Source organism: Schistocerca serialis, chromosome 7, assembly GCF_023864345.2.
Source record: "Schistocerca serialis cubense isolate TAMUIC-IGC-003099 chromosome 7, iqSchSeri2.2, whole genome shotgun sequence".
Lineage (NCBI taxonomy): Eukaryota > Metazoa > Arthropoda > Insecta > Orthoptera > Acrididae > Schistocerca > Schistocerca serialis.
Window position 1 is genome coordinate 278,913,182 of NC_064644.1, and position 144,179 is coordinate 279,057,360.

The window sequence follows — 144,179 nt, forward strand, 5'->3', positions numbered from 1 at the left end:
TGGTAACTGCACGGGATTTAGATGAACAGTTTCAACTTTTAAAATATGTACACACCAAATTTAGACAAGTGGGAGTGACACTTAAATTAGCGAAATATATATTTTGGTGTACCACAACTTTAATTATTATGTCATGTTTTACCACTTAACAGAAAGCAGCTAAAGTTATTTTTCAGTTCATGTGGAGTCCATCAAAAGTTTCATGGTAACCAAAGTTTGAGGAATTTAATTAACAAGAATGCTATGTGGATTTCGAGTGATGTACATCAGCAATCTTTTAATTGTATTAAGAAAGAATTGAACAACTAAAACTTATTACATAGACCTGATATCAGTTTGCCTTATTAGTTCCACACTGGCATCAGTAATTATGGACTAAGAACTGAGTTATTTCAGGAAAAAGAAATTCGTGGTAAAATTACACATTAACCAATTGCTTTCAGAAGTAGAATGTTTGCAAAACATGAAAAATCTTACACCATAACTGAAAAAGAGTTATTGGCTATTCACTGGGTATTTTAGAACTTTTGCAATTATCTGCTAGGTCACAAAATCAAAGTATACTCAGTTTGAAAGACTGATAAGATGGGATATGTTTGTACAGCGATTTTGCTATAAAGTAATGTCAGGCAAAGGTATTGACAATGTTGTTGCAGATGTTTTATCCCAGTTACACATATGTAGAATTAATGAATTATATGATCAGGAAGAGGAAGAGAAATTTAAGGTGAGACATATGAAGGATGTTCATGATGTGAATGTCGTTAGAGCCATGAGTAACAGAATCAGGAGAAATCAAAATCATTATTCAAACTCAATGTTGGTCCAATGCTGTTTAGGTACGAGACGGTATGAAAAAACTAGATAAATTTTAAGAAGTACGCAAAGGTACACTGCTTGGGAGGACAGAATCTGACTCTGATAACGAGATGTTATGTTGGCCACAGAAGGGAGCTGAAAAATTAATCAGGTACACTTATGAATCATTTATACAGCGTGGCATTAAGAAATGCATTCATAAGTTACAAGAGAATATTTATGTGTACAATATCGCTGTAAACAAATGGAAAGAATTGTCGTGCTATGATAGTATAGGTAAGTAATAGGTTATGTGAAGGTAAAAAGCAAAACATCTTCATAAAAACGTATAGATTTGGTAGCCTTCAAGTCTTACCGATCTTTGACAAAGAGTACAGGTGGTCATAATTACATTTTTGCAATGGCAGACATTTTTCCAAATTTATAAAATTGTACCCTGTCAGAAATGCTGGAAACAAAGGGATTATTTATAGAACTGTAGAGATTTACTTTCAGAATGTAAAGAAACAAGAAGCCATTGTGTCAAATAATGGAAACCAGTTCATATTTAAAAACTGGAAAGCACTTCCTGAACGAACAGCTATTAAACTCTTTTTGATTTCAGTGTATAAAAACCTCATCAAACACTGCACAAAGTTATATGAGAGAGAATGGTTACCTACGTCTTACATATTGGAGTCATTAACATCCCACTTGGTTTGAACACGTTAGTGATTTTGAATACATCATGAGTAATTTACAACATGGTTCTACTGAATTTACACCTTTTGAGATCATGTTTCATAAGAAACCACCAGACATTTTGTCAGAGATGGCTGAATACACAAAATCTACAATTTTGTGTACACAGGAACTAGACGAGGGTGTTAGAGAAACCATGAAGAAACAGGCAGAGGCACGAAAAAGGAGACATGACAGTAAAGTAAAAGAAACACAGTTTGAGACTGGGGATTACGTACTTGTGAAATCACGAAAAGATCTAAAATGTTAACTGTAGAACTAAAGAAATTCTTTGACATATACACTGGCCCATTCGAAATTTACGAAAATCGGCATCCTAATGCATACCGTATGATTTATTCAAACTCCTGAAAACTTCTTGGGTTGAGGGATATTACCACATTAAATCTTTACAAAGAAGAAAATGTAGATTATTTGAAGTCTTGGATTTCATAATGAACATGTTACGTAAAGAAAAAAAATCTTTTAGCTGGTAAACAGAAACTTAAATGCTAAACTAGTAACTTTGTATGAACTTAGAAGAAATTTGATTCAGTTGTTTGTCTTTAACTCTGTTTGTGCTAAAGTATATGCAAATATGTTGCCTTGACTTCACGACTGTAGCCCTTAGAAGGATGTACACTTCTTTGTAGATTATATGCTTGACGAACACAAGGGCCTTAGCTGTTGTAATACTGTTACCTGCTAGTTTTCTGTACTGCAGGTTATCCAGCTACCTTTGAACCTACTGTGATGTAAACTTCTAATTGAAGCTTTGAACTATGACATGTACCATAGTCATGAATTACGTTTTTACAAAATGAAGTGTTGGAAACTTCTCTAGGATGAAAAAGTAGCTCTTCCCAAATTGAAATGCAGAGAAACTGTCTGCATTAATGATGATGAGTATGTGAACCATAATCCTTATGAACTTATATTGGTTTTCACTGTGCAACATCACCATTAAGTGTATCAGATATTATTGTGTCAGCAGTCTTACTGGCTAGTTCCACCAAACAAAAAGCGTCAGAAGTGTTCTCTGAGAAAATTTTCTATTTCAGTTTTACTGATAGTTTTGGCAGCTCTGTACTGAAAGAAACCTTTAAATTCTCAGAATTTACCTCTGAGCACATAGTCTAGTTTTTGTAAATATTGTGGTGAGTAGTATTGTGTATTGCTCAGTTTCAGCAAGACTACAACAAAACCTGTTACTTGTTATTAACGTAACATGAGGTTTTGTTTAATCACTGCTTTTCCCAGTTAATGTTCGTTATTTTGTTAGAAAATGGTTCTAAGTTCATTCACATAATTGATCTAATATAACCAGCAAAGAAGCTAAATGTATGATAAGTAATGTCAACTATAAGAAGAGTAATGATTTTTACCAATTTTCAGAGCTCTTGCATAATAGTCTTATTACAAGTTGCGGATCGTCTATCGAATTTACCACTTCTGTTACTTGAGGTGTCAATACTTTTCTTTTGTTTTGTCACACAATATCACACGCACACAACACTAATGTATTTCTTCCTGTCAAAATATTTCATAAAAGTTGTTACGAAATAACCAGGCTTCATACATCAGTAGATAATTTATATCATGTAAGATGATGTTTGCATTCTTAGAAGTTCACTATATTTAAAGATTACTCACAATCTAAGTAGAATTTACTAGCTCAGAGTGCGATCAGGGCCACCAATATACAATTATTATCACAATGATGACCAGCAACATTTACGTCTGTTTAAAAATTCAATTCAAAACTGCCACTGCGATATTTGACTAAGATCGCGGCGGACAAAAGACAATTCCTCATCTAATCTCCTTCAGGCACTGTTTTACTACTAACAAATAATATATATTAAATCTTTTTTGTACCTTCACTATATGCATTAACATTTCAAAATATTTCTCAGTGTTAATCGATTATTATTTAGCATTTACTAATAAACCGCACTGTAGATCAATAGCACAACTTGGTGTACTCCATTATAGCTGATCAGAAAACTTAACATTTATATAGGACGAGAATCATAATGAAATAGAACTCCAAACAAAGAAGATTCATTTCAATGACACATAAACTCTATTTTTCAAATATTAACTAACAACATAAAATTAATACAGTTTTTGACAGACCTCTGTGTAACGAGTCATCAATCACATCCAAGCAGTATAACAGTTCCAACAAGAAGAGGGATTATTATAGAAGAAATTAGATAATGAAAGATGGAGATTATCATTATTTTTTTCCATGAGTATTGTCTCAAATATAATTTCTTACAGAATATTAAATTAAGTCATTGACAATAATTATTTCTTATTTTAGCAATGATGAAGTTCTTTTCATTAATATCACAAGACTGTTCATTCAGATCCCACACACAAGGCTGTTGTGAATAAATTATTGGTGTGAATATTACAATATCCTTACGAAATCTCAGAACTGAGTTCTGAGCACATCTTCATCATTTCTACATCTGATCTCAAAACTGGTCACTGTACAGAATAGACTGTAACCTATGTATTTGTACATGCATTTATCAATTTGAAGGGATTTTACTATTTAATATTACAATTTCCATCTCATTTTTGAAAACATTTATTTTTAGCTATTTATACACATTTCTTTTCTCAAGTGTATTGGTAAATAATGATGAATGAACATTTTGAACATCTGAGAAATTCTCAAAACTGTGTAACTAGTTATTAAGTTTATCTTCACCACTACCCTTTTGGTGGGTGAAAAGCTGTTTCTTTAACATTTCTCTTACTATAGTGTTTGAATATATTATTTGCAATGATTTCTCTTATTTGATTATTGAACAATTAATTGCTTTAAAACATATTCCAAAATAACACATTAGCTTTTATTTGTAAGTATGTCATTTGTCTCATGATGTAGAACATATAATGCTTTCACTTTCATATTGTTACAAATGGCAGACATTCATTCAATGTACTCAGTGAGATATACACTACAATGGAAAACCACAGTAAAAATGAGAGACTGTTGTGAGGAATAAATATAAGGAACACCCATTCACTACAAAACAAGCAACTTTGTCGCTTGGCAGAGAGGTCGTTCTGTGTGGTAATAATCTTGTAATTAAATATGTAAAGAAGCAGAGTGACTGGAAAGAGAAAGAAAGTAATATTTTTCAAATCTGTATGTACTGGAGAGTACACTGAGGCTATAACTTTTGAGGACACTTGAATAACTTGTTGTTAATAATGGGTTTACAGTATGCAGAAAAAGTAATAATGTGATATTCAGCTGTATTTGAAGTAGAGATGATATATAGGGTTATTATAGTGAACATATGTTTGGAGAAGGTTGATGATGCTTTTGGTGCTTGTTGCACACACATTTGTGAGATGAGATGATTTGTGATGAACTCAGTGTAGTTTTAAAGTGAAGAAAATGGATCTTAAACAAAGCTTGAAAAGAACTGATCCTGCATGATGGTATAAAATATAGTTATAGCAAAGTAAGGGGGTTCAAACTTAGAAATTGAAGTGTAAATGAAGTTTTTTTTAAAAAAAAAGTGATGATTTGAAGTATAGAATAAAAGATTCCAGATGGAACAGTTACAAGTAGACCACATGCTGGCTGAATTTAATAGGCAGACAGAAACTAATAAGTCTGACCAATGAAGGAAAACTTACAAAGCAATATGTCTACACTTACAATAAAAAAAATTGACCTAATAGTTACAGAATCACACAAAGCACACTATGACACAGTTTCTCAGTTTTCTTAATACTAATTGGTCATGTATTATTTTATTACATGATTTATACCATGTACTTTTATATTATTCTCATTGTTACATTATCCCTAGTTCTATGACAACTGCCTTCACGTTTTACAATCCACTGTGTTTCATGTTTTCATTGCATCCTGAAACCCTTCTATGATTAATATGTAATGATGGTGATGAGCCATACAACCAGTCACGCTAAAGAATTGTAACGCGGGAAACTCGCAATGTTATGGACAAGAGGTCAACTGACCCCTTCAAGCAAAAAAAAAAAACATACTATTTAGTCCAGAATGTCGTTTCATTCTGGAAACATCCCCCAGGCTAAGGCTAAGCCATGTCTCCATAATATCCTTTCTTCCAGGAGTGCTAGTTCTGCAAGGTTGGCAGAAGGGATCTGTGAAGTTCAGAAGTTAGGAGATGACATACTGGTAGACCTGAAGATGTGAGGAGAGGTTGTGAGTCGTGCTTGGGTAGCTCAGTTGATAGAGTACTTGCCCAGCAATGGCAAAGGTCCCGAGTTGGAGTCTCGCTCCGGCACACAATTTTAATCTGTCAGGAAGTTTATTTTGTGTTTTTGTCAGCCTGTTCTCATTCTCATGCTCATACTCTGACTGGTGGGTTTGTGTAATGAAATCGGTAGGAGTACATCATTTTCTATGTACGAAGTGTAATTTCCGATACAAGATGTTTTATCATGCGTTTTGTAATACCCTTCCTTGTCATAAATTTTTTAAATATTTCTTACAAAAAAGTTGTTTTGATTATTTTGATGAATGTAATTGTCACTGAGGCACGGAAACAGAAAGAAATTTAATAATCTTTGACTAATGTGTTGCTGTCTTTGTATTTAACAACCTATGGACTATCAGAGGGTAAATTAACTTAGCTGCTGGGGAGTAGTTTGTAGAAAGAAGTTGTCTATGGCGCATTTTGTCGAAGTAGGGCGAGTGCTGCGCATTATGTTTAAGAAACAATGCTCAAAAGTATCTTTTTATCATTATGAGCCATAAAGAAAATGTGTTATTTAAAATTTGAGAAACGGTTTCAAGAATATATAAATAAAATGGAAACTGAAAAATGATCATTGTTTTCATTAGAAGTCATACAAAATCATACCTGTGAACTGCAAATCCAATTTAGAACGTGAACCACGAGAAGCAACGCAGAAGAATTTTAGCAGCTAAGTACCAATTATTTTGATCAGTCAACATTTCTAAACTTTCATCCTGTTCGCTCAGTGTGCTGTTATGGATAACGAAGAACATGTCCTGAAAATCAGTCACTTTAAGTGGCCAAATAACCCATGATGGATTTAGCAAGAAGACCATAAAAGGCAGACTGCCATAGGCAAAAATGCATTGCTGCTCAAGAGAAATTTAGTAGTATCAAAAATTAACCTTAAGTTTAGGAGGGAATTTCTGAGAATTTATGTTTGGAGCACAGTTTTGTGTTGTAATGTGTAATGGATGGTGGGGAAACCGAAACAAAAGAGAGACATGTGGTATGTGATGCTACAGACGAATGTTGAAGATTTGGTGAACTGATAAGGTGAGGAACGAGGAAGTTCTCCACAGAATCGGCGAAGAAATGAAGTTGTGGGAAACACTAATAATAGGAATCGACAAGATGGTAGGACATGGCTTAAGACAGAAGGCAATAACTTTCATGGTAAGGAAAAGCTGTAGTGGGTAAAAACTGTAGAGGAAGGCAGAGATAGGAATACACATAATAAACAACTGAAGCAAGTTGCAAGTGCCACTGTGAGTTGAAGAGGTTGGCGCAGAACAGGAATTTGTGGTGGACCACAGTGACGACTGAATGAGAAAGAAAAGAAGAATATAAATATGGTCTAGTTTTGAGCTGAGGTAAGGCGAGGTATACATCGACAATGGCCTTCCCTTTTTTAAATAAATTGATGTAATCCCGTTCTTCTGTTTCAGAGTCAGATTTTTTTAAAGCTCCTTGAGATGGATGAGAGGCTTTGTTCATACTGCATATCTGCAGTGACGGCAATGTTGAGGCTGCACCTATAAAAATCTATAAAAGGAAAGGTGGCATTTGTTCGCATCAGAATTAAGTGGAATGGAGTCGCAGCTTTAGCTGACTCAGTAATCTTGTGTAAATGTTGCGAAACATAAACCTCGGTTACCTTCTTCCGTTTCTCTATGATTGCAGAGTCTCTGTCACAGCTGAAAAATCTGCGCCCACTCGCCAAAAGTTCGGGTGTTGTCTTCTGAAATCGTCCATGGCTACACGAGGAGGATCTTTACGCATGGCATTTCGTACTCCTGAGGAAACACTTCTTAGTACACAGACCATACGCCACTACTTCCGCATGTTTGGAACAAGATTTGGAACGTAGATCAAGTGTAGTGACAAGCAGCGGAATACCGAGAACACAATAACACTGAAAACGCGTTCTGTGACAACATGGCGCTTAGAGAGATTTTAAATCCCTCTCCTCAGTTGATGAATGCGGTTTATCAGATGAACAAATATAAGGAAATACCCTTTAGTCACGGCTAGCGTATGAAAGAGAGCAAAGAAAGTGGTGTCATTTTGCGTCGTTTCAGGGCTACAGAAGGCAGACTGAGGCCGTTGTGTAGTGGCAGGCCCTTCCACCTGAGGTGGGCCATTTTCTAAATCCGCAGGCGCCTACCGAAAAGCGCGGTGCGGAGGTGGTGCGCCGTTTTCCTCGTTTCCCTGCTCGGCCACCGCTGATCCCTATCGCAGCGACGAACGCGGCCGCCAGAACAATCGGCGGACTCAAATCCAATCTGGAAATTGTCCGCCGCGCGCCTAATAAATCCCGTCCGCTATCTGCGGCCAGATGGGGGAGCGCCGAGCCTAGCGTCGCGTCGCGCTGCGTGGTGTGGCGCGGTGCTGCGCGGCCTGCCGTAGCGTCACCCTTTTATCTGCGGTCGCCTCTGGAACGCTCAGTTCCACCGCAACCATTGGAAGCTCCGGCGCTCTGAATACGCTTGAGCTTTTCCTCACAAAAGATTAACTAATCACGTGCATGGCCAACAAAAAGTAGTAAACACTGGCAGAGGAGCAACAAGAGTCCCACATGGTTCCATTCTGGGTCTGCTATTGTCCCAAGAGTCCAGTGTTTCTCTGCTAACACAGCATACATTTGATAAGGTAGAAATAGGAATGTTTCGACCCAAACAGCAGCAATAACGATGTGTCATCAGGGAAATTTTGGTTCTGTGTTATTAGTGGAAGGTGATAAATATTTTTACTTCTTACCGTAACTTGCAGATTTTATTATTTGCTTTCAAGTAACGTTGATAATATTCCGTTAATTGCTTGGATGGGGTCGCTAGAGTGTGGAAAGAAATGGAACATGTTCAATATATTAATGTAAAATACAGTGAAATTATTTCACATTTGCAGCATTATCTTATTTAATGGTAACATAAACTATAAGGTTCCATTGTCCATCTTTTTAGAGATGGTTGCGGGACTCGGCTGTTCGACAGAGCACGTTTTCAGCAGGCAAATTTCCAACCTTATTTTATTCGGCAACCAGTTTCAGTTGTACTATTCTATATTTTACCACTGTAGCAAGTATCTACTACTACCAATACTGCTGGCCCTTGTTTTTATCACAACCGAGTTAGATTCTTCCTACATGTCGATCAGGGGACTCAATATGGCGTCGTAAAACGTTGAATCTGGTAGCCAAAGAAAATAAGGTTGGAAATTTGACGGCTGAAAGGTGTTTAATTTGACATCCTCTAAACTACAAGGATTCAACAACTGCCTTTCCAATGGGCCTGCAGCTCGCATGAGGTTGAAGAACTACACATTTATTTCAAGCAGAAAATTTTTCTTGCGCTATTTATTTATGTACCGGTAGTGATACAAGTTACACGATGAGTTCGTTTCGGCGTTTCGCCATCGGGTATGACATGGAGCAGATGGCATACTGGAGTGTGAATATCGATCAAGTTTTTATTATATGATCATGTTATTTATATGTTTACGTTTCATTTGCGTTATAATGTAAACCTATTTTTGACAGTTTTTTGACAACTTTGGCTCCAGTGATGCAATATGTTCACAGAGGAACTTTCATTTCACTGTAATCCAATGGTAACGTTTAATTTCTCACAGATAGTACATTATCAAAAGTTTTCGATGGTGCTGAGCCACAGCAAGCAGTATTGTTTGAAAGAACAAACCGTCAGTTGACTGTATATTACTGTATATTTCTTTTTTACTACCTACATTTCGGTTTTTATGCCATTTTTGAGAACAATGGAACAATTTCTTAAACCATTAACACGTCAAACCTGGTAAATTCAACCCAGGTAAACAAGACTGCTTTGGGATGTCTTTACCAGATATGATGTGTTAATGGTCTAAGAACTTTCAGCATTGTGGTCGATAATGACGTAAAAGGTGGAATGTAAATAGTACAAAAGAAAAATATAATATACAGTCAAATGTTCGTTTATTCTTAAAAAAATTATATCTTGTGGGTCTTACGAAAATTATAAGTTTCCAATTGATTTGTGTTTATCTTGATAATGTTCCATTTTTATCTTATAATGTCACTAAAATTTTCCAGGTTTTCTATGCAATCTGTTCGTAGAGGATGTCTAATGGGTATTTTTCTGTTGGAGTGTAAATTTCCATTTCCCTCAAAACGTTGACTGTATGTCCTATAGGAACTTTCTCTAGAATTTTTAGGGACATTTCAATATTTTCTGCTTTACGTTCTTGGCTTTTAAATGCCAGCCAAATATCCATTGGTTGCTTTCGCAGTTTTATGTGTGGTCTTTAAATCTGATTCCAATATTACGGCTTGTTTGTTTGATACAAAATTTCTTGCAACAGCCACAGGAACGTTTGCTCACCCCTGGATTTGAAAAAGTGGAGATGTTATTTTTTGCTGCTCGTACTTCCTTATTTTGTCATTCTTGTGAAATCCTGATATAATTTTTGTTGTCTTAAACAAATTGTTCGTCTTTTCTGATATTTGGCCTGTGTGTGGTGTTGTGGCATAAGTATTCTTGACATTCCACGAAACAAAAAATCCATTGTAAACATATAGCATCGATGGAAGATATCAAAAATAACTTTATAAGACCATGCGAAAAAACATATAAACAACATTATCATAACACATGGATAACTGACATTTATGCCCCAAGATGCCATATTGTCGCGAATGATAGAAAATAGAGTTAAAAATCAAGTGATTTGTAGGCTTAGAAATTCTTGCTACCAGCAAGGTGGACGTGACCGAACGTAGCTTATGTGTAGTGTTGACTGTGCTAACAAAAGCGGACTATGCCGCATCATGAGGCTCGAGAGCCGTCGCAAGACGCAACCCTTGGACAGATGCGTACGGCCTGTTCGTCATATAGGCCTCACGTGCTACCGCGTGACACACACGCAATGCTCAAGAGTACTGGAAACATCTAGAAGAAGAGGTGCCGGGTGCGCTACCAGTATAAAAAGGCTGGTCGCCATTTTGTTGGCGGAGTGATTGGAGTGATGGCACTGATGGAGCAGAAGGTCAGTCGGTCAGATACGGTTTAGCTGGAGTTCTGATGTTGTTTGTGAGATCACAGTGCAGTGCTGCGTAACTACGAGGGGACTTAGACTTATTTCCATGTAGTGAACACTTAGTCCGGCGCGCCAGCCTCTGCTATATTGGGACGTAAACTCAGTGAACTACGAGAAGTTACACGGTTTATAAAAATGATGTGCCAGGGGTGCTTCCAGTGTATATATCCTCATGATTGCATCCAGTGTACCTTGAGATCCCAGCCGAGTTCCCTAGTCTAACTCACCCTACAGCCCTCTTCTCAGTGGAGCAGGTGCACAGAAGGCAGGCTACGACCACGAGACCTCCTATCAAGTTAAGTTCTATGACGCGCATTCTTGCAGTCCATCTACTCCCTCTCAGGACTGATCAGTGGGAACACGACAATATGGACCACGTCATTCCGGATACGGTGCCACACCTAGGCATAGACTAATAAAATAATAAGCAACAACATTATACCTGTCATACCATCTTCACAGATACGCGTGATAACAGCAAAACGCTGAAATGAGATTGCCGCGTAGCTTGCATCACAACGGGGAAAAAAATTAATAGTGTAACAAAAGCTTGTGCTTAAAATAAAATTAACTGCCAGTATCTTGAACAGATACTATATGAGGGATGGTTATAAAACTTTAACTACCGTCTCGAAAAACTTAAATAAGTAAATAGTGTTGTGTTTGTTTGCAGGTTGATGTCTGAAATCCTGGCACACAGCGAGGTACCCACATTACCGCGGAGCATCTCTGGAGTAACCAAAACAATATGACGCAGGCCACTGATAAAATTTACATTGGCTGCTCCGTCTACTTTGACTCCCCAAGCGGCGTGCAATCTTGTAACGCTCCCTTCTTCGGTTTTAGGATATCACGCGTTTGGCGACACTGTCTCTATCGGGTCTCTTGAATTTGTGCGCGCAACAGCTCCATTGACTAACTGCAATACTAAATAACTGGGAAATGGCGCAACGGATCGAATTTTTTCTTAATAATTACTACTGGGCACAATCAACCCTGCAACACCCTTACAATCTTTTGACACTGTTTCTGATCACCCAGTACCTGATACACAAGTGGAAAATTTCTAGACCACAACATCAATTACAATTTACTATTTTGTTCCTCAAGTCACCGAAGCACGAACTATGGGCGTAGTCCTGCTGCAGATAGCCTGAAATATGTCAAAGAACAATCATTATCAATTTGTTCTTGTAGAATATCATGGCTGCCTTGAGAAAAAATGTTCTTATGTGGACGTAAAAACAATTGTGAAGAGACTTAACATGCAGATGATTCTGTTTGCATGGGACCCGATTCCTGTCATTAACATAGGTAGGGTTACGATTCAACATACTATGAAAATATGTGTACGCTACAACAATAGGACTTCTTTCAAGAAACGGCCTCAACAACAGGACTTCCTTCTAGAAACGGCCTTTTACTAACTCTTTGTTGGTAGTTTTCCTTGGCGTAACTCTCTGAACCTTAAGCCGTCCGAATAGATACTACGTAAGATTATTTTAGAAGAATGAGTATAACAGTGTGGAGCAAATCCGCCAATTACGCCTCCAGAAAATACTTTCTGTAGGTTAGATGTATTTGGCAGCTCCTCACGAAAATCTCCTATAGCAACACACACTGGGCACCCATATGAATATTAGCCTACCACTGCAAGGTAGAATGTCTCTCGTCGGCATAGTAGACACGTGGCACGGTAAGGAATGATGGAAAAAAGTCGCAAGAGTATAAAATAATTATTGTAGGCAACATATTTCAGCGTTTAATCCTGCGAGATAGCAGGTTAATTGAACTGCGAGATAAGACATTGCAAATGCGAAAGGCTGGTACATTAATAACTGATACAGCCGCCAGATTGTTGAATGCAAGCATGAAAACCAGCATCAATTGTATTACATAGGTCCCGAATGTCAGTTTGTAGTATGGAGCTAAACCACAGAACTTTCTTTGGCAGGAAGATGGTACGTCGTCTCACCGGCATAACTCTGTATACGACTGGGTAAGCGACCGCTGGATTGGCAGCAAAGGGTCGGATGAGAAAGTTTATTTCGCATGGCCTCCAGGTTCATCCGATGTCACAACATGCAATTTGGGAATTCATGAAGGACCATGTGTATGTGCCTCTGCCACTAGCTGACTTAAGAATACGGTTGTAATAATTACTCCAGACACACTGCTCAAGGTTTGGAATGAACTTAACTATCGACTCGATGTGTTTCATGTATCGAATAGTGTTCACATTAAACACTTGTAAGAGAAACTCTTGGAGTTACTCCTTTATTTGATGTATTAAATACGAGAGTCATTTCAAAAAGCCTGTCAGGGTGCATGCGCGACCATTACAGTGGCGTGATGAAGTTGCAATCCGTGTGAGTTGTGAGAGAGACTAGGTGTGACAGTCTTACATGTGTTTTGTGGTTCGCATGGCTGTGTCATGAACCAATTAGTTTTAAAATGGAAGTTGAAAACTAGTCACGTCGGATTATACGTATCGACCAGCCTTCCTACATCAGAATCGAATCTCTATGGGGAAATAGCCCAACCGAAAGTTATAATGCTTTGAGAGAGATGTGTAAGAATAGTGTAATGGATCGTAGCACAGTTATCACTGCGGTCTGCTCGTTTCCGTAAAGGTCGGGTAAGCACTGAGGACAAAGCAGGAAGTGGAAGGCAATCAAATGCAAATAACTACGTCTCTCAGCTTAATGTCAATGACATTTGAGAGAGAATCGACGACAAATATATGAGGAAATTTCATATGACGCAAGTTTACAGAACCCCAACTGATAAGTTAACAGATGAGAAATATTGCCACCAGATATGATCCGCAGGGTCCGAGTGAGGAGCAGAAAGCAGGTCGCATAAGAATCGCAGAAGAATTGCCTGAAGACTAACGAACAGAAACACAATAGATTGTGAAAAGGAGTTTTGCACTTGATGAAATCCGGATGCGAGAGTTTGAGGATAACTGAAGTCTCAGCCGTCACAATGGGGAAGTTCCTACTTGCCACTCCCGAAAAAAATCCGCAGCCAACAGTCAGAGGTGAAACTGATGCTGATCTTTGAGAATGATATAAATTAAGCCATGGCGGCAGTTTGAGTGCCCCAGAGGACGCTTTTAGCTGGCACGTACTACAAGCTGTTTCTGCAAAATGTTTTGCGCCCGGAAATTCGTCAAAAGGGGTTGACCCGCTTGCACCTGGTGCCCTCATTTCGCCCGATAGTGCAAAACCTTATATTGCCCTACCATGAGAGAAATTTCGAGAAATCTGCATTTGAAGTTCTTCCCCACTCTCCGTACAGTCCTGATATGAGACCACCAGACTTAGATTTGTTCCCTAAACTGGAGATGCAGCCAAGTAGAAAACGTTATGATACAGCTGGTGTAGCCTCCACTTAGCTGACCCGACTAATTAGACATCTCAACAGCGAAGGTGTTCTGTCTGGAATTCAGAAGTTGCCAAAACTTTAGCAAACTTTCGTAAGCAAGAATGGAGTCTATACTGAAGGCCTGTGAAGGTGTTTTATAAAATAAATTATTTTCTTCAGTTCTATCTTACAATTTGCAGAACTTTTGATGTGACCTCGTCATGGAATGACGATAAGCACATAAACAGGTGGCGGTAGTATCGCGTACACTAGGTACAAACGGTCAGTGCGCTGGATCAGCTGTCATTAGTACTCTCGTGAATCAGGTAAAAAATTTTCCAACTTCATTGTGGCCGCAAGATGGGATTTAACAGACTTTGAACACGGATCGGTAGTTGCAGCTGGACACTTTGGAAATTCGATTTCGTAAATCGTGAGGCAGTTAAATATTTCCAGAGCCACAGCGTCAAGACATTACCTCTCACCATAGACAACGCTGTGGCCGACGGCCTTCACTTAATGACCAAGAGCAGTGGCGTTTGCGTAGAGTTATCAGTGCGTTAAACAACCGCAGAAACCATCGTGGGACGTACGACGGACATATCCGTTAGGACAGGGCCGCGAAATTTGGCATTAATGGGTTGGGGTTGGGTTGTTTGTGGGAAGAGACCAAACTGAGAGGTCATCGGGCCGTCGGATCAGGGAAGGATGGGGAAGAAAGTCGGCCGTGCCCTTTCAAAGGAACCATCCCGGCATTTGCCTGGAGCAATTTAGGGAAATCACGGAAAACCAAAATCAGGATGGCCGGGCATTAATGGGCTGTGGCAGCGGACGACCGACGCTAGTGCCTTTGCTAACAGCAACGCATCGTTCCAGCGCCCCCCCCCCCCCCCCCTGGGCTCGTGGTCATGTCGATTCGATCCTAAACAACTGGAAAACCGTGGTTTTCGTCAGATGAGTCCCGATTTTAGTTGATAAGAGCTGAGAGTAGAGTCCAAGCCCACGAAGCCATGGACCCGTTTTCAAAAAGCACTGTGCGAGTTGGTGGTTTCTCAATAATGGCGTGGGCTGTGTTTACATGGAATGGTTCAAATGGCTCTGAGCACTATGGGACTTAACTTCTGAGGTCATCAGTCCCCTACAACTTAGAACCACTTAAACGTAACTAACTTTAGGACATCACACACATCCATGCCCGAGGCAGGATTCGAACCTGCGACCTTAGCGGTGCGCGGTTCCAAACTGTAGCGCCTAGAACCGCTCGGGCACACCGACCGGCTTACATGGAATGGCCCAATAGAACCGACGATTGAGTTTCGTATAGAAGGTGTAATTTCGAGTTTTAGTTACTGTAATCGTAAATTTAGGCTGATTTTAGCTCAGTCGTTAGGCATTTGTTTTGTTTTGGTATGTCAGTGGCTTTTGTCTGTCTAGTAGGCTCTCAGAGACCAGTGTGGCCTGAGCTCCCAGTTGGTGCACATCGACAGCGCAGAAAGATACGTATATAGCTTCTTTTCTGTGTTTACTTCATAGATTCTTACTTAAATTGCGTGTGAGTTTCGTATAGGAGGTGTAATTTCGAGTTTTAGTTACTGTAATCGTAAATTCAGGCAGATTGTAGCGCAGTCGTTAGGCATTTGTACAGGTTATTTCATACATTCTTTGTGTGTTTCCGTTGTGTTATCTAGGTACGGACTCGTGTTTCAGTAACCGTTGTTCAACATCAATTAGAATGGACAGGGACTGTGATTGCTGTGTTCGGATGAGGGCTGAGTTGGCATCCCTTCGCTCACAGCTGCAGGCGGCGCTGACTTCGGTCGCGCAGCTTGAGGCTGTTGCCAATGGGCACCACTGTGTGGAGCCAGACTTGGGTATCATGGGGATGTCAACCTCGTTCTGTCTGTCCCCAGACAACCCGCTGTGGTTGCCCCGGTTGCTGCCTGCATTGGGGCTGAGCCCTCGCCTGTGGTTGATTGGGAGGTCGTTCCAAGGCGTGGCAGGCAGCGAAAGACGTCCGTGGAGGCTGATCAGAAAGCCTGCCCGGTGCGTCTGACAAACAGGTTTCAGGTACTGTCTCTGGCTGAGGCAATGCATCTGCTGCCCTGTTTCAGAGGATGATCCTCAGCCTTCAAGGTCCGGGCAATCACAGAGGGTGGGCTTATTGGTAGTTGGGAGCTCCAATATTAGGCGCATAATGGTGCCCCTTAGGGATATGGCGGCTAAGGATGGGAAGAAATCCTGTGTGGATTCCGTGTGCTTTCCAGGTGGAGTCATTCCTGATGTTGAAAGGGTTCTTCTGGATGCCATGAAGATCACAGGGTGCAGCCAGCTGCAGGTGGTGGCACATGTCGGCACTAATGACGTGTATCGCTTTGGATCTGAGGAAATTCTCTCTGGATTCCAGCGGCTATCTGATTTGGTGAAGGCTGCCGGTCTTGCTTACGAGATGAAGGTAGAGCTCACCATCTACAGCATCGTTGACAGAACCGACTGCGGACCTTTGGTGCAGAGCCGGGTGGAGGGTCTGAATCAGAGGCTTAGACGGTTTTGCGACCGTGTTGGCTGCAGATTCCTTGACTTGTGCCATAGGCTGATGGGGTTTCAGGTTCCGCTGAATAGGTCAGGAGTTCACTACACTCAGCTGGCGGCTACACGGGTAGCGGAGGCTGTGTGGCATGGACTGGGCGGTTTTTTAGGTTAGAAGGCGTCGGGAAAGTACGGGGTGGGCTGCAATCTCAAAGGGTGCATGGCAAATACAGGACGTGCTTGGATCAAGGAACAGTCCGAATTGTAGTTGTAAATTGTTGTAGTTGTGCTGGGAAAGTCCCTGAGCTTCAAGCGCTAATAGAAAGCACAGAAGCTGAAATTGTTATAGGTACAGAAAGCTGGCTAAAGCCTGAAATAAGTTCTGCAGAAATTTTTACGATGTCTCAGACGGTGTTCAGGAAAGATATATTAGGCAGAATTGATGGTGGAGTGTTTGTGTCAGTCAGTAGTGGTTTATCTTGTAGTGAAGTCGAAGTTGATACTCCGTGCCTATTGGTATGGGTGGAGGTTATACTTAACAGCCGAACTAAGTTAACAATTGGCTCCTTCTACCGACCCCCAGACTCCGATGATATAGTTGCTGAACAGCTCAGAGAAAATTTGAGTCTCGTAGCAAATAAATACCCCACTCATACGGTTATAGTTGGTGGGGACTTCAACCTTCCCTCGATATGTTGGCAAAAATACTTGTTCAAAACCGCTGGTAGGCAGAAAACACCTTCCGAGATTGTCCTAAATGCTTTCTCCGAAAATTATTTCGAGCAGTTAGTCCATGAACCCACGCGAACTGTAAATGATTGCGAAAACACACTGGACCTCTTAGCCACAAGCAATCCAGAGCTAATAGAGAGCATCATGACTGATGCAGGGATTAGTGACCACAAGGCCGTTGTATCTAGGCTCAATACCGTTTCTTCCAAATCCACCAGAAACAAACTCAAAATAATTTTATTTAAAAAAGCGGATAAAGTGTCACTAGATGCCTTCCTAAGAGACAATCTCTATTCCTTCCGAACTGACTATGCAAATGTAGACGAGATGTGGCTCAAATTCAAAGATATAGTAGCAACAGCAATTGAGAGATTCATACCTCATAAATTGGCAAGAGATGGAACTGATCCCCCATGGTACACAAAACAGGTCCGAACACTGTTGCAGAGGCAACGTGAAAAGCATGCGAAGTTCAGAATAACGCGAAATCCCGAAGATTGGCTAAAATTTACAGACGCGCGAAATTTGTCACGGACTTCAATGCGAGATGCCTTTAATAGGTTCCACAACGAAACATTGTCTCGAAATTTGGTAGAAAATCCGAAGAAATTCTGGTCATATGTAAAGTACACAAGCGGCAAGACGCAGTCAATACCTTCGCTGCTCAGTGCCGATGGTTCTGTTACCGACGACTGCACCGCTAAAGCGCAGTTTTCCGAAATTCCTTCACCAGGGAAGACGAATGGAATATTCCAGAATTTGAAACACGAACAGCTGCTAGCAGGAGTTTCTTAGAAGTAGAAATCGCTTGATACGGGCAAGTTTTCAGGTCCAGATCGTATACCGATTAGGTTCCTTTCAGATTACGCTGATACAATAGCTCCCTACTTAGCAATCATATACAACCGCTCGCTCACCGATAAATCTGTACCTTCAGATTGGAAAATTGCGCAGGTCGCACCAGTGTTTAAGAAGGGTAGTAGGAGTAATCCATCGAACTACAGACCTATATCATTGACGTCGGTTTGCAGTAGGGTTTTGGAGCATATATTGTATTCAGACATTATGAATCACCTCGAAGGGAACGATCTATTGATACGTAATGAGCATGGTTTCAGCAAAACATCGTTCGTGTGCAACGCACGAAGTAATGGCCGCTATCGACAGGGGATCTCAAGTTGATTCGTACTTTTAGATTTTCCGGAAAGCTTTTGACACCGTTCCTCACAAGCGACTTCTAATCAAGCTGCGGGCCTATGGGGTATCGTCTCAGTTGTGCGGCTGGATTCGGGATTTCCTGTCAGGAAGGTCGCAGTTCGTAGTAATAGACGGCAAATCATCTAGTAAAATTGAAGTTGCCCAGGGAAGCGTCCTGGGACCTCTGCTGTTCCTGATCTATATAAATGGCCTGGGTTACAATCTGAGCAGTTCTCTTAGGTTGTTCGCAGATGATGCTGTAATTTACCGTCTAGTAAGGTCATCCGAAAACCAGTATCAGTTGCAAAGTGATTTATAAAAGATTGCTGTATGGTGTGGCAGGTGGCAGTTGACGCTAAATAACGAAAAGGGTGAGGTGATCCACATGAGTTCCAAAAGAAATCCGTTGGAATTCGATTACTCGATAAATAGTACAATTCTCAAGGCTGTCAATTCAACTAAGTACCTGGGTGTTAAAATTACGTACTACTTCAGTTGGAAAGACCACATAGATAATATTGTGGGGAAGGCGAGCCAAAGGTTGCGTTTCATTGGCAGGACACTGAGAAGATGCAACAAGTCCACTAAAGAGACAGTTTACACTACACTCGTTCGTGCTCCGTTAGAATATTGCTGCGCGGTGTGGGATCCTTACCAGGTGGGATTGACGGAGGACATCGAAAGGGCAGCTCGTTTTGTATTATCACGTAATAGGGGAGCGAGTGTGGCAGATATAATACGCGAGTTGGGATGGAAGTCATTAAAGGGAAGACGTTTTTCGTCTCGGCGAGACCTATTTACGAAATTTCAGTCACCAACTTTCTCTTCCGAATGCGAAAATATTTCGTTGAGCCCAATCTACATAGGTAGGATGATCATCAAAATAAAATATGAGAAATCAGAGCTCGACCAGAAAGGTTTAGGTGTTCGTTTTTCCCGCGCGCTGTTCGGGAGTGGAATGGTAGAGAGATAGTATGATTGTGGTTCGATGAACCCTCTACCAAGCACTTAAATGTGAGTTGCAGTGTAATCATGTAGATGTAGATCGAAAATGTTAATGTCTGGCTACTCGGAGGCCATTTTCAGCCATTACTGGATTTCATGTTTCCAATCAAGAGCGGATATTTTATGAAGTCAATTATACATCGAATTGCTGCACTATGCCGGGCAAAAGGAGGTCCAACATCGTATTAGGACGTATGCCAGGACTTTTCTCACCTCATTGTTATTGTAGGTTGAATTTAATAAATGCTAACAAGCCTTAATAATCAGATATTCATTTTGAAATACCAGCTACAATAATCTTTCATAAATTCAGGGAAGGTTCAAGGTTAGAGTAATGAAGCGCGCAGGTTGAGTAGTTGACACTGCTCGCTCAGACACGCAAGTGGAGCCGAGCAACGAGCGGCTCGTAAGTTACTGATGGCGCCATTATTCTCGGCGAGTGTCGGGCGACAGGATAAAAGGGCCGCGGGCGGGCGCGCGCGCCTCTGTGTGTGACCGATGCGCCGGCCGCGGGCGTCAGAGCCGCGTGATTCACGATGCCGCCGCCAGGGGCTCGAGCGCGCCAATGACGGCGGACGAGCGCTCCAGCGCCAGATAAACAGACGGCTGTCTCCACGCTTCTACGCTCCACGACCGCCGCCTCCACCACCACCACCACCACTGCCACCACACCCGCTTCATTTTTCGAGTTGTGGGCCGTCGTGGGACGGCCGTTCATCCCTCTTGCTTGTCACACCGCACGCGACAACCTGCTGTGCCACACAATGGCTGTGTGTTGACTCATTGAGAACTTACCAGCGGCTAATTGTAGTACATACGTGGGGATCTCAACATTTTATATGACCAAGTGTTGCCCTTTTGTCTACATCTTCATGTCGAGCATGCTACGGACATTTCCGTCCTGCAAAATGATGACTGCCATATTCACGGGCTGTCTGCATACCTTTCTGGTTTGAAGAACACACTGGTCCCTTGTCCCTGCTGTATCATCCGAACTTAATCTCATACAAAAATAAGTAAAAATTTGGAACAGAGGGCGAAACTTAGCAGGTAAAACCCCCACAATTCGGTAACTCTGCGGAATCTAACCAAGCATGAGCGTCTGCCATTGTACTGGGGATACCTGAAGACAGTCTAGACTCTTCTTTATCATCAAATGGAATTCATTATCAAGGCGACAGTGACGTTGTATGCTATCAGCGTGATGGAACCATAGGGAAAGTTGACATGTTTACAGTTTAATCAAACGTTGAATACGGGCATATTTCTTCTACGTTACAAGCTAATATTCACTGAGTCAAAGAAGTATTATTTGTAATCAGCTTTACTGCCTATATATACAGGTTTTACAAGACAGACACGATTTTACTTTCCGCCGATATTTCGGCAGGAGCACACCCTACCACTTTCAACACGAAGCTGCAGCAAGTAAGCGCTAGACACCGAATTTGAAAAAAAAAATGGCTCTGAGCACTATGGGACTTAACATCTATGGTCATCAGTCCCCTAGAACTTAGAACTACTTAAACCTAACTAACCAGGACAGCACACAAAACCCAGTCATCACGAGGCAGAGAAAATCCCTGACCCCGCCGGTAATCGAACCCGGGAACCCGGGCGTGGGAAGCGAGAACGCTACCGCGCGAACACGAGCTGCGGACGCGAATTTGAAACCTCGGTTTAACAGAAGCTCCGTAAAGATAACACATACATATATACACACACACAGGAGTAAACACTAGCACTATCACAAATCAAAGGTGAGCGACGTCAGACGTTATCTGTGATGCATCTCACGGAGAAAGCTTTTGACGACGCAGCTTTATTCGTCCTACGGAAAGGGTTTAATTTTTAGCGACTCCTTTGCGTTTTTGCAGTGGTTGATGCTATTAGGTCTGTTGAACATGCTGTTTTTAAACTACCTCCTGATGTTGCAGGGGAGGCATGTCATGTGTTGATTGAGGCACGTCCACCCAAGTGTTCTATCGCAGCAGATGAGAGGGCTGCTTTACATTCACTTTTAGCTGATCCGGTTGTTATTATTTTACCCGCGGACAAGTGCAATGCTGCTGTTGTTTGGACAAAGCGATTTCGTTCAAAAGATACAGTGTTTACAGTCTGATTCTTCATATCGTAAGACAGGTGGTGATCCCAAAAAAAGCGTTGACAGAAAGACTAATAGCTTCTCGAAGAAAAACTCCTTATGACAGGAGACTATCAAGTCTCAATTCTTATCATGCTGTTACCCTATGTTATATGGCCACCCTAAGGTCCACAGGAAATGGGCTTCTCTTCGTAGGATTGTGAGTAACATTGGCACTCCGTCTTACAAAGTAGCAATATACCATGTTACTCCGTTGAGCCATATAGCGTGTTGGTGTGAGCACCCCATTAAGAACTCAGAAATTTATAAAATTGATTAGAGAGAATGTGTTTGAATGACTCCGATATTCTAGTAAGTTTTGATGTTGTCTGTCTCTTCACTCAGCAGATTTATAAAATTGATTAGAAAGAATGTGTTTGAATGACTCCGATTTTCTAGTAAGTTTTGATGTTGCCTGTCTCTTCAGTCGTGCTCCTATGTCTGACTCATTACGTTTGATCGGGGTTAGGTTTGCAGCTGAATTAACGAACCTGTTTCGTCATGTATTGACTTCCACTTACTTTTTATTCAATGGTCAGTACTACGAGTAGATAGGCGGAGTTGGTATGGTTTGTTTATGGAACATTTGGAGGAACGTGCCTTGGAGTAGGCGTCTTTGAAACCAGAGTGTTTCTACTGATATGTAGACAGTACTTTCGTTGTTTGGTCTCATGGCAGTGGGAATTCCTACGAATTTTTATAAACAACTTTCTGGGGAGGATAACCACAGCTTAGAGACATTATGAACAACAACAACAACACTCAACACTCAATAACCGTTAAAATCATAACAAAAATTACAACGATAAAGAAGCCAAGAACGACGTGTTTCCGAAAGCCGCATAGCTGTATGAAGGTGCTTGATTCGATACCACCAGTTTCACCTCAGTATAGACGCATCTTCAGGTTTATAACGGTTACATTTCCATAATGTAGATTGACAATTACGGAGTCCCAGCTTTCTGGAAGACCTGAATTCAATCCACCCGAATATTCCTTTCACGACAGAGGGGGGAATGGGTGGCTGTCTTCCCTACCTGGTGTGTTGCTCACGAGGAAGGTGGATGGTACTTTGGGACATGCCGTTTATAGGATGCCTACATACGCTGACATTTATCTGCAGGCTGACAGTTGTCACTATCCGGTGATAGTTGTCACTATCCGGCTCAACGTGAAGGGGTACTCCGTACCTTGGTTCACAGGGCCCACGTCATCTCAGACCCTTAGAGTTCGTCAGCTGCGTCAGTCCATCTCGAAGTCACCTTTCGTCAGAATGGTTATAGTGGAAAACAGACTAGACACACTTTGCCTTATCGACCAACTGTGCACCGGCTGAGTGATGGTAATACCGAGTTGGCACCTGCCTTACACAGGGAGAATTTCGAACAGAATTAGTCGTATTTTGCGGAAATATGATGTGAAGGGTGTCTTTCGACCACCATCTAAGATCAAAATCCTTGTACGTTCCGTAAATGATGTTCTTGGTCTGCGTAAGGCGGGTATCTACCGAAGTCCTTGCAGTGGTGGCATGTTATATATTGGTCACACTATCAGGATTGTGGAGGACCGATGTACTGAGCTTAAGCGGCACACACGCTTTCAATGGCCGAGCAAATCATCTATTGCTGAACATTGTCTTGGCACTGGTCCTATTGTGGAATAAAACAACACAGAATTCCTGGTATGCACTTCCAGCTATTGGGGCAGTGTTATTAAGGACGTTGTTGAAATTAAATTAGCAAGTAACCGTGTAAATAGAGATGGTCGTTTTCGTTCCAATTCTGCATAGAATCCTGCAGTGTGTGTGTGTAGGTTATCTTTAAGGAGTTTCTCTGAGAACCGAGGTATTGAATTCGCTTGGACAGCGTTTACTTGCCGCAGTTTTACCATGAATACGGCTGGGTGTGCTCCTGTCGAAATATCGGCGGTTGTCGCCGACGTCACCTGGCAGCATTCCCGTAAGTTATTTGAACACACACAAATTTATTGTCAAAAACAATTCGAGCTATTCCGTTCAGTTCCTTGCATTCAAATTGCTGATCTTGGTATTGTCTGCCATTGCTCACTTCACGTAATGAACTAACTTTTGGGTAAAATCTTGTCAGTAACTGTGCTGTAGAAGAAGAAAGCATCATGCCCATGTTAAAGATTGTGATTCAGTGTGTTTGAAGCACGCAGAACGAAACGCATTGGCTATTGTTGTCAGGTTAGAAGGGCAGCCAAAATCGTTAACAGACTTGAAGATGTAGTGGAAGACATGGAACTGTTCAGAGAGTATGAAATGTTTTCTAAAAATTCAAAAACGTTTGAAGCTATGGCCTTCAAAATTTTGGAACAATGCGCGCAATTAATTGCAAACATGACAACTTATATGACAAGACTATAAATCCGTATCAAGTATACAAAAACTGGAGTGAAGTTGCCAACCACACAGTAATCATCGCTTAAAGGCAACGTGCCGCATTTCAGGCATTTACGTGACCCCTTAGCGAGTCTGGTTGTTAACAATGAGGCACTCGATGAAATTAAAACAATTCATTATTTGCTGGACACCCTTACTGGCGCACAGTCAACTTACTCATCTTCCTGTGACTATTAATAATTGTGATATAGGGTTTAATATCGTTCTACCTCAAAAGACAAAATCATACGCAAGTGTACTGCGCAGGCTACTCAGAGAGGTTTTAAATAATCGGAATGTACTCTTCGCCTTACTGTTAAGTGTTTCATAGGAAGATAGATTGTGTCACAGAGACTGTCGCTCTACAACGAGGGTATTCAGAACGGGCAGTAAGTTTCTCTAGAGAACGATTGCAACCACTTAATGTAAGGAGACAATTCTGTGCCCAGCAGAACATCCATGATGCCAGGCAAGTGAATCTCGGGTTTTGCAAACTGAACATTGACCACCTACCAAGCATTGCTTTCGATCGTTTGGTTCTCGTAGTGCGTCTGTTATATTTAGAAGAAGCAAACATTCTGGGGATATGATGTTCAAAAAATGTTCAAATGTGAAACTTCCTGGCAGATTAAAACTGTGTGCCCGACCGATACTCGAACTCGGGACCTTTGCCTTTCGCGGGCACGTGCTCTACCAACTGAGCTACCGAAGCACGACTCACGACCGGTACTCACAGCTTCACTTCTGCCAGTACCTCGTCTCCTACCTTCCAAACTTTACAGAAGCTCTCCTGCGAAACTTGCAGAACTAGCACTCCTGAAAGAAAGGATATTGCGGAGACATGGCTTAGCCACAGCCTGGGGGATGTTTCCAGAATGAGATTTTCACTCTGCAGCGGAGTGTGCGCTGATATGAAACTTCCTGGCAGTTAATCTGCCAGGAAGTTTCATATCAGCGCACACTCCTCTGCAGAGTGTAATCTCATTCTGGAAACATCCCCCAGGCTGTGGCTAAGCCATGTCTCCGCAATATCCTTTCTTTCAGGAGTGCTAGTTCTGCAAGTTTCGCAGGAGAGCTTCTGTAAAGTTTGGAAGGTAGGAGACGAGGTACTGGCAGAAGTGAAGCTGTGAGTACCGGTCGTGTGTCGTGCTTCGGTAGCTCAGTTGGTAGAGCACTTGCCCGCGAAAGGCAAAGGTCCCGAGTTCGAGTCTCGCTCGGGCACACAGTTTTAATCTGCCAGGAAGTTTCATATCAGCGCACACTCCACTGCAGAGTGAAAATCTCATTCTGGGAATGTTCAAATGTGTTTGAAACCTTATGGGACTTAACTGCTAAGGTCATCAGTCCCTAAGCTTACACACTACTTAACCTAAATTATCCTAAGGACAAATACACACACCCATGCCCGAGAGAGGACTCGAACCTCCACCGGGACCAGCCGCACAGTCTGTGACCGCAGCGCTCTAGACCACTCGGCTAATCCCGCGTGGCGGGGATATGATGAAACCGTTTATACATGAACGAATCTGCACAAAAACACATTGCTTTCTTTGAGTAAAGCTTACTCTGATTCACCCGATGGGTACCCTGCTGTGCCACCTTTGCAATTTGACTCGCTATGCACATGATGCTGACATGAAACAAGATTTTTATCCAGAATGTAACTGGATACGAACTGTCTCCACTTATCTGTTTATTCTCGGAGCTTCACAGTAGCTGCTGGGAGCAGAACTAGTTACTTTGGCTGACCTTTAGTGTGCAGTAACTCAATGTGCGTAGATTATCATGTTCTGCTGCCTTATGTTCTTTTAAAAAGCGCAGGGCTACAAGGCAATAGACAACTAGTGAGTCATTCCTCTACTAATTGCAGCGCAATTTGTTTCACTGCTAGCAAATAGCCCGATAACTCACGTACACTAAAGAGATCAAAACCGAAGAGTTTATTGATAAGAACAACATATTGAAATCATTGAATCCTTTTCTCGATGGCACAAATGAGCAAAATGTTAACTGGTGCTTAAATATCTTAGGGAGAAGACCTAGATCGTAAATGAAACACATACTGTTTGTTGAATTTTGAATAAGTGTCTGAACTGTCAGCAACAGGTGGAGAACTATCAGGAAAATGCACTGCCGTTTGTGAAAAGTGAAACACCTAGTAGGAATTACTCGAACAGCGCCACACTTGGTGGAAGTGGCGACGGATGTGCAAGCAATACGTGATACGTTTTGCAGCGAGATAGGGTGCAGGTAAGCCTAGCAGAGCCGTCTCGTGTCGGTCCTACAGGGTCTGTGTTGCGCCTAGTGTGGTCGGTGCAGAGCTGTCAAACAAGGTAGAAACAATTCAGTGAGTGCCAGTATGCCTCGTCAAAGGGAGCCATATCGGCACGTGAGCTAGTTCGAACGGGGCAAAATGGTCGGTCTACGGGAAACGAGGTTGTCATTCCGTGACATTTCGGCTCACACAGGGCATGCTGCTACGACAGTGATGCGTGTGCGGTAGCAGTGGATTGAGGAAGGTCGTAAGCAACGACGAGCGTGAACTGGACCACGGAACATGACTACGGCAGGGGATGACAGTCATCTTGTCGGCATGGCCATAACGGACCGTACAGCGTCTTCAAGAGTGTTGGCTCGTCGCTGGTGCACTGCAACAGGTGTGGACTTGTCTGCATCGACGGTTCGTCGCCGTCTGCTGCAGGTTGGAGTAGTTGCACACATGCCATCACGTCAGCTTCTATTGTCCATAAACCACAAGCTCCTCCGACTGCAATGGGCACGTGAACACCGTCACTGGGGTGCTGAGTGGAAAGATGTAATCTTTTCGGATGAGTCCACCTTCAACATGTCCTACAGTGATGGCCGCCTATGTGTCCGGAAGTACCGACATGAGCGCAATCTGTATGTGGAGCGGCATAGCGGACAAACACCAGGTATGACATTTTGGGGCGCCATTGATTACAACAACCTATCTCGCTTCCTACGTATTTCGGGCATTTCGAACAGCAACTGGTACGTAACGGAGGTTCTGGAGCCTGCTTCCTGCATCTCCACAGGCCACATTTCAACAGGACAATGCCCGGACACATACTGCGAAGAAATTACAGTCCTTCTTCGAAGAGCGACGGGTACCATTGCTTCCCTGGCCTGCACGTTCGCCAGACATGTCGAACATGTCTGGGATAGGGTTGGTCGGCACCTGGTGCGTCACGGTTCTCCAGTAACTGGTGTCACGGATTTGTGGGCTCGGATACAAACTGCGTGGAGGGAAATCCCTCAGGAACGTATTCAGAACCTTATTGATTCAATGCCTCGGCGTATAGCAGCTCTAATTGCAGCGCATGGTGGCCACACGACATACTGAATAGTGGTGCTCAAAGGACATGGACAGATAAGAAAAGGTAATCATTTATTACTTGTCATTTCCTAATCTGTGGTATTAAATTAATTGAATTCATGAGTTTCCTTCTTGGAGTTGCAATTTCCACAAAAGGTAGTGCAATTAGTTCGTTGTATCTTGCATGAAGTAATGGACATCTTTACCAAGGACAGTTCGTGATAGCCTGTCTGTGACTTACGTTAGCTTTGCTTCGCAGTCACTGTCGCTAATTGTCTTCCTAGTAGTCTATCGTAAAACCTGGCCCTTGTTTCATTTGCAGTCGTTAAAAAAATAATGTATCACATAATTTTGAAATATGGAGTTCTGATCGATAAATGTAAATAGTGAAATCTTACTTGCAATTCGTGCCCGAAAGAGGCTGCAGTTTTTAAAAATCGAAGGTTTTGAAAGGAGACAGCATTCCAGAACGGAGTGAGGAAAGGCTGTAGTCCACCTTCTTCCCCCCCCCCCCCCGTCCCCCTCCCAATGTTGTCCATGTTGTTTAGTACGTACGTTGAACAAGCAGTAACGGGATCTCGGCTGAAAAGTGAGAAGAGGTGTTGAAGTTAAGCCAGAAAAATAAAACCTGAGTTTGCTTGTGACATTCTGATTCTGTAAGAGATGGCTAATGATTTGGTGTGTTAGCTGAGTGGAACGTACAGTGCTCTGAAAAGATAATGAAAAATTGGTGTTATTTTTAATTACTGGTGTTTCCTTGGCATTAAAGTTTTACAACTATGATAGTTGGATGATAAACAGGCCAACTGCTAACTGACTGCAATGGTGAATTTCAAATGGTTCAAATAGCTCTAAGCATTATGGGATTTAACATCTGAGATCATCAGTTCCCTAGACTTAGAGCTACTTAAACCTAACTAACATAAGGACATCACACACAGGCAAGCCCGAGGCAGGATTCGAACCTGTGACCGTAGCAGCAGCGCGGTTCCGAACTGAAGCGCCTAGAAACACTCGGCCACAGCGGCCGGCGGTGAATTTCATTCCGATGCCATGTGCAGCAATTCTTGGAACATAATTTATGTGCAAAAGACTTGAGATTGTTGGGTGTGTGAATATCTGTCGGCAGCTAATGCAGTCAGACTAGCAGATGTGGATTACACTTAGAAGCTTACATCATGTCTCGGCTGTCCAATCAGGATGCATGGGAAAAGTCTAAAACAGCTCTCTTCCAATAGAAGAATTAAGCTTCCCTAATAGCTGTGACAAAACTCTCAAGCTGCCTGTCTTGCAACTGACTGGTCATATTATTAAATAACTGCCACCAACAGAATTATCTGTCAAGACGACTTTCATGTCATCTTCCCACTCATCACTGACGTCCATGTATCAAAAATTCTTCGCTAAACGTGACTTATAGAAAAAGTTTATTCAACGAAATCTTTCCGCAAATGGCCGGCCGGAGTGGCCGTGCGGTTCTAGGCGCTACAGTCTGGAATCGGGCGACCGCTACGGTCGCAGGTTCGAATCCTGCCTCGGGCATGGATGTGTGTGATGTCCTTAGGTTAGTTAGGTTTAATTAGTTCTAAGTTCTAGGCGACTGATGACCTCAGAAGTTAAGTCGCATAGTGCTCAGAGCCATTTTGAGCCTTTCCGCAAACTAACATGAGTTGGTGTCCTGTGGTCGTAAAACTTGCTGTATGATTTTAGTGCGCTGTCTCTGGCTGGTGAGAAATGGTGTCTAAAATCTTCTCCCTCGATTGCATTGTAATTTTAGGCTGGGGACTAACTTGATTGTCTTCCCTATATTGGTAACACACCTCACCTTTCCTCCCATTGTACCATTGTTAACTACCCCTGTGGAAAAAGCAGTTTGACAGGAGTCGCAACGAGGAAGAAAGGGGAGTCTTTGTGACAAGCAACTGCGTTCTAACAGTTACCTGCAGAAAGTGTTGTTCACCAGCAGCGAAAGGAAATTATATTGATTAACCAACATATTAATACACTTTAAAAGGTGTCCCAAAAACCGTTAGTTCCATATAATCTTTCGTTAACTTGACAACACATCCAGGTACCGTTCTTTTTCTCATTTCTTTTCCGTTTCGGTTTTATACTGCTTTGTAAGGTCCGAAGTCTAAGAGTCAAAGGGCTGCCGTGAATCTAGAATTTGACTCTAAGACAGAACGTCATTCCCTTACGACGACAGTCTCATCTTGATTGTGCATGGTTGGCTAACAGACTGAATGGAACAAGTTTTATTTTTCAAACAAACTTTTCACTTTTTCAATTTTCGTTAATGGAGTCGCTACCAGACATGGGCTAGTGCGGTACACTGCTAACCCATGCCTTGTTCACATGCATACGATTTTCAAAGTCTGTAAGGCTGATGGGGTGTCGCTGATGGAGGTACACTTCCAAAGTACCCACAAGTAATTAATCAGATGGCTGCGAACGTGGGGACGGCAGGGCGGAATGGCAAGAGATCACCGGGTGGGCCATTTAGTCAGGCGTATCCTAACATCCCTCTTTTAGCCAACGTTCCTCCCCTCTCAGTTTGTTAGTTGTCCCCCCGATTCCACAGTTTGTACCCCTCGTGGTAGGTTTTGTGAAGAAACTTGGCGCACCAGCCACTTTCTAGAACGTACCCGACTGTTTTTATTCAGTAATTTCATACCCACCCGGATGCCCACTTCTGACAGAAGCCATCACCTCGTTCGGCCCTGAACATAACGTGCGAAGAGAAATACGGAGTGCGATTGACGGCTTGTAACTCAGGCTGTTTTCGGAGCCACAAACCTTCGTCGTGCCCGCACATATCACTTAGTGCTTGAAACGTTACGAATAGTGTTATTATGTTTGACCCTTTATGAGATATGAGATACACACACAATCTATAGTCTATTCAAAGTTACTTTAGTGTTGACTTCTGCGACGGAACTGGTAGGGAGAAATCCGCGCCGGAGGCACGTCTCGGATTCAGCCAATGCTGTGGTGGCTGTAGCCGCAGCCCACCGGGCACGTGCACCCTTAGTTTCCAAATCTCAGTCCACAACACTTCAGCTTGTGCCGCGATTTGGTTGCAATGAGTTGAGTCTGTGCGATCGCTGCGCGCTGTGTTTGTGTGTTTGTTTCGTTGCAGTTTAGGAGTTACTGTATTGTTTCTGTGACAGTTATTTGTTGTATCTTATTTAACATGTCAGAAGAAAGTACATCGAAAGAAATTGAAAAGTTCGACGTCGTTCTCGGGGACAGGGGATTGCTTTACGAGGATAGTGTAGAGAAATGGTTTGCTCGTTAAGAGCTTACTTTGAGAGTGAAAAACCTAATGGTGACCCTCTACTCTCCGTTACAAGGTAGTAAATAAAGCAGCAGAAACCCTGAATATCAACAAAAACACTGTCGTAAAAATTGGGAAGGAACTGTTTGAGACAGAAAACGAATTTGGAGAACCATCCAAACTTGGTACTCCCAGGAAGGAACGTTCTATGGATAAGCGTGTTACGAATTTAGATTCATTTGCAGATGATGCAATTCCTCGTCATGTTAACGATTATTACTGTAGAAAGGAACATCCCACACTCTCAAAGTTATTGATGACACATAAAGAATCAGGACTTTTTCAGGGCATCGAACAACGATAAGCCGGCCGCTGTGGCCTAGCGGTTCTAGGCGCTTCAGTCCGAAACCGCGCGACCGCTACGGTCGCAGGTTAGATTCCTGCCTCGGGCATGGATGTGTGTGATGTCCTTAGGTTAGTTAGGTTTAAGTAGGTTTGCGGCCGTCAGCTATTGATGGAAAGGGAGGATACTGCTGCATGGCGATGCCGATTTTTAAGACAAATATTTAGCATAAATGTTAATGAAGTGGTTTGGATCAATGAAACGTGGGTTAATTCTGGTCACTTAGTTATTCAGGGGTGGACAGACAACACGATTAAAGTAACAATGCAGATGCCGTCTGGTGAGGGAGGCAAATTGAGTCTACTGCATGCCTTGCAAGGTTTCGTATCAAACTGCCTCCGTCTCTTTAAATCGAAGAAGGCAGGAGATTATCATGAAGATATGAATCACATTACATTCACAAAGTGGTTAGTAGAAGCTCTAATACCCAGTCTAGATAAACCGTCAACAATCGTTTTAGACAATGCTCCATATCATTCAATTGTTGTTCATAAAGCACCTACCATGGCAAACCGAAAGGAGGAAATGATTAATTGGCTTGAGTGTCGTAACTGTATCTCATGACCTTAAGAAGGTCGAGCTTATGGAAAAAATAAATTTTCATAAACTGCAATTTCCAAAATATGAAATCGACGAACTGGAAACAAAATATGGGCATACAATCGTCAGGCTGCCACTGCACCACTGCCACTTCAACCCTACAGAGTTGATATTGGTCCAAATTAAAGGTTACGTTGCCAGGAACAACCAAAAATTTACGCTCTCCGCAGGAGAAGCACGCACTAAAGAAGCTATTACTCACGTTACCCCTGAAGTCTGGAAGAAAACAGTCAAACACACACACACACATTATGGAAAGAGCATGGCTGGATGAAGGTGCTTTGAAGACTTCAGTGGCAGAGATGATTATCTCTTTAAATGACAATAGTGACAGCGAAACTTCAAGTGTCTGTAATAGTGACGAGAGTGAAGTCAGTGGAGTTTTACCATTATCCACATAGAGATGCAGCACAAACGGATTCAGCTACACGTTTGGAGTGAGCAGTTTGCACTTGTAAGTACTGGCATAACAAAATAAATTCACACTAAGTTTTGAAATTTTAATATGGCGGCATTATCAAATATTAATTACAAATAAAGTACATTTCTGGAGTGAAATCTGTGTATACGTATTACAGAATCAAAATAATGTCTGCAATACATTGGGCGTTTTTGTATTGTTATTGTTTCTCAGAATAGATGTTGCACAATTTAAGATAACAAACAAGCATTATTTTATTTTTTTTGTGTTTGAAATAAGTATGGATATCAGAAATGTATCAGGTCTTTACAATTATAGAGATCTGTTGCCTATCGCTAATGTACGTGAGCAGACGATTGCGCGTCATATTATTTACAGTCCTGTATATCGCGTTAGAGATCTTCGACACAGCTAAGGTTAGAAACAGACGAAAATTTTATGTTTTCTGGACATTTCTTTCCCATAATGTGCACACCTAACTTCAATAACAAAAAACTTCTTCGCATGTCGAAAATTTGATAACGTCGTCAGAAAGCTGTTCTTGAAAACTGTCGTTTTATTGACTAAACAAACATTTAAAAAATTAAAATTAAACCATCACATAGTGAAACTATTTCACAACGAATTACAGTCGGCTCCACATTTAAAGATCTAATAGTTAGCGTGTGTGAGCAAGTTGAATGAAACAGGAGGTTAAGCGCGAGCTTCTTGTGGGACTTGGCAACTCTGTTCCGCGCTAACCTGTGCTACATCCGATGTGTCAATCCTAAGTAATTCTGAATACGCTATAGTCTGTTCCAGAGGAATAGTCATTATTCCCACGTGCAGTAATGTGGCTTTCTTCCTGCATCTATTTGTTTTGCTTTATGAGCAGTTTGCGTTCAGGAGTAATTTTACCTTATGCAATAGCAGAATTACCAGTAAACTGGATTAAATGTTCTTAAGATAAAACTGATATCACATGCTCCTATAGGCTATAGCTCCTATAATAATGCAATTCGCACTGAAGTGCATATCAAATTCCTTGTTTCCTGAGATCAGCAATTGAGTATTTTGTTGTACGACCACTGTTCGGGAAATTTCGCAGAGTTGCAAACTATGATCGACAATTAGTAATTAAGAGAGTTTTTGATAGCCACAAATTCATTTGAAGTGGCGTACTTAAATTTTGATACAAATTAAATAGCAATATTTTGTAATTCTCAAATATCTCTCCAGCAATAGCACTAAGAACAAAATTATATTAATATACCGGTATAAGTAAATACTGTAAAGAAAACTTGCTAGTTAATTAAATCGCCGTAATAAAATAATAGCGTTTATTTCTTTATCTATCTCTTCATGATTTACATCTGTCATGCTCAGTTTATCTAGGCTGTAAGCTACGAGTTCTATAGACCATACTCGAGGGGAAACGTTATGACGTGGAACGTGTAAACTCTAAAACGTTGAACACGTGTTTAAAAAAAGATAAAAATATTTACAGGGATGCCAGCAGGTGGCTTTTGCTGCGTAATGGCCAATTATTTATATTCTAGGATTCCTGTATGGGACAGAAGGACCTGCTAAGAAGAAACATTTATAATCTGCATTTGAAAAACTTCTGTTATCTTTTAGGTATTTTATTTCAGTGAGTAAATTGTCATACAGTTTCATAGTTGTGTATATTATCCCTTTTTCTCCCAGTATTGAATTCATGAAACGACAGCGCAGGTCATTTGGTCTTATAGAGCTGTAGCAGTGAATATCTCTGTTCTAGTCAAATTCAGGTGGATTATTGATTCAAATGGCTCTGAGCACTATGCGACTTAACTTCTGATGTTATCAGTCGCCTAGAACTTAGAACTAATTAAACCTAACTAGCCTAAGGACGTCACACACACCAATGCCTGAGGCAGGATTCGAACCTGCGACCGTAGCGGTCGCCCGGTTCCTAACTGTAGCGCCTAGAACCGCAGCGCCACTCTGGCCGGCCCAGGATTATTGATAACAAATTTCGTATGTGACTGAATGAACTGTGAGCTGTGGTTAAATCCGCTGCTGCTTAAAGAGATGAGTGTCAGACTCACTTCATACAGTGCATAACGATAGGGACTAGGTCTTGTTCCAACTATCGATGCCTTTTACGTTGGTTTAAAAGCTGGATATGGCTGAGATAGTGATGTGAGTGGTCTGTTATGTATGTATGGTATGTGGCTATTTGTATGTGTATAGGCTGGAATTAAATTAAGATCAATGACTTGGGAATTCAGAAAAATAATTGAAACTCTATTTGTAGATCTATGAAACGGATTGCGCAATATTTTACATCGTTTACTGTGAAAATTCATGTAGCAGTTTGGTAAGGTAATGTATGAGAGAGTTTCGGTAGTGAATTACAAGTGAGCACCACGAATACTGTTTAATATTGCGGTGGAACATTTCATGTAAACATACGGCGAACGGTTAGTTAGATGTTTTATTAGACAGAGTGAATCAGCTACATATCATGTTTGTTAGCACAGCAACAAATAACAGCCCGAGTTCTAGTTGTTCGTGAAGCCATCTACACACAGTCGCGTGTAATCTGAGTACATCTCTTAACGTAAAATTATCACTTTCCAAAGTGAAAAACACGGATTTTTTCGCATATTTTGACTGTAAAAAAAATTGTAATGCGTTCATAACGGCAGCCGCATTTCACATAAAGAGTGGTGTGCCTTCACGCTAAAATGGTGTGATCGTTTCACTGTTACCTTACGTCAGTAAGAGGACGACACAAGCTTTAATTTTTCCTCGACAGTTTGTTGACAAACGTTCTGTAGCAAATTTATGCGTAAAAGTCAGGGATAGTGACAGAAAGTTTACGAAACTTTTCTTTTCACATTTTTCTACTAACTTCCGTGGCTCACGACAATGAACATGCCTTTCTAATTGAAATCATCAGGATGGCTTTCGTACCATATGTTTCTACTGTAACTGTTTAGTTTGAGATACCTTCAGAAAACATATTTTACGTCTTGATTCCCGATACAGGCACTTAGCCATCAACAGAGTAACATTCCTTCGTCCATGAGACAGTGCACAGATGGGAGGAATTTGACCCAGATCTCTGGCGTTAGGTGTAGGGATCAGACATTTTACGATCATCCGATGTCTACCACGATAATTTTTTTCACCATCATGAGCTGAACTGTGTACTTACGAGTAGAGTGCCACCGCCAAAGCGTACATTAGTGGCTTAGGCTAGGGAGATACTAGAAATAATAATCTTAAACTGTAATTAAAGCTACTTTCCAGCTGTGTGGTGCACTTAAATAAGAATTCGTATGATTTCTTTTAACTATCCCGGTTGGATAATTGTCAAATGCATTGACTACTTAATCATATTGGTTGTTTATTGTAAAATATAAACAAAATTCATTCTAGATTTCTATGTATAGTACTTTGTTATGAACGGATAATTTATTTATCCAACTTTTTTGTCGTCACATCAATGATCAGTATTCTCTTACTGTGTTGGCTCTCAGGAATGAATACTTCATGTGATTCGAGTGTGTTTCTCTCTGATGGACCAAGTTCTGAGTTAACTATGACTGAGGTCTTTTGACGTAGCAGTAACCGTTCAAGGAAGATCACAAAGCAAATTTCGAGGCAAACCTTCAAGCAAACCTTCTTTTGCGCAATTCTGCCGTGTACCAAAGTAATTAAAATTCTACCAAGTACATGTTCAATGAATTTAGCGATACCCAACTTAATTAATGATATCATCAAATCAGAACAGCACCATATCACAGCCGTCACTGCTTCTTCATCGTCATTATGCTTCACCTCAGTATTACCGTTACAGGATATGTAAAAATGACTGAAATGATGCTGTTAGGAGAAGCTACATAAATGAAGTGACTAAACTAATATTCATTTACGGCAAGCAATAGTTAATGACATACAACACGATAGCCACAGACGTGTATTCTAATGTTTTATATGGCAACAGTCAGCTGAGATGTGACAGCACAGTTATTTTAGCTTGTCGGGACTGCTGCATGGAGAATTATTTTACACCGTAGAGCAGAACAGACTATAGTATCATCATGTCTCAGCACACTCAAAATCAGTTTCTATATCGTCATCAAGACTCCGTCTTTCATTGCTGGAATTTGTTAGGCCATCACACGATCGTCTTAAAGGCTGTTTCGAGTTTCGCAGGACTTCGACATCTCGGAATAGCTGCTTCAGTTCTCTTTCATCTGGTCCATTGCCTTGGTGGTCTTCCCTGCGATGTTTTCCTTTCGACTTTCCTATCGATGATAATAATTTCTAAGTTACCGTCATCTCGTCGAACAGTGTGACAAAAGAAGAGCAGGAGTCCCTATAAATAAATACAGGGCAACCTCTTCCCCTATCTGAGTTCTTTAAGAATTCATTTGTTGTTTCGTTTGTCCGCATGTGAAATTCTCAGTAATCGCCTGTATGTCTACATTTCAAAAGCATCAGTTGTCTTGCGGTACCCTTAGTTGTTGTCTCACTTTTCAGACACATAAATAAAACTTGGAACACCAGAGATTAGAGGTATCACTTTTGTTAAGTCTGAATAGGCTTCAGTATTTCCAAATTACTGTAAGTTTCAATGCAACACCTCTATCTAGAGCAGTTCTACGGAGTATTTCTTGTGGAAAACCACACTCTTTCTGAAACACTGAACCCAGGAAGATAAAGTGATAAACTTTTATACGTTACTAGTAGCACATTAGTAGCTGGTAGCGACTCACCTCTGTCAGTTACCAAGATATTGGTCATGTTCTCAATTCATTGACAACTCAAATTTCTCACTTTCCCTCTGTTCAGTAGTTCCTCCACTTTCACTTGTTATTCTGCGCGCGCCCTACGCCTTTGGGTAATTAACCTCAATCGGTATGTAGACGCCAATGAAGACTTTAAACTAACTTTTCTTACGCAAGGATTTTTTTATTGGCCCTAAATTGTGGCCCTGCAGACTTCAAAAAGGTAGTGGAATAATGACACTGTAATTTAATTTTTTGACCTGGTGAGATACGTTATAACGTACCTACAACAAATAAAGCATATGTTCGTCTGTGAAAATGATCTCGATAAGCAACCTGAGCCATCAGTAATCGGAATCTAACCTGCATAAAACTGTGTGCGTGTTGTATGAGTGTCAGTTTCACTGTCATTTAAGCCCTCAACAGATCGTTACATGAAAAACTTTAACATTTGAATAAGCTCTCTGACAGCGTGTCTGAATAAGAATTTTCAAGTGATACAGAATCTGGTTTGTGCAACTAAATATACTGGATTAGAGCAATGACAAGTTGTGGTGAAACAATGTCTTTCTTTCGGCCCTAAGTTTTGCACTCACCTCTTTAGATGACTGCTTTCTTCCAAGTGGTTTACAGCAATTCGCAGCAGCAGCGGTTGAAGGTTATTGTTACTAAGGATGAATTTAATAAAAGGGAAATTCCTTGGGTCCTGTTAACAACTAAATAACTAGTAAGAAGGGATTTCATAAATAAAATCTATTTAAGAACATCGTGACCAATAATACAGGATGAGATTTTCACTCTGCAGCGGAGTGGTGGATTAAAACTGTGTGCCGGGCCGAGACTCGAATTCGGCACTCCCGAGTTCGAGTCTCGGTCCGGCACACTGCTTTAATCTGCCAGGACGTTTCATGACCAACAATAGTTTGACAAGTATTAATAATGGCGAAATGCCTGCCAATGACTGAGTGCCAGATTAATAAATTATTTCGATTTCAAAGTTACATTAACATTTAATAATCAGAGCATATTTATGAATTAGACGTAGAGAATTATTATTGTTATTTGGAGAATAATGAGGCTTCTTTATATGACAAGCAAAACACGGGATTATTGCAAACTCGGACTGATAATCGCGACTGTAACCTTGCAATTGTGCTTTACGCTATGCTTGCGAATTTTACATTTAATTCCATCTTCAAGCGTAGTTAAGCGATCTAAATCTCTCCTGGCCATATACATGCAATCGAGCCTTGACGGTGGTAAGATCTGCCATCACCGATGTGTGTTCAGTGTGACACATCGTCTGTATCCGGGTTCTCGCATAGAGTTAATATCTCTGGAGTGAGCATTCACATGCGCAGAACAGATTTTGTGTTGTCAACATACATTGCCGGCCTAGTCACGTGCTCTCGGGACGTCGTGTGTTTGTCCGTATAGCGCCCTGTATATTTAGAATGTCACTACATCCCTATTACAGACGGATTCTTTTCGTACGTGTCGTGGATTATTTATATATGTTCCGCAGACATTTTAACAGTATCCATTTGATACCGGGAATAAACCAGCTACGTAACTTCTACGGGCAAGTGATATTACAGCCTGCTTCTTTGCGATAGGTGTCACAGTTCAGATGCACTGGATTTTTTGTAGTTTTCGGTATGATACGGCACTTTATAGCATTACAGAGCCTGACGTACATTTTTGGAGTGATAGTCTTGCAAAACGACTTGACAGTACCCTAGTACTTTTGCAAGTGTCCGAAAAACACCGAATTTGCCACACATTAGCGATTATATCACTCCTAATTCGTCCTTTTTTCTGCTATTTCTGCGTATTTATTTTCCCGTTTTTGCGACCTAAAGCACAATTTTTCTTACTGGTGACACTTTGAAGTATTTATTTAACGCATTTTACGTACATGCTCCCGGTTTATTAAATAAATAGTAGACTGAGTAATCTATATACATAATTGACAAGTCACTGATAAATGCATGGAGGATAGTATTTGCTGAAACCATTCCCTTTCCTGTTCCACTAGCAAATTTACGAGAGGAAGCGATTGTTTGTAAGCTTTTGTACAAGCCGTAATACCTATTACATAGTCATAAAATCGTAGAAAAATAGGTCTACAGAATCTAGCCCTAATTATAATGCTTCTAGGAATTTTTAAACATATATTCAGTGTCACTTACTAATATGATAACTATAATTAGAACTACATGATATGTAGCCATGGAAAGCTACTATCCCTCCTTCCACATATTTTTCTTTGCATCCGTAGCAACAACAGTAATTCACCATCGCTAATACACTATCAACAAATGGTGAAACACAACAAAAACTCTTGATATTATAAACTTCAAACGCTGCAGAAAACACACACGCGCAGCGAAGTCCCGGAAACACTTGACAATCCTCGTTTAATGTTGACAACATGCGCAGAACGCAATGCTCACTCTAGAGATATTTTCTCTGTGTGTTCTCGACCAACACTCCTGAGATTTTACTCTCGCAGACAGACCTCGTCTCACAACAATGCTTAGAATCACGCTCCCATGTTTCGCACTCAGATTGTTTGTACTGCTATCGTAGTGCTTATTTATTTGCATAGAGCATCGCAGAATCTCGTACAATGCAAAGAATAGCCTAAGGTGGCTATATTGTTTTCGATACTCAATGGAATATTTAATCATTGTAATGGAGAGTTCCGACACTTTCCTTATAACGTATGTTCTATTGTTTATTATAAATCTTCACAGAAAATCAGTGCAGTAGTTGCACTGAAATATAACACGAGCACGTTTGATTGCAGCCTATTCACTGGTAAATTATCACTAGAATATGAAACAGTTGTAAGTAATTAAGGTTGGCGGAGATTCAAGACAAGGAACCAATAGGTGGTTACTACATTATTAGACCACCGATCCGTTGGCTCGATCTGAGGACAGGGTTTCCCAGAATTTGAGTTCGTAAAATTATCATGCAAGAAGGGCGTCTGCTCATTAACACTCTAACGTTTACTGGTTCATTGTGACTTATACACGCCAAAGTAGATTGCAGAGCTTACCTCTTTATTTCAATTTTTTTAAACAAAAAGAAGACAGTTTTTTGTGTGGCCCGGCGGTCCGTCAGTGCTGCTGTCATCGGCCTCTGTATCAGACGATGGCTGTGAATCCCGAAAAGCTGCCTAACACCAACTTCACACCATGTTCCACTTGCAGCTGCAAAGTAAAATAACTACTTCTCACACCGAAATCTGAGCAGAATTGGAAAAGATTCTCTCATTATCAGCGTAGGAAGTCACCTTACCTGCATTTGCGAATAAGACAATGAAATGGAATGACGAGAATGAAACTTTGTGCCGGAGGGGGACTCAAACCGGATTTGACGCTTTTTGCGTGCTGTCGCCTTAACATTTTGCTATCTCGGCGCCACTCACCGCCAAACTTCCATGTCGTCAACGTTGTATCTACAACCTGTACTCGTACATCCATTATGTATGAGGATGATGATGTCTCATACTCTGAGGAGCGTAGGCGACGATGGGACGATGCGGGAGACCCGTACTGCCGACTAGGCAAGGTCCTATCGGAAGTGGTTTGCCATTGCCTTCCTCCGACCGTAATGGGGATGAATTATGATGATGAAGACGACACAGTAACACCCAGTCACCTTGAGGCTTAAAATCCCCGACCTCGCCGGGAATCGAGCCCGGGACCCCGTGCGCGGGAAGCCAGAACACTACCGCAATACTACGAGCTGCGGACCCATTATGTATATTGCAATGTATATTCCAGTACAGTGGAGACATGTTACTAGAAAGTCGCTTGGCTGGTGTCAGCGGATAAATACATTATCGCAGCGTGTCTGTGTTATTACGAATTACGATGCAAAGTTCGTTCGGAGATGCATGCATGTCCGAAAGAAGAGGTACTGCGGCAGCAACTGCAAATACATTTCTTGTATTACATAACGGCATGTCCGAAGAAACTCTGCGTCGTTTTTCCTAACAACACTGCAATATCGAAGTCGCCTTAACTCCTCCTGTCTTCCCTCGTAGCTTCGAGAGCCAATCATAGCCTCTCACGAGTAGTCATCCAATGACAAGTGCCTCTCCTGGAGAGTCCTCCCATTTCCTAGCAATTTTCCAAAACGACTACGTCCAGCCCGGCTGACCAACGAAATTCTGGCTTTTTCGTGCCAAGAGACCTACAGCTATAGGAAAGTATGTGTTTCAGCTCTGTCCTGTCGGAGTTTCAAAGGAGAGCGTTAGCATGTTGTCTCTACGACCCTCCTAAGATTCCTTTCCAAAGGAGAGCGTTAGCATGTTGTCCCTACGACCCTCCTAAGATTCCTATCTGCTTTATGTACATGAGAGGCCTGCTAAAGATATTTTTGGGACAAGAAACTTGCAGTTCACGGTTACAAAGTCCTCACGCCTCACCTGTGCTGTTCTGCTGAGAGTATAAACCTATAAGTACCTGTAGCTTTTACAGAGCCTGCCTAGTGTCCGCCGGTTTAATGTTCTCCTATCGGCAGACTGGCGCCGTCTACTCTGCATTTTTCGCCCATACCTCATTGTTGCCCGCCTCCCAGGATCTTTATTGGACTTTACACCGCTCTCACCTCAGAAAGACGATTTAGGAATGTGGGAGCGATGGACGTCGCTGGCAGAACTCCAACGGGCGGCCGCGGCCTTATCTGCTGTCGGCACTGTATCAGCTCGCGACCGGCTAAGCCCCATATTTTCTAGTAAACACAACAGGCTTCGGCGAACGCTGTCCTACCTGTTGTAGGCGTCACATTTAGCAACCTCCTTTAGGTTGCTGGTGCCCTACAGTCAGCTTCCACCTGGTATACGTTCGTGAAATTGCCAGCCCATCTAAACGTAATTTTCAAGACATAAAACGCCTACAAGTACTCCATGTATAGGCAGCCACTATCGGATAATCTTTAATGATTAAAAAGGAATACATTACATATTGATAAAGTGAAAGTCAACACAAGCGGCAGTTTGGCCGTTTTTTACACCCATCCCATTTAAGTCTGAAATTTTGCGAGGTCTGTGACAGGCTTCAGTGAGCTACAGACGGAAGGAAAATTTGAGTATCCCTACCCAGTGGGTATATGGAAACAAAACTGACTACGACAATTGGCAAAGGAGGTGTTGCCAACCTATAAGTGAATGCTTAATGTTTGCTATCATACACTTATGGGAACCACCCTTATTCAAACTGACTTGCTGACCGTTGGGCAGAAGCCACCGATGTATGTTGCAAGCGGAATATTTTTCTGTTTTAGGATGACAACTACAAGAATTTAAACATTCAGAAAAGAAAATCGGTCCAGCTCTCTCCAGTGGAAAACGGACTGGCACACTTTATTCGAGAGAGAGTGTATTTAGTTACAATATCATCTGTTCGCTCTTCCCTATTGAGTCGTGTCGTCTCGTATCGATTTCTCTTCCGGGCGACTACCTCTGCCTGGTTTCTCCATTGGACGTCCGTTGGCGCTGCCGCCGCGCCACGGCCGGTGGCCGAATTTTCGCGGTGGGCGAGTCTCGTTTGGCCAGCGTTGGGACGAAGTTGGGGCTCTGAGCTGCAGCGGTTGGACGACGGTTGGTCGATTGTGCGGGAAGTGACAAAAGGCCCCGTTCCACGAGAGGCTAAGGGCTTTTGATTTTCTAATGAAACATTGGGTTGCCGTCCGTCAAAGTGACCTCTTGGTAGCAAGCAGTCAGTTGGCGATTCACTTGCCACCTTTTCCCCTGTCTGTAGTTTCAACGGTAACGACGGTCGGTTATTCGGTCGGCAGTCTCACCGGAAGACGTGTATTGGGTATTTTGGCCGCTTCTGGGTTCTGTGTGCTCCTGATTACTTGCCATTCCGTCCCTGTTGCTACACAGTGACTGATTTTAGTATTGTTTGCGGTACGGTATTTTGGTGGATCTGGAAGGGGTCCAACTAATTGGAATCCTGCTGAGATAGACAGGGCGATTATTGCGCTGAGTTGTTAATTTTTTTTAAAAAATTGTGTTTTACATTTACATTGCTCGTTCAGTGGAGTGTCCGTTAGCCCTAGTCGCACAGGGAGACGGCTGCCATGTAGCGCACACTGTGGACTGTTGTATCCTGTGAAATTCTATAAGGAGCAATCAACCTTCACGCTGTCCAAGTACTGGATGTGTGGAGGCAACTTGTTGGAGTTACCTCGGATTAATCCTGTGTTTAAATACTAAGCTGTCTAAATGTTTGTCAGTATATATATACATAGTTTCATTGCAGTTCTCTTTGGTTATTTTTTGGGCGTAAGTGTTATTATCTTATTTAAGTATTTGCCATTTTTTTTTAAAAAAAAGGGGAGGGAACAATTTTGTATAAGCTTAAAGTGGTGAATTATCATTTTGTTTCACGTGGTTACTGTCGATGTTGATCTAACACTCTGGTTGCCAGTTCTGCAGACTGGACTAGTTACCTACATGATGTGCTGACCCAGCTCCTGGTTACCCGACTAGCCATCAAATTGTTCCGGTGTGCCTCACCAGCCGGCAGAATTGACGACTGGAGACGAAGGGGGCGCGGTTCTTGGCGGAAGTCGGTACGAGGACCTCACTGGGACCGTTATTCTGTGACGAGTTGTGGTTGTGGGTCGTCGATCAACTCTCTGCCCCGAGAATCTTCTAAATTTTCAGTTCCTCATTAAACTTGTCTCTGTTGCCTCTGCTTGCCTTCTCCTCCTGGAATCAAGCCCCAAAATTGTGCGTTAAACTGTATTGCAAGGACACGCACACGCATATATATATATATATATATATATATATATATATATATATATATATATATATATATGGAATTGGATATTCCTTAGCCTTCTGGGTCTCTGTACTGATCTTCACTTTGTTGTAATACTTAAAAATTTCAAGGCAATTTCTAAGCCTTGTCGCGCTTGCTAATTATTGATTTTGATCTTCCTGAGTTTACTAGTAAATTCCAAGGCTTTAGGCTCTCTGTTACTGTTGATATTGATCTTGTATATTTTAAGGGATAAATTTCGAAGCAAATTTTTAAGCCCTTCTGGAGATTACGGTTGTTGTTAACTTTCTTTCCGCTTCATTCCACTGTAAAGCAAAATTTTAAATGTTTTCACGAAATCTCTCGAGATATTTTTGACCACAAGTAGTGATGAACGTGAGGCTCAGCCCGTCCATGAATTCATGCCGCCACCAAAGAAAGATCATTTCACCTATCAATATTGTCACGTTCCAGCACAGTTTTGTAGCGCGATCGGAACGTTCACGACAATCTGAGGGTTGTTTGAGAGTCAACCTTTATTGTGGAGATGAGAGGGAGAAAGTTCTCCGAGGTAGAACTGGGTGGTTATTGGTTGCAGTGGTAATCTTTTAGGATTAATGGCAGGATGGGTATACTGAAGAGTTCAGTATTTATTTAAGTAATATCTTTATTCTCTGTGATAACTTATAAAAGAGGTGCCAGTTCCTAACCCCTTTCTGTATTACTTGTCAGATTCAATTTATTCTTACCAACAGGCCACTCATCTAAGCATACAAGAGACAACTATTATACTGTAAATTGTTCTTGTTAATTACGAAACTACAAATGCTAGCTGTTCCTTGAGACAAAGACAGATCGTCCATGTTCAGAGCTGTTCCCCAGAATAGATAATGATTACTTATCTTGCAGTTGATGTGTGTGTCTCCATATCTTATCATTGAATTCTCGCTGCACGCTCAGGTTGCGCCTGACTGGCGTACTACTGCTCTCGGATTCCTCCGTCAGACTACTCCAGCAGACTGACTCTTCTCATTTTATCTCTTGCTTATATACCGTCTAAGCTGCGGCTGACCCTCGATAATAACCTTTTGGGATATATGCATTAGCTGGCTCCCTTGACACGTAAATATTTTAATGTTGGATTTCTCCTAGAGGTTTCCGCTCGATGTTACCACTTACATATACTGGAAAGCTTCCGTTGACGTTAGGACGTGTATCCCTTGTGCAGTTTCAAATAGTTCCATCACGTGTTTAGTCCATGATCTAACAGGCTACTGGAGGTCCCTACTTTACATAACATCGAAAACTTCTGTTGTATTCCAACTGCGGTTCAAATAATGTCTTAATGTGCGTGTTTTGATCGTATGCGTCTTATCTCTCTCCCTTTCAGAAATATCCTCCATTAGGGTTTTTCAATGCTAAAACTCTGAGGCTTCTAACTTGATGAGGTGACAATTGTTCTCCGATCATTTCATCCGACAAGTATTGCTTAGTAAAATCATTATTAATTTTTTTTCTTCTTACTAGACAATATTGTGGTACCTTCTTAATGTTAGTTTAAAAAGTAACTAAGATTTGACGTAAGCTTCACACACACACTCCCACTAACACTCACACCTATTATTTCTATTCAAACACTTTTACTTGGAATTAAATATGCACAAATGAGAAAAGTAATCAGTTACACGATAACTATACATTACAAATCAAAACATCAGAATGTTTTTATAAAAGTTAACATCTCTAGCGAATTCACGAAAACACTACTAGTTTACAAAGAGATTCAAAAACTGTGTTGAAATTCTCGCTTTTAAAACAATTCAAACAAATAAACAATTTAAAAAATCCCACGATAATTCGCAAGTAAATGATATAACATTGAAAAACCATAATGTTAAGAAAAATAAATGGCATGGACATAACAGACTAATTTTACAAAGAATTCAGAACAGTCTTTTTGGAAAAGAAGGAACGTTTGTGATATATATAATTCGCAGAACTGTTTTCTACACTGAATTAGAGACGACACGCAACACACAGGATAACACCCTTTTCCATACTTCTGGAGACATTGGGTTAACACTATTAATATGGGGACGATGACTCACTGTAGCTTGTCTGTGGGAGGCGAAGGTCAAATTGCTCAGCGAAAAGGTGCTACTTAGCAAAGAGACATCTGTCACCGTTGATGTAGTTCTCCGTCGCGTCTCATCCATTAGTGACAGCTGACGTGGGCATAATCAAGGCTCATTAATGAGGAGTAAGCTTCTCAGTACCACGTTTCATTAGCATATGCATAAGTCTTCTTCGTCGATTGCACTGCAGGACTCCACTCTGCGATTCCTGTCTTGCCTGGCGTCGCATTTAACCTATTCATCAAGAAGCTCTATGGGTTGTTGCATCTTCATGTACTAGTAAAGAGCATAGTTTCACTAGATATCGATACGAATATTCTGTAGGAAAATAGCTTTGGAAAGTGATATAGCAGTGGGTTAGCCGGATATGCCATTTGAACTCATAGTTCACGGAATGAAACAAAGAATCGGGTCATCACTGATTTCGGATTCTGGATTAGTAGAGCTCCATTTCGTGTGATGTGAGCTCCTGTCTTTGCTTGACTTCTGCTGCCGTTTACAGAGCCGCTTTTGTCATTTCCCAAGCTCTGCCGTCGGCGAATGTCGTACCTCCTACCCCGCCGTCAGCGTCTACCATGGTCGATGAATCGCAGCCAACTGCTACTGTCTGGCCATGAGGAAACCGGTCTGTAGTAAGTCAACGCGCCCCTCCACGCCAGACAGGGTGGCGCCAGAGTTCTCTTCCTGTCTGTGCGGTCTCGTCCTGCAGAAAGTGTGTTATGCAGCCCTTACTTTCGCTTTCGCAGCCCCTGGGCATCTTACTGTGGTTTCCTTCCGGTCTCGCGAGCGTAACTGAGACCCGCTCGCCAGTCCTCCGTTGCCTGCAGGACCATCTGCACACTACTTCCAATTAAACGTTACATTCTTACAAACACTTTGCACATACGTAGGAAATCGGAAATTAACCTGATTAAACGTTACCCGAAAGTATTCCTCAGGAAATTATTTATGAAATTGCATTATATATTCAAATGCGTCAAATCCTTCAATATTTTGTTTCACTTTTATAAAAACAAAATTCTTTGGCGCACCACTCCAACAGATACAAGAAATTCTGTATTTATTTACTACTTCCAGTAATAGGAATATATTACAAGGTGGACGTTTAGTACTTTACAATAACGTATGTGTACAATCGAGTCACCTATGCTAGCGTTTTCAATAATTTAACATGCCTTAACCGTTCATCACCATGATGCTGGTAGAATCGCTCATGCTTTCATGCCCCTATGTAATTTTAACGTAATAGAATTATTCTCACGTTTAGACAGGACGTGGGATCAAATGGCTTCCTACCAATCATGCTTATTTCATCTACGTCCATTTATCTCCATTTGAGTACCTGTCGATCGACTATTTGTATGGCACCTTCGCCTTATTACTTATCAGGTAGTCTCTCTCTCGGACTGGGTGTCGATTTTGCTTTAAACAAACTCACAACAAAGAAACCAAAATAACAAACAAATCCTCATCTCTGAAATATTCAAATGCAGTGTGGAACAGATATAGACAGAATAATTGTAAATATAAAGCTAAAATATTGAGACGATTTCTCTGTACCTCTGTATACTTCCTTCGTAAATCTTTCTTTTCCGTGACAGGTTTCTCTTCTGCAATTTGATATACTATCAACGTATATTCCATCCTGTCTTTTCGCCTCTACGTCGGTGGTGTCGCATTCATCTACGTAATAAAATAAATTCATTAAAACATACGTAACCCTTTTTAAATTAGTATAAATACATTTATAGTACAATAGTTGGCTAATGGACGTGCAATTTCTGTCGATCAAAGTCGTAAAGCATATGTTTTTATCTATCTTCATTGCAGCGAGCTTCATTTTCGGTAGCGATTCAAGGCAGTTGGAAAGAGACTCTGGGGACTGTTCATATCTCCCGACTTCTTAACAGCAGGCAAATCCATGTTGGGTTTCCCTGGGAACAAAATGCAGAGCGTGGTTTCTCATTGGTTTCCCCTGTCTGTTGAGACTATAACGGAAAATGTAAAGGACTAACTACATGTCGTTTGAATCAATGATGGTAGGGCAAACCAAGAGGTCTCATAGGTAGGGTTGCGAAATCCCTGAAGTAGGACCGTCCTTTCCTGTGATTATGAAAGAAGTACTGCTTAAATATGTAGCGGTTATTATAAAACACTGTTTCTGTGTCTTCACTGTATTCAGTCTTTTGACATCTCTCATTGCGGAATGTAAATATAGCCTATGTTGAAGTTTCGAAACAGAAAATATCTCGTCAACTGGAGGTATGAAAATGCGTAAGTCTACCAATACTATGGCGGTATGATTTGTAAACACTTGTCTCCCAGTTTACTTTGTTATAGAGGGTCTGACAGACAGGTGAATGTCTCAAAACACCGTCATGCATAGTGTGGCTGGGCGAATGTGATTTGTTGTTACATATGCACTGTCAGGTGCCATTCAGGGAGCATCGGTTCTGTGGCACATCGTGTGCTCGTTTACGACACCTACATTGTAACGGGTCGCTGGATTCTGTTAACGCATTGACGGTTTGATTTCATTTTAATGCTAGTCGTCATGATCGCATTAGATAATGGCACATAATAATGAAGTGGAAGAATACTTTTAAAATGACAGGGTGTCTTAGACCAAGGATTACACGAGGAGATAATCGACCCGAATGGGTCCTGGAAACTGTTAACAAGGTACGAGAAATCATTGAATCCATCCTTCGTCGACCGGTGTGACAAGTCAGACAGTCTCGGTCTGATAATCAGGTGGGTGACATCGTCAACGAAACGACAGTTAGATACCATTAGATTGTAAAAAGCATGTGCAAGTGTACATTATACGAGGCCCACTTTCAGTGATAAGGGAAGAGTTGCCAGTATCGGGCACTCGAAGACACCCTAGTACTCAACAGGTGCTGGTTATCTTTAATCTGCGTTCTTTGCCTATTTCTCACTCAAACGCAAGAGTCGTATTTTGTAACACGTAACCTTGTCACCTCAGTTGTTTATATCTTACCACACATAACAGTAGACCCTGATTTTGGCAATGTGGTGCGACTGTAAAGGCGCGAAAAACAGCTGCGGCTTTATTAAGACAATATTTTGTGAACACGTGATTTCATTGCGTGACAATGTCACAAGTCTGTCATTTGTGACTAGCCACTTATACGCTGATGTTTAGTTAGCGAATCCACGTACTCTTGAAATCTTTTTCGACATTTCAGTTCTGCAAGTTGTCCAGCGTGTCGCATCCACCGAAAACTGCCAAGTCTCGTAGAAAAATAATAAAACATGGAGATTAACTTTAAGTCTTAGAAGTCTTGGTGCGTGGCGAGGACAAGTCATAGGGCCGCAAACAGAGTAGGTCAGTCAAGCGCCAGCTTGTCGATTGGTCACGTACAGTGATAATGCTGTAAGCTATGAACACAGAATGGTCCTAGGACATTAGAGATTATCACTGAGATGCATAGCTCCAAGTGCAAGCAGTACATATATCGACAATACCAGTCATTCCAGCATTACCTGGCTAGACAGAAAACTTGGCACGAGACGGCCAAAGAGAGTCTTTGGTGAGGACATCGACACTTAAGGGAAAGCACGTGGTAGGCTTAGGACGCAGCGTGTGATCATATGAAGAGACAGCCTCACTCCCCAAACCCAACCTATTGAAAACTGCTGAAGGGTAGCGCGCAATTACAGCGAATGATGTTGTGAGAGGCCTTCGGTGTCACCTCACTTCATGTACAGGTAGGGACGAACTGGAATGTATACCGCAGAGACAGGCTGGACAGTGAAGGGGGAGGCGTGTTTATAGCGATAAGAAGTGCAATAGTATCGAAGGAAATTGGCGGAGATCCGAAATGTGAAATAATTTGGGTGAAGGTCACGGTTAAGGCAGGCTCAGACATGGTAATTGGATGTCTCTATAGGCCCCCTGGGTCAACAGCTGTTGTGGCTGAGCACCTGAAGGATAATTTGGAAAATATTTCGAGTAGATTTCCCCACCATGTTATAGTTCTGGGTGGAGATTTTAATTTGCCGGATATAGACTGGGAGACTCAAACGTTCATAACGGGTGAAAGGGACAAAGAATCCAGTGAATTTTTTTTAAGTGCTTTATCTGAAAACTACCTTGAGCAGTTAAACAGAGAACGGACTCGTGGCGATAACATATTAGACCTTCTGGTGACAAACAGACCTGAACTATTTGAAACAGTGAACGCAGAACAGGGAGTCAGCGATCATAAAGCGGTTGCTGCATCGATAATTTCGGCCGTAAATACAAATATTAAAAAAGGTAGGAAGATTTTTCTGTTTAGCAAAAGTGACAAAAAGATGATTACAGAGTACCTGACGGCTCAACACAAAAGTTTTGTCTCAAGTACAGATAGTGTTGAGGATCAGTGGACAAAGTTCAAAACCATCGTACAATATTCGTTAGATGAGTATGTGCCAAGCAAGATCGTAAGAGATGGAAAAGAGCCACCGTGGTACAACAACCGAGTTAGAAAACAGCCGCGGAAGCAAAGGGAACTTCACAGCAAACATAAACATAGCCAAAGCCTTGCAGACAAAAAAAATTACGCGAAGCGAAATGTAGTGTGAGGAGGGCTATGCGAGAGGCGTTCAATGAATTCGAAAGTAAAGTGCTTTGTACTGACTTGGCAGAAAATCCTAAGAAATTTTGGTCTTATGTCAAAGCGGTAGGTGGATCAAATCAAAATGTCCAGACACTCTGTGACCAAAATGGTACTGAAGCAGAGGATGACAGACTAAAGGCCGAAATTCTAAATGTCTTTTTCCAAAGCTGTTTCACAGAGGAAGACGGCACTGTAGTTCCATCTCTAGATTGTCGCACAGATGACAAAATGGTAGATATCAAAATAAACGACAGAGGGATAGAGCAACAATTAAAATCGCTCAAAAGAGGAAAGGCCACTGGACCTGATGGGATACCAGTTCGATTTTACACAGAGTACGCGAAGGAACTTGCCCCCCTTCTTGCAGCGGTGTACCGTAGGTTTCTAGATGAGAGTAGCGTTCCAAAGGATTGGAAAAGGGCACAGGTCATCCCCGTTTTCAAGAAGGAACGTCGAACAGATGTGCAGAACTATAGACCTATATCTCTAACGTCGATCAGTTGTAGAATTTTGGAACACGTGTTATGTTGGAGTATAATGACTTTTCTGGAGAGTAGAAATCTACTCTGTAGCAATCAGCATGGGTTTCGAAAAAGACGGTCGTATGAAACCCAGCTCGCGCTATTCGTCCACGAGACTCAGAGAGCCATAGACACGGTTTCACAGGTGGATGCCGTGTTTCTTGATATCCGCAAGGCCTTCGATACAGTTCCCCACAGTCGTTTAATGAACAAAGTAAGAGCATATGGACTATCAGACCAATTGTGTGATTGGATTGAAGAATTCCTAAATAACAGAACGCAGCGTGTCACTCTCAATGCAGAGAAGTCTTCCGAAGTAAGAGGGATTTCAGATGTGCCGCAGGGGAGTCTCATAGGACCGTTGCTATTCACAATATACACAAATGACCTTGTGGATGACATCGGAATTTCACTGAGGCTTTTTGCAGATGACGCTGTGGTATATCGAGAGGTTGTAACTGTGGTGTCACCGCCAGACACCACACTTGCTAGGTGGTAGCTTTTAAATCGGCCGCGGTCCGCTAGTATACGACGGACCCGCGTGTCGCCACTGTCAGTAATTGCAGACCGAGCGCCACCACACGGCAGGTCTAGAGAGACTTACTAGCACTCGTCCCAGTTGTACAGCCGATGTTGCTAGCCATGGTTCACTGAGAATTACGCTCTCATTTGCCGAGACGATAGTTAGCTTAGCCTTCAGCTAAGTCAATTGCTACGACCTAGCAAGGCGCCATTTATCCTTTGCTATGTATCTAATGAAGCATGTACATCAACAAGACCAATGTTCACCAATTGTGGATTAAAGTTAAGTATTCCAGCAGCTACGTACTTTTCTTTATAGCATTCATTACGTATCCTGTTTCAGACCTCACGCCAGCCTGCGTGAGTTTAAGCGCGTGCCTTTCGGTTACCCGTCACTGTGGACTGGCTGTCTTGTCAGTCCACAACATTTTTGGCGACGAGTAAAAACAGGGTCTTGTTCTTTATACTTGCTTAGATTACTTGTGTCATGGCTTCGCCACAATCTCCAGATGTACTGTCCGAATTTTATCGCTTGCAGAATCAGCAGACGCAGGCGTTATTGGATGCCCTTGGACAGCTCGTCCATGGTCAACGTGCAATGCAGAACGATGCGGCAGCCGCCGCTCAACCGCTACCGCAACCACAACATGCAGTTGCACCACCGTTTCGACACTTCGATGCGGCGATGGAAACCTGGACGGAATGGTCATGCCAATTTGGATTTCATCTCGCCGCCTACATAATTCAAGGTAACGAGCGGCAGACTCATTTATTGGCGTGTGTAGGGGTGCAAACGTACCGTGTGATAGTGAAATTATTTCCCCGACGCGACGTAGCTACTCTGTCCTACGAAGAAATTTTGTCTGCTTTAGATGCCTATTTCAGGGAATCAGTTAACGTAGTTGCAAAACGGTATACGTTCTTTCGTACAAAACGTACGGCCGGTCAAACTAATCGGGAGTGGGTTGCAACTTTGCAAGGCCTTACAAGGGATTGTGCTTTTGAGTGTGAATGTGGACTGCCTTATTCAGATACTATGGTACGTGATACAATTGCACAGAACGTTTCTGATGTTCGTATACGGGAGCAAATTTTGAAACTAGTTAATCCCTCCCTTCAACAAGTGATAGACATATTGGATAGGCAAGAACACTTGACTTTGCTCAGGAATCATTTGCAACTTCGCCAGTTATGTGTCACATTAACCGGCCCGCCGGGCGAGCTGCACGGAACTATTAACAGCCCTCGCGCACATCCGCGCAGCCACGTGTGCCGCGCAAGCATGCAAATGCAGTGAAATCATGCCCGCGGTGTGCTACTAGACATTCGCGTGAGAATTGCCCGTCACGCCAAGCTATTTGCTTTTTCTGTAATAAAAAAGGACATGTTCAGAGTGTTTGCCAGAGAAAGCTCAGAACGGACACTAAAAACCATTCCAGGCCCTTTGCTTCGCGCCGGAATCGAACCACGAATACTCAGGCTCGTGAGCCTTCGCCCATGGACGTTCATGTAGTTAATTCCACTCCGCCCAGTGCCACTCCTTCTAACAGTGACTGTGTTCGTCCCACAAAAAATGTGCGTCGACATCGACGGAAATCACGTCAAGTCGCGAGTGATTCTGTACCAGTGTCTGTTCACGTTGCACGAGACAGTCGCTCTTGTCGTCAGCAGGACAATAAACTTTTTGTAGATTTGGACATTAATGGCAACGTGATCCCATTCCAGCTTGATACCGGAGCTGCAGTTTCATTGATCAATAAAGATACGTACACACAACTGGGCACACCTCCGTTGCGTGCCACAAATGTTAAGCTCAGTAGTTATTCAGGACAGGTTATCCCTGTGTTAGGACAGTGCAGCCTTCTTGCAACATACAAGGGACAAACAAAACTTGTGTCATTTTACGTACATCGTTCTTCTTCTGCAGTGAACTTGTTTGGTTTCGATTTATTTCAGTTGTTTAACTTGTCTATCGTAAATCAGGTCCTATCAGTGAACCAGACTGTGCCTTCAGCCAGTGTTTCTAGTCTATGTGCAGAATTTGCAGACATTTTTGCACCGGGCCTTGGTTGCGCTAAGAACTATAAAGCACATTTGGAACTGAAAGTCAACGCGCAACCGAAATTTTTCAGAGCGCGCAATGTTCCCCACGCATTGCGTGATGAGGTCGCAAGAACATTACACGATTTGGAATCGCAAGGTGTGATTGAACGTGTGCAGGCTTCTCTCTGGGCCTCACCCTTAGTAATTTTGCCAAAACCTTCCAGCAAATTGAGACTTTGTGTGGACTTCAAGGCAACAGTGAATCCACAACTAGCGATTGCCACTTTTCCTTTACCCCGCCCGGAAGATCTTTTTGACAAACTGCGCCCGGGTAAATATTTTTCTAAGTAGGACCTAGCAGATGCGTACTTGCAAATACCAGTGGACGAAGAATCCCAGCGCATATTGGTGGTTAACACGCATCATGGTTTGTATCGATTCAAAACACTGCCATTCGGGTGTGCATCCGCACCTGCATTGTTTCAGCAATATCTACAAACTGTTTGTGCGTCGGTCCCTACTGCAGCAAACTATCTGGACGATGTTGTGATCTCCGGAAAGACAGAAGAAGAACATTTAGCCAACCTCCGAACATCATTTCGGGTCTTGCGGCAAAATGGTCTTCGCTTGCGGAAGGACAAATGTGTGTTTTTTGCTCGTGACTTACCATATTTGGGACATGTAATCAATGCCCAAGGCATACATCCGAGTCCAGAGCACCTCCGTGCCATACAAGACTTGCCTTCGCCGCAGAATTTGAAGCAGCTACACAGTGTGCTGGGTAAAATTAATTATTACCATCGTTATGTTCCCCTTGCCTCTTCCATTTCAGCTCCGCTTCATCGCTTACGCCGTAAAGGTGTTCCGTTCGTCTGGTCGACGGAATGCGAACGCGCCTTTCGCCAGTTGAAATCGGCGTTGCTTTCTCATACTTGCCTTACGCCATTCGATCCCCAGAAACCCCTTTCGTTGAAGGTAGATGCATCGGATTTCGGGATCGGTGCTGTGCTTGCGCACAAACATGGTTCGCTTGATCGCCCTATCGCCTTTGCGTCCAAATTGCTCTCGTCAGCGCAAAGAAATTATTCACAGATCGAGAAAGAAGCTTTCGCTCTCGTGTTTGGTTTTACATAGTTTCATGATTTCTTGTATGGTCGTCACTTTACCATCATCACAGACCACAAACATTTGACATCGCTTTTTCATCCGAACAAGCCTGTACCTCCACGTACAGCGCAGAAATTCATTCGCTGGTCTATTTTTCTCTCGCAGTACCGCTACGATATCTTGTATCAGTCCACTGCTAAGCACGGAAACGCCGATGCGTTGTCCCGTTTGCCTGTTGCTGAGGATAGAGCATTCGATTCGTCCGAACTTGCTTGCATGTTCATTGATGCGGAAACCGATGACGTGGTCGAATCGTTTCCGATTGATTTTCGTCGTGTAGCTACAGCCACAGCTGCTGACCCTGTCCTTGCTACGGTTTTGCGTTTTGTTGCTACGCAATGGCCCTTATCAAAGTCACGGATCGAGGATCCGTTGGTTGCCGATTTTTTGCTCACAAGGGGAGACTTTTTGTTCGACGTGGTGTTTTGTTGTTACGTTCTGATCATGATCAGTCCAGAGTCGTGGTCCCACGTTCGTTACAGTCCTCTGTCTTACGGCTTCTCCACCAAGGACATTGGGGTATAGTGCGCACGAAACAACTTGCTCGTCAGCACTGTACTTGGTTCGGCAACGATGCTGCAATTACGAATATGTGCTCTTCTTGCATGGCGTGTGCCGAACAACAATCCGCACCACCGCGGAAATACTTTGCATGGCCGACAGCCACTTCCCCTTGGCAACGCTTACACGTCGATTTTGCTGGTCCATTCTGGAATGCTCGATGGTTGGTTGTGGTCGATTCATTCAGTAACTATCCTTTTGTTGTCCGGATGTCTTCCACGACGTCATCTGCCACCATCCAAGCATTATCCGCTATCTTTTGCAGTGAAGGTCTTCAACAGACTATAGTTTCCAACAATGGCCCACAATTCATGTCCGCAGAATTTCAGTCATTCTGCAAGACAGTGGTATTCAACATCTGACATCCGCGCCGTTTTCGCCTCAGTCCAACGGTGCCGCTCAAGGATTGGTCCGGACTTTCAAGTCACAGATGTTGAAATTAAATAGTCGCATTCTCGGGAGGACGCGTTATTGCTCTTTTTGTCCTCATATCGCCCTAAGCCCCGCAATGGTCGCTCGCTGGCTGAGTTGCTTCACGGTCGTCCTCATCGAACCTTGATGTCTTTGTTGCATCCGCCACATCAGGTTCCTGTGCAGCGGCAGGCGCCTGCTTTTGCTCCAGGCGACGTTGTATACTATCGCAACTGTAGAGGTTCACGGCGTTGGCTCACAGGGCGCATTCTTCGCTGCCTCGGCCGCGCTATGTATCTGGTTTCGGGGGCCTCTGGTGAGGTGCGTCGGCATCTCAATCAGCTGCGCCTCTGTCGTCGCCTGGGTTCTGCCGCTCCCCGTACTTTCAGCGACGGTGCAGTCCGGTCAGCGCCCTGGCGACCCATATACTGGCTCGCCTCATCCCCAGGTGTTACCGACGCTGCCTTCCATTTTGCCCCATGGCGACGCGCCGCCGCCGCCGCCGCCGCCGCCGCCGCCGCCGCCGCCGCCTGTTCACCCGCCGGCGACGCCCGCAGTGGACGCTTCGCTGCAGCCGCCCAGCGCCTCCCTGGGTCACGCGCCGCCGATCGCTTCCCGTGACCAGCTGTCCTCCGGCATGGACCTCTTGCCCGCTCCGGACCATCTGTCGTCTTCGCCAGTCGGCTGCTCCGACTCGATGGAGGTCGACCCTTCGGCCCCTCCTGACTATCTTAGGGCGCATAACCCGCATGTTGGCGTGCACCCTGGACTGGGTTTTCAGGCGTTTCCTAGCTCCCCTCGGACCGAATGGCAGGGTGCGGGTGGCACAGCCTCGCCTGTTGTTAGGCTCCCCACCTCGTCGCATACGTCAACATGGGGTACTCCCCACGGCGGGCGGATGCCTTATACCACAACCGCCCGCCGGTTTGCGGGGGAGGAATGTGGTGTCACCGCCAGACACCACACTTGCTAGGTGGTAGCTTTAAATCGGCCGCGGTCCGCTGGTATACGACGGACCCGCGTGTCGCCACTGTCAGTAATTGCAGACCGAGCGCCACCACACGGCAGGTCTAGAGAGACTTACTAGCACTCGTCCCTGTTGTACAGCCGACGTTGCTAGCCATGGTTCACTGAGAATTACGCTCTCATTTGCCGAGACGATAGCATAGCCTTCAGCTAAGTCAATTGCTACGACTTAGCAAGGCGCTATTTATCCTTTGCTATGTATCTAATGAAGCATGTACATCAACAAGACCAATGTTCACCAATTGTGGATTAAAGTTAAGTATTCCAGCAGCTACGTACTTTTCTTTATAGCATTCATTACGTATCCTGTTTCAGACCTCACGCCAGCCTGCGTGAGTTTAAGCGCATGCCTTTCGGTTACCCGTCACTGTGGACTGGCTGTCTTGTCAGTCCACAAGAGTAACAATGGAAAATTGTACTGAAATGCAGGAGGATCTGCAGCGAATGGACGCATGGTGCAGGGAATGGCAATTGAATCTCAATGTAGACAAGTGTAATGTGCTGCGAATACATAGAAAGAAACATCCCTTATCATTTAGCTACAAAATAGCAGGTCAGCAACTGGAAGCAGTTAATTCCATAAATTATCTGGGAGTACGCATTAGGAGTGATTTAAAACAGAATGATCATATAAAGTTCCCCGATGTTATTCAATCTGTATATTGAGCAAGCAGGGAAGGAAACAAAAGAAAAATTCGGAGTAGGTATTAAAATCCATGGAGAAGAAATAAAAACTTTGAGGTTTGCCGATGACATTGTAATTCTGGCAGAGACAGCAAAGGACTTGGAAGAGCAGTTGAACGGAATGGACAGTGTCTTGAAAGGAGGATATAAGATGAACATCAACAAAAGTAAAATGAGGATAATGGAATGTAGTCGAATTAAGTCGAGTGATGCTGAGGGAATTAGATTAGAAAATGAGACACTTAAAGTAGTAAAGGAGTTTTGCTATTTGGGGAGCAAAATAACTGATGATGGTCGAAGTAGAGAGGATATAAAATGTAGACTGGCAATGGGAAGGAAAGCGTTTCTGAAGAAGAGAAATTTGTAACATCGAGTATAGACTTAAATGTCAGGAAGTCGTTTCTGAAAGTATTTGTATGGAGTGTAGCCGTGTATTGAAGTGAAACATGGACGATAAATAGTTTAGACACGAAGAGAATAGAAGCTTTAGAAATGTGGTGCTGCAGAAGAATGCTGAAGATTAGATGGGTAGATCACATAACTAATGAGGAGGTATTGAATAGGATTGGGGAGAAGAGAAACTTGTGGCACAACTTGACTAGTACAAGGGATCGGTTGGTAGGACTTGTTCTGAGGCATCAAGGGATCAACAATTTAGTATTTGAGGGCAGCGTGGAGAGTAAAAATCGTAGAGGGGGACCAAGAGATGAATACACTAAGCAGATTCAGAAGGATTTAGGTTGCAGTAGTAACTGGGAGATGAAGCAGCTTGCATAGGATACAGTAGCATGGAGAGCTGCATCAAACCAGTCTCAGGACTGAAGACCACAACCACAACAACATACACTCCCGGAAATTGAAATAAGAACACCGTGAATTCATTGTCCCAGGAAGGGGAAACTTTATTGACACATTCCTGGGGTCAGATACATCACATGATCACACTGACAGAACCACAGGCACATAGACACAGGCAACAGAGCATGCACAATGTCGGCACTAGTACAGTGTATATCCACCTTTCGCAGCAATGCAGGCTGCTATTCTCCCATGGAGACGATCGTAGAGATGCTGGATGTAGTCCTGTGGAACGGCTTGCCATGCCATTTCCACCTGGCGCCTCAGTTGGACCAGCGTTCGTGCTGGACGTGCAGACCGCGTGAGACGACGCTTCATGCAGTCCCAAACATGCTCAGTGGGGAACAGATCCGGAGATCTTGCTGGCCAGGGTAGTTGACTTACACCTTCTAGAGCACGTTGGGTGGCACGGGATACATGCGGACGTGCATTGTCCTGTTGGAACAGCAAGTTCCCTTGCCGATCTAGGAATGGTAGAACGATGGGTTCGATGACGGTTTGGATGTACCGTGCACTATTCAGTGTCCCCTCGACGATCACCAGTGGTGTACGGCCAGTGTAGGAGATCGCTCCCCACACCATGATGCCGGGTGTTGGCCCTGTGTGCCTCGGTCGTATGCAGTCCTCATTGTGGCGCTCACCTGCACGGCGCCAAACACACATACGACCATCATTGGCACCAAGGCAGAAGCGACTCTCATCGCTGAAGACGACACGTCTCCATTCGTCCCTCCATTCACGCCTGTCGCGACACCACTGGAGGTGGGCTGCACGATGTTGGGGCGTGAGCGGACGACGGCCTAACGGTGTGCGGGACTGTAGCCCAGCTTCATGGAGACGGTTGCGAATGGTCCTCGCCGATACCCCAGGAGCAACAGTGTCCCTAATTTGCTGGGAAGTGGCGGTGCGGTCCCCTACGGCACTGCGTAGGATCCTATGGTCTTGGCGTGCATCCGTGCGTCGCTGCGGTCCGGTCCCAGGTCGACGGGCACATGCACCTTCCGCTGACCACTGGCGACAACATCGATGTACTGTGGAGACCTCACGCCCCACGTGTTGAGCAATTCGGCGGTACGTCCACCTGGCCTCCCGCATGCCCACTATACGCCCTCGCTCAAAGTCCATCAACTGCACATACGGTTCACGTCCACGCTGTCGCGGCATGCTACCAGTGTTAAAGACTGCGATGGAGCTCCGTATGCCATGGCAAACTGGCTGACACTGACGGCGGCGGTGCACAAATGCTGCGCAGCTAGCGCCATTCGACGGCCAACACCGCGGTTCCTGGTGTGTCCGCTGTGCCGTGCGTGTGATCATTGCTTGTACAGCCCTCTCGGAGTGTCCGGAGCAAGTATGGTGGGTCTGACACAGCGGCGTCAATGTGTTCTTTTTTCCATTTCCAGGAGTGTATAAAGTTGATCGTCGGTAAAGCAGATGCCAGACTGAGATTCATTGGAAGAATTCTAAGGAAATGCAATCCGAAAACAAAGGAAGTAGCTTACAGTACGCTTGTTCGCCCACTGCTTGAATACTGCTCAGCAGTGTGGGATCCGTACCAGATAGGGTTGATAGAAGAGATAGAGAAGATCCAACAGAGAGCAGCGCGCTTCGTTACAGGATCATTTAGTAATCGCGAAAGCGCTACGGAGATGATAGATAAACTCCAGTGGAAGACTCTGCAGGAGAGACGCTCAGTAGCTCGGTACGGGCTTTTGTTAAAGTTTCGAGAACATACCTTCACCGAGGAGTCAAGCAGTATATTGCTCCCTCCTACGTATATCTCGCGAAGAGACCATGAGGATAAAATCAGGGAGATTAGAGTCCACACAGAAGCATCCTTCTTTCCACGAACAATACGAGACTGGAATAGAAGGGAGAACCGATAGAGGTACTCAGGGTACCCTCCGCCACATATCGTCAGTTGGCTTGCGGAGTATGGATGTAGACGAAACAGAAATCCGAACAAGTCAGTGAAGTCAAGTGAAGAGAGAAGAGCACCCAGGCAGGGAAAGCCAAAGGTAGCTGCAGTAGTATCAGTGCAGTTAATGAAGCCATAGGTGAATAGGTGAAGTCAGTGTATCTTATGGTGGATTGGGCCTCAGTTAATACTGAGAGTCCCATTTCAGAGTAGAAGGATCGGTCTAGCTAATCACCGTCTCTGTGCTAAGACTTCGTCTCTTCACTGGTACAACTCTTTCAGGGCAAGTAGAGCAAGAGTTAAAATTCTTTTCTGAATAAATTAGTTAGTTGCAGAACACTTCTAGTTGATATTTTTATTAGAAATGAAACTCCTCCAGCTCTACTTAAGATTTGATATTTATTTGGCTACTAGTTTCGACGTTGCGTCAACGTCATCTTCAGGCCCGTACACTTTTATGATATCAATTGTGTGTGGCTGAGTACTAGAGATCTGCGGTGAGACCAATACGTGGCTCCATCTTAAATACAGCTGGAGGAGTTTCATTTTTAATAAACTACACCAGCGGATGTCCCACCATCGTGCACTTTAAATATGGATGTACGAAGATTTTTAGTTGAGGTTATTTCAAGTCATTTCCCACCACTTACTCTTTTGTAATGATGGATTTAAAGTTGTAGCTGGGTGAGGATACCTCTCACATAGGTCAACCGGCTAACTCCCTTCTTAAGAATCCTGTCTCTCAATATCAGGCACTACACACGCTTCGGATGCGACAAGCGTCCAACTTATTAAAAAGGAATGGAATTCTCGCCTCTCATCTACGTGGTGCCATCACGAAGTCTTGGCACTCGAGCTTGCATTTAGTACCATTAGGTTCTGTATAAATTTGCTTTTGCGGCAGTGTTAAATGTTCGTTAATAGTCACAAAGAGTAATGTGTGTAGGTTACCTAGTGATAAAATTTTGATTTTCTGTTTTTGCTACGAACGACATCACCACCCCAGAAATGAATTAAAATGCAGTGGTGACAGTGTAAGGGAAAATAAGCAGAGGATATTAATTTTAAGTTTGTGTTGGGAAAGGCCCTCAACTTCAGTACTTGGTGTAGTAATGTTAACCATAGTGCTGTGGTGGTGTCATGGTTAGCATTTCTGCCTAGCAAGACGATCCGGATTCGAGGCCCGGCCACAGCAAAAATTTTAATCCATTTCTTCTGCTTCAGTCATTATCGACAAATGCGAGAAGATTTGAGCGTTGCTGCGTCGTCAGCGACCATTTACAAAGTAAAGTTAAAGTGATAAAAGCCCTCGGTCGCAAAGATCAACTCTTTTGACCTAGGTTTTGGCTCTCCTAAGAGTGCCTTCATCAGAAGTAAAATGCCCGAACTGGCTATAACATAAGTATAATATTTTAACGAAAAATTTCCTTAAGTGTAAGTATTGTCTGGCAGTACAAAAAAGAAACAGTACTTACATGTCATAATTTTTTTTTTTAAGTAGAAAACATAGATGGCAAGCCACTGTGGGTAGCTCACACACGTCGAGCTACGTTAGCATCAGACTGAGGTGCCCGCGTTAGCAACTGCGAGCAGGTGAACGTTACACCATGAGTGCCTTTTAGTGGCCGCAAATACAAACAAGCTTCTTAACTTTCAAACTATAGACAGATGCATATTATTATGAACATTACTTAATACATGAAGTAAGAGGCAATACTTTATCAGACAGCAGCACACATGGTAACAATTTGTCTACGTAAGAGCTAAGAAGTACTGTTTAAAGGCTGAAAACGCCATCACAGAATTACAAAGGCAGCTGAATAACTCGGCGAGTAGAAAAACGGTATAACATGAAATGTATCTAATATAAAACATTTACTGAACAAAAAATTAGAAATCTGCTTAGATAGCAAAAATATTTCGGTAACTGTACCAGGGAACACAAAATCAAATATCAAGTAGCGGTTTTATACCGTTGAAGAAACTTTTATTACGTAATCGTTGCTCCTCTTTAAGAATGAGGCCATCAATTCGAGAAAGATGTTTAAAAATTTCTAATCCTTCGAGAGCATCTAATTTGCGCCCTTTCATCTTGGTGTGCAAAATGCTGATGTCGTGAACAGCTTTAGGCGAGTGACCTGTAATCAGAAGGTGGTAGGAAAAAGATGAATTTTTGGTGCTAGTACCATGTTTTCTTAAAAGATGTTCTTTGTATCTGCCTGCAAAGGCACCTCCGGTTTGTCTTATGTGGTATGAAGAGCAAGAGTCGCAAAAAAATCTTATAGAGAGCAGAGTTTTTCAAATGGGAACGGGTCGATTTTAAATTAAGACTAAATTTTTCTTTCAAACTATTATTTGTCGAAAAGGTCTTATTCTTAATGAGCAGCAACAATTACGTAATAATAGCTTCTAAAATGGTATAAAGCCATTACTTTATATTTGATATCGTGTTACCTCGTGCAGTTGCCGAAATATTTTTGCTATCTAAGTCGATTCTTAATAATTTTGTTCATTAAATGGTTTATATTAACTACATTTCATGTCGTTCTGTTTTTTTTACTCGCTCCGTTATTCAGCTCCAGTTGTAATTCCGTAATGGCGTTTCTAGCCTTTAAACTGTACTTCTAAGTCCTTATGCAGACAAATTGTTACCATGTCTGCTGCTGTTAGATAAAATATTACCTTTTACTTCATGTACTAAATAATGTTCAGCATAATATTTGTCTGTCTGTATTATCAATGTTAAGTAGCTTGTTTGTATTTGCGGCTACTAGATGGCACTCTTGGTGTATTGTTCACCTGCCCGCAATTACTAACGCGGGCGCCTCAGTCTGATGCTACCATAGCTCGACATGTGTGAGCAACAAATAGTGGCTTGGCTTCTATGTTTTCTATTTTAAAATTTTGTGACTAAAGCTTTATCTCTTGATATTTATTTTATACGTGACATGTAAGTGCTGTTTATTTTTTGTACTGCTAGTCAGTACTTACATTTTTAAAAAAAAATTTCCTAAGACTGTATTTATGTCATAGGCCAGTTTGAGTGTTTTACTTCTGATGAAGGCACTCTTAGTAGTGCGTAATCCTAGGTTAAAAGGCTTCATTTTTGCGACCGAGGGCAGTTATTGCTTTAATTTAAATTAAAATGCTTCTAATTCCCCATTTAGAACAAACTTCTCAAAAGGTTTTCCTTGGTCATCAGCGGAATTCTGAAACTGGGAATCCCTGGTAAGGACGCTATGAGCCGCACTGCCAGTCTGGTGAGATGTTGCTGTTTTTGTCTTTAGTCTGGATACAGATTTCATGAAACTCTCCATGCTACTATATCCTGTGCAAGAAATTTCATCTCAAAATAACTACTTTAACTTACATCCATTGCAGCCTGGTTATTGAGCACACACACATTTCCTTACAGTACAATAGTAACAGTCCCTTGACGTCTTCTGGGATATTTGGTTGAAATTGACGTATGTCAACAGAAGCCTTGTTTGCTCTCCAAAGTTGGCAATGAAGTATCTAAAACAAAGATAAACAAATCTTAACGAAGTAAGCGTTAGGGACACTGCAAATGTCAATGCAATCATCAACATTACCGGAACCGAATACACCCATAACCAAGATTACCTATTTCACGGGAACGTTTTGTCACGAATTTAATTGAAAATAGTTCTCATCCTCCAGTTTTAACCAAGATTGTTGGGAGGTTTCCCTTGATTGTAAAGCAATTGCTGAAACAGAATATCTTTTCGTAACTACCCCCAGCTGGACGTTCCTATGTACTATTATGCTCGCTGTTAGCCGGCTGAATATTATTTAAGTCTGCAATTGGCCCTTACTCGGACAGATCGTTTCACAAACACAGTCGAAGGTTGCAATAAAATCGTTCAGAGCAATACGAATTATTCCGTAAAATAAGTGAGTGACAGTCAAGAAGAGACTGTCACTCATTTATTTTAGATCCCATTATTTAGGAAATAATGTTCGCCATCGACTTCTCTGTTATTTCCCACAAATTAATTGCTCACATAAATGAACAAAAAGGTTTGTGGGAGACGCACCGCTTCCACCGAGTTTGCTATTAACGTAGAAACTGTATCGTGTGGGATGTTTCGCGCTATGGGTCTACATGCGCTGCAGCATGGTTTCCCAGCTAGGGTGAGAGGAATGTGAAAGGGGAGGATAGAGGGTAAGTTTTGGACTGGGGACGGGGGCGGAGCGAGGGAGGCTGTGAGAGCGCAGAGAGGCGGAGTTTCAATTTCGGGCTTCGCGGGTGCTGCGCGGGCCCTCGCGGCCTCTCCAGTCGCTTTCCGCGATCCATGCACGCCGTCCTTCACCCGGTGCACCCTCCCCCAACCCCTTCCGCCCCAGACCCTGCTGTTATTCACGTTTGCTCCTCGTGCATTTTTTTCTCCTCGGCGAGGCTCGTGAGAAGGCAGTTGCAGCAGGTGCCGTCCGTTTCCAAGGAGACGCAGGTCGTCACCCACTCCTGCCCTTCCATAAGTTGGGGTGTTGCAGAGGACGTGCCCGAGTGCGCCATCTCTGAATGTAGCGGCTGCAGGAGCAAAGGCTGCTGTTACGTATGACAGGTGGAAGCTTTAGAACACTGGTTCAGCACACTGCAGTAACAAATAAACTTTCTGAGGGCTGAAGAACGAAGCGAATTCCATTATGGCCTAAACGAATTTTCACTTTACAGGGGAGTGTGTAGTGATCTGAAACTTGGTAGCTGATTAAAGATTTGTACCAGACTGGGAGTCGGCCCTGGACCATACTGACCAACAGCCCGGCAAAGACATACGTATCGGGATCAAGTCCCGGTCTGGCACTCGGTTTTAGTCTTCCAGGAACTTCCAGATCAGTGTGTAAGAGTATTACGTCTGGTACACTCGTACGTGTTGGTTAACATGTGCTACGCAGTGAGTCCGACATTCTAGAATCTTCGGTAGGCTTTCGGTAGCTGGAGCGTCTTATAAACCATTCCTTTTGGATTTTACTTACAACACTAATTATTTAGTTGTTCGGCGATGAGACTTCTAAAGGAGACGACATACAACAGATCACGTCCAATACAGCAATATACTAAGGGAAAACAAATCGCACCACAAAATAGTAATTAACATTACGGGAATACATTTGTCTCTAGGTAACATATTTAAGCGATTAACATTGCAAGATCGCGGGTTAACGTGAGCACGAAATTAGCCGTTGCAATTGTGAAATGCTGATATGTTAACGCCCCGTGTAACCACCAGAATGTTGATAGCCAGCATGCAAACGTGCTTGCATTGTGTTGAACTTTTGCCGAATGTCGGTTTGTGGGTGTTAGGTTTAATTCCTATGGACTTCCATGCCTGTTGCACTTGATCGGTCAATACAGGGACCGTTAATACTGTTTGTAAATGAAGCTGAAGTTGTCCGATGATGTCCCATATATGCTCGATTGGAGATGATCTGGTTATCGATCGGACCAAGGCAACATGTCGACAATCTGCAGAGCATTTTGGGACAGCATCGGTATGTTGATGACTGTTATCCTGTTGGAATGCACGACCCCGAAGCTGTTCATGAATGGCGGCGCAACAGGTCGAATCACCAGACTGACGTACAAAAACGGTTCAAATGGCTTTGAGCACTATAGGACTTAACATCTGAGGTCATCAGTCCCCTAGACTTAGAACTACTTAAACCTAACTAACCTAAGGACATCACACACATCCATGCCCGAGGCAGGATTCGAACCTGCGACCGTGGTGGTCACGCGGTTCCTAACTGAAGCGCCTAGAACCGCTCGGCCACACCTGCCGGCAGACTGACGTACAATTTTGCAGTCAGTGTGCGTAGGATATCCGTGAGATTGCTCCTGCTGCCATACGACATCGCACCCAGAGCATAGCTCCAGGTGAAGGCCAGTGTGTCTGGCACGCACACAGGTTGGTAGCAGGCCCTCATCTGGTCCCCTTCTAACACACGGCCACCACTGGCTGCAGATGCAGTAAGCTGCGCCAGAGCCATAAACCGAGTACGAAGCCCTCTCGATACCGCCATGTGGCCGTTCAGAGCCCGGTCTTCTTGTGACCAGACGTTCCCGTGACCACCGCTGGCAGCAATCATGTAGAGCTTCATTCCTGCCAAGCATCTTCGTAGAAACGCAGAAGAAACACTCAGCTTGTCGTAGCACTATTATAACATCTCGTTCCAACTCAGTGAGGTCTTGATAATGACGTATTTGTCGCCTTAAAGGCATTGTTCACTAAAATTAACTCACTATGTCCAATCTCAAAGGTACAGCCTGTATTTCAAGCAAACCTGAGTTACATCCTCACAGTGGAGCTACTAACGCCACTCTTATGCGGCTAGTGGGAATTTGAACACTCATCACCTTTCCGATGTAGAAACACGCTTACCAACTCCCTTTAAATCACAAACTGGTTCAAATGGCTCTGAGCACTATGGGACTTAACATCTGAGGTCATCAGTTCCCTAGAACTTAGAAATACTTAAACCTAGCTAACCTAAGGACAGCACACACATCCCTGCCCGAGGAAGGATTCGAACCGGCGACCGTGGCAGTCGCGCGGTTCCGGACTGAACCGCCTAGAACTGCTCGGTCACAGCGGCCGGCTTTAGATCACAAAACTCCCTTTCCTCCGCCATTGTAATATACCTTACTATTGTTCATGACGAGCCTGTAAGTAATGGCAATTAAACATGATCACAAACTGTTAGAAATGACAACACGATGTATAGAAATTTAATTTACCACTTCGCAAACTGAATGTTCGTAGCTATGTCTTCCACATCCTTAATTTTGTAATCTTTACTGATAATTGATCATTTCGGAGAATTAACCATTTAAATGATCTTGTTACTTTCATCAGTCTAGTATCCCGTACGTCAGTTCACTTATATTCTAATGAGTCACTTCAGTTCTACCCAAAGCGGGAAGGCTGAAGGTACACACTACTGACGTAAGGTTGCCTGGGAGTGGAAGGACAGGGCAAAATAAGGACTGAACATCATTCGTATCAAGATTTTTAGTAACACTCCTCAGAAAAAGTAACTTTACCAATTATATCAACAGGCCCTTTACACATCAAGACAAAACATCCTCCTGATGCAGCCTTGTCTAGTACTAATTTTATTTTGTTTTATTAGTTTTGTTTATTAATAGAAACTGTTATGTAGGCATGATATTCCTATTTTGTGCTAAGGTTTTCCTGTCTACTCCATTGTTATTTATGTACTGTTCAATTTTTACTTTTTCATTGCAAAGAAGTTACTTACTGTACGTTTCTACTTCAGTCTAGATGTGTTACTTCTCTTCCAGTGTTGCTTGCTAACATTTAACTTCTTTGATGATAATACTCAGTAAATGTCTGAAGGAGGGCTTGTAAGCCAAAAACCGGTTAACAATAAAAGTAATATTGTAGAACAAAAGCAAACTGGTGCTTTTCATTTATTACAATACATCCGATTAGATAAAAGAATTTAAGAACAATTACTGATAATCGATTAAACAGTCTCTTTAAATATTCTTTTTCCTATGTTACGAGGATAAAGGATTAGCTACAAAACTCAAGAACGCTACAAATAAGAGTCTTCAATAATAAGTATAGCATAATAGGCCAACAGTCTTCAAAACAGGCAGGCAATGAACACTTTTAGAATGTGTTTGACTAAAATACAACAGACAACTAAGGTTTACCTAAAAGTAGTACATTAAGAGGAAACCGAAACAATTAAAGCTGCTTCATATGAAACTACCACGGATCAGGCACTGTGGTCCAGACGAATGTCCCCGAAATTGCTTATGGCAGGCTCAATACGTTGATCGTCACACTCTTAATTTTCTAAGGAACCAGTGAGTACACGCCCCGAAGAAGAACATACAATGATAGCCTGATGAACGGAGAAGTAACTTTTAAGTAAAACGAGTAAATACTTAAGTCATCAGATTACAGACTGGCAGCGCAGAAAAACAGTTGTGGTAAGTCGCTTGGAGATAATGAGGTAACTGCCCAAGGCAACCGTCACCACTGACACCTGATTGTAAGTTCAATAGCCAACCAAGGTTCAGCTTCAGATCTCGTCCTGATTTGGAAACTGTAGACACTTAAACGTCGCGTGGTACGGAAGACATAGATGAAAGGAAGACGTGAGCTGTTGGCTGTCTGACCTCATCTACCTTAAACACAAGCCTGCCTTGGAATTATAGACAACCGAAATGCTCAAGTCAAAACAAATTTTGCATCACATCGGTTACCAGAACTCCTGAAGATAGACGGTGACTATAGCTGTTGTATCACAGACACAGTCCCTTTAATTGTTCAGAGATGTCACTAAACCCACCCAAAGATGTAAACAACAATGCATGAGCAGCGCCTGCTAGATGGAGAGGGTCCGACAGTCGATCAATTTCAGTCATTCCACCAGGAAGGAGGTACGCGGCTCGACTTGTCCGTAGTTCAAATATGCCTAGACAGTCAATATGGCGGTTCGGTCGCGACCGCATGGTTACTTTGTGCCAGCAAGGTTTCTCAAAAAGAGAGTGAGCCAAAGCGATGTTGTTCGGACGTGGAGGAGATACAGAGAGACAGGAACTGTCGACGACATGCCTCGCTCAGGCCACCCAAGGGCTACATAAGGATGACCGCTACCTAAGGATTATGGCTCGGAGAAAACCTGACGGCAACGCCACCATGCTGAATATTGCTTTTCGTGCAGCCACAGGACGTCATGTTACGGCTCAAACTGTGCGCAGTTGGCTACATGTTGCGGAACTTCACTCCCGACGTTTATGCGAGGTCCATCTTTGCAACCACGACACCGTGCAGCTCGATACAGACAGGACCAACAATATGCCGAATGGACCTCTTAGGATTGGCATTACTTTCTCTTCATCGACAGGTGTCGCATATGCCTTCAACGTGACAGTGGCAATTGGAGGCTACCTGGTCAGGCTGAACGCCTTAGACACACTGTACTGCGAGTACAGCAAGGTGGATTTTCCCGGATATTTTGGGTTGGCATTATGTGGGGCCGAGGTACGTCGCTGATGGTCACGGAAGACGCCGTAACGGCTGTACGATATGTGAATGCAATCCTCCGACCGATACTGCAACCATATCGGCAACATATTGGCGAGGCATTCGTCTTCATGGACGACAATTCGCGCCCCCATCGTGCACGTCTTGTGAATGACTTCCTTCAGGATAACAACATCGCTCGACTAGAGTGACCAGCAAGTTCCCCAGACATGAACCCTATCGAATATGCCTGGGATAGATTAAAAGAGGCTGTTTTTGAACGACGTGCCCCACCAACCACTCTGAGAGATTTACGCCGAATCGCCGTTGAGGAGTGTGACATTCTGGAGCAACAACCCCTTTATGAACTTGTGGATAGTATGCCACGACGAATACAGGCATGCATCAACGCAAGGGGACGTACTACTAGGTATTAGAGGTACAGGTGTGTACTGCAATCTGGAGCACCACCTCCGAAGATCTCGCTTTTGATGGTATAACATACAACGTGTGTTTTCATGAGCAATAAAAAGGGCGGAAATGATATTTATTTTGATCTCTACTCCAATTTTCTGCACTGGTTCCGGAACACTCGGAACCGAGATGATGCAAAACTTTTTTTGATATGTGTATACGCTACAAGATTTGCCCCCATAAGGTGCATAAGCCTGTGGCCTCCAAATAACTAAAGAAAGCGATGTGGCGATTTAGTGCACAAAGCGCCAAGCATAAAGAGAGAAAAACATAAATAAAATAAAAGAAGAAATAAAAATTTAAAAAAGCATATTTTGAACGTTACAAATAATGACACATTGAACGTAAAAAAAATTACATAGCCCCAAGCAGTGCAAAACCACATTAATTTAAGACACACAATCAAATTACAGTTGTATGACACCTACGTCTACGTGATTAGTCTGCTATTCACAACAAAGTGCCTGGCAGAGGGTTCAATGAACACCTTAAAGCTGTCTCTCTCTACCGTTCCACTTTCGACGGCGCGCGGGAAAAACGATCACTTAAATTTTTCTGTGCGAGCCCCGATTTCTCTTATTTTATCGTGGTGATCATATTTCACTATGTAGCTGGCTGCCAACAGAATGTTTTCGCAATCGAAGGAGAAAACCGGTGATTGAAATTTCATGAGAAGAACCCGTCGCCACGAAAGACACCTTTGTTTTAATGATTTCCACTCCAATTCACGTATCATGTCTGTGGCACTATCTCCCATACTTCGCAATAATACAAAACGAGCTGCCCTTCTTTGTACTTTTTCGATGTCATCCGTCAGTCCCATCTGATGTGGATCCCACACCGCACAACAACACTCCAGAAAAGGGAGGACAAGCGTGGTGTAGCAGTCTCTTTAGTAGACCTGTTGCACCTTCTAAGTGTTCTGCCAATCTCTACATCTACATCCCTACTCCGCAAGCCACCCGACGGTGTGTGTCCGAGGGTACCTTGAATACCTCTATCGCTTCTCCCTTCTGTTCCAGTCTCGTATTGTTCATGGAAAGAAACATTGTCGGTATGCCTCTGAGTGGGCTCTAATCTCTCTGATTTCATCCGCATTGTCTCTTTGCGAGATTTACGTAGGAGGGAGCAATATACTGCTTGACTCCTCGGTGAAGGTATGTTCTCGAAACTTCAACAAAAGCCCATATCGAGCTACTGAGCGTCTCTCCTGCTGAGTCTTCCACTGGAGTTTATCTATCATCTCCGTAACGCTTTCGCGATTACTAAATGATCCTGTAACGAAGCGCGCAGCTCTCCGATAGACCTTCTCTATCTCTTCTATCAACCCTATCTGGTACGGATCCCACACTGCTGAGCAGTATTCAAGCAGTGGGCGAACAAGCGTACTGTAAGCTACTTCCTTTGTTTTCGGATTGCATTTCCTTAGGATTCTTCCAATGAATCTCACTCTGGCATCTGCTTTACCGACGATCAACTTTATATGATCATTCCATTTTAAATCACTCCTAATGAGTACTCCCAGATAATTTATGGAATTAACTGCTTCCAGTTGCTGACCTGCTATATTGTAGCTAAATGATATGGGATCTTTCTTTCTATGTATTCGCAGCACATTACACTTGTCTACATTGAGATTCAATTGCCATTCCCTGCACCATGCGTCAATTCGCTGCAGATCCTCCTGCATTTCAGTACAATTTTCCATTGCTACAACCTCTCGATATACCACAGCATCATCCGCAAAAAGCCTCAGTGAACTTCCGATGTCATCCACAAGGTCATTTATGTATATTGTGAATAGCAACGGTCCTACGACACTCCTCTGCGGCACACCTGAAATCACTCTTACTTCGGACGACTTCTCTCCATTGAGAATGACATGCTGCGTTCTGTTATCTAGCTAGTCTTTGATTGGCTCTACCCACAACATTGTCTATGTGATCGTCCAATTTAGGGTATTTGTAATTGTAATCCCTAAGTGTTTAGTTGAATTCAAAGCATTCAGACTTGTCGCTTAATCGAAATTTAGCTGATTTCTTTTAGTACTCACGTGAATAGTTTCACAGTTTTCTTTATTCAGGGTCAATTGCCACTTTTCGCACCATACAGATATCTTACCTAAATCATTTTGCAATTCTTTTTGGTCATCTAATGACTTTGCAACACGGTAAATGACAGCATCATCTTCCAACAATCTAAGACGTCCACTGAGATTGTCACAATTACCAAACTGAAGCTACAATGGTTTTCAAACGAGCGAGACGCTCCTCGAACCGCCTGGCTTCCCGCGGTAACAGGGAACTAAAACGGGAGGAAGCAAACATGCGCTGGAACCGAACCGGTTACCATTATCATGCTCGCAGCGTCAAGCGAGGTCAGTATTTTCGAATGCCACGTTGTCTCTGCACCACAGCAAAGAACTAAAAGTGGCTCGTAGAGCATCCACATCCGCTGTGTGGTGAGACACATTGCGAAAGCTTGGAGTCGCCGGGACATAAATAGACGACAACGACCAAGCACCTGCTTACAAATCTGGTCAGCAAAAGAAATAATGTGTCAACTCTCATTTCCGCTGCACGTCCCTTGTATCTAGAAAATGCTGAGTCAAACAGACTTGGAAGTCACACAGATAGCAGAACAAAAACAGCCATCCCGTTTGTAACGTTCCCTGGCAGCAAACACACTATTAATAAAATGAAATGACATTTAATTGTACTATGTACGCCGCTATGAAGCAATTAGTACGTACTGTAAATGTTGAACAAAAAATATTATTTAATTTTGTATAAAGGACGTTGGTTATAATTCTAATATTTTCTGTAATAATATTCTCGATGTATTTATGATTGTAATATTTCTATACTCATAATGTAATTACGAAATATGTTAGTATCTGCGATGAAAAAATTTAAAATATAGCCACAGAGGAAAATAATGTTGTAAGATTACAAAGAGATATTTATTATCAGCAATACTATAAATAGCACTACATAATGTGCATTTTTTGTCGTCTCCCTCGAGAGCTGAGAGAGAGAGGAACCTGTGACGTAGCATTATATGAATGAGTAGACTTCTTTTGTCTGTATCTATCTTTAGCCGCCATTAGAGGAGAAATTATAAAGGTGTGTAATTTTAATTATTGTTATGGTCTAAATATATCATAATTTCTCAATATTGTGTATTACTAACGTAAATTAGCTTGCCCATGTCATCTACAATATTTCTTTAAAGAATTTTCAGCACTTTTAGCGATTATCGTTGGTGTTGCTTTGTTGTGCCGCGACTGAACGATTTGCAGCGGCGGCACATTTAAAAAATTGTTCTGCTATAAAATTAACCAATCCCGTAAATCGAGAGCAGGTAAAATTAGCAGTGAATTATGAAATATTTTTCTTTTAAAGCGATCCTGAGGCTGACTGAATTTATTACTGGTTTTACATTTGTGCATTCATAGGCGGACAATTAACGTTGAAGTAGTTAATCTGTTGGTTCTTTCAATTTCTAAAGCAAATAACTTAAACGCATAGTGAAGTGTGTTTTGTCAATGATAATTAAACGTTCAGGTCGGCTTGGCCATATTTAACCATTTTATGCTAACAGAGTCATTCTTGTGTTCCATAGCTAACGGCGGGAAAGAATTCAGTAAATATTTAAAAAACCACTGCATTTATAAAATGTGTGCCAAGGCCGAAATACGTAAAAAAATTTAATTTAAATAATTTCCAAAGTCATAAATGTTATTAATCAGTTAGTCTGAATTTATCAGCATGAGAGGGTTGCTAAGGTTCACGTAATTTTACATGTGCTTAATTCTGTCTAAATGAATTTTTATTACCACACGTAAATAAGGGGTTCTTCAACAAAGTTCGTACTGAAAGAGTAAATAACAAAAATATTTAAAGCCATTTCTTCCCCATTTTCATCCATTCATTTTACATAATATATATATATATATATATATATATATATATATATATATATATATTTTCTCATCAAACTGACGCCCAACAACGCGGGGCCCGAATAAGCAGTGGCCACAAAATACCCATGAGATAACTAGGGAATTATTGTAGTCGAACTTTGTTGGAGAACAATTAATAAATTTTTCATGTATTGTATGTATTGACTAACCAATATTGTGTGGTAATACCTGTATATGATTTTTTGCATGAGAACACTATATACTTAGAGGCAAGCTGAAGAAGAGAGCTCATTATATCAAAAAATTAATTTCCTACCGCAATACCAGGGGGCAGCTGCACCCAAGATAGATCACTAAAAGGTAAAGCTACAGTGTAGTTGTCCTGTGGATAGTAAAGTAGCCTCAGTGCGGTGTTCTCGGATCATTAGTGGTGTGCTTGTTGTTAGTGGTTTTTTTTTTTTTAAATAACAGGACATTTGAGTAGTTAGTCATCGTAGTATATAATAAATGTGTTTCAACAAATTACCATTTCTTGTGTGATTATGTCAGTGAAACCTGAGTGTTAGGATATTTTATTCAGATTTTGTTTCTTTTGTTTACTATGGTTAGATTGCGTAGTCAGAAAAATATAAACATGGATAATGAACAACAGTTAGCAAGCAGTGATACAGAGTTAGAAAGTGGGGCACAAAGTAATGTTAGTGGCGTAGTTCAGGAAGTACAATGTGAGAATCTGGGGGCAGAAGGGCAAGAAATGTTGCCACTGCCAGCCAGTGATTCAGTTGAAAGTAGAAACACTGAGCCACCCACACGCAGTAGACATGGACCAGAGTGTGGTGAGTGTCAGAAGTGCAATAATTATGAGTTATGTTCGAGCGCATGCTCAATTTCCAACCTACGTTTTTGCGACTGCGAGACAGAACAGGCAACCAGTATTAGCGAAACAAACAAATGTCACTCCAAAATAGTGATTGAAGAAAGCCTGATTAAAAACCGACAGTTTCAGATCTTTACAACGGAGAAGAAATCTGTTCACCCTGTAGTATTTATCAAGGGATTTAGAAACATTTTGCCTAGTGTTTGGAGTCATACACAGAAAATACAGTTCGTTATGTCTTACATACAAGGAGATGCTGCATTATGGGCAACCGAAGCAGCTGACAGTTGCGACACATATGAGCAATTTGAAAAGGCATTCTTGGCCAAATATTGGTCAACATGTATTCAGGAGAGATTACGGAAAGAGGTATATAATCCAGAGCCGTATTCTCCACGATTAGGCAATTTGCGAAAGTATTTTGAGAAATAAATTAATAAGACCCGTTACTGGGACGAACAGATTTCATCCCGGGATTTGATTAGACTTTTGAAATCACACTTGCCGATACAGGTAAAGGAAAAACTTATACAAGTACCGGGAACGACATGGAACATTTCTTATCTGTTCTGGACTCAATTGACCTGGTTCAGGAGGATCTTAAGGCAGCCTCTGAACAGGCTAGAAGTAACGGAAACGGTTACAGAAATGGTCGAAATAACATGCCTCCACCAAATAATGGAAACGGCGGAGGTAACAATAGGAGACAAGATTATGTACAAAACGGGAATAGAGGTAGAGACCGGAAAGGCAATAGTCCGCAGGTGAACAATGACCGGAAAGGAGGTTCGATGACCCATATGAAACAGGCCCACCAAGCAATAGTAGATAGAAAAATGCCAGGGGGCCGTGGACCATCAATACCTATAACGATGTAAACTGAACTTGGCCACAGAACCAGAGGCCCAGTCCGGACCGGCAAAACAGTGAAAGGTATCACAATAACCGACCGCCACCACAAAATGCGCCAATTGCGCAACCGTGGCGGCCGACGCAACACAACTTACACATAGTGGAGGTCAGCGACACAGAGCAGCCACACTCATCCACCAATAATAATCCAACAAACTAGATTCAGCCGAGATACGCTCTCCATCGTCGGCTGAGGTTTGGAGTGAGAGCAGCCCGACACAGAACAAAACATCGGAAATCTGTATCCTCAGGTATAATGACGGGGTACAGATGGGACATGAATTAATAACTGAACCACCCACGTGGATAAAGGAGCACAAAGACAAAGTACAGTCGATAATAGAGATCAAAATTAACAATATTGATGTGCAAGCAATCGTGGATACAGGTGCTACTTTCAGTGTCATGAGTATGGACCTATTCAGAGTACTAGGGAAAGAAAAGCGTGTTGACTTTTCCTGTGAACAATTGCAAAGTCACTGGAGCCATCAGTGCACAGCGACAAATAATTAAACTCCAAGTGCGAGTAGAGATATATACAGGGTGAGTCACCTAACGTTACCGCTGGATATATTTCGTAAACCACATCAAATACTGACGAACCGATTCCAGAGACCGAACGTGAGGAGAGGGGCTAGTGTAATTCTTTAATACAAACCATACAAAAATGCACGGAAGTATGTTTTTTAACACAAACCTACGTTTTCTTAAATGGAACCACGTTAGTTTTGATAGCACATCTGAACATATAAACAAATACGTAATAAGTGCCGTTTGTTGCATTGTAAAATGTTAATTACATCCGGAGATATTGTAACCTAAAGTTGACGCTTGAGTACCACACCGCTGTTCGATCGTGTGTATCGGAGAGCACTGCAACATACATCGCGTTTCTACTGAATGATCTGCCAACGTTGCTCGAAAATGTCCCACTGGAAACGCTCGACGTATGTGATATCAGCATGATGGTGCACCTGCACATTCCGCAATTAACACTAGGCTGACCCTTGACAGGATGTTCGACGGGCGTTTCATAGGACGTGGAGGACGCATAAATTGGCCAGCTCGTTCTCCTGATCTTACGCCTCTGGACTTCTTTCTTTGGGGCACGTTAAAGAAGAATGTGTACCGTGATGTGCCTACAACCCCAGAGGATATGAAACAACGTATTGTGGCAGCCTGCGGCGACATTACACCAGATGTACTGCGGCGTGTACGACATTCATTAGGCCAGGGATTGCAATTGTGTGCAGCAAATGATGGCCACCACATTGAACATCTATTGGCCTGACATGTCGGGACACACTCTATTCCACTCCGTAATTGAAAACGGAAACCACGCGTGTACGTGTACCTCACCCCTCATGGTAATGTACCTGTGCGTCGGTGAAAAAGACCAATAAAAAGGTGTTAACATGTGGACGTAATGTGCTGTTCCAGTCTCTTCTGTACCTAAGGTTCCACCGTTCCCTTTGGATCCCTACGTAATTCGGTGCTCTCCGATACACACGATCGAACAGCGGAGGAGTGGTACTCAAGCGTCAACTTTAGGTCACAATATCTCCGGATGTAATTAACATTTTACAATGCAACAAACGGCACTGATTACGTATTTGTTTATATGTTCAGATGTGCTAGCAAAACTAACGGGGTTCCATTTAAAAAACGTAGGATTGTGTTAAAAAACATACTTCCGTGCATTTTTTTATGGTTTGTATTAACCAATTACACTAGCCCCTCTCCTCACGTTCGGTCTGTGGAATCGATTAGTCAGTATTTGATGTGGTTTACGAAATATATCCAGCGGTAATGTTAGGTGACTCACCCTGTATAGGAGGAGAAGCCATAGCGTGCTCGCTACTGGTAGTAAAGGGTTTAAAGGTAGCCTGCATTTTGGGGATAGATTTTTTGAGAGGAAGGGACGCAGTAATCGACCTTTCTCGGGGAATATTAAGTTTGATGAACACGGGCAGGAGGATAGAATTGTCCATGCTCAGATCTGAAGAGGTACCTGTGCCTAACTGTAATGCTATTAAGATAAAATGTAGGCATCAGTGGATACTACATTTAGACAATCATTCTCTAGGACAAAATCTCTATTATCCAGACGTACAAGGTGATCAATTAAAAGCAAATGTGGACGCACTTGTGAACAAAGTATCAGAGTCCGAAATTTTGAACTCAATGCAACAGCAGCATTTGATACAGTTATTATCTGACTATGCAGATGTATTTTCAGAACGACCAAGAACTGTTAAGAGATATCAATACAATATCGAGGTGAAGCCTCACAAAACCTACTGTCGAGCCTCATACTCCATTCCTTGGTCCAAGAAGGAAATAGTAGCTAAAGAAATTAGAAAGCTGATCGAGTGGGGAATAATAGAACCGGCTTAAACATGCTCTAAATGTCACTCATAACCTGATCAGTGCAATTATTTGTAGTGTTAAATTGTGACAGAGATCAGTCAGGAGGAACATTTTAGTAGTGATTAGTTTGTGTACTGCATAATATTCTGTATGTGTTCAAAATGGTTAAAATGGCTCTGAGCACTATGGGACTTAACATCTATGGTCAGCAGTCCCCTAGAACTTAGAACTACTTAAACCTAACTAACCTAAGGACATCACACAACACCCAGCCATCACGAGGCAAAGAAAATCCCTGACCTCGGCAGGAATCGAACCCGGGAACCCGGGCGTGGGAAGCGAGAACGCTACCGCACGACCACGAGATGCGGGCATTCTATATGTGTCAAACTTGAAATATTACTTGGTACAGTCTTTTCTATTACATGTATATATAAATGTGTAGCTGTCAGATTGACAGGTCCGAACCCAGAATAATATTAATAATATGAGACCCTGAGAACTTTATTTTCAAACCAGTATTATCAAAGAGAGTAATGCACCCAGTAGTGACCCGAGGGCACCATGGGAGGCAAACTTATTGCAAATTTAAGTAACGCAAAGTTACGCACAAAGAAGCTTCAATTGAAGAATGTGCAGATTGAATCAGTAAGAAGAGCTAGCCTGATACAGTCCAAGTCAATTTTAGCCTACAGAGACTACATGGTAGTTACGTAGGACATTGCAAGTAAAGTGAGACATAGTTTCAAAGGAGTTATTGAACAATATGCCTGAATCCGGCTGGAATGCACAAATAAAATCTACTCGAACATAAATATAGATGATTTTTGGGCAAACTAATAAGAAATTTTAATATTTGTTACCATGTACGCAATTATGACACACCTTGGTAAAGAGCGAACAAAGAAGTTACGAATGTGCTGTTACAAAAAATTGCACAACGGACGTTGTAACTGAAAAAACTTAAACAAAAGTGCAGTATTGTGTGACAGAGACAGACAGTGACTGTTAAAACTGCAGCAATATGTTACGAGGTTGTTTTGAACAAGCAATAAGAAACTATATCATCGCCGTGTTGCAAGTGGACAAGGAACTAACACGACACGAACAGTGAGCCGATAGTAGACGGTGGACCAAGCTAGTGTCAAACTATAACTTGTACTGTGCGTGTATACAAAACAAAAAAAAATCTTTGTGTGTCAAGGGACGCCAGGAAAGCGCGTTGACTACAGAGATACATTTTGTTCTAAGGTGAAAACTTGCGTGTGACTAATGACAAGTCATGACATGTTGAAAAAATATTGTGTGTCCAAAAAACGCGTTACTGTGACAACAAAACATTGTGCAAACCAGACTAGTGAAGGCCTACTGAATAATAACTGCCAATAACTGTGTGCGTTCTTTCCCACAGCAGGAAAAAATGCCCATAAGGATAGTACACTGTTTGTGAACTTGTTGCATGTTTGCTGGAGCACTGCAAGAAGATGTCACACGGGCGAGCTGATATACAACGCGCATCTGGCTACTTCAGCCATGCAGCGGCCGCAGCAACCCGTAGCAGACCAGACAGCCACACGCCTCTCCGTGCCGTAGCTGTCAACACCGGGCGCGGTGACCTACACGGAGCAGACGCGCCGCGCCGAGCGCCGCTCAACAATCACTCCGCACCGCTCACCAACTACAGCATTATTGAGATATTCCAAAATATTTACATAAACTGCATAACATGTAAATGAACTCGATTTTTGACAAACATTGAACACTTATTATGTATACCCGTAAATTGACGAGAGAAAATGAAAACTAACAAGTGTAGGAGATGGATTTGTAACACGTAGGTAGTGAGAACATTATGAGAGTGACGTTGTACTAAATCATTTCAAAAAACTAAGTGATATATCCTAGGACAAGTGACCTTGCAGTATATCGCAAAATGATAATTACGAGTTGTTAAACGCACACAACAAACTTTCGTTGCACTGTATGTGACTGTGATATTATGTAACCGTTGATGACAAACTGCTAAAACATTTCAAAACAATTACTATTAAAGAGACAAGATTAATCAAAAACCAACAGGGATGGCTGGGCTCCGGCACAGTTTTGCCCAGGTTTCCTGTCTGCCTTCGCCCAAATGGGGGAGCCATGAACATACGTATATAGCCCTGGTATAACAATGCAACAGCATTTACGTAGCTTATTCAATCAAATACAAAGTTTGGCTTAGTATATACTATGTCCCAACAGAACAATTAGTCCTGTGACGGAAAAGCCACGTATAACACGCCTGTCTGCTACTGCTATACCATAACCTTAAAGTTGGAAGCAGGTCGTGAAATAAAACTATCTTGTTAAAGCAATTATGGTATAAAGCAACAGAGCAGTGTTACCCTCTGAGAGGAATTTTATTATGTTGACCGTGTTGTACCAAATGGAGGTGGCTTATCGGAAATGAAAGTCAGAATTACGTACATATTTGATCAGTAACAAACGAAATTTTGTTATCTGCACTGTTTAATGGATAAAGAAAATGGTCGCCAGCCTAACTAGGCAAGAGAATGATTAACATTCTAGTTCAAGAAAATAGCTATTAGTAATTTTAGTGGATAAACACAACCTATACTTTGTCACACGCGAGTGCAGTGAACTCTGACACATACATATGTTTACGGTAAGATTGAAACTAACAGTTAGAGCAGCAGAAACTATTTGCAAAATTATAAGAGATACCGAAACACCCTATTACTTTCAGGCTTTAAAGAAATTATGGTTTTTTATAATTAGCAGTCTTTCCGTTACTAATTACCCAGCATTAATACAATAGACAAACTGTGGATCCTGTTATGTTATTAATATGCACTTCTAATACACAAGAGAGACAAACACTTAGCAAACATGAGTACATAACGTTTCACAACTGCAGCTTTCCACTTTTACTACAGTGTGACACAAAATTAACATATATGTAAGATACTGACTCACCTTCTGCGATTTACAACAGGCAGTAATGTGATCATTTACTAAGCAAAACTTTATAAACCTCAGTCTTAAGAACTTTTAATTTGAAGCTGGCAACAACACATTAATAAGCAGTTTTACTAGGAAAATTATTTTCAGCAAGCATTTTTAACTTTAACTCACTCTCTTGCCACATTAATTTTAACTTTCTCTTTACTATGTTCAAGAGGCATTAATTAGGAAACTGGGTTTTAATGTACTTTCAGTAAGGACACTCGGTAATCACTTTAGTTCAAACGGAGAGGAACCTGAGAGGTGTTCCGATGAGGAAAAAAACAAGGTAGGTACTTAAATTCAGATATAAATTACCTTATATTTGAGCACGCTAACACATCCAGTAAGCTGATCCTTCACTGTACATAATTATAGTATTACGTTACAGTGATTGCGCAACGTGGTGGCAACTGCATGTTGGTAGGTGGATTTGCAGGCAGAATTGCTGGACTCTGGCCCTTCTTGGTGGCGATGATGAATACCAAATCCAGAATAGTTCCAGCTATTTATCCATCCATCCGAGACATTGGAAAGTAGCAGAAAAAGCCTCTCTCGGAAACAGCACTATGCAACTTTTGCATGGCAGTTCACAGTCTGGTAGTTAGTCCCCGACTCGTAGCTCGTCCCCGACTGGTGGCTCATCTCCGACTGACTATCAGTTCCACCTTTCCTACCTAGGCCAACCACAATTTGCATGCGCTATACAGTTCCGTTCCCAAGGGGAACCACTGCACCGTTTACATACAAACTAACTAAGAACCCTAAGTGAGAATCAGCAATTTACATAACAGCAACCAAATACATTAAATAAAACAAAACGGTGACACATATTGACATCTCTACAAAAAATTATTCACACAAAATTACAATTATATACAGTAAGTTTTGTTCCCTCCAAATGGGACAAAGAGTTTAAATGAAAGATACACTACTTTGCAATGAACCAAACCATGACATCAAAGTTTGTATAAAGAAAAGTGTATACAATTTGGTGTTATCTATTCAATCAAACACATTTACAGGAGCTTAACGATGTAATATTAAATGAAACAAAAGCAAAATAAATCCGTATAGCATAAGAGCTATGGTGTTACACATGCCCTATGTTTTGTTGAAGTTTCCTGTAAGGGATACTTCAAGGAAACATCTATAAGACCTAAGTGGTGTTGGCAAAAAAAAAAAAATTCCATCCAACTTCAGTTGGGAGAAAAAAAATACATATTACAGATATACATTATACAATCTAACAATTTCATATATTTCTTTCCAAAACATTTTCAAAAATAAGACATTTACAGTAATTTTCATTTTCACACTGCTTCAAGGATACTTATTTTCATCATTACACAGGATACGTTTAAGCATGTTCATTTCACACACATACAGTTCAAATAACAGACAAACAGTACACAAAATAATCCTCACATCAGTAAAATAGGTATAGTTTTCAAATAAAATAAAAAAAGTAAACACATATACTATAGCACAAAACATTTTAACTTAACAAAACAGAAATTTGCCTTTCAATATTTTTAAAGGAATGTAACTGTTCAGAGACACACAAGTATAATCATGATCACAGTACATTTTACAAGGTTCGGCAATTAATGAAATATTGAAAATTTCAGTTAGCATCCTCATATGTACCAATATTTTGCACAAAACAGCTATGAGAATCTTTTCCAACTGACTCTTTAAATACCAAAGTAACTTTGTAAGGTGTTTCCAAAATAATGAACTTTATAGCTGCTCTTCATTAATAGAAGTCCAAAATATTTGTTGCACATAAACACACTAACCCATTCAGAACCTATCTTTAATTATCACTGCTGTGTTTTTGAAGCAGACAGTTCAAAACATTAAGTTACATAAGAAAACCCACTCTCAAAACATCTATAACTAGTTGAACAAGAATGCATACATATTTCATAATGACTTTTCACCAACTTCCATAAGAATAGTTAGTTCATAACATATTGGTCAAAAAACCTAGCTTACTTCACTGCTTGCCTCAGCCCTAGCAGTCCATGTTACACATTCTGTCCATTATTGGTTTGGCAGTCTTTGTATGTAAACATTTAGACACAAAAACACAATTTAGATTAAAAACACTAAAATACATATTTTTAAATTAATACACTGCCCCATCCTCTGGGTTTGGCAGTTCACGACCACTTATCAACGTCTTGCCCCACAATGGCAAGTCCTTTGGCTACTGCTCACAAAGCATAGTTGGTAGCCCCCAACTTCAGGACCACAGCATTTTTATTCTTTTGTATTGTTTTGCTGCCCAACAACATATCTTTGAGCAGTTTATTGTCGTCATCTCCAGGTTCTTTCATCTTTATGTCACATCTTTGGTAAAATTTGCTTTAATGGTATAAAACATAAAATCTGCAACTTTGAAACAGTAATTAGACACTGGCAACAAAACCATTTCTTTTCAAATGACAACATCAGGTAATGTATACATTAATCAAGAAAATTTTAAATGACATTTTTGGCATAATGGCAATGTTTAGGAGTTATTTGAGAGTCCCAGATTAGTGGTTCTTCTCCCCATTTTCTTACTCAGTAATATTTCTTTTAAAGTCAGTATCAAGTTTAACTACACATTTAGATCATCAGATATGTCAAGCTCAGAACAATAATTTTACATCCCACTGCAAGTGATTTCTGCCAACATTTTGTGGCACTAAACACATACATCTCACATCTACTTTTCAGGCACTAGTCAGGTTTATCTCCTCAATTTTAAACACACATAAAGTTTTTCAACATCATAATTATCCTTTTTTTTCAAAAACATTTACATTTAGTCATATTATGGCATTCATTTACCTTTTTTACAGTGACCTATTCTTTTCTCATCTATAATTCTCTTTCCAATTACTTTTCCATTACATATTTTCTTTTTTTTCCTTTACAGTACCCACTATGCTTCCATTATTCTTGGTCATTTTCTAGTGTACCCAATTTAATTATTCATATGCTTGTCCTCAAACAATATTTAGTATTCTACATTATTTCCACACCATTCAGTTTACTCTGATAGAGAAGAAGGAAAGAAGATAGTAAAAGTTCTGAATGATGAAGAGGAAGGTTGACAGCACGAAAAGAAACGGAAGTAGTGTTGGCAACGACTGAGGTACCTAGTGCTCGTCAGACACTTGACAATGCAAAGAGTGCATGTCCCCTGAGGGTTTTTTAACAACCCTCATCTGAGGACATGTACCTTTAAATACACAACATGGTGCAAACATAAGCCCTTTATGGTCTTTAAGTATATTAGAAATTAATTATTATCTTGTGGAGTTCTTTGCACTTTCATAAAGTTACCATAAGCATCATAATTTTTAAAGTTTTCAGGCTTGTCACACTACATGGCCCTATCTTCATAAGTAGACTGGCAACAATAAGTGTTCAATTGAAAATGAAACAGTTTCTAAGCAAAGTCAAACAGTACACTACAGTAAATAAGCAACAACCTCCCACTGGCCTCAAGATCAACAAAACAATAATTCACTTTCAGGTAACACTCAGATACAATAATAATAAAGACATACATTACATTAACAATATATACAAATACAGTATCCTGCCCCCAGTCTCTTTATTAACAAGGCAGTCTTTTATGGTTCATAAAACAGTCATTTAAATCTGGTGGCTTTTTAGGCCTCCTGTTTTCTACATCTTTCACTAAGTTATTCAGATCTTGCCAACGTTTTGTTTCATCAGGTGGCTTTTTAGGTCTTGGACATTCAAAATCTTTAGCAAGGCACAACATCTCCTGTTCTGCTATAATTTTATCAGCTGGTTCTTTTTGTTCCTGTAATTCACAGTCCTTCAAAACATTTGTTAAGGTTTGCCCCAGTATGGCATCGTCTGGAGGTTCCTGCAAATTATGCCCCGGTGTTATATTACTGAATAATTCCTTCGGTGCCGGCCGAAGTGGCCGTGCGGTTAAAGGCGCTGCAGTCTGGAACCGCAAGACCGCTACGGTCGCAGGTTCGAATCCTGCCTCGGGCATGGATGTTTGTGATGTCCTTAGGTTAGTTAGGTTTAACTACACTCCTGGAAATGGAAAAAAGAACACATTGACACCGGTGTGTCAGACCCACCATACTTGCTCCGGACACTGCGAGAGGGCTGTACAAGCAATGATCACACGCACGGCACAGCGGACACACCAGGAACCGCGGTGTTGGCCGTCGAATGGCGCTAGCTGCGCAGCATTTGTGCACCGCCGCCGTCAGTGTCAGCCAGTTTGCCGTGGCATACGGAGCTCCATCGCAGTCTTTAACACTGGTAGCATGCCACGACAGCGTGGACGTGAACCGTATGTGCAGTTGACGGACTTTGAGCGAGGGCGTATAGTGGGCATGCGGGAGGCCGGGTGGACGTACCGCCGAATTGCTCAACACGTGAGGCGTGAGGTCTCCACAGTACATCGATGTTGTCGCCAGTGGTCGGCGGAAGGTGCACGTGCCCGTCGACCTGGGACCGGACCACAGCGACGCACGGATGCACGCCAAGACCGTAGGATCCTACGCAGTGCCGTAGGGGACCGCACCGCCACTACCCAGCAAATTAGGGACACTGTTGCTCCTGGGGTATCGGCGAGGACCATTCGCAACCGTCTCCATGAAGCTGGGCTACGGTCCCGCACACCATTAGGCCGTCTTCCGCTCACGCCCCAACATCGTGCAGCCCGCCTCCAGTGGCGTCGCGACAGGCGTGAATGGAGGGACGAATGGAGACGTGTCGTCTTCAGCGATGAGAGTCGCTTCTGCCTTGGTGCCAATGATGGTCGTATGCGTGTTTGGCGCCGTGCAGGTGAGCGCCACAACCAGGACTGCATACGACCGAGGCACACAGGGCCAACACCCGGCATCATGGTGTGGGGAGCGATCTCCTACACTGGCCGTACACCACTGGTGATCGTCGAGGGGACACTGAATAGTGCACGGTACATCCAAACCGTCATCGAACCCATCGTTCTACCATTCCTAGACCGGCAAGGGATCTTGCTGTTCCAACAGGACAATGCACGTCCGTATGTATCCCGTGCCACCCGACGTGCTCTAGAAGGTGTAAGTCAACTACCCTGGCCAGCAAGATCTCCGGATCTGTCCCCCATTGAGCATGTTTGGGACTGGATGAAGCGTCGTCTCACGCGGTCTGCACGTCCAGCACGAACGCTGGTCCAGCTGAGGCGCCAGGTGGAAATGGCATGGCAAGCCGTTCCACAGGACTACATCCAGCATCTCTACGATCGTCTCCATTAGAGAAAAGCAGCCTGCATTGCTGCGAAAGGTGGATATACACTGTACTAGTGCCGACATTGTGCATGCTCTGTTGCCTGTGTCTATTTGCCTGTAGTTCTGTCAGTGTGATCATGTGATGTATCTGACCCCAGGAATGTGTCAATAAAGTTTCCCCTTCCTGGGACAATGAATTCACGGTGTTCTTATTTCAATTTCCAGGAGTGTAGTTCTAAGTTCTAGGGGACTAATGACCTCAGCAGTTGAGTCCCATAGTGCTCAGAACCATTTATTTATAATTCCTTCGGTTTTTGCCCGGTTTCACTTTCTGTATCTTGCTTTGGTAAAATGTCACTAATTTTCTCATACCCTCTTTCAGTAAAAGTCTATTCACTTTCGTTTACACCTGAAAATTCTTCTTCACTAGAGTCATCACTACTCTCTTCCTCGACATCAGATTCACTTAAGTACGCGACTTTTGAACAATAGGGAAAGTTGGTATACTCATTCTTATCTGTGCTCATATACCCTTCAGCATCTGAACTATCACTGATTTCATTTTCGTCATCAGATTTTAGCAGGAAAGCAACTTTTAGACAGTGGAGCAGATTATCACTAGATGTTTCAGCTACTTTGTTTTTTGAATTACTTTCTACACAATGCACACCGTTTGGACACGTAGGCACTTCAGTAGTAGTACTTTGGACAATTTCAGCATTAGTTTCGTACATAGTATACTCGTCATATACATTGATAACCTTCTTTTCACTGATTCCTTTACTATCGGTTTCAGATAATCGTGCGAAATCCCTACCAGACCCTTCTGCATCAGAGTCACAGAACACCCTTCCATCAACAATAATTTCACCTGCACTGTTTGTAATGTCACGTTTACTAACGTCCTCCTCTACATCATTTTCACCTATTATTAAGTGTGCACGCGTCTTTTTCATGGCATATTCTACCTTCCTTTCCTCTTTATTTATCATAACTTCCCCCACATCTACGTCTTTTACCTCATACACATCATTAACAGTACAAATATTCCCCTTTTCACTCGCCTTTTTTGGCTCCATTTCATTCTTTAATAATGTCTTTTCGCACGATTCCGATACTGAGTTATCCTTATCATATGACATATTAACTTTATTTTCATTTTTACATTCATCTACTACTGAAACCGGCCAACGGAGGTGTCCGATCCCGCCTCTTCTGTTTCTCTCTACGGCAGCCATCTTGTTCTCACGTCTGCCATTTGTGTGTGCTGACAAGTGCAATGTACGCTGCTCTGGCAACCGCTGCCCCGAGCACAAACAGCCACGTGACTTCGCACTGGGCTCGCCACTACGTATCACTCTGCGCATGTCTCCTATAGGCGCGTCCTTAACCTTCCTGCCCTGTAGTTTACGTCTTTCTTTTTCGAATCTATTATTTGACATCTTTTCTTTGAGCCCAAAACCGGTCTCCGCGTGAATCCGGCCCGTAACACACGCGGTTTTCAGTTTTCCATTTCGTCTCTAGTTTGGAAATTCCGCGCCATGTATCCTCTGCTGCGCGTCGTATAAGTTCCTCTACCTCTCGCACGCCCTCTTTGAATCGTGTTTACACGAAATCTATTGTTTTCAGGCCGTTCGTTATGCTCATTACTTTCTCGCAAATATTTGTTAATGTGGGGACGAGACCCGCGATTTCTTCGCCAGTGATCTTCATCCTCTACCCTTTCCAAAAAATGCACTGATCACAACATTAATTTTTTCCTGGTCAGATAAATACTCAGGAAAGTTCCTTTCGCAGTTCTTTACAAAATCAAGGGGGTGCCATCCGTTATATCTCTTTGCAGGGTCGAATTTTTCCTCGCCCTCTAATATTTTACTGAAAGGGATCCTTTCTGTAAAATGTGTAGGTCCTGTTTGTATTTTTTTTTCCACTTCATACATTTTAATTGGATTTGTGAAGTGTTATGTTCACACTTCTTTTCGCAAGTAACAATCTGTTTGGTTAATTCTCTACTTGTTTCTGTTACAGATTGTTTAATCTGTGCAAATTCCGCGTTACATTCGGTTTGTATTTCGGATTTAATACCAAATACCTTTTCGTCCACCTTAGTACTGACTAAGGGTTCTATTTGGTCTTGAATTTTGATTACTTCAGTGTCAAATCTTTCATTAATGTCATCAATTTGTCCTTGTATTTTGGCAATATTGCCATTGATGACAATAATTTCGCTTTTGAGGTTTTTAATTTCATTACTCACAATGTCTACTCTTATATCAACCTTCTCAATCTGTTTACTAAGATTCTTGCCTTGCTCTTGCATTTGTTTGCTAATATCACTACCTAGTGCTGCGTTTTGCGCTGCAATTTGTGCCTTAATATTGTCATTTTCTGCTGCATTTTGTTGTCCCTGTGCTGCAATTTGTGCAGACAACATTTTTAACAATTCTATCATATCTGAATTCTTTTCACTTTTAGGTTCTACTACATTTTTGTGTTCAAATCCAACACCCCTTGCTGTTTCCGGTGATTCTAACATATCCCTCGATTCGTTAGCATAGCCATTGTCTTTAGCAACATCGTCTTTTTCACCTTGTTTAGTGTGTGCAGTGTTCATAGCTTGGATCGGTTTGTTTACGTCCGCCTAATAACGTACGTAATTTAACTCGCGCGTAATGCCATCTGTTGGTGTGCTGCCTGAACTGCTCTCGATTGCATTCTGCTCTCGCGTATTAAGTTTCATTTCTAGGTTCCTGTCCATTTTAGTTGCTATTAAGTACTGATACCTTTTATTTTCAATTTAAACTGAACTTTCACTATCCGTTCTGTCAAATGATGTACAGGTTCGTGCCGCTGGACGTTTTATGTTCACTCTATGTTTGTGAAATGCTAACTACTTATAACTTTTTTTCCGCTTGTAGGTGCAAACTGATCAACGTCCTGTCACGCAGCGCTTCGTATAACACTACAACAGCATTTACGTAGCTTATTCAATCAAATACAAAGTTTGGCTTAGTATATACTATGTCCCAACAGAACAATTAGTCCTGTGACGGAAAAGCCACGTATAACACGCCTGTCTGCTACTGCTATACCATAACCTTAAAGTTGGAAGCAGGTCGTGAAATAAAACTATCTTGTTAAAGCAATTATGGTATAAAGCAACAGAGCAGTGTTACCCTCTGAGAGGAATTTTACTATGTTGACCGTGTTGTACCTAACGGAGGTGGCTTATCGGAAATGAAAGTCAGAATTACGTACATATTTGATCAGTAACAAACGAAATTTTGTTATCTGCACTGTTTAATGGATAAAGAAAATGGTCGCCAGCCTAACTAGACAAGAGAATGATTAACATTCTCGTTCAAGAAAATAGTTATTAGTAATTTTAGTGGATAAACACAACCTATACTTTGTCACACGCGAGTGCAGTGAACTCTGACACATACATATGATTATGGTAAGATTGAAACTAACAGTTAGAGCAGCAGAAACTATTTGCAAAATTATAAGAGATACCAAAACACCCTATTACTTTCAGGCTTTAAAGAAATTATGGTTTTTTATAATTAGCAGTCTTTCCGTTACTAATTACCCAGCATTAATACAATAGACAAACTGTGGATCCTGTTATGTTATTAATATGCACTTCTAATACACAAGAGAGACAAACATTTAGCAAACATGAGTACATAACGTTTCACAACTGCAGCTTTCCACTTTTACTACAGTGAGACACAAAATTAACATATATGTAAGATACTGACTCACCTTCTGCGATTTACAACAGGCAGTAATGTGATCATTTACTAAGCAAAACCTTATAAGCCTCAGTCTTAAGAACTTTTAATTTGAAGCTGGCAACAACACATTAATAAGCAGTTTTACTAGGAAAATTATTTTCAGCAAGCATTTTTAACTTTAACTCACTCTCTTGCCACATTAACTTTAACTTTCTCTTTACTATGTTCAAGAGGCATTAATTAGGAAACTGGGTTTTAATGTACTTTCAGTAAGGACACTCGGTAATCACTTTAGTTCAAACGGAGAGGAACCTAAGAGGTGTTCCGATCAGGAAAAAAACAAGGTAGGTACTTAAATTCAGATATAAATTACCTTATATTTGAGCACGCTAACACATCCAGTAAGCTGATCCTTCACTGTACATCATTATAGTATTACGTTACAGTGATTGCGCAACGTGGTGGCAACTGCATGTTGGTAGGTGGATTTGCAGGCAGAATTGCTGGACTCTGGCCCTTCTTGGTGGCGATGATGAATACCAAATCCAGAATCGTTCCAGCTATTTATCCATCCATCCGAGGCATTGGAAAGTAGCAGAAAAAGCCTCTCCCGGAACCAGCACTATGCAACATTTGCCTGGCAGTTCACAGTTTGGTAGTTAGTCCCCGACTAGTAGCTCGTCCGCGACTGGTGGCTCGTCTCTGACTGACTATCAGTTCCACCTTTCCTACCTAGGCCAACCACAATTGGCGCGCGCTACACAGTTCCGTTCCCAAGGGGAACCACTACACCGTTATTACATACAAACTAACTAAGAACCCTAAGTGAGAATCAGCAATTTACATAACAGCAACCAAATACATTAAATAAAACAAAACATTTACACATATTGACATCTCTACAAAAAATTATTCACACAAAATTACAATTATATACAGCATGTTTTGTTCCCTCCAAATGGGACAATGAGTTTAAATGAAAGATACACTACTTTGCATTTAACCTAATCATGACATCAAAGTTTGTATAAAGAAAAGAGTATACAATTTGGCGTTATCTATTCAATCAAACACATTTACAGGAGCTTAACGATGTAATATTAAATGAAACAAAAGCAAAATAAATCCGTATAGCATAAGAGCTATGGTGTTACACTGGGACTAATTGAAAGAGCCATTCCATATATAAAAAAAAAGAGAATTGTATAGAACGTTACTGGCACCATTGTGTCAAAGTATAGAAATTCTTTGCCAAATGCTGCCAGGGGGCAATGTAACGTTCCCTGGCAGCACACACACTATTAATAAAATGAAATGACATTTAATTGTACTATGTACGCCGCTATGAAGCAATTAGTATGTACTGTAAATGTTGAACAAAAAATATTATTTAATTTTGTATAAAGGACGTTGGTTATAATTCTAATATTTTCTGTAATAATATTCTCGATGTATTTATGACTGTAATATTTCTATACTCATAATGTAATTACGAAATATGTTAGTATCTGCGATGAAAAAATTTAAAATATAGCCTCAGAGGAAAATAATGTTGTAAGATTACAAAGAGATATTTATTATCAGCAATACTATAATTAGCACTACATAATGTGCATTTTTTGTCGTCTCCCTCGAGAGCTGAGAGAGAGAGGAACCTGTGACGTAGCATTATATGAATGAGTAGACTTCTTTTGTCTGTATCTATCTTTAGCCGCCATTAGAGGAGAAATTATAAAGGTGTGTAATTTTAATTATTGTTATGGTCTAAATATATCATAATTTCTCAATATTGTGTATTACTAATGTAAATTAGCTTGCCCATGTCATCTATAATATTTCTTTAAAGAATTTTCAGCACTTTTAGCGATTATCGTTGGTGTTGCTGGGCTGTGCCGCGACTGAACGATTTGCAGCGGCGGCACATTTAAAAAATTGTTCCGCTATAAAATTAACCAAACTCGTCAATCGAGAGTAGGTAAAATTAGCAGTGATTACGAAATTTTTTTCTTTTACAGCGATCCTGAGGTTGACTGAATTTATTACTGGTTTTACATTTGTGCATTCATAGGCGGACAATTAACGTTGAAGTAGTTAATCTGTTGGTTCTTTCAATTTCTAAAGCAAATAATTTAAACGTATAGTGAAGTGTGTTTTGTCAATGATATTTAAACTTTCAGGTCGGCTTGGCAATTTTTAGCCATTTTACGCTAACAGAGACAGTCTTGTGTTCCATAGCTAACGCCGGGAAAGAATTCAGTAAATATTTAGAAAACCACTGCATTTATAAAATGTGTGCCAAGGCCGAAATACGTAAAAAAATTTAATTTAAATAATTTTCAAAGTCATAAATGTTATTAATCAGTTAGTTTGGATTTATCAGCATGAGAGGGTTGCTAAGGTTCACGTAATTTTAAATGTGCCTAATTCTGTCTAAATGAATTTTTATTACCACACGTAAATAAGGGGTTCTACAACAAAGTTCGTACTGAAAGAGTAAATAACAAAAACATTTAAAGCCATTTCTTCCTCATTTTTATCCATTCATTTTACATAATGATTTTTTTTTTTTTTCATCAAACGTTGCCCCACAGACCTGTGCTGTCTGCGCTACATCGGTCACTACCCCTCCCCGGAAACAGCCTCAACACCAATCACGGCATGTATGCCACGCCCCATCCCCCGCCCCCTCACGCCAAATATCATGTTACAGGAGACATGGCACGAGCTATCGATCGTGCAACGTTTCAGCTAACATTCGCTCTGTCTGCATATCCTTAATACAAGGTATCCGTAATTAAAGTTCCAGTTTCAAAACGTTGCAGAAAGAGATCCACTGCTCACACTGACACCAAATATAAATATCGTATTGTTGACGCAGGGGGAAAGTCATTGACCAAACCAATTTAACCAGCAGATGGCGTTGTAAGCGTCTAAACGTAAATGGGGTCGGCTATAAATGACAGATGAATCGCAGTATAACGGCTACCGATTGAGTTATACACTAGACCATCTATACTGTTGAGTGTACGGTGTAAGACACGAAGCTGTTGTGGCTTTTCCCCTTAGATTCTTTTGCGTGTAGTCAAGTCCAGGTAAGGTCACTGGAGTAATAAAATCTGATATGAGAGCTTTAGTTTGTTTAGATAGGAACTGGGTGACAGGGCTGGCTACCTGAGGGACAAAAGCAGAGTAAGGCCTGCTAGTCGCACCACATGGGGTGGCCAGCGTTTTCGCCTTTTGTATCGAAGCAAGCAGGGTGCTTGGTACGTGGGCAGCATTAGGGCCAGCCCCTCACAAATCGTTTTAGTATTCTGGGACCCCCCCGCCCGCCTTCCAGACGACGTGCGACGGGTGCAATGTCTGTGTCATTTTGGAAACTTTAATGTCTGCGTTCATGGGGATTCGACAGTATGACGCCCACATAGACCTCTGCCTTCTAACGGCCTGAGGAAGTTTTAGGCCTATGGTTTCCTGAGTGTAGACGTAAATTCGCCATCTGCTTGGTGGACCAATATGACGTGTGCTGACGCGAAACAGCGCACTCCAAATATAGGGGGACGACCTGCGATAGAAGGAAACTTTGTTTTAATGGTTTGGAGAGGAAAGCAGTGGCTAAGGGTATTATTGGCAACTGTTTGGAGTGCAGTGGGGACAAGGTGCTAATCTTCCAGTGTGAAGGAGAAGAGTTCAGGTGATTCACTTCCAGACAGTCAGAGAGATCGGTCGTGTGTAGCTTCTGTAATGCCATAGCGAACATTAGAGTTCTTCATTTCTGATCAGCAGAAGTGCAGGTGATAGTAAGAGTCAAAACTTTAAGGTCCACTGTGGACCAGGCAGAGCCTGTTACCACTTGGTGACAACAGTCGGTTGTGTCTGTCGTTTCGTGCATGCGCTATTTCGGTAGGGCCTTTATCCATGGGTGCAGACTGCCACTAGCTGCAACACAATCCCTGTGCTCCGAGCTGTCGGCATGCTGCCTTACTTGCTGATGGTAATGTACTTGCCGCACCGGAGCACCCCTGCTTACACTGTAATCTTTTCGCCAGACACAGCTATGGCTTGCATGAGTGAGCTGTATCAAGGGCTCACATTCCCGAGCAATACTGTTCATAATAATGAGCAGTAACATGTTAAGGCACACTCTCACTCACAGAGTTTGTAGAGCCGCCAGATGTTAAAAAAATACAATCGCAACGACCATACTACTATCACAATCGGTCTTGGCTCTACAGGTGCACACAAGTATCCACGTTAAAAGCTATACTGGCTTTATAAATCAATGTATGGCATCACCTTCGAATGAAGTGACTTTTCCAGACAAATAAGGCGACACTGAATATAGTCGGTGATTGTCGGAGTGTATACTATCAGACCAAGAGTGCGGTCACGCGTCGCCGACGATGCAACCTCTTGATAAAATCACCGAATTTAGAAAGTGATTTGGCTAAGAAACATGGTAAGAAACCGGTATTTGCAACTCCCTCATACTGCCGCTAGGTATTTCTCCAGTATTGGTAACACATTCTGTCTACATGCCATGTCAGAGGTTCTGCGATATATCCACTGGGTTATAGGTGAAGGTTGATTGAGAAGCATCACTAACAGTAGATGGTGTGCTGACTGAGGTTGTAAGAAGTGTACACAGGCTTTTCAGATCTCTAGTGTTACGCTAACTGGTAGAAATGATGTTTGGGATTTGGAATCAAGTCTTTCCATTCAGCCACATAGCTGCGTTGAATCCTATGGGGAAGATACTGTGCAAGCGACACTGCTATGCAAGCGATATTGCTATGTGCTTCATATCGAGAAGTATCATGTAAATGTTATGATATTCTTGCAAACCATGTGAAATTACATAGTTCTTGTAATCCCAGAGTCTCGAGATGGATGTAGAAAGCACGCAAGCAAGCAAGTAGATCGAGGACAGAAACAGTAACGCCTTTGTTTCGAGCTAACCCTGACTTTGTACCACAGTTCGGAGAGTGACTTCGGGCCGCTGAGGGCGCTCTGGTCATGCATCAGGATCAGATGACTTGTGACCGTCGGCATCTGTGGATGACTGCCCGACCTTGCGGGAAATATCTAATGATGCGAGGAGTGTACACGGTGCATGTGCATATGCTCCCTTTCTTTGTGGTATACGTACGAGTGTCCGGCGGTCGATAGCTATATGCGTGACACAAAAAGGGTGATTTTGTATGACGCAGGATATAAATTGTATGTTTACTACATCGATATGGTACATGGAGATCGGTTTCACGCTGAAATATCCAAGCTTCCATCCTCAGTGGCAGAGAAGTGTAATTGAGCAAGAGTCTTTTTATATTTGAGGATCTGTAGGTCCCTTTTGCCGGGTTTAACTGTCAGTGCAATATGCCAATTTGTACAAAATAGTTTTGCCGCTGAGTATCTCGTATGCAGAAAGAAAAAGTCGGACAGTGCTTCCACACCGGCAGCATCAGTGATTTGGAGGGTAAATTCAGTAAGAGCTGATCAGAATGCACTACTCATTCGACAGACATTCTTTGTGCTTGGACATAAGAGCCTCTACATAGCGGTGAGAACGTCTGGGTTTCAGAGATGTTTCTTGAAAGCAGGACTTAACGATTTCTGGGAAGGGTAATATCTGGGTGCCATGTTAGGACCATCAGAAGCAATGCATTTGGCGTTATTCTGGGCTATTTCCGTAAACAGGTCCTGCTAGGACAAGAATTTCTGTGCAGACAGGTTGAGACATCACGAAAGCTCCTACAAAGGCGCCCATTAAATATTTCAGCAACACTTTACCATTTCTGTGAGGGGCTGATATGTGATGAACGGGGCATGCCATTAGGGGCATCAGGACGATTGCATTCGATGATGTTCTGGACTATTTTCGTAAACACATTCTGAAAGCATTGCTGAAGAATTCTATAGCGCATCCAGAGGACTTGGCTGTTGTTTACGTAGACATGAGACATCAGTACAACACTGACAGCCTTTTAGCCGCACCTGCATGGATGAGTCGCTACACAGACATCTCTCACTTGGCAATTAGGCCTCCACTGGCGCAGCAGTTACACTTGGTGGCTGGATAAACGTATGCTGCTAGAGGCCTCTCGCATGTCCCGTTAGGCGTTCAGAGGATAGACTTGGCTCTTATTTGCATAGACCTGTGACATCAGTATAACACTAACAATCTTTTATCAGCACCTACGATGCTGAGTCAATGTGCAATTAGGTCTTCACTGGAGCACATGTAGAAAGACATCGAGCCAGAAACGGAAAACACTTTCGTGTCAAGAGGGTGACTTGGCTCTTATTTACATAGACATGTGACATCATTATGACACTCGAAGAATTCTAACGGTATACCGGAAAATAGACACGACTTTCACCTGCTACCTGTAGACGGCAGCAGCCTAAGAGCAATGACTTGTGCTCCAGCATTCATCGCTACCGCGGTGGCTCGCGTCCGAATTCAGCGACGTCTGCGCGTGCTTGCATTGGAACCTTTATAGGGCAGAGTTCACTGATACGTCACGGTTGACGATAGTTTGAAAGAGTTTTTTTCGTATACTGAGTCTTTGTGCACTGCATTATTTTCTGCTGTTTAAGCATTGTGAGCGTGTTTGCAGAGCCTTTTACATGCATTATTTTGACAATTTACGAGTTGTCTGCTTGTCTGTACATCAGTGTACTGCATTCTTTCGGTAATTAACGAGTTGTTTGTGTGCCTGTACATCAGTGTAGTGCATTATTTCGATAATTTACGAGTAGTTTGCAGGTCTGTAGGCTGCGTATTTTGACCCCAAGCACCTAAGAGTAAGTGTTTTGTCTCACTGTAATAAATAAACTATTTGAAATCCATCCATAAATAAATTGTTCAGAAATAAATAAATTACATTCCTTCCTCTTTCCAGCAGCCCAGCACAGGCTTTCTTTTTCTGCTATTTTTCCCACATAATCTTGGATTATGTCCTGAAAGGGATGACAGGACCCTCTGGTCGCAGCACTGTGTACTATGTCACTGGGACCTCATGGTGAGAGCACTGGATGGACCTACTGCCTCAAATTGCTTAAATGAAGACTGCCTGCAAAATAAAGACTTACATTCATCCTATCCAGCATCCCAGCACAGGCTGAGTCCTTTTCCTGTCAGTTCCCAGGAAGAGGTGGCGGTTGGATGACTTAGTGGAAGTAGCCCAAGAGACCCATTTTCCCACCATTCTCTTAGGTTAGTAGAAGTAGCCCAAGTGCCTTCTTTCTGACGTAATTTGAACTTCCCGCCATTTTCTGTGGGAGGGGAGGAGGTTAGGTTAGTGGAGGTAGCTCAGTTGACCGATTTTCCAGCCAAAATTTGAACTCCAGAATGAGATTTTCACTCTGCAGCGGAGTGTGTGCTGATATGAAACTTCCTGGCAGATTGAAAATGTGTGCCTGACCGAGACTCGAACTCGGGACCTTTGCCTTTCGCGGGCAAGTGCTCTACCAACTGAGCTACCGAAGCACGATTCACGCCCGGTACCCACAGTTTTACTTCTGCCAGCAGAACTGCAAGGTTCGCAGGAGAGCTTCTGTAAAGTTTGGAAGGTAGGAGACGAGGTACTGGCAGGAGTAAAGCTGTGGGAACCGGGCGTGAGTCGTGCTTCGGTAGCTCAGTTGGTAGAGCACTTGCCCGTGAAAAGCAAAGGTCCCGAGTTCGAGTCTCGCTCGGGCACACAGTTTTAATCTGCCAGCAAGTTTCAAAATGTGAACTTCCCACCATGATGCCATTGTGACACTGCCATATATACCGCCGTCACGTTGGATCCACCATCTTGGTCTGTCAACTGTTCTCTGCCACTTGTTGAAATCGGGAAATAGCATATTGCGAAACAGAACAGGATGTGTAAACGTCACGTTCGGAATGAGTTCTGTAATTTGTGCCCTCAGATCAGCTACAGTCGTAATTAGAGCACAAAGCACAACATCATTCAGATAATTCCACATCAGAAATCACGTGCATTAAGATCAGACGATCTGGACAGCCAGGCTGTAGGAAGATGACGGCTGATAATTCCAGCGTTCCATAATGCTTCTGCAGCGGCCACCTCACCGGCAGTGCAGTGGGTGGAGGGGCTCCAGCTTGCATAAAGATGATCCTACCCACACGTCCATGGTGTTGAAGGGTTAGGATTACGTTGGTGCGCAAAAGACTCTCATAGCAGTTACCAATGACAGTACAGGTAAGAGCACTCGCAGAACTCATCTCCTCAAGAAAATACAGCCCTTTGATGCCATCAATCGGCACCACACAGTCACCTTTGCAGAATAAAGGGGTAGTGGTTGATTTTCGTGCCAATGTTCCGCAACTCTGTTTATTATCATGTCCTCCGAGATGTAAATGGGCTTCGTCTGTCCACAGAATGTTCCATAGATATTTGTGGTCCGCTTCCATGCGAGCAAGGAATTTTAGTGGACTTTTGTCTTGCTGTCAGATCAGCAGGAAACAACTCCTGAACATAGGTGATTTTTCAGGTATAGCAATGCATGATGTTACACACCATCCTCACAGGCATGTATATTTCTAAGGCTATTCCCCTTACACCGCATGGTTGCACACCACAGCTAGACCCCTCCTGCAATGCTTTGGTCACATCTTCGGCTGATGTTGGACCAATTGCTTTCCTCCCTCTGCCGTATTGCATTTCAAAAGTACCTGTCTTTCCGCATTTTGTAATCATTTTCTCCAGACATTCAGCAGACACTGGACGAATGCCTTCTTCCATACAGTTCTGCAGGGTTACTGGTGCACATTCATAGTTCTTGTCAAAGGGTTTTACCAACAGTGCGCGATTCTACTTGGTGACAGTCATGATGAGTCCCTCGAAAACAAACTGAGTAACAGCTGTGTGCCGTGCTTATGTTGGTGTGCATTTCTGATGCTTACAGCGCCATCTATTGGTTAAATTTTCGTTATTTTTTTCCTGACGTTTCGCGCTGCATCAACAACGTGCTGAACAAATTTTACTTCACTCTGAGCAGTGGTCCTCTTTCTACAGCGATTTGAAAATTGAAATTATTTACGGATACCCTGCGTTCACTGATCAGTGTGAGTGGCTTCAACATGTGGCCAAGCCCAAGTGAAACCACATCCAGAAGCTGTGGGTTTGGACAGCCATCCCTCATTAAGGATGTTTGACATCGTAGGCTAGGCAGGCTGGTAAAACGGGACAGAAGGCGAACAGTGGAGGAACTAACTGCAGACATTAATGCTTGGCAGAAAACAAGAGTACGCAGTGCTAATGATGGGCCTTTGCAGCTGACGACCCATATATATGTCAATGTTAGTACCATCACATCAGCAACTTCGACTGAAGTGGGCATGTGACCATTGGCTCTGGACACAAGCGCGGTGGCGAAGAATTGCATAGTCGGAAGAATCCCAATACCTTCATCACCATGCTGTTGGGATGGTGGCACTCCGTAGTCTTCCAGGGGAACAGCTCCCTGACACCTGTATGGTGGGATGGAGACTCCATTATGCTCTGCGAAACATTCTCGTGAGCATGTATGGGTCCAGTGGAGCTCGTGCAAGGCACCATGACGGCCTAAAAGTATCATACATTGGTCGGAGACCCTGTATACCCCTTCGTAACGATCATGTTTCCGACAGCAGTGGAATTTTTCATCAAGATAATGCGCCATGTCATAAAGCCAGGAATGTGGCGGAGCGCACGGTTCGCAAGCTACGCAGGAGAACTGCAAAGTGTGGAAGCTAGGAAAAGATGTACTGTCGGAAGCAACGGTGCGATGCTAGAACGTAACTCGTGCTTGAATATCTCATCGAGTTTGATTATGTTTTACACACTAAACTAAATTACTTAGACACGTTCACCTCTGGTATGCTTATTTCTTGGGATCCGTCGCCGAAGTTTCGGATGTTGTCCATGGATTTAAGGTATTCTGGAGCGTGGAATGCAAGGTCTCCTGTGGCTCGTTACAGAGTGATAGATTTTCTTCGATTTCTTACTCCTGTTTATCTGTGTTTATTATTTGTAGTGTATATCTACATAACAGTGCAAAATTCAACGGCATGCACTGTGCGTTTTGTTGGAGACAACACTGTTTCATTCACTCATATTGCTTACTCATGGAAATAGAAATGGACTCTTCATTCTTGGCCTTCAATCTTTCTTCTTGCACTGATCGTTTCTGTCTCAGGTTTGTTTTTACGACAGTGTTAGTTATTCGTTAATGGTGATTAACAGCAAAGTGAACAATATTCCTGATGAAAAATTATCCGGTTTGCAATTCATGTATGTGTTCAGTGAATTACATGGAAGAGCGCCACAACGACAATACGCTGAACTGGTCGGCAGCCTCGTCAATCACATCACACTACGTCTAACTCTGTACGTAAACGACTACGAGAAATGAATTTCTTCAGTGCCAGAACGAGACATTTTGGCCGTGCGAGGTATGACAGAACAGGAGATCTGATAGTGAACCTTTTCCACGCTATTGATGAAAATTGTACCGCCGGCGGTCGGCGTGTTAAACGAGCTCTGAGTACAGGCCAAACAGCCCTTTTGCGAATCTTGCATTAGCAAAGCTGTACTCCAATCGTCAACAGAAGACGCAGTCACTACAGCCAGATGACTTAGCAAGTTTCGCAGCGTGGTTACTACAGTAATATGCAGCAAGTTAGTTTTCCTGCTTTCGTTTTGTTTCCCCATGAGGCCTTCAATACAAGAGAGGGCATAGTGAACAGTAGGATTGCCCACGTACGTCATGTAGAAAACCTTTATGCACTGGACTGTCGATTACATCACCACAATACCTTTGTGAAAGTACGGGGTGGTATTGTCATACATTAAGTAGTTAGATCCTACATACTTCCCGAAAGTGTACGAAACAAGCCTTTAGCAACTCTTTCATTATTTATGCAGGTATACAGCTGAGTATTCGGCAACTTACGTGGTTTCATCATAACATGGTGCCACCACACTTCACACACGATGATGGGAACCACATCGGCGTACACTTTGGACTACAGCTAGTTGGTCAGGGTGGTTCTGTTCCATGGTGAGCTCAGCTTCTGATGTCTTTGAAGGACCAAGTGTACAGCACTCCTATCCATGTTCACATGATTTTGGTTGCTAAGACTATCGCAGAAGTGATATGCCAAATTCTTGGGACTATTGGCCATGGCTAACAGTTGATGGCGGGTAGCTGTGCTATGGTCATGTTGGTCGACATTTTGAACAATAACTGCAGGCAACAGTTCTGGATTTCTTACCAACTGTACTATATACTGGCAGATTGAAACTGTGATAAAAATATAAGTGTTTCATCTAAAGGTTATTGTACCACTTTGTATTTTGTATTGAACGTTTTGGTGATTACATATTACAGGTCGTTTCAGTGTTGTGAAATTATTTTCATTGAAACTGGTCATTGAAGTAACAAACTGAATCAGTAATGATTACATTATAGTAGTAGGGCTATGCTGAGTTCAGACGACTTTGTTTATGCTAGACATTCTGACACTCTCGGGGCACTGACCTAATGATTTCATCATCCATATCAGTGACGTCGTCAATGACATCGGCGATCTTATCAATGATCTCATCATTCTTATCACTCAGAAGTAACGAGGCTTTCCCTCCCTCCCTCATCCTTATTCCTTATCTCCAGCCACTCACAGTGCAGTGTTAAAATTGAAAGAACCAATAAATACTCCAAGATGGTGGAAATAGCACAGTAGTGCTAATGGAAAATTAGAAACTCCCTCCCCTCCTCATCTCCCAACAGTCACAGTGCAACATGAAACATGAAAGAGGAAATTAAAAAATAAACAAAATTGTGGAAGTAAGCCGATTGTATTAACGAAAAAATAAATACCTCTCCAAATCATTATCTCCAGCCAATCTCAGAGCAGTATTAAAAATCCAATATGATGTTAAGAGACCAATTTGCTGGGTACTCCACGCCCCACCTTCTTTCCAACAAATGAGAGTATAGTATTTTAATCATGTATAAATATAATGTCAGATTACATTTGTAACTTACCTACAACAAATATAGCCTATGTTCATGTGTGAAAACGGACTCAATAAGCAACCTGAACTATCAGTAATCGGAATCTAACGTGCATAACATTCTGTGCATGTTGTATGAGTATCAGTTTCATTGTCATGTAAGCCATCGACAGATCGGTACATTAAAAACTGAAAACTAACATTTGGATAAGCTATCTGACAGCGTAATTGAATAAAAATTTACAAGTGATATAGAATATAGCTTCTGCAAATGAATTTACTGGATTAGAGTACATGACATGTTATGGTGAGTCAATGTCTCTGTTTCGGCTCTATGTTTTGCTCTCACCTCTTTAGTGACTGCCTTTTTCCATGTAGTTTACAGCAATTTGCAGTAGCATGCAGTGGCAGCGGCTGAGGCTTATTGTTACTAAGAATGAATTTAATAAAGGGAGATGGTTTGGATCTTGTTAACTACTGAATAACTAGTAAGAAGGGATTTCCTGAATTAGGTCTATATAAAACTTCAGAAATAATCATGATCAATAATAGCTGGACAAAAAAAAATGGCTCTGAGCACTATGGGACTTAACTTCTAAGGTCATCAGTCCCCTAGAACTTAGAACTACTTAAACCTAACTAACCTACGGACACCACACACATCCATGCCCGAGGCAGGATTCGAGCCTGCGACCGCAGTAGTCGCGCGGCTCCAGACTGTAGCGCCTAGAACCGCTCGGCCACTCCGGCCGGCAATAGCTGGACAAGTATTAATAATGACGTATTGCCTAACAATGACTTTATACATACCAGTAACGGCTGAGTGTCAGATTACGAAAATATTTCAGCTTCAAAGTTACATTAGTATTTAATAACCACAGCCTATTTGATAATTAGATGTAGAGAATAATTATTATTTGGAGAATAAGGTGGTTTCATTAACTGACAAGCAAAACATGGGATTATTGCAAACTCATATTAAAAATCATGAGAGTAACCCTGCAACTGCGCTTTACGCTATGCTTGCGAATTTTACCTAGAATTTCACCTTCAAGCGTAGTTAAGCCATCTAAATCTCTCCAGGCCGTATAAGTGAAATTACGCTTTGTGTGTGGTCAGATATGCCATCACTGACCTGAGCGCAGTATGACACGTCTTCTGTCTCCGAGCTCTCGACGAACACTACTGACTCGTCTCACAACAATGCTTAGAATCGCGCTCACATGTTTCGCCTTCAGATTATTACTAGCGATATCTGAGTGCTTATTTATTTCCAGTCTTACGCAATGCAAAGAATAGCCTTAAGCTGGCTACATTGTTTTCATACTCAGTGTAATATTTAATCATTGAAATGGACAGTTCTGACACACTCTTTACACATTATCTCCGATTTGCCCTATTTCTTCCCCTCCACCCTACCTCCAATCTGTTAAAGCAACATATTAAAACGATGCATCAAATGTACAGTAAAAATTACATAATCCTCAGATCAAAGATATTCATTACTTCCGAAAGACAGTTACCTCTGGTGTCATATTAAAATGATACACATAAAAAATGTTTTGCTGTATTATTTACGTACAATTAAATACGTCTTACGTGATATTAAAATTTTTTCGAGGTAAAAAATAAGCATTATTTACGTAAAATAGCGCAAAAAATCGCAGAGTGATCTACCACCCTCGCCTTATATGCAGTCAGAGCCTAGTACTGAAACAATTACAATATAGCCCCATCTACATTGGGCTCAAAAGTATCCAAATGATTTTAAGTATTTATCAAGAAAGTACACAACATTCCTCTCTATGGTCTCCTAAAATCAGACCCTAATTTCAAAATGAAAGTACCAACTGAGGCTTTCCCCGGAACAAAAACTTTAAGCTCATTAAGCCGTTTTTCCTTTTCTTGCAAAAACTGAATTTGTACTAACTTGCTTTCTGTTGACAAAATATTACTCTCTCACGCACCAACGAAATATCTGAACGCCCTGCTCAGCCTAATCGTCGTTCCACAGACTATTGTAGACGGGAGACAAACTAACATCCATGCCTCTCGAACCTGCGTTATACTGCGGCTTGCTGCAACCTATCTGTTAGTGACTGATTAACGGGAACTTTACTCTTTAACATCAAAATGGAATCTATTAGAAATTGTGAAAATATGGGAAGTGGTTAGGGCAATACATCCAGTACGGAAAACCAACCTGTTAGACGGATAACTAAAATCACAAATGAAAGTGGAAAAGAAAGGTTGCAGAGAACAAGAGACATTAAACCAAAAAAATTAAGAAGAGATCCGTGAAAGATTTTGGGTATAGTTCAAAAGAGGAGGCAATATACTAGAATATTCCATGTAATAGGAAAGAATAGGATATCTAGAACAACTTATGAAACTAAGTCTGCTGGAACTGTAACTCTTCATATATTTATCATCTAAAATGCGACAAAATAGTACTGTGGTCTGTAAATCCCTATTCCAGAGGCTTCTGCAAATCATTTGAAAGCATTTGCAATGACACCGAATGCTAGTTCTCTTATAGTAGAAGGTAATCGAGGGAAATATTGCAACACAGTGTATAAAATACCAACAGAAAGCTGGAAAGTTTTTCGATTCGTATTACAGCCATGGAAAATCTCAGACGAAATATTCTGACAACCCTGACTTGAGTGCTACAAAATTATTCATATGTTTAGAAAATTATTTTCTCCGTGAAACTAATACAGTACTCCACATTAAGCATGAAACATATCATACGGTCTTTGGGGAGAACAGTTCGTATTCATTTCTAAAACCAACAACTGATGTCTGTTATTTGTGCCAGAAATGTGAAGTTATACTGAGTGTCAATTCGAATGAGTCTTATAAGGAAGTACGTAAAGAACAAGGCATAAAATTTTCCCAGCACAATGAACTAAAGGAAAAATATTTGAGGTCGGCCAAACTTGAAGCCAAAGATACTTCAGTACACGAGTTAAAGTGCAGAAATTGCCTCTGGCTAAACTGAGCATTGGTGCGCAACTCCGCAATAGGCTACTGAGGTTCTACGAGGGCGTGACGAAAAGTAATGCCTCCTAACGTTTTACGTTAAAACTTTTAAATAAAACAAACGTTATTAGCACATATCCGTTTTTCGCGTCTAAATAAACATTTCTCAGAATAGTCACTCTGGCAACAAAGACATTTCTCCCAACGATAGACAAATTTGTTGACGGCCTCATTGTAGAATTTTTATTGACAGAGCCACAACCTCTCATCTCCTTTCACTGCTAAGTATGGACTGTATGGAGAATGATAGGTGACTGTGAGACCAAGGCTCTGGATTGTTACGGATGTCGCAGCTCTCGTGTGTGGTCTGGCATGATCATACATCAGGAGAGGGAGCTCCATGCGTGAATGAAACCTTCGAATTCGAAACTAGACTACAACGCGCTGTTTCTCACGCACCGACATAATTATGTTACTCACCGCCATGTTACACTCTACAATTCGAAGCTCTCTAGCGGCAGGAGCTGCAAATTTGTAGACATGAAGAATAAATATGTATAATGTTAATAAAGTTTGTTTTGCAAAAAGACTTTAAGGGTTTTCACATAAGTATTTCGGAGGCATACCTTTTCAGCACGCTCTCGTATTTTATCCCTGTCTTGCAGAAGAAAAAAATTAAAAAAAAACTGTAAGTATTTGAAGATTTTGCACTTAGCTTCCAGAATCAAAAAAACGTAACCACATAATACGTTTAACCACATAATACGTTTCTAGTGACGGGAACTGTTATGGTCAACATAACTGTAGCGTCTGCATATATGAATAAATTCTAAGAGAGACTGGAAACATGAATAAAGTGTGCCGTTATATTACCTACTGCAGAAAGAGTCCAGCACTCTTTGAAGTGGTAGGTGAAGTGGGCATTATTGAAGAATAGGCATCAGCTTTATCACCATTATCACCATACTACGTCAAGAAACAAAAAGGAAAATTTTCAATACAAACACATGTTAATTTCCATTTCACGAGAAACTCATTCAACATCGTTTTCTTATGCAGGAACACTGATGCCTTATCAAATTAAAAAACCGGGATTTACATTGCCGTTGTTGAAGATTGAGAGTTTAATTTCGAAGATATCATGTCCTTAAATTACAGATACAAAGAAGAAAGATATTTTTTGCGTTACCTAAGTTACTAAGAGAAGAAATTCAAGAAATGATAAAGACATTGTGCAAAACTAGGCATCTGTGAAAAAAAAATGAATACTCGGACGAAAATCGAACGTTCGTTAATAACCATGCTTCGACTATAGAAGAAGATTTGAGACGAACTCACTTTGTGCAGTTTAATTCTTCATTTAATTACAAATGCATTTATTTCACACTGTAAATGATAATGTTCCCAATAGGTTTTTAAAATTTGGTGTGTGTTTTGCTCTTTATAATATATGGTGACTTTAGGAACAACGTTACGAATATTCTATTACTTCGTAATGTAAATAAGTTTGTAAAAAAAAAAGGTAGTTTTGGCTGTGTTAAGATCTGAGAACACATCTTTCATCTTATTTTTCATGTTTTACAGTGCTCTGTGGAAAAAGAACTTACGGTTGGTGCTATATTATCATTTCAAATCAGTCAGTATGTCCTACATATTACACTGTCATGTCATACGTTCTGAAACTACAATCTCTCAGTTTGCCTCATTCTTAGTCTGTTTGTGTTTTATGCTCTATATATCAATTTCAATAAACGTATTTCAGTGAAGTTGTTGTTCTACAGCCGGCCGGAGTGGCCGTGCGGTTCTAGGCGCTACAGTCTGGAGCCGAGCGACCGCTACGGTCGCAGGTTCGAATCCTGCCTCGGGCATGGATGTGTGTAATGTCCTTAGGTTAGTTAGGTTTAATTAGTTCTAAGTTCTAGGCGACTGATGACCTCAGAAGTTAAGTCGCATAGTGCTCAGAGCCATTTGAACCATTTGTTGTTCTACAATATGCTTCAATTACAGTTAAGCGCCACCTAGGCTGTGCTGAAAAGTATCGAGAATATTTATCAAATAATACATCAAAGTATCTGAATATGATGAACTATGTTTTCATAACTGACTTCCAAAAATTGTTCATGGACTGGCTCCCCAGTCATATTTGTAAATTTAGTGAGAGATTCTGTAAAGTTTGGAAGGTAGGAGACGAGATACTGGCAGAAGTAAAGCTGTGAGGACCGGGCGTGAGTCGTGCTTCGGTAGCTCAGATAGTAGAGCACTTGCCCGGGAAAGGCAAAGGTCCCGAGTTCTAGTCTCGGCCGGGCACACAGTTTTAATCTGCCAGGAAGTTTCAAATGTACCTTAGTTTTCCACAAAATCGAGGTTCTTTTCTCAAAACATTTTGTAACATGGCAGTTGTTTCTTAAACTCCTCATCGCTGCACTTTTCCCCCGTGGAACTTAAGCGCTGGACAACTATGGTCTAGTTTTCCTCGTAATCTTCATCGTCTATAAAGTGATTGTTTCCAATGCAAGAAGAAGTAACAGCCGCAGGGTTCGAGGTCAGAACTGCATGGTGTGCGATCGAAAGGGTTTTTTTGTACGACAAAGGTGTGTGGCCATGATTTGGCTCTGAGCAAGAATACATCAGATGACAGTATACCACACCGTCGGTTACGAAACGTAAGTCTCAATATGGTGAGCATTAGTTGTGATTGTTGATACACAATGCAAAAATCGAACTAAAAGAGTACCCTTTAAATCCGAGAAAACAGTAGCTACGATTTTTCGACGAAAGTGAGAAGACTGCTGGAATTCGGTTTTGTCGAAATATAATTGGGCTACTGTTTTTGTTGCTGTTTTGGTTATGCGATGGTGGAGCGTATTAGCGTCTCGTCCCAAGTAAATATGTGGAAAAATAAACCACCTGCGTCTCACCAAAAACGATCCAAAAAACACACATCCGCTTGACTGTTCGTCGATCTGAATACTATTGCTGTAACTGTACTGTACGCTATACGCATTTGTACTACCACTTTCCTAGTCTTAACACACAGTTGTCTGAGCTTTCTTTCATTGTCTACTATGGTTTCGTAACAAATGAACAGAAGAGCAGTAGATAATTTTAAACACAAAAAACTGGATCACAGCACGCAGTTCGAAAAAGGTGGGAAGAATTGTATTCAGATCTACTGTTGGTAACCTTCACCTACAGTCAATTGACTATTGAACAAAAACAATGGTCTCTAGGGCTCGTCAACAACAGGTGACATTGCTTTCCTCCATCTTTGTTCTGCAGTGTCTATATTTAAGTACAAGCATGCGGCGTATGCTTCTTTAACATGCCTGACAAGAAATTTTTGTTGCATTTTGTACAGACACTAGATAAAAAAACTCACAAAACCACAAATAATCGTGAGGAACATAATGCTAATCTCCGATTCTCAGCTTCAGGAAACAACTGTTGGTTTTGTTTCGGTCTACAGTCCAAAGACTCATTTCATACAGATATCCGCGATAGTTTGTCCGCTGCACGCCTCTTCATCTCTGCATTATGAATACGTTAACTACTCTCTTGCTGTTTCACCTCAAACACTTACCTCAGCAATACTTGAGACCTGGTTGTCAATTTATTTGGTACTTATCGCTCAATATTCAAAAGAAAGATAAGAAATACCTTGCCTTCAAATTTTTATTTTCAGTAGAAGTTTAAATTCACCAATTCAAGTACAATATTTCTTATTCTTCGTTATTAACACTCAGTACATGAGTAATTTCATACGCACGTAATGTTGTACTTAGCTGAAAAATGTTGATGATAGTGTCAAGTGAATATATTGTGCACGATATATTACATCTAAGATATTACCAGTAAAACATGAATATCGTGTTTTAGTACATATTTATTAACTGTAGCATTTCTAAGCGCAATTGAAAAAGCGTTTAATGTTTCTTTAACGGAGCCTTCAGTTTAGAACGACGTAGGATTGCTCGCAAAAAGTAGTACATTTGATATAAGTAATATCAGTAATAGGAAACAGCTGATCGGAAATCTGCTAAATATGATACTGCACAGTGCACCGCCTTCAAAATGTAAACGTTAAGCAAAGTGTTGGAACTTACAATTTTCGGGGAGATATTAACTCGCAGTAAGTTATTTTAATGATATATGTCACTGCCTAAAACAAGAGTTATTTTAGTTTCTCAGCAGGTAAAGGGTTATGGTCATCGAACGTATACAATGTTTTTGTTGCTTTACCGCTTTACGTGCTGAAATGTTTTACTTGAAGTGTGATATTAAAAGCTTCTAGTGGTTAAAGCCTCAGGCAGTGCACAGCGATGATTTATGTATCTAAAGCGAAGTAGGAATTGAACAAATTAGTATGGTGTTCTACACAAGCAAAGAAATACAGTGAATTGAATTAAACGGAAAAGATCATAACCACATTTTGGGTTCTATGCGAAGAAGAAATTGAAGGAAAATCTTAGAAGTGACGTGACTGGTTACCGGACACAAGTATCTCACAGTCAATTTGCATGTCCTATGTTACTCACTTCTGTGGAATCCTACCGAGGACAATATGAGGATATGTAAAGCAACTGAAATAGGAGTTCAAAGTAAGCTTAGTTGTTGTCCTTTTATTACAAGTATCTTAGGAGAAGGTAGCTGAAAATGAAAGTATGTTACTACTTATTAACCATCTATCCGTGGTTTTTCTTTCCTCCTTACGTAGCAGCTTCCTTGCCTGATTCTTTAGTGATTAGGTTGTAAAATGCCCCAATAAATAATAACAATAACCTACTGCCACACAGCAGAATGGCAACTCATTAGCAACCAGGCTTGGGGAAGAGCACATAACATTCATTTCCATTGTACATAATATAATTCCGATGTGAATCAATAATGACAGGACTCTCGTACTCTTTCTCAATGTCCAAGTTACGGTGTTCGGTATCTCTTTGTATAAATAATGTTTCTATAATTACAATGAAAATCTTTTATGATTCATATTTACAAAACAATAGAAAGACACTCTTCCAAATATGCGTTTTCACAAAACCTTGTTAATCATTTTTACCCACAAATCGTGAAACATTATGAAAATTAGGCCTTGAACAGTTATTCCGTATTCACGACTCACGTGAAGGCTTTGGGTAATGGAAATGAGGGACAAGGGGAACTCTGGGGTGGGTGAGGAAGGTTATTAGTATATACGGAGCCCCTGCTAGAAAGAGTCATTCCTACTCACGTCACTGTGTAAATACATTAAAGAAGTAAAATGGAAGAACTTGCTATCCTTACCGTTGCAAGGGATATTGCCATCCTGGCTGAAAGCTGAGTAAATGGGAGACTGATGGGAGAAATAGGGCATAGGAAATGCATTGATATGCTAACAGTCATAATTCTTCCAACAGTATTGGTAAATGAATTACTCCAGTAAAACACAACCGATTAATGAGGAGTAAGTAGTGAAATTACTCAGCCAATAGGTGAAGAACAGAAAGTATTATCCGTATCGCGCAAACCACCCTATGGTGTGTCTGAGACAGAACTTCTGGTACCATAGCCACATCCGCTATTTCCGCTCATGGATGGAGCGCTGGAAGAACAAACGATGACAAGACTCCGTGTGGGTACTTGTTTTGACTACTCGTACGGGCTACCTCGCGAGATGTGCCCTGTGTTGCGCGACACTAATGGGAACGTACGCTATCAGAGTCGTCACTGTAAACCCCCAGGCGACGCGCAACGACTCTGTAGCGATCTAGTAGCTTCTACCATCGAAACTCAAAGTGCACCTCTGTAATGCTTTCATAGTTGCTAAGCGAGTCCATGACTAAGCGCGCCTCTCTTTTTTTAAAGAAAATCTTCCCTTTCTACTTTATTATCCTCTATAGTAAGCAATACCCATGAACAGATCAAACGATTGTTTTGTAAGATACATTTTGCATTGATAACATATCTTTTTAGGATTCTTTCAACGTATCAGCTTTTCATCTGCTTTCCTTCCCACTTGTTACATGTGATCGTTGCACCTTATGTAGTCCCAGACGCATAGTTCAAGATATTTTACTGTGATTTCAGTTTCCAGCTAAAGAGTGCCAATAATGTGGACGAACAGTAATAGGTCTTATATTCTCGGAAATGTAGTCCACCTATGCAACTACGCAACTACATGAGAGATTGTTTAGTGACTTACACGCACCACAATCCGAAGACAGTAACAATAAAGTAATAATTACAGTAGCAGTATTAGTAGCAGTAATATGTATGGGGAAATCTAATGAAAACGAGGGAGATCTAAAGAAGAAATTAAAGTCTTTGTTATTTCAAAAGTAATTGTCGTAAGTGCTAATAGATTTATTCCACTGTGAGACAAGACGCCCAGTACATTCACGGGAAAACCTTTGCAGTTATCTACGAAACCAGGATTGTACCCAAGCGTGCTCCTCTTCGTCCGAAGCAAATCGACGGCCATGACAGTCACTTACGGCAGCCCCACATGTTGTCAACGTTGTTTCGACTACGCTGCAGAAGTTTCACATCCTCCATACAGTGCTCATCTCTCCTCGTGCGTTTCCACATTTTTAGAGCACTGAAGAAAGATATTAGTGGCCGTCCGTTTGCTCCGACAGTGCACGACTGTTACAATCATGGTTCCGAGGCAACCACAAACACTTTTACATGAAGACACTGACCGTCTCCTTCTCATAGTGGGCTAATCTCTTAATAATTGCCGGGCGCTGATGGTCAAGCGGTTCTAGGCGCTTCAGTCTGGAACTGCGCGACCGCTTCGGTCGCAGGTTCGAATCCTGCCTCGGGCGTGGATGTGTGTGATGTCCTTAAGTTAGTTCGGTTTAAGTAGTTCTAAGTTCTAGGGGACTAACGACCTCAGACGTTAAGTCCCATAGTGCTCAGAGCCATTTTTGTTAATAATTCTGACGATTACTTTCGAAATACTCGTAGTAAACGGGTCACATATTTTTTTTCCAATTTGTCTCCATTTCATCTCACTGCCCCTTATAGAAGCAACTGAACAATGACATGAACCAGAGCTTTCAGATTACTAACGAGCAATAACTTACTTTTACTTACGTTGAGGGCCAACTGCCAGTCCTTGCCGCTATCAGTTTCTCTCCATGCACGTAAGTGGAGGGCCAACTGCTAATCAGTGCCACTGCCAGCAGACAAAACGGAATTTTATTTCACAATCACAAAATTACATTTTAAATTGTTCCTTGATGTTCACATATATCTTTGTGGAAATCACTAGCGCGTCGACTCATTTGCATCTTGGACATCGTGGTTTACGCGGTGTTTGGTGTTCCAAATGCAGTTAGTTACTTCTCCCGTAACTCCAAAGAGTCTTTAAGCCATATCGACATGAACACCTTCACGGCGACGTACTGTTGCTAGTTCCACGACATTACGTTGATCACACTCGTACGATTGGGAATTGAGTACGCGAAAGAACTTGCCCCCCCTTCTAACAACCGTGTACCGCTAGTCTGTAGAGGAGCGGAAGGTTCCAAATGATTGGAAAAGAGAACAGGTAGTTCCAGTTTTCAAGAAGGGTCGTCGAGCAGATGCGCAAAACTATAGGCCTATATGTCTGACATCGATCTGTTGTAGAATTTTAGAACATGTTTTTTGCTCGCGTATCATGTCATTTCTGGAAACCCAGAATCTACTCTGTAGGAAGCAACATGGATCCCGGAAACAGCGATTGTGTGAGACCCACCTCGCTTTATTTGTTCATGAGACCCAGAAAATATTACATACAGGCTCCCAGGTAGACGCCATTTTCCTTGAATTCCGGAAGGCGTCCGATACAGTTCCGCAATGTCGCCTGACAAACAAAGTAAGAACCTACGAAATATCAGACCAGCTGTGTGGCTGGATTGAAGAGTTTTTAGCAAACAGAACGCAGCTTGTTATTATCAATGGAGAGACGTTAAAGTAACCTCTGGCGTGGCACAGGGGAGTGTTATGGGACCATTGGTTTTCACAATATATATATAAATGACCTAGTAAATAGTGTCGGAAGTTCCATGCGGTTTTTCGCGGATGATGCTGTAGTATACAGAGAAGTTGCAGCGTTAGAAAATTGTGGCGAAATGCAGGGAAGATCTGCAGCGGATAGGCACTTGGTGTAGGGAGTGGCAACTGTCCGTTAACATAGACAAATGTAATGTATTGCGAATACAAAGAAAGAAGGATCCTTTATTGTATGGTTACATGATAGCGGAACAAACACTGGTAGCAGTTACTTCAGTAAAATATCTGGGAGCATGCGTACGGAACGATTTGAAGTGGAATGATCATATAAAATTAAATGTTGGTAAGGTGGGTGTCAGGTTGAGATTCACTGGGAGAGTCCTTAGAAAATGCAGTCCATCAGCAAAGGAGGTGGCTTACAAAACACTCGTTCTATCTACACATGAGTAATGCTCATCAGTGTGGGAGCCGTACCAGGTCGGGTTGACAGAGGAGATAGAGAAGATCCAAAGAAGAGCGGCGCGTTTCGTCACAGGGTTATTTGGTAAGCGTGATAGCGTTACGGAGTTGTTTAGCAAACTCAAGTGTCAGACTCTACAAGAGAGGTGCTTTGCATCGCGGTGTAGCTTGCTGTCGAGGTTTGGATAGGGTGCGTTTCTGGATGAGGTATCAAATATATTGCTTCCCCCTATTTATACCTCCCGAGGAGATAACGAACGTAAAATTAGAGAGATTCGGGCGCGCACGGAGGCTCTCCGGCAGTCGTTCTTCTCGCGAACCATACGCGACTGGAACAGGAAAGGGAGGTAATGACAGTGTCAAATAAAGTGCCCTCCGCCACACACCGCTGGGTGGCTTGCGGAGCATAAATGTAGATGTAGATGTTCTTGCGAACCCTATTGTAAACGTTTAGGTACTAATCGAAATACACGATGGCGTGGTGAAAATCAATGCCTCCATATTTTTATGTGAAATCTATTTGAAAAACCAACGGTAATAACGTTCTATATATACATTCTTCATGTCTGCATGTCTGCAGCTCTCCGCCGTCAGAGGACTCCGAATTGTAGCGTGTAACATGACAGAGTGTACCGCAGCTTAACTATGTCGGTGCGTGAGAGTTTCGAATTCGAAGAGTTCGTTCACAAATGGAGCACCACCTCCATCAGCATGACAATGCCAGACTACACACGAGCGCAGCGACAGTTACAGCAGTCCGATCGACTGTCGTCGATCATCCTCCATACAGACCCGACTTGGTCTCAGCCGATTTTCGTCTGGTTCCAAGACTTAAAGAGCACCTTCGAGGACTTCACTTTGATAGCAACGAAGCGATGCTGGCAGAGGTGAGATTATACCTGCGTCAACAATGTCAAACATTCTGCAGTGACGGTTTCAACAAAGTTATCTGTCGATGGGAGAAATATGCTTGTCTCCAGGGTGAATACGTCGAGAAATAAATATGAAGACATATGACTTACGTTGGGAGTGTTAATAACGTTTGTTTCACTTAAAAAATGTTAAGAGTTTTCACATAAACAGTTCTGAGGAATTTTTTGCTCAGGCCCTAGCATGTAATGAAGTATGGAGAGATGAAACAAAACTTATAGTCTGGACAATAGTACCATACATACAATGTTACAACAAATTTTAATCCAAAAACTTATCTTATTACCACTTTCAGCCTCCGTATGGAGCATATTTATTTCTAAACACCAGTAACATTCTTCTCGCTCCTCTTGTTCCTCACTACTGCGACTGCTGTAGCAATATGCTGAAGTTCGAAAGAGCAACAAAACTGTTAGCATTCCATACGTATATTATTTGCATGAGAATGATGTGGCTATAAATGGGAATGTTATTCATAGCTCTATCTGATACAAATTCATTTCAGCAGAAAACGAATATTACTTTAAACTGCACCCATGAATAGGAGATTCTAAACTCGAAATTGCTTCGCAACGTGTATTTTATTATGAATGGAGGAAGATTCCCGTGCACTGTGACACTAGGTCTGGACCAAACGCCCTACGAGTTATAAAGCGGGCCCATTCATCCGGCAAAATGGTGAATGAGGTTACCTGCCGTCAGGAAATTGATTCCATTTCTGTCGTAACAGAAAAATTATGGCGACAGCGTCGACGCCCTTGGTTTATTGGACTGTAAAATTAAATAAGCCAGGAAAAAATAATATAAACCCAGCAGGACCATTTGTGCAAAGTCATAAATTTCACTGGCTGCTGAAATTTGCAGCGTACGTTGTATCTTTTCTTTTCGCGTTGTTAAGTCTGAAATTTCTCTCATAAATATGAAGTAACTCGCGGGTACAGAGGGTATAAAGCTTTTTGTGACGAGCCGAATGTAATAAATTTAATACATCCTATTAGATCTCGTAGGCTTCTTACTACAAAGCACTTGACATTCTTTACCTGTATGTCGACGTAGGTCTAGCAAAATCTCAGTGCTGGGGCGTCCACCGGCTCAGTAAATGAAAATAATTGCCATATGTACTACAATTGAAACCAGCGTTGATTATCCGTGGGTGTCCTTGAGTGCATTATTTGGTAGTTCGATGTTAAATCGTTGTTTCACAGCCAATACAGCCAACTTCTGAAGTAATTCTTTCAAAAATAATCATCGGTTTTTCCGATGGGTGATATGTTGCCAACGTAAAATGACTAAGGGAAATCATCTAGAATACGACAATAACAGACGCCATCTGGTTCAATATGCGCTAGTGTCTGCAGCGCCTCTGCTTAAAACCACTACTTCTTGCTTGAAGTTTCATGAGAAAAATTATATAATTTGGCTTACATACAGGTCAGATTCAAACGTCAATAAAGAGGCTATTATTTTAATTGCATCTATCGTAAATGACAGTTCTTTCGGTTTGGAATCACTCTTTATGTGTATTCGAAAGAAGAGAAATATCTGCGAGATATTTTAAAAAAATACTTACGTTTTCTCTAAACTATTAAATTACAAAACAGCTTGCTGATGCATCAAATAAGGTTTTGGAAGTTGCACAGTATTTCAGATTCAGCTGCTTACTGACGCGTTGCTGCAGTGGGTCACCAATATACACTCTGACTCGCTCGAAAAGCGCAGGCGCAACTTCATCGTAGACGAATCGTAGAGTACGGCAATATCCAGTGCGTCCTGCGGGAGAAACGGCACACGGTCATCGCATGCACGACGCGTGGAAAACGTGGCCGCAGATCGTGGGCCAGCGTGCGCAAGGGCAGTGTGTTAGTGCCCAGTTTAAGTGATCGGACACCGATTCTCCGTCTGTGCTGACTCGGATTCGTTCGTCTGTAGCCGACCATGCCTTAGTACCGCCTATGCTGGTTCCCATGCCTTGCTGAGTTGAAAACTCGTCATCTATTAATCAGCTCGTTACTTACAAATATTTCGACTGTTCCTTTAATGATCCAGTCCCTGTACGAGGAGGCGGACTTAAGGATCTTTGTCTCTCCGTAATTCATGCTGTGTCCCGTGTCACGGAAGTATTCGGCTTCAGCAGACTTTTCTGGTTGACCCAATCTCGTTTGACATCTATGTTCAACATATCTGTCCCTATCAGTGCGACACGACTGGCCAATGTATAATTTCCAACACTCGTTCCAAAGTCAACTTTCTTCAAGAAGAAATAGTAGTACAGTTTGAAACTTGCCCTTAGAATATAAAAAACGACTGTGCTGGTAAACTTCTACGTTATATGATACGGAAAAAGCTGAGTAAAACTGTACGTACTCAGACAGTTTTCTGCTTACTTATTCTGATCATTTCTAAACTGACACACAATATTTTAGGGCAACGCAATCTGACTTTTAATAATTTCTACAAAACAATAGCCCTGACTAACAATAACCAATACCCTTCATGAATCACTTACCTCACAAAAATCTTCTTTACTCGAACTACTGCGACACAGCGAGCGCCAATACTAACAATAACCAATACCCTTCATGAATCACTTACCTCACAAAAATCTTCTTTACTCGAACTACTGCGACACAGCGAGCGCCAATACTGCCAGCTAAATAAAAGGTTGTAACTGAAGGCACTAACTACTGATAGGCATATAGTTAGCACATGAAAGGTTTTGATAGAGAATAAACAATGTATTTAGCTTAATAGTGTTCAAAAGCCATTCCTCACACACAAATAAAGAAAAGATGTTATGTGGACATGTGTCCGGAAACGCTTAATTTCCATGTTATAGCTCATTTTAGTTTCGTCAGTATGTACTGTACTTCCTCGATTCACCGCCAGTTGGCCCAATTGAAGGAAGGTAATGTTGACTTCGGTGGTTGTGTTGACATGCGACTCATTGCTCTACAGTACTAGCATCAAGCACATCAGTACGTAACATCAGCATGTTAGTGTTCATGACGAACGTGGTTTTGCAGTCGGTGCAATGTTTACAAATGCGGAGTTGGCAGATGCCCATTTGATGTAAGGATTAGCACGGGGCAATAGCTGTGGCGCGGCACGTCTGTATCGAGACAGATTTCCAGAACGGTGTCCCGACAGGAAGACGTTCGAAGCAATTGATCGGCGTCTTAGGGAGCACGGAACATTCCAGCCTATGACTCGGGACTGGGGAAGACCTAGAACGACGAGGACACCTGCAATGGACGAGGCAATTCTTCGTGCAGTTGACAATAGCCCTAATGTCAGCGTCAGAGAAGTTGCTGCTGTACAAGGTAACGTTGACCACGTCACTGTATGGAGAATGCTACGGGAGAACCAGTTGTTTCCGTACCATATACAGCGTGCGCAAGCACTATCAGCAGCTGATTGGCCTCCACGGGTACACTTCTGCGAATGGTTCATCCAACAATGTGTCAATCCTCATTTCAGTGCAAATGTTCTCTTTACGGATGAGGCTTCATTCCAACGTGATCAAATTGTAAATTTTCACAATCAACATGTGTGGGCTGACGAGAATCCGCACGCAATTGTGCAATCACGTCATCATCACAGATTTTCTGTGAACGTTTGGGCAGGCATTGTTGGTGATGTCTTGATTGGGCCCCATGTTCTTCCACCTACGCTCAATGGAGCACGTTATCATGATTTCATACGGGATACTCTACCTGTGCTGCTAGAACATGTGCCTTTACAAGTATGACACAACATGTGGTTCATACACGATGGAGCTAATGCACATTTCAGTCGAAGTGTTCGAACGCTTCTCAACAACAGATTCGGTGACCGATGGATTGGTAGAGGCGGACCAATTCCATGGCCTCCACGCTCTCCTGACCTCAACCCACTTGACTTTCATTTATGGGGGCATTTGAAAGCTCTTGTCTACACAACCTCGGTACCAAATGTAGAGACTCTTCGTGCTCGTATTGTGGACGGCTGTGATACAATACGCCATTCTCCAGGGCTCCATCAGCGCATCAGTGATTCCATGCGACGGAGGGAGGATGCATGTATCCTCGTTAACGGAGGACATTTTGAACATTTCCTATAACAAAGTGTTTGAAGTCACGCTGGTACGTTCTGTTGCTGTGTGTTTCCATTCCATGATTAATGTGATTTGAAGAGTAGTAATAAAATGAGCTCTAACATGGAAAGTAAGCGTTTCCGGACACATTGCCACTTAACGTATTTTCTTTCTTTGTGTGTGAGGAATGTTTCCTGAAGGTTTGGCCATACCTTTTTGTAACACCCTGTATATATAAAGTCTTGACATCTATTTTGACAAATTTCCATTTTCTGACGGACACACGTCCAGATTGTCCACTCATATTAACATCTCATAACTCTGGGATCTCTCTGCCCACGTCCACCACTGCTGACGGCTCACGTCGAACTGCCCAACGCTACGGGCTATTCACATCCAACTGTCCAACACTACACTAACTAATAATCCAACAATGAGTCCAACCAGCCACAGAATGCACACAGCGCAGTCATCGATTTTAATACAGAGCGCTACGTGGCGTCACCAACATAAAAACCTAAACAGCCTACTTACAAGTTGTATAATCAAAAACGCAATTTTTAAACTTGCTGAAATCTGTCCGATAGCGTCTACACAAAATATTACTCACTTTAAGGAATAACTAACTTTGTATCGGTGGGAATTTTGCTGCCGGAGGGGAGTTGGGGATTGGGGGGAGGGAGGGGTGGATTGTAGATGATGGTCGATGTTTGACTACAGTAAACAGGTCTAAACAGAAACAGTTCAACCTATTCAAAGACTTGTAAGGGATGAACTAGCGGGAACAGTTACAATAACACAGCCTAAAGCCTTAGTCACACAGAACGAGTTCGCAAACTTTGGCGTGGAGCTCTATATATTTTGTGACGCCACTTCCTGCTGCTTCGTCTTGAGGAGCCATGTCGTCACGTAAGACACAAAATATGTTCTGTGGTATTTCGGCAACCTACCACGTATACTAGAACATATGAGAAGGAAAAACGCTCCCTATGTCAAAGCAGAACTCTCGAGACGCCATTTTGTTTTGGTCGTTTCCTGTTGAAATCCGTATTTGGTGGGTTTTAGATTATAACTTACAACCAATGAATATATACTGCTTCGTTGCTACGCACCAGCACAATCTCTCAGAACGCGTCGTTACTGGTAGGATTTGTTGCAAAAGGACATGCTGAATAGTAATGCCGTGGAATTTATCATCCTCTCATCTAGCATGACAACGTCAGACCACATAAGAGCTCTGTGATATCTGCCGCAAACCGACGCCTTGAGTCCACTATCATCAATCATCCTCCATACAGTCCCGACTTAGCAGCATCCGATTTTCATCTGTTTCCAAAACTACGATTGTAATGAAGCGGTGCAAGCAGAGGTGAAGTTGTGACTCCGTCAACAATTTAAAACATTGTACAGTGACGGCGTCAACAAACTCGTATCTTGTTGTGAGAAATGTGTTTGTCGCCAAAACGTAGCCCCGAAGAATAAAAATGTGGGATGTTAATACAGTTTATTATATTAAAAAAAACTCTAGGAGTTTTCAAATAAAAAAATTCTAACACATTACTTTTCATCACGCCTTAGTCACAAAATAAAGGGAAATATCATATTGGTGGTAAAAAGTTTTCGTATAAGTTATTTTCGTATTATAACTCTCATGTTACGGAAGAAGGCCAGTTTAAGACAACGGAACGTTGGAGATTCATCAAAAACATGTTGTTCTTGGTATTATCTATTACAATGCAATGTCTATAACATATCGGCGATTAATGTCTTCAGTAGACCGTAACGTAAAATACAAGGTAGTCTTTTTTGGTAAACATTTTTGGAATACAGTGATCAATAGATTATTATATTTTGACTAAAGTTCAGTCTTGATCACACCATTTATGTTTCAATGATATAGGTGACCGGTTTCGGTTATTTTTACATAACCATCATCAGATCCATGGCTCCCTTAGGATGGTAGGAGGAGCTCTCCTCAGCTGCTACGAAGTTAATTTCTGGGTCTGATGATGGTTATGTAAAAATAACCGAAACCGATTATATATATCATTGAAACATAAATGGTGTGATCAAGACTGAACTTTAGTCAAAATATAACAAGGTAGTCTCTTGCAGAACTTTAGCGTAGCGTATTTGGTATGGGCTCCACGCTGTGAAACAGTGGGTACAGATTTCGTGTCATGCTGTGCATAGATTTTGTTTCACCTTCCCGTTTTCAAAAATGTTGTGAGAGTCCCTTATTAAGTTAACAGAAATAATTTCTGTAACCTTTGATGATAAGTAAATGTATGTGCACCCTCTGTCAAGAGTTAATTTGTTCGATTTCGTGCAATTTTATGAGGTGATGTCCTTACTGACTGGACATGTATCTTTAGTTTTTGACTTATTAAATGTTCAATGATACTGAAGTTTTTATTTATTACAGACAGCACAATTTAACAAATGGGCGAACGAGGGAGAAAATGGGCATTTTATCAGAGCTAATGTAGTAATTTTACACTTGTACATTTTAATAAACAAACTGTGTGGTTTAAAGCCAAATAAAACCGACCACAGCCACTAGAGAACACTGGGAGCGCAGATTCACGCTGAGCAGACCTTCCCGTGTGCCGACGGCCCTGGGTCTCCTGACTTTGGATTTCCCGTCTGCGAACACGTCATCGTTAGCTGCAAATCACAGGAACCGTACATTCGAACGTCAGCATTGAGCGTGGCGAGTTTCTGACGTGGCAGCATGGAGAAAGTGGTTGGCCAGTGTTTCCGAAAGCATAGAGCAATATCGAGCATATCAGATATTCTAAACGAGCGTTTTAACGTAGATCAGTGAGATGGAAGAACGCCACTAACGTTACATGATGCCATCTATGTTTATTACAAATTCTCGAGACGTCATATTGGCTTTCAGTTGGAGCATATACAGGGTGAGTCACCTAACGTTACCGCTGGATATATTTCGTAAACCACAGCAAATACTGACGAACCGATTCCACAGACCGAACTTGAGGAGTGGGGCTAGTGTAATTGTTCAATACAAACCATACAAAAATGCACGGAAGTATGTTTTTTAACACAAACCTACGTTTTCTTTAAATGGAACCACGTTAGTTTTGTTAGCACATCTGAACATATAAACAAATACGTAATCAGTGCCGTTTGTTGCATTGTAAAATGTTAATTACATACGGAGATATTGTCACCTAAAGTTGTCGCTTGAAACCTCCGACGTTCAGTTGCGTGTTGTAACAAACACGGGCCACGGTCGGCGAGCAGCATCTGCAGGGACATGTTTATGATGACGACCGTGTTTACGAGTGTGGCTGTAGTGCACTGTTGTGGTTTGGTCTAGCTGTCGCAGTATCCGCGTGTAGCGCTTGCTGCTATTGTTATTCTGCATTAGTCTCCGCACGCAGACCAACTGTAGTACACCGTGTTACCAGACGTCTGTGATAGTGTAGTGTTGTAGGAACTGTGACCATGTTGTATTCGAACTCTGAAAAGGCGAAGATGATACTCATCTATGGCGAGTGTCGACGAAATGCAGCTGAAGCCTACAGGGTGTATGCAGAACGGTACCTGGACAGAGAGCATCCAACGTGCCGCACACTGCAAAACATCTACCGCCAACTGTATGCAACAGGTATGGTCGTAGCACGCAAACGGGTCCGTAACAGGCCCGTCACAGGAGAAGCGGGTGTAGTTGGTGTTTTAGCTGCTGTTGCCATGAACCCACACATGAGTACACGGGACATTGAGAGAGCCGGTGGACTGAGTCAAAGTAGTGTCATGCGCATACTGCATCGTCATCGCTTTCACTCGTTTCATGTGTCGCTACATCAGCAATTACTTGGTGATGACTTTAATAATGGAGTGCAATTCTGTCAATGGGCATTAACAGAGAATGGGTTGCAGTTCTACCTGTTTACCGATGAAGCGGGTTTCACAAACCACGGGGCAGTGAATCTACGGAACATGCATTACTGGTCCGTGGATAATCCTCGCTGGCTCAGACAGGAAGAGCGACAGCGACCGTGGACTGTAAATGTATGGTGCGGAATCATTGGCGACCAACTCAGTGGCTCTCATTTCATTGTAGGGGCCCAACAGTTGCAACACACATCGCGTTTCTACAGAATGATCTGCCAACGTTGCTCGAAAATGTCCCACTGGAAACGCGTCGACGTATGGGGTATCAGCATGATGGTGCACCTGCACATTCCGCAATTAACACTAGGCTGACACTTGACAGGATGTTCGACGGGCGTTTCATAGGACGTGGATGACGCATAAATTGCCCAGCCCGTTCTCCTGATCTTACACCTCTGGACTTCTTTCTGTGGGATACGTTAAAGGAAAATGTGTACCGTGATGTGCCTACAACCCCAGAGGATATGAAACAAAGTATTGTGGCAGCCTGCGGTCACATTACACCAGATGTACTGCGGCGTGTGCGACATTCATTACGCCAGAGATTGCAATTGTGTGCAGCAAATGATGGCCACCACATTGAACATCTATTGGCCTGACATGTCGGGACACACTCTATTCCACTCCGTAATTGAAAACGGAAACCACGTGTGTGCGTGTACCTCACCCCTCATGGTAATGTACATGTGCGTCAGTGAAAAAGACCAATAAAAAGGTGTTTGCATGTGGACGTAATGTGCTGTTCCAGTCTCTTCTGTACCTAAGGACCATCACCGTTCCCTTTGGATCCCTACGCAATTCGGTGCTCTCCGATACACACGATCGAACAGCGGAGGAGTGGTACTCAAGCGTCAACTTTAGGTTACAATATCTCCGGATGTAATTAACATTTTACAATGCAACAAACGGCACTGATTACGTATTTGTTTATATGTTCAGATGTGCTAACAAACTAACGGGGTTCCACTTTAAAAAACGTAGGTTTGTGTTAAAAATCATACTTCCGTGCATTTTTTTATGGTTTGTATTAACCAATTACACTAGCCCCTCTCCTCACGTTCGGTATGTGGAATCGATTCGTCATTATTTGATGTAGTTTACGAAGTATATCCAGCGGTAATGTTAAGTGACTCACCCTGTATATGTTTCTAAGCTTCTGCAAATATGGGATGTCTCGAAAACGCTGTGTTAATTGTGATATTTGTTGTAATATAATAATGGACAACGTCATGTCGGTGGTTAAAGAATTATTGTAATGTGTGTATTATTGAAGTATGCCATCTCAAGGCTACGGCACTTTGAAAACCTGTGAAAAAGACATTGCTCATTAAAAACACGTCCATGACTAGAGCTTTCCGGAGATGGTGAGAGGGAAAGTATGGTCGTAAATTCTTTACAGCCGCTGTAGTGTAATATTTACATATTCATAGCTAAAAGACGGCGAAGGGGGTGTAGCTGGTTTGCTTCTCACAGGATCTATTTCCTTATTAACTTTTTCAACTTTAGTGGGTTCTGATCTTTTCTTATTAGTTTAACAAAAGTATATTCCATTACGTTTGCCGTAATGTTAATGCAAATCGCTCTTACTCAGGAACGAGTTTGTTCGATTGCTTTTATTTACACGGCTTGTACTTCTCGCACTAAGGTATTTTGCAATTGCTTGTTTGTAGCCTTGGATTTCACATGTTCTAAAGAGATAGGTACTGATGAGAAAGTTTGATCAGGTACAAATGATATTGGGATTGTACTAAAATGTGAGAACGATGAAATAATTTTTATCATACGTGGAGGAATATTGTAAAATTGTATAGCACTACTTTTAATGCACCTGTTACATAGTCGATGTCCATATTGGCTGGACATGGTGCTTTCCTTTTTGCCTTATAACATGTTCATGGATATTCAAGATTTTATTTATGTATACTGCTGACAGAACAACACAACTAGCATATGGACGGGTGTGAGAGCTAACGTAGGAGTTTTACGCTCGACACTCTCGTAAACACGTGGTTTGCAAGTCAGGTAACAGCCGAGAACCATCGTTGTAGCGCCGAGTCGCTTCGTATCTCAGCGTTCAACAGCACTTTGATCTCGACACGCTCGACGCTGACGTTCGAAAATACTATCAGTTTGCCGACGGTTTCACAACTTATTACAAGACTCTGCGGTGACGCAGCTCTGCCTCAGTCGGCTGAGCGTGCCATCGCCTCAACAAAACATCTCGGCGTGAAGATATTACAAATAGCTGCCCTCCAAGTGCGAAAGGATCAGTGAAAATCTCGGCGACAGTGTGCAGCGGACCTGTCTCGGATCGGACAGCCTCCCCTATCCAGCCACCGGAGACGCTGCTCCAGTTCCGAGGTTCGGTGCTGCTGGGCTGCGTATGGAATCCAATGAAGACCACCTATGCTGTATGCAAGCGCTACGTCCTGCAAGAAAGATGCGCTCGCTGCAGCATGTTGCCGCCGCCGGCGACGCTTCTCCACACTGTGTGAGTACGCCGTGGATTACGCTATGTCGAGCCCAGCGGACGAGGGTGCACACCTGTGTCTGCATTGGCTTGATCACCAATAAAGAGTTAGCTGAACTGCGGCTATCTTGCTGTAGCCCCTTTAAACCTGAGGGATTCCTGTAGTCTGCGCAAGCCATTTGAAGCCACAACCCCGAAGTGGGAGAATCGAGTCATCCTGACAATGGGAAGAACCACCTCTCTATAGTGGTCTTTATCACACATCACCGCTGCAGTAGAGACTGGTGTTTGTCTGTGGATACTTTTTCTAAAATCCACATAGCTGACAACAGAGTTTGGCCTCTCAATCACGTACTGGCTTATCCTTTCACTCCCCAGGTCATTTTTTGGTCACACTCAGTCCCAGTTCCGGTCTATCACAACTCTACATCTACATCTACGTGATTTCTCTGGTATTCACAATTAAGTGCGTGGCAGAGGGTTAAATGAACCACCTTCCAACTGTCTCCCTACCGTTCCACTCTCGAACGGCGCTCGCTGTGCGAGACCTATTTCTCTTATTTTATCGTGATGATCATTGCTCCATATGTGTGTGGATACCAACGGAATGTTTTCGCAATCGGAGGAGAAAACTGGTGATTGAAATTTCATGAAAAAGTTCCCGTCGCGACGAAAAACTCCTTTGTTTTAATGATTGCCACTCCAATTCACTTATGATGGCTGTGGCACTATCTCCTCTACTTCGCAATAATACAAAACGAGCTGTCCTTCTTTTACCTTTTTCAATACCATCCGTCAGTCCCACCTGACACGGACCCCACAGCAATACTCCAGAATAGGGCGGACAGGTGTAGTGTAAGCAGTCTCTTTAGTTGATCTGTTACACCGTCTAAGTGTTCTGCCAAAGAATCGCAGTCTTGGTTTTCTCTAACTACAATACTATCGATGTGATCGTTACAACTTAGTTTATTTGTAATTGTTATCCTTAAGTATTTAGTTGAATTTACAGCCTTCAGATTTGTGTGACTTATCGCGTAATCGAAATTTAGCGGACTTCTTTTACTGTTCATGTGAATAGCTTCACACTTTTCTTCATTTAGGGTCAAATGCCACTTTTCGCACCACACAAATATCTTACCCATGTTTAAAAAGCGATAAAAATGCATTTAGGAGGTCCATGGAAACAGTTCGGATTTTTATGTAAAAGGTTACATTAATGCCACATGAAAATATATTCAAATTAATTTTAAAGTTAGTGGTAAGAAAACAATGCATTTAAACAAAAAACTGAGCAAAATGAATCTAGTATTACGTGATAATCTTAATGCTACGAAAACTCAAATATCCTGCACTTTAAATTTTCCTTTTTGCTGTATTTTTTTAATCATACATGTAATAATAAAAACATCAAAAACTGCCACAAAAATTCAAAAAAATTAAAATTAACTAGTAATTTTCAGGTTTTTAGTTTTATTCTCAGTAGTTTCCTTTGCAGCCGCTGGAAATTTTTGTAGAGATATAAAACTAGATTGGCTACTTGGAACAATGACGTATATAAAACGTCTTTCTCTTCTTTCCTGGGTCACAAATGGAGCATGTTTTACGTTTTTCCAATGGTTCTACGACTTCTACTACTGGTTCTGCTACACCCAAAACACGGGGAATGAGTCCACGAAGTTCACAGGCTTTGTGATAGTTTTTTATCTTTTCTGTCACTAACTAGTTTGCAAGCTTCTGCAGAAATGAAAGGGGCTCACTTGAGTTTCGTTTTCGTCTTAATTATGAAGGACTAACACATTCATCATACTTATGTCCAACATGCGGAAGAACAATGCCATTGGCCATCGTTGGAAAAGGGTTCGACGATCAGCGATATTCGTGTCAACTAAATATTTTTCTAGCAGAACCTTTTGCTAAAGTTTCAGTCTCTACAATTCTGTCTTCATAACTTTGATAAAGTCTTTAATTCAAGGATTTCACAGGAATCAAAGCAAACTCGGGTTCATTTTTGCACTCTTTCTATTCTGAATTATATTCACTTTAAATTTCGTTGACACTATCTAATCCAACATCACTTCCTACACTTTCCTCAGACCATTTTAAAACAATATGGCCTTGTCAGGATCCGTAACATAAGTAGCAGATGAAGCCTTGGCTACTGAATCCATAATTCTAAGTCCCCGGTGGGGTCTCAGAAACTGTTAGCACGAAAGAAGCAGTAATAAGTGTAGGTTCACGTCATATTACAGTGGCTACTGACAAAGTAAATCACTATAGCTTCGGGAAATAACAATTAGATAAAGCTATAATCTCCTACCGCACTCCTACGTATTAGCAACAAAGTAACAATAAACGTTAGCGGTCTGTGAGACCGCACCTGGAACGTCAAGCGTTATTTTTGAATTAACCCTAGAACCGCCGACGGGAAAATTTGTAGCATCTTAAAATTGTAAACCCTCTCCCTCTTCTAATTCTTTTAGGATGTCGATGACTGTTCGTGATTTTTATGTTTGTTAACCCAGATCTTTTTTAAATTAAAATAACTGCCGTCAGTGGCATAGTTTTCGAGAAAACGACACAAATACCTAACACCACCGTTGTGACGATTTTGTCCCACTGAATAAACTAAGCACTGACGATTGTTACGCGTTGTTGGTAGGCGTTAATGAGTCTGTTGTTGAAATGCGGATATGATCTGTAACCGCAGCATTTTCCACAGTAATACACATGCTAAAAGGCTGAGCAAGTCAAGTGAATGATACTTTCTCACTATATGTAGGGAGGTAAAAGCTCCTGATGGAACACAACTGGAAGTACCTCCTACTAACATTAGAAATTCTGGAAGTCGTGGACAGCAAAACTTTCTTCAAGAGAATTCTGGTCTTTCTTCATACACAAAAAGATGTGTTAGCAATGAATTTATTCTCTGGTGTTTGACTTTTGTTTATTGAACACATTAAAAATGCGCTGTGAGAGAGAGGTGTAGAGTTTAGGGAGGTGAAGAACGGTCAGTAAGTTTTGAAGAGCTCCATACATTTCCGTTATTCTGTATGTTACGAGTGCAAACGAATCCAAAGGAATAGAATTGGAGCTTCTATGAGCAGAGAAGTGGGAAATGAAATTTCACAAATCTGTCATTTAATGCAATCTTCTTTGGGAGTTCATGAGGTTCCTCAGATTTGACTTGAGATTGAACAAATGATGTACGAGAGGGAATCGTGGCGAACTGTCAGAGCCTGTACATTTCTGGTCGATATGGCTGTGTCGACGAGCACTTGCTCTTTTCTAAATGTAGATGTCTGGTCACTGAGTTCATGGCTACAAAACGTGACAGGTATGGGTAGAAATACTGCATAATTATCGATAAATATTACAAATTTATTCTAAGTGCTTTCTCATATCGTGAAACTCATCCTGTTGGTGAACGTCGTAGTGAATTCGTAGTGCAGAATATTTTACGTCAATACATAAATAAATAAAGGAATGTTAGGTGTAACAATGTCTTCACCCCACTTTCACTACCACGACATCTGAACACAAAGTAAAAAAGCTTTCTTGGTGCACTAAACAAAATTAGAAGAAAGGTTCGTGAGTGCATAAAGAAAGCTCGCGAGGACATTTCCAATACTCTAGCGTTCAAAAGCGATCATTTGATCCATGCAGTGCGTGAAGAAAAGCCAGGGAACTACGAAATAATTCTCAGTACCTTGCCTCCATATGAATGAATTGGAACGAACACGAACTCAAAGCCTGACCTAGTGACACGTTACCATGCAACTAAGTATAGAGTATATGTTATTGACTAGATATGCTGCAAGAACTGAGTGACACATAGTGGAAGAATTTGATGTGTTCATACATTTTATAATATTCTAGATTTAGCAGGAATCAATGCATGGGTAACATACAGACAAGTAAAACAGATAGAAACGAGAGTTATTTCACAAGCTCGTGGTTGAACTTACCAAATGTCATACAAATGGTTCAAATGGCTCTGAGCACTATGGGACTTAAATTCTGAGGTCATCAGTCCCCTAGAACTTAGAACTACTTGAACCTAACTAACTTAAGGACATCACACACATCCACACCTGAGGCTGGATTCGAACCTACGACCGTAACGGTCGCGCGGTTCCAGACTGAAGCGCCTAGAACCGCTCGGCCACTCCGGCGGGCCAAAGATCATACCGAAACTGGTGTCAGAGTACCAGTTATTCACATTTAATCATCAGACATAGGTTAGTGCCGCAGCCACTTTCAGGTCTGACTATCCTAAAAATAAAGGAAAAGTATATGTAACTGTACATCGTGTGACAAACAAGATAGCAAAACTATTGTTGTTCCTACGTCTGTGCAGATTGCAAACCGCAGATAACGATGATCTGTTGGTATCTAAAATGAACTTACAAAGACTGTGATATTTATATTTAGACGATTTGTGTTAACATGTAGACCTATGTTACACAATGCTTTTGACATGAGTGAATATATCTACAAAAATACAATATTTCTTGATGATTAGATTAAATTAGATTAGATTAGATTAGTACTTGTTACATAGATCATGAATACGACACTTTGTAATGATGTGGAACGTGTCAGGTTAATAAAAAGTGTCTATACAAGATATTACATTAGACAAAATATTACATGACACTAAATATTTTTAATTTTTTTTTTTTTTTTTGGCGGTTGGGAAATTACCCAATTACTATATCCAAAAATTCATCTAAGGAGTAGAAGGAGTCGCCATTAAGAAATTCTTTTCATTTTCTTTTAAATGCTATGTGGCTATCTGTCAGACTTTTGATGCTATCAGGTAAGTGACCAAAGACTTTTGTGACAGCATAATTTACCCCCTTCTGAGTCAAAGTTAGATTTAACCTTGAGTAGTGAAGATCATCCTTTCTCCTAGTGTTGTAGCCATGTACACTGCTATTACTTTTGAATTCGTTTGGATTGTTAGTGACAAATTTCATAAGTGAATATATATAATGTGACGCTAAAGTGCAGATTTCTATCTCTTTAAATAAACGTCTGCAGGATGATCTTGGATGAGCTCCAGCAATTATTCTGATTACACGCTTTTGTGCAATGAAAACTCTTTTACTCAATGATGAGTCACCCCAAAATATGATGCCATACGAAAGCAGAGAATGAAAATAGGCGCGGTAAGCTAATTTACTCAGATGCATATCGCCAAAATTTGCAATGACCCTAATAGCATAAGTAGCTGAACTCAAACGTTTCAGCAGATCCTCAGTGTGTCTTTTCCAGTTTAACTCCTCATCAATGCATACACCTAGAAATTTCGAATATTCTACCTTAGCTACAGATTTATAATCGAAGTCTATATTTATTAATGGGGTCATTCCATTTACTGTGTGGAGCTGTATGTACTGTGTTTTGTCAAAGTTTAATGAGAGCCCATTTGCAGAGAACCACTTAACGATTTTCTGTAAAACATTGTTTTCAATTTCACCAGTTATTTCTTGTCTGTCGGGTGTGATAGCTATACTTGTATCATCGGCAAAAGGTACAGGCTTTGCATCTTTGTGAATATAGAATGGCAAGTCATAAATATGTATTAAGAACAGCAGAGGACCCAAGAGCGAATCTTACGGCACCCCATTCTTGATTGTTCCCCAGTTTGAGAAATCACCAGGTTTTTGCACATTATGTGAACTGTTTATTTCAACTTTCTGCACTCTTCCAGTTAGGTATGATTTAAACCATTTGAGCACTGTCCCATTCATACCACAGTACTTGAGCTTATCTAGAAGTATTCCATGATTTACACAATCAAAGGCCTTTGATAGATCACAAAAAATCCCAACAGGTGACTTCCGGTTACTCAGAGCATTTGATATTTCATTAGTGAAAGTATATATATCATTTTCCGTTGAAAAAACCTTCTGGAAACAAAACCGACATTTTGTTAAAACTTGATTTTTACAAGGCTGTGAAGCTACTCTAGAATACGTTGCTTTTTCAAGAATTTTGGATAAGGCAGTCAGAACAGAGATTGGGCGGTAGTTGTTGACGTCAGACGTATCCCCTTTTTTATGCGGTGGTTTAACAATAGTATACTTCAGTCTATCTGGGAAAATACCCTGCTTCAGAGAGCTATTACTTATGTGGCTAAGAATCTCACTTATTTCTTGGGAACAAGCTTTTATTATCCTGCTGGAAATGCCATCAATCCCATGTGAGCTTTTATTCTTGAGAGAGTTTATTATCTTCCTAATTTCAGATGGAGAGGCGGGTGGAATTTCAATTGTATCGATAGTGTGGGTAAGGCCTCTCCCATTAACTGCCTTGCTTCTTCTAATAAGCATTTAGATCCTATTTTCTCTACAACATTTAAAAAATGATTATTCTAAATGTTCTCGACTTCCAGCTTGTTGTTTATCAAGTTTCCATTCGCTTTGATGGTGATGCCATTATCCTGTACTCTTGGTTGTCCTGTCTTCCTTGTAATAATATTCCAAATTGTTTTGATTTTCTTGTCAGAGGTATTAATCTCAGACATGATGCACATGCTTCTGGACTTTTTAATAACCTTTCTTAATGTAGCGCAGTAGTTATTATAATATTTGGCTGCTTCTGGGTCATTACCCTTTCTTGTTGTTAGATACAGTTCCCTTTTGTGGTTAGAAGATATTTTTATTCCTTCAGTAAGCCAAGGTTTTTTGCATAGTTTCTTATAATTAGATTTACCTACTTTCTTGGGGAAACAGTTTTCAGTTTCTCTTACAAGTGTATCATGAAATAAGTTATATTTTAAATTAGCATTGGGTTCCTTGTACACCTCATCCTAGTCTAACTGCTGAAGATTTTCTCTGAAATTTCTAATTGTTGATACTGCAAACAGCTTTGCATATTTAAGTAGAAAAGGCCAACAATTAAAAAATATTAAGTTTTTATTTTGTTGCATTAAAACATTTTGAAACAAACTGTAAGTTTCTTCCATGACTGCACTCAGTGTGTAGAAGTAAAACAAAATGAAACAATTAGAGTGCCCCATGGAGGGCTACTTGATGCATTACAGTGAATGTTTGCTACGTGAAAGCTCATTCTCTAAAATAAATCGTCTAAGAATGAGCTTTAGACTTATGGAGTAGGGATGGGGCATTTTTATCCTGATGGCGATTTTAGGTGGTTCGAAAAATCCGGCGGTTCTACTGTTAAGGATGAACTTATGATCTTCCTTTGCCGAAACCTTGTTGATATTTCCCTAAGCACTGCAGCAGAAACAACTTTGCAAGTTCCTGGGAGAAGTGAGGGTAATCACTGGCATATATTTTATCTTCTTTTTGACAGAGCGTGTAGATTGGCATCCTTTTCCATTTTTCTGGAATATATTCCGTATTTCAGACCTTTGAATTATATTATGTGGGAAATTCTTTGTATGTTTGCACCTGCTAGTTTTCACGTTTATGTCAATATTCCTTCTACTACATGTACGAAATGACATTTTAGTTATTTGATAATTTCTTTTATTTCTCGGAAACTAGAGGCTAGTAGTAGGGCAGAGTTCACAAGATCCCATTTTGCTGGTTCGGGTTGCCTACATCAGGGGCAGGTATTCACTCAGGGGCAAATCTATTGTTCTCCTTTGATTGACAGGTAGTTAACGTATCGTTTTTCTTTGATTGGCAGGTCCTTAACCTATTGTTCTGCTGAAAGGATCCTTCTGTTTGATTGATAGGAACTTAATGTATTGTCCCTCCTCCCCCCTCAGGAAACCTGCCCTCCCATTGCTGCTACAGGTATACTTTCAGGTCTGAGTGATTGGGATAGCCCCTCTCACTCTTATCAGTTTGATTGACTCTCTCTGATAACCTCACAGTTATCGATGCGTTGAATATATACATCACTCATGATAGGACACACACACACACACACACACACACACACACACACACATTTTCTCTGGTCATGCCACGACAGAAGCCACTGTAACACTTACACTGAAATATATACACATTTCACACAGACAGTGCAGTTATCTTTTATACCTGTACAGCACCTGAAAAAATTATGGTATTCCTACTGTACAGGATGGCAGCCAGTCTATGAATATTTTAGGGAATCAGTTTAAAAAATTTATTTCTAAGGCCTAGTTAAATCTTTACAAGTTTTCCTCCAGAGTAATTCACGCCATATCTACGTGACACAAGTCGATTTCCTTTCAAAACCGAGGCAGTTCTTCCAGTTAGAGCTTCTCACAGGAGGCGCCCTGAGCTCTCTGCTGAAACTGTTAGCGAATTCACGCCATTGGTTTAAGCCAATACCTTGCGCGGGATACCGATCACGTGTGTGGACGCCGTAGCGTCCTGTGGGCAGAACACACTTACTTCCCTCTCTTGTAATCCAGACCTCGAGCAGAACAGACGTCTTTTCGGAAGGCAGAGCCCCTGGCTCTGCTTTTCACGACCGGCCACCAACGTAAATTAACATGAACCGCTTCCCCTTCCTTTGCCCATTTTAATTAATCGTTTGACTGGTCTAAACCTGCTAACTTCAGACCCTAGGCGCGCCCTTTGTACTCCGTATATTGAAATATATCCTCTTTATTGTACTTAATTTCCTGTTTTGTCATTTAACGGCAGCCCTGAATGCCCACTATCAAATCCTGACCACTCGACCTCCTGCACACTGCGGCCAAGAGGCATATTTAACAACCTTCTTCCCCCTTCCCTGCCATCATACACATTTACACTAAACTCACACCAGCTATATGTCTCAATTCTCATCAGTCCTAGGAAATTATCTGAGAAAGTCTTCGAATCAGCGCTTGTGGAAGGTGCTACATTCTGCCAAGATTCCCTCAAACAAGTGTTGTGAAGGACGGGAGTCCGGCCCTGTGTGTGATAATGAATACCGCATCTGCGGATGTAATGCTTGGAAAGACATTACCGGCGCGGGTTGGTGTACTGTCATCAACATCGCTATCGGTAGAGCAGCAAGGAAAACGCGAGGGCACACGTAATGGTGTCGATGAGGGGGTGTATTGTTACAGCCGTATTGCCATTCCTCTATGTACACTATAGCAGGTCCAGTTGAACACTTGCATTGCTATATTTTGCAGCTGTGTACGAAATGAATCTATCACCATTTACGTTCGTATATACTCTTCGGTGCGTTGAAATCACCATTAACCATGTCCAATCTATCCTTCATTACGACTAGACATACGTAATTTTTTTTTTTTTTTTTACGTGAAAAGTAGTTTGATTACTTGCCACAAGCGTATGTTGGAACATAAGCCACGGTACCTTTGTGTTCAAGCAGCAGTATAACATTTCGGACTGTCAATTACAGGTGTATGAAAAAAATTATGATACGTCCACACTTGCACCAGCTGGGTAACGTTTTCGTACTACAAAAAATCCTCCCTCCATTACGTATTTGTCGGTGAATAAGGGATATAATTACAATTTTAAAAAGCCCTAGAGTCTTTTCGGTTTATCGATTTCACTACTTCCACGAAATCTTTTGGTATTTTCGATACTTATAAATCCAGCCAGTGGCGTCTTTTATATATTCAGACCGCCAAGTAGGGTTTGTATTTCTGTATTCCATGCATAGCTTCCACCACCCAGATCACAATATTTTCCCCTGACTAAAAATCATTGTGAGTGCAAAATATACTCGAGTACGTTCATTCGGTGTTAATTTTCACGGGCGGAACATGTGGGTGGAGAAACCGCAAAACTGTTGAAGTCCAAGCGAATTCTTAACTTCATGTTGCTGAACATCATACTTGTTTAACTCTTTCGAGCAGGGACAGGACCACCTCGAGACGGATCTGTTGTTTCAGGTGGCAAAACTGAGTTTGTTACTCAAAACAAAAGAGGCTGTGAGAACATCATACCAATATTTTGTTCGTTACATGTGCGAGAAACGGTGACTTAGTAATACAGCCGTTTAGATCCTATAACGTGTGTGTGTGTGCGGCATCTGAATTTTCAAAATGGAATATCATGTTATATAGAAACCTCCTATAAACCTGAATGCAAAGAATGCTTTATTACAAGCGTGCAATAGTGTGCGCGCGGGCTCTTCCTCCCGTGGTGGCACATTGGAGTGTGAATGTATAGTACGAGAGGACTTACTGTCCTCCCCTTGTTTCCACTCACAATAACTAGACGGAACAAGTTGTCTGGTATAATTGTTTATTGCATTAAACGTTACAACTTGCACAGGCAGCGCGCCAACTGCGGCTCCTGGCTTAGCTGGAAGACATACACGCCCGTCCGCTACGGGGTCTCGCAGCTACCTGCTCGGCCGTCACAACGGCCAATCCCACCTGCGCACACAAAGGACCTGGGAGGTCCACTTCCGCACATAGGTTGCAAATTCCTCCGACAGGGAGCAGACCACACCGGACAGTCCGACCTGGCCAGTCCGAAGCCGCCACTAGACGGCAGTTGGAGTGAGTAGCAGAGTCCAAACATACTCCCACTCTAAAATGAGTTTTCTCATTTTACAAATACCAAAATTTTAACAAACAACAAAACCAAAACAAGTAAACAATAAAAAATACAACTAGGTACAAGATCAATGCACATAAAACATGAATACACTAACATTTTTTACAAATAACCAACATTTTAACAAACATCAACACCAAAACAAGTAAACAATAAAAAAATAACTAGACACAATATCAATGCACATAAAACATGAATATACTAACATTTGGGATGCCCACATCACCAAACACCACTGTCATGCTGCATGTGAAACACGATGGGTACTAACATGCAGGACACAAAACAATAGAGTATTAATATTATACTGCATAAAAACATGAAATCAATACTAACAGCAGTTAGTCCACAAGAAACATCCACAGCCTCCCAAGCTGATTTTATGAATTATGAGGTTATTCCAGTAAATGACAATTTGGCAGTGGCTCTGTATCATATATCACTACACAGATCTGAGGGAACACTTAACTGATTCACTGTTTAGGTAGGGGACACAATTTTGCTATAGGCCTCTTAATATGCCCATTAGCAGTTTTTACCATTACCACACGCACACACTTATCAGGACCGGGAAACAGCTGGTCAATGACACCCAGCCTCCACACCAAGGGAGGCAAATTATCCTCGTTGACCAGCACATGATCACCAATCTGGGGTTGCCATGCTCCTTCTGATGTCCATTTTTTGCGTTGCTGCAGATCATGTATATATTCTGTGGACCACCTCTTCCAAAAGGACTGATGCAACTGCTGCACAAGTTGCCATCTGTGCAACCTGTTGGCGGGAACCTCAAGGACAGAGGGTTCAGGATGAGCACAAAGGGGCTGTCCGATTAGAAAATGACCAGGAGTGAGAGCAGCAGGAGAATCTAGGTCATCAGAGAGAAGACACAATGGCCTTGAATTCAAGCATGCTTCTATCTGAATTAACACAGTAGTCAGTTCTTCAAATGTCAATACTGCATTGCCGATGACGCATTTGAGATGCGACTTCATGCATTTGATTCCTGCCTCCCAGAGTCCACCAAAGTGAGGGGCACGAGGTGGAGTGAACCTCCAACTGATTCCCTCTGAGGTCGAATAATTCACCACACCTTCAACAGTAACATCGTTGGAGAGAAAACGTTTAAGCTCATTGTCTGCACCTACAAATATGGTACCATTGTCACTGTACATGTGAGAAGGTTTCCCTCTTCTTGCAATGAATCTCCTGAGGGCGGCCAAAAATGAACTTGTTACCAAGTCACTAACTAATTCTAAGTGGATGGCCTTGGTTGCCATGCAAATGAATAAAGCAATATAAGCCTTGTTGGTAACTTTACTCCGCCTTCCACCATGCTTTACAGCAATAGGGCCTGCATAATCTACTCCTCAGTGCTGGAATGGATGAGACTGGTTTACTCTAGCTGCAGTTAGCTGACCCATGAGTTGAACTGCTGTCTTGGACTTCAGCCTAAAGCATTTTATACATTTTCTGATAACTCCCTTGACTGTGTTACGCCCATTGGGGATCCAAAACCTCCTACGCAACATAGCCAACAAAATTTGTGACCCAGCATGCAACAGATTTTCATGTTCACGTATTATGAGAGTTTTGTCAAATGATGCATAGGCGGTACGATAATAGGATGGCGCTCATCATATGGTACACTAGTACTCATTAATCTCCCTCCCACTCGTAAAATACCTTCGGCATCAACAAACGGGTGCAAATCCCTTAATTTGCTATTATGTGGAATAGGGGAACTGTCCATCAGCAAAGCGATCTCATTACCATATTCATGCATGAATGCAGCGTATTCCTTCTGCAGATTCGGTTGCCTTTTAAACCTCCTCTCAAGATGCGCCAATCTCCGAGATGCTTGTTGTTCTGATTCGCCTAATGATTTACAGTCAGGTTTCACTGGTAGTCGAACCACAAATTTCCCTTCTTCATCTCGTGCCGTGTGGCACTGAAAGTGAGCCTCACATATTTTACCCTGCTTACTAATCGTTTTCGTAGACAGTTCCTGTAACTCCCAAAATCTTTGCAGTTTGGCATCTAAATTGTCACCTCTAACAAAGCACGAGGTCACTGTAGAACGAGGCATGTTGCATGAAACTGAAGGCATCCTACCAGACAAAATCCAGCCAAATTTTGTTTCGACCAGTGAGGGATGACCTGGTTTCACCAGCCTTTCCTTAGAAACAACGTCAAAGAAAATCTCAGCACCAAGAATTAAATCTACTGTGGCAGGCTTGTTGAATTCTGGATCAGCGAGCGGAAGATTACATGGGACACTCCAGGACCTTGTGTCTATCTTGCTCGCTGGTAGGTCACTGGTGACATGATCTACGACAGCACAAGTGGTTCTGACACGAAAGTCGTTGACCCTAGACGACAGTTCAACATCACAAGTGTTAGACACTGAGGCAGCAAAGGCATTGTTTATACCCTTCACAGGAAACGAATGTTTACTTCGTTTCAGTTTTAATTTCTCTGCCATGCCCTTAGATATAAAGGATAGCTGACTCGCACTGTCTAGCAGAACTCTGCAAACCTGCTGTCTACCCATGCTGTCTTTAATGTTGACAACAGCTGTTGCCAACAAAACATTACAATGGGTGTTTGCCTTCCCGTTCGTAGTTTGATGGGCCAGGGAATGGCCTCCTGGTTCACTATTCTGCCCATTCCTTGGTTCAGCAGGCTTGTGGAGCAGTATGTTGTGCCTTCCTTTACAGGTCTTACAAGGAGAAATCCTGCATTTAGTCGAGAAATGACCAGAGCGGATGCACAAAAAACAACGCTTGTTTTTTGTGACATATGCCCGCCGCTCATCGACATTTAGTGCTTGAAACCCTTTGCATTTAGTGACAGTATGAGGTTCACTACAAAAATTACATGATTCCTCAGCATCAGAATTAGCGAGATGAGCCCTCCTCACATGTCTCGTTTGATTTAAATTATTAACATTTTCTTGCAAATCCCTTGAGGTGTTATCCCTGAACCTGATCAACTCAAGGGCCTGACATTTTGTTTCCAAGAAATCTATTAGTTGATTTAATGTGGTGAATGTCGACCCAGACATCTTTACCTCCCACTCATGACGATCTGTCGGTCGCATACTGGACAGAATCTCTTCCGAAAGAATAACTTCATGAAGTGGAACATCAGGTTTGAGAACTTCTAAGGCCTTCAAATGGCTGCATACGTGATTAATTAGTTGCCTATAATCGCTTGCTGCGCCATGGCCGACTGTAGGCAGGGCCAACAAAGCCTTAGCATGTCTGGCTGCAATTATTTTTGGGTTATTATACCTCTGCGTAATAAGTCCCCAGGCTATCGCTAGATTTCCTGCTGTGGCAGGTATATGTTTCAAAAGGTCCTTAGCTTCACCTCGCAAAGACGAATTAAGGCAATGAAGTTTTTGAACGTCATCAATTGAATTGTTATTCATAATGAGACTCAAAAACGTATCCCTGTATGATGACCACTTAAGGTAGTCACCTTCAAAATTTGGCAAGTTAATAGCGGGTAGTTTCAAAGAACTGACACTGCCTGATGGATTCGAGCCCAAAGGCTGCGGCATCTGGGTGTACCTCTTCATTGAACCCTTGAGAGTGGATTCAACAAAGTCCCACGAATCCTCAAATTCTGCCCTGTCCTTACTGTGATCTGCTGATTCGTCTTCAATTTCCAGCCGTGTTTGAGACGACTCAAAATCAGTCCGAATCCGAGTCAATCGCTTTAATTTTGATTCCAACATTTCGATGCTGGCACTGTCTGCAGACTGCACTAAGATCGCTAAGCGCGCGAGAGCGGCCTTTGCTACACCTCTCTGCTTCACTAATTTTGTTTTCTCTGAGGGCTCCATTTTAGGACCAGGAGATGATAGCAGGAAGCCAACAGTTGCACTTACCAGGCTGCAGCGTCAATACGAGGCAGTGCGGACTGGAACAGCAGCGGCGTCACGGGCACGGGCAGCTGGCGTGGTAGGCGCTGCAGTCTCCGACGGCGCGAAGTTTCGGCGGGAGCAGGACGTGACGTCGCCGATGATGCTGGCACCGACGCGTTTCTGTGCCTCTCCGTTTGAATTAGAGACACATTAAATGTTCACAAGTATGTGCCCGATCGCCGTTGTTAAGGCTGTTATTGTCGAAGTGCCGAACAGGCCTTGGGACACTCGATAGCAGTCAACAACGAAACCGATAACGTGCGCAGCTCACACGTGGTTTTTTAGAAGTTCACAAATACCGGAAAATAAGTCCGCGCGAACGTAAATTCCACGTGGTCACTGTATCCGGCCCGGAGGACCAAAAAATGTGCGCGCGGGCTCTTCCTCCCGTGGTGGCACATTGGAGTGTGAATGTATAGTACGAGAGGACTTACTGTCCTCCCCTTGTTTCCACTCACAATAACTAGACGGAACAAGTTGTCTGGTATAATTGTTTATTGCATTAAACGTTACAACTTGCACAGGCAGCGCGCCAACTGCGGCTCCTGGCTTAGCTGGAAGACATACACGCCCGTCCGCTACGGGGTCTCGCAGCTACCTGTTCGGCCGTCACAACGGCCAATCCCACCTGCGCACACAAAGGACCTGGGAGGTCCACTTCCGCACATAGGTTGCAAATTCCTCCGACAGGGAGCAGACCACACCGGACAGTTCGACCTGGCCAGTCCGAAGCCGCCACTAGACGGCAGTTGGAGTGAGTAGCAGAGTCCAAACAAATAGACTTTTGTTTATCTCTTTCAGCGCACTAGCTTTATGTAACTGAATAACCACAACGAACTCATCGCCATTCAGTTATTCAACTTCAAGTGTGTCCTGGATGTCTGTGAATAAGGTAATGCCTTACTTCTGAGGAGCGGTAGTGAGTGTAGAGTGCAAAGCATGGTCATGCTTTAGTTGTCGCTATTAAAGGGGTGACAGTGACTGCTAGACTCTGAGTGTTGAACAACAGATATATATATATATATATATATATATATATATATATATATATATATATATATATATATATATATATATATCCACCTGACTTGCTTCCAAAGCTTTAAGCACATGACTCGAATGCACGATACCACGCTGATGAGCCGCCATCAGCGTCTCTGATTTCACTTTAGTTTAAGCTTACAGCAACGGGATTCTCTATTTTCTGTATCGTGTAGCGGTTAATTTATGATTAAGGTATCTGGCTGGCTCAAATGGCTCTAAGCACTGTGGGACTTAACATCTGAGGTCATCAGCCCCCTAGACTTGGATCTACTTCAAACTAACTGACCTAAGGACATCACACACATCCATGCCCTGTGTTTGATTGCTTCAAGTGAACTGAAAGTGCGTTAAAGGAAGTTTTGATTTCAAACATTCACATAAATGTTTCTTCATAAACGAGGGAGGCGTGACTATGAAGTAGAATGCGGATGGGGGAAGAGCAGATATTACGGATCATTTAACTGACGTTGAATGAAAATTGACCATAAACCAACAACAATATTAATTAAATAGTGAACCATGATCGAAATGTAACCTCCTAACAGAAACAATCATATCTGGTAAATTTTATAAGGACAGCAGCGCTGACCTTCGGCCCTGTATTCTGAATAACAAAAGCAAAATTCTTACCTCAATAAAAACTGCAACTATATCTGCTCTTATTTATCGACACAGCTTCGTTCAATGCTGGCGTATATATATTTTTTTGATTCTTGGAAGGAATGCATAGGAAATATTCTTTAAATTGAAATGAATGCTTTTTCTTCAAAAGAGTGGAAAAATTCTTTAAATTGAAATGAATACTTTTCTTTAAAAGAGTTACTTTATAAAAAAATTATTATTGGGGCATTTTTTCTGAACAAATTAAATTACAATTAACATACATTATTAAATATGCGCAATGTTGCTTCTTTACCTTCTACAACAATACTCATCGTCCAGAGTCCTGGCCAGAGTCGCGAGCAGAGCACACAGCCGACGCATGCCGACTCCCGCAGACTACTACCGTCCACTCGCTACTAAAGCCGACCGACTACTACTGTCGACTCGCGCAGACTCGCGACAAGCAACAACTAACAATAAACTACTCTCTGGTCAGAGATTCTGTCATGCCTCGCCCATCGCCGGCGAAGCATATACCTTACAACGTAAAGCACGAATCAAACATTCATTCTGAAAGCACTTAAGGAAGTGGACAGCTAGTTTGTTTCGAATTCATTCAAACAGGGGCAATTAGTGACAGCATCGAAATTAGGAATGTACTGTCATACCGTTAAACATCATCATGTCCTAGCAATCAATTAACTACACTTTCACGCTAAGCTCCAGGCTGTTTTATATTTCCGAAGCCGCAAAAACGTGTGGCGTTAGACGTAACAAAATCGACAGCAATTGTGAAATAATTCTTAGCGCCTGAGACTGTCAAACTAAAAGCACCATTTCTTTCAATCTCTTTAACCTTAAGAGAAGTAGCCCGCATTCCCCCAATTTTCAATCTGAGAGAAATGTTCCGTTTTGGCAGCCAGAAATTGTGGCAGCTCTAGATACATAGGATGCTGAACGTAAAGTTATCGCGAAATATTACGTTCGGTTTTGTCGAATAGCAAAAATTCTACAACCAGCAGGACACAGGCAGTGCTCGCAGACCGGCACAGCCTTGTCCACGTGGTCAGACTGGCACCGGCCTGTCCAGCGCGCTCAGAAAAGCATTCACGTGCTGGTGGGGTAGAATGCTGCGTTCCTATTGGCTCCCTGAGGGAAGTGGTGGGTTGATGGAGCAGAGAGTGTATGAAGACCGTTCTACCCCCAGTTATCCTCATTCTTTCAAATGGTGCTTATGGCTCTGAGCACTATGAGACTTAACTTCTGAGGTCATCAGTCCTCTAGAACTTAGAACTACTTAAGCCTAACTAACCTACGGACATCACACACATCCATGCCCGAGGCAGGATTCGAACCTGCGCCCGTAGCGGTCGCGCAGTTCCAGACAGTAGCACCTAGAACCGCTCGGCCACCTCGGCCGGCCTCATTCTTTCGTCAACCGCCGTAGAGTGAAGTCGATCGTATTTTTCTCGCTCGTCCGCGTCAGTTCGTTCCTTTCTTGCGTGATTGTTACCAGTTTAGGTACAAAAATGAAACGTTCAGCAGCGGCATCAAGCACCGTCGTTAGTACCAGTGGTGGCAAACGGCAGGGACCGTTAGAGCATGATGGGGAATTACCTGGTGAGTATAGATTCAAATCGGTAACTGTAACTTTTCTCTTCTAGTAAGAATTTCATACTATTTAATCCATTTCTTCTTCTTATTGTGTCAGCGCACATCCACCAACACCAAAGTGTGGATGGTATTAACTCTATAGTGCAACAGTGGCACCATCTGCTCCATCAGCGGCAGCAGCATCGTAATTATATATACCGTCTTGGTAGTACTGGTGCGAGCAGCGAGTCCGTAGATGATTTCGAGAGAGATCAAAATCGATAACGGTAACTTTTCTATCACTAAGAATTTCGTATTAAATACATGTCTTATCGTTTCAGCATATACCAAGCGGGTAATTGATGAAGCTGAGAGGCAACAGCAGCAGCAGTGGCAGCAACAACAGGGGTTGGAGATGCATCACCAACAGCAACTGCAACAACAATAGTGGCTGCAGCTGCAGCAGCAACAGCAACAGCAACAGTAGTGCCATCAGATGCATCAGCAGCAGCAGTGGAATGAACAGCGGCAGCATCAGCAACATCATCGTAAGCAGTATACACATCTTCAACCGAAACTGATGTTGTAGATGATTTAGATGGACCAAAACCGTTAAATGTTACTTTTTCACTAATAATTTCGTATTCGTGCTGTGTATGTAGTGTGTACGCAGTTTCTTTCTAAAAAAAATTCATCACCTACGTAATCTGTTGTAGCCGGTGTTGTTGTTGTAGATGATTTCGTGGATCAAGAACGATGAAACGTTCTTCTTTTCTTTTCACTAGGAATTTCGTATAGTACTGTTTGTACATAATTAAACTGCATTGTATACGTAAAATGGTGTATATTTTTTGTTGTTGTAGATGATTTCCTGACATACGAAGAAGGGGAACAGGGAGGGATATGTGCTGGAGATATCCAGGAACCATCGCAGACCTCATGCGTGTGTGTGTGTATGTTTTGTTGTTATTAGATCATTACGGTGCAGGTGATGTGGGGGGAATGAGTCGGTGGGCCCTCCGCAATTCAGGCGAAGGTGAAATGCCACAGTGGATGGAGTAAATGGAGAGAGACCTTCGTCGTCATGAGGAGATGAGGGAGATGTCAAGGAGCCAGAGAGAAACAGGTGATACATATACCCACTCTGCTTGCAAATAATCAGTATCCTCTCTTTCCTCGCAGCAGTAGCGACAGCTGGCGATTTGTAGAACGTTGCTTTTATTTTATTATTATTATTATTATTATTATTCTACAGCGGTCGAGTCAATACGCCGTGGCTCGGGTACCAGAGGCGGCGAAGACTTTGTCATCTTAACGAGGTCCTGTGAGGCGCGCTTCGCTGTCAAGAGCGCAGCTAGTCGCCGCGCGGGAAGCGGCCGCTGCCGCCTCCACCGCCCCCGCCGCTGCCCGCGCCCATGCCCCGGCCGCGGCCACCATAACATCGCTCAAGCGTCCATGGGTGGCCATCCCTCAGGCTAGCGGGTCAGGGCTGCAGCAACCAGACTGCTCGCAGCAGCCTGATTCCGTAGCGTCTCCTCCTCCGCCGCCATGCCCTCGCCAATCACGTGAGGCACAGCATATACCCCTGTCCACCTCGAAAACTCCATCGACTAGTTGTTATAGTATTAGTAATAGAGAAGATCCTATGGCTTGCGGCAGTTCCCTCTCCCGTCCATTTAGTAAAGGACATCAGGTCAGTGATACCAAACCACAGTTATAGTACTCGGTGATTGCAGATGATTTTGTTGAGCAAATC